The sequence below is a fragment of the Rosa rugosa genome, chromosome 3 (genome assembly GCF_958449725.1).
Source record: "Rosa rugosa chromosome 3, drRosRugo1.1, whole genome shotgun sequence".
NCBI lineage: Eukaryota > Viridiplantae > Streptophyta > Magnoliopsida > Rosales > Rosaceae > Rosa > Rosa rugosa.
Window position 1 is genome coordinate 9,491,865 of NC_084822.1, and position 144,179 is coordinate 9,636,043.

General features: G+C 38.3%; 9 protein-coding genes, 6 long non-coding RNA genes and 1 pseudogene across 32 annotated transcripts in view; 7 read left to right on the forward strand and 9 right to left on the reverse strand.

The window, feature by feature from the left end:
• Positions 1–7,822, reverse strand: part of LOC133735129 (uncharacterized) — a 9,624-nt gene extending 1,802 nt beyond the window's left edge. For 2 of the 11 annotated variants that reach the window (XR_009858763.1, XR_009858759.1), the window contains exons 1-5: positions 7,014–7,822; positions 6,187–6,600; positions 5,565–6,026; positions 5,088–5,189; positions 2,442–2,790 (exon numbers count right to left, since the gene is read on the reverse strand). Coding sequence is in view for 3 of the 11 variants with exons in the window: in XM_062162546.1 (XP_062018530.1) it covers positions 2,611–2,645 (35 nt within the window). In the remaining 8 variants the exon portion in view is untranslated. The other 9 variants (XR_009858762.1, XR_009858765.1, XR_009858764.1 and 6 more) reach the window with 9 other exon arrangements.
• LOC133737163 (uncharacterized) lies at positions 3,805–4,329 on the reverse strand. The gene has a single exon (XM_062164773.1). It carries the CDS (start codon positions 4,327–4,329, stop codon positions 3,805–3,807), a length of 525 nt encoding a protein of 174 aa, XP_062020757.1.
• A 6,391-nt stretch (positions 7,823–14,213) lies between the features above and the next one.
• LOC133740384 (L-type lectin-domain containing receptor kinase IX.1-like) lies at positions 14,214–16,705 on the reverse strand (annotated as a pseudogene).
• A 1,501-nt stretch (positions 16,706–18,206) lies between these two features.
• LOC133740545 (uncharacterized) lies at positions 18,207–26,035 on the reverse strand. Its single transcript, XR_009861292.1, has 5 exons — positions 25,674–26,035; positions 20,315–20,399; positions 20,162–20,228; positions 18,982–19,054; positions 18,207–18,874 (listed from the first exon to the last, which is right to left on the reverse strand). It is a non-coding gene; the product is annotated as an uncharacterized LOC133740545 (long non-coding RNA).
• A 7,459-nt stretch (positions 26,036–33,494) lies between these two features.
• On the reverse strand, positions 33,495–35,061 carry LOC133739221 (U-box domain-containing protein 26-like). The gene has a single exon (XM_062166959.1). It carries the CDS (start codon positions 34,955–34,957, stop codon positions 33,710–33,712), a length of 1,248 nt encoding a protein of 415 aa, XP_062022943.1. The 5' UTR covers positions 34,958–35,061; the 3' UTR covers positions 33,495–33,709.
• A 27,717-nt stretch (positions 35,062–62,778) lies between these two features.
• Positions 62,779–63,356, forward strand: LOC133735672 (uncharacterized). Its single transcript, XR_009859210.1, has 2 exons — positions 62,779–62,919; positions 63,059–63,356. It is a non-coding gene; the product is annotated as an uncharacterized LOC133735672 (long non-coding RNA).
• A 3,221-nt stretch (positions 63,357–66,577) lies between these two features.
• On the forward strand, positions 66,578–68,307 carry LOC133741422 (uncharacterized). Of its 3 annotated transcripts, XR_009861912.1 has the most exons (4): positions 66,578–66,831; positions 67,122–67,199; positions 67,383–67,484; positions 68,267–68,307. It is a non-coding gene; the product is annotated as an uncharacterized LOC133741422 (long non-coding RNA). The 3 variants fall into 3 exon arrangements; XR_009861910.1 differs by lacking the exon at positions 68,267–68,307 and having other exon boundaries at positions 67,383–67,834; XR_009861911.1 differs by lacking the exon at positions 68,267–68,307 and having other exon boundaries at positions 67,133–67,199; positions 67,383–67,834.
• An 11,921-nt stretch (positions 68,308–80,228) lies between these two features.
• Positions 80,229–83,001, forward strand: LOC133741030 (uncharacterized). 4 transcript variants are annotated; one of them, XR_009861563.1, is made up of 6 exons: positions 80,229–80,668; positions 80,971–81,071; positions 81,610–81,801; positions 82,218–82,336; positions 82,436–82,537; positions 82,650–83,001. XR_009861563.1 is itself a non-coding variant. In XM_062168963.1 (3 exons), the coding sequence occupies exons 1-3, from the start codon at positions 81,797–81,799 to the stop codon at positions 82,858–82,860; spliced, it is 318 nt and encodes a 105-aa protein (XP_062024947.1). In that variant the 5' UTR covers positions 80,852–81,796; the 3' UTR covers positions 82,861–83,001. The 4 variants fall into 4 exon arrangements, 1 of the variants encoding a protein (XP_062024947.1); XR_009861564.1 differs by having other exon boundaries at positions 81,633–81,801; XR_009861562.1 differs by having other exon boundaries at positions 80,971–81,801.
• A 1,360-nt stretch (positions 83,002–84,361) lies between these two features.
• LOC133740913 (uncharacterized) lies at positions 84,362–87,613 on the reverse strand. Of its 2 annotated transcripts, none has more exons than XR_009861498.1 (6): positions 87,221–87,613; positions 87,015–87,112; positions 86,059–86,159; positions 85,872–85,963; positions 85,684–85,753; positions 84,362–85,088 (listed from the first exon to the last, which is right to left on the reverse strand). It is a non-coding gene; the product is annotated as an uncharacterized LOC133740913 (long non-coding RNA). The 2 variants fall into 2 exon arrangements; XR_009861497.1 differs by having other exon boundaries at positions 86,046–86,159.
• A 9,486-nt stretch (positions 87,614–97,099) lies between these two features.
• Positions 97,100–99,546, reverse strand: LOC133737164 (uncharacterized). The gene is made up of 4 exons (XM_062164774.1): positions 98,445–99,546; positions 97,810–98,249; positions 97,193–97,614; positions 97,100–97,148 (listed from the first exon to the last, which is right to left on the reverse strand). The coding sequence occupies exons 1-4, from the start codon at positions 99,544–99,546 to the stop codon at positions 97,100–97,102; spliced, it is 2,013 nt and encodes a 670-aa protein (XP_062020758.1).
• A 3,906-nt stretch (positions 99,547–103,452) lies between these two features.
• On the forward strand, positions 103,453–104,101 carry LOC133741417 (uncharacterized). The gene is made up of 3 exons (XR_009861905.1): positions 103,453–103,492; positions 103,597–103,711; positions 103,903–104,101. It is a non-coding gene; the product is annotated as an uncharacterized LOC133741417 (long non-coding RNA).
• Positions 104,102–104,622: 521 nt separating this feature from the next.
• Positions 104,623–105,992, forward strand: LOC133736774 (uncharacterized). The gene is made up of 3 exons (XR_009859713.1): positions 104,623–104,797; positions 105,624–105,680; positions 105,925–105,992. It is a non-coding gene; the product is annotated as an uncharacterized LOC133736774 (long non-coding RNA).
• A 9,907-nt stretch (positions 105,993–115,899) lies between these two features.
• On the reverse strand, positions 115,900–120,758 carry LOC133739021 (PI-PLC X domain-containing protein At5g67130-like). The gene is made up of 9 exons (XM_062166730.1): positions 120,599–120,758; positions 120,441–120,506; positions 120,171–120,293; positions 119,946–120,083; positions 118,138–118,236; positions 117,584–117,887; positions 117,242–117,465; positions 116,284–116,370; positions 115,900–116,157 (listed from the first exon to the last, which is right to left on the reverse strand). The coding sequence occupies exons 1-9, from the start codon at positions 120,605–120,607 to the stop codon at positions 116,005–116,007; spliced, it is 1,203 nt and encodes a 400-aa protein (XP_062022714.1). The 5' UTR covers positions 120,608–120,758; the 3' UTR covers positions 115,900–116,004.
• A 3,677-nt stretch (positions 120,759–124,435) lies between these two features.
• Positions 124,436–129,824, forward strand: LOC133741191 (probable receptor-like protein kinase At1g49730). Of its 2 annotated transcripts, none has more exons than XM_062169127.1 (9): positions 124,436–124,685; positions 126,090–126,641; positions 126,975–127,262; positions 127,377–127,638; positions 127,744–127,796; positions 128,149–128,216; positions 128,382–128,471; positions 128,834–128,918; positions 129,001–129,824. In XM_062169127.1, exons 1-9 carry the CDS (start codon positions 124,607–124,609, stop codon positions 129,543–129,545), a joined length of 2,022 nt encoding a protein of 673 aa, XP_062025111.1. In that variant the 5' UTR covers positions 124,436–124,606; the 3' UTR covers positions 129,546–129,824. The 2 variants fall into 2 exon arrangements, with proteins under 2 accessions (XP_062025111.1, XP_062025112.1); XM_062169128.1 differs by having other exon boundaries at positions 129,062–129,228.
• A 4,181-nt stretch (positions 129,825–134,005) lies between these two features.
• Positions 134,006–135,402, reverse strand: LOC133737165 (F-box protein At4g09920-like). The gene is made up of 2 exons (XM_062164775.1): positions 134,323–135,402; positions 134,006–134,176 (listed from the first exon to the last, which is right to left on the reverse strand). Exons 1-2 carry the CDS (start codon positions 135,400–135,402, stop codon positions 134,006–134,008), a joined length of 1,251 nt encoding a protein of 416 aa, XP_062020759.1.
• Positions 135,403–142,119: 6,717 nt separating this feature from the next.
• On the forward strand, positions 142,120–143,976 carry LOC133740696 (UDP-glucose flavonoid 3-O-glucosyltransferase 7-like). Its single transcript, XM_062168642.1, has one exon. The coding sequence runs from the start codon at positions 142,421–142,423 to the stop codon at positions 143,867–143,869; it is 1,449 nt and encodes a 482-aa protein (XP_062024626.1). The 5' UTR covers positions 142,120–142,420; the 3' UTR covers positions 143,870–143,976.
• The last annotated feature ends 203 nt before the right edge of the window (positions 143,977–144,179 follow it).

Genomic DNA, 144,179 nt, shown 5'->3' on the forward strand with positions numbered 1-144,179 from the left:
GGGTGAGTGGACAAGGAGTGACCTAACTAATTTAGGCCGACACCAGCTGCTGCTGCTCTGAAATTGAAGTTGAAATGGCTTCTGCTTCGGCTTCAGGCACCGGGTGCTTTGTTCAGTGACGCCTCCCACTCGGCGAATGTCATCATCATCGTACTAACAGGATTCTACGGCTTCACCGGTTACCCAAACCCCTCATCTCTTTTTCTTCTTCTTCCCAAAAGGTGCCATCTTTTCTCTATTCTCTACAAAACTAATCTATTCTAAGTTTTCACCTCTCTGTATAATTTGATCTAGCGCTAATTAATTAATTAATCAATTAACCAGCTGCTGCAATTGCAATTGCAATTGCAAGTGAGAGGAAGGAGCGTTCTTCTTTTGCTCAAACTGCGGCTGTTCGGCATCTCGTGGGTCAGTTACCACAGCTCACGGCCTTCGTTCCGCAGTGGTCAGTCAATCTCCATTCTCCAACACGTGTCTTCTCTCTGCTTCACATAATTCAATGATTGTTTTCTTCTGTCTTCAAGGTTGTAGCACGGTTGAATGAGATTATCACAAATAAATGGTGCACTTGTTTCACTGGATGATGAAATTTTGGTTCATAGTGTAGAGGGACAATGGATAAATTTGCCGGAGAATTTAGCTAAGAGGACCAAAATGCATATGCAGACTTCATATTATATTTCTTTCGTTGTCAGGTTCTAATTAATTTATGAACTCCTGTAAGTGGACGAGTCATCAAGCTTAGTTTTATTTTTTTTCGTCAACTGAAATTTCCATCAACAAGGCCAAGAGAAACAAGATTATCACAAAGCCACTGCTAGAGGGAGCTTTAACTACTTTAAACAATTATTTTGTTCAAGAAGAGGACATTGATGTATGTAGCTTCCTTTTCTCTTCTCTTTTCTCTTGCCTTTGCTTCATACCTCTTACTATTCTCAAATCATTCTTGTTGTATTGGGGGGCAATAGACGTCTATTGGGGGGCAATAGACGTTTTGAATTGATGTAATATTCTCATTTTTTTTCTTTAATCAAAGTTTTATTTGTCTAAATCTAAGAAGATTAGTTCCTATTCTGGCGATTGAAAGTCCTATTGGGGGGCAATAGACATCTATTGGGGGGCAATACATTACTGATAGTCGTCTATTGGGGAGCAATACATGACTGATAGTCGTCTATTGGGGGGCAATACATGGCTGATAGTCGTCTATTGAGGGCAATAGACATCTATTAGGGGGCAATAGACTATTGGGGCAATAGACATCTATTGGGGGGCAATGGACCTCTATTGCCCTTCTATTAGAGGGCAATAGATGTCTATTGGGTGCAAAAAAAACTTTCCGGTGAGATTTTCAGCAAATTCCGGTGGGTGGTAGCCGGTGATCGGACTCCGGCGGCCGGTGACCGGAATCCGGAGAACGTTGACCGGAATCCGGCATAGTTGGCCAGAATCCGGCAAAAGTTGGCCGGAATCCGGCGACCGGTGACCGGATTCCGACGGCCGGTGACGGGACTCCGGCGAAGTCTCTCATGGTTTCTCTCTCTTCCATTTTCTCTCTCTCTCTCTCTAAGTAACAAAAGATAAGGGTAAAATGGTATTAAAAAAAAAATTAAAAACAAAAAAAAAATCTTAATGGGGTATTAGGGAAGACCTCCTTAGAGTGTTTTGGGTAAGTGAGAATTAAAAAAACTTAATGGGGTAAGTGGGAAAAAAATCCCTAAAAATGAGGTAAATGGACAAAATCCCATATATATATATATATATATATATATATATATATATATATATATATATATATATATATATATATATCCTAGTTGACATAAAACTATATGTCAGCAGTTGTGGCTATCATATCATGTACATAAAAATGAGAGAATGTAGCCACATAAACTGTTAAAGGACGAGAATCATGAGACACTGCACGGGTGGGTGTCTCCAACTCTGGTGAATTTTATATCACATAAGCCGTTCGATGCCAGCACCCCTTCTTCACTTATTATACATCATACCAAAAACATACTCAAAATCCAAAAAGAGCTGATGTGCGGCATTAGTAATAAACAATTGCAGGGGGATTAAACTAACAGTGCACAGTTACATAGACAACCACCAAAACAAATGTCGACTGATCGAAGTCATTTTTTTATGCAACTATAAGTTCCCATTTACTTACCTAACTACCTTGCTCACTTCAGAATAAGAGCTTATATTGAAGCTAAGTCGTTCCCATTCACATTTTTCTATACAAGTCGTTCTCAAGGAATCATTAAAGAATAATTTCATTTTGGCCCAATTAAATCTAGTATACAGCAGCTGTTGCCCATGTTAGTATGAACCATGAGTCAAGACTATTCCCCCCTAATACAGGTCATTTTCCTGCCTGATAGATCATGTATTTAACATTATTGTGCTCATGTATTTAACATTATTGTGCTCACCCCAGGCAAAACATCCTCTGCTGCTTTTTATAGAAGAAGTTCCATCTCTTGAGCCTGTTCAATTAAGATATGAAGCACCAATTTCATGTGAGAAAATTCAGATTACAGAAGAATTCTAAGAACATTTAAAAACAAAAAGAATAAGTAAATTAAAAAAGTACGAGTTGACCTCATGTCGTGGGATCCTCTGTTTGATATCCTCATAATATCTTAACCCCAACTTCTGTGAATGTGTCAATAAATCTTCATTCTTCAAATCATCTAATGTACGATGTCCTTTTTCAAATAATTTTAGTGCAGTAGCTGGACCTACACCGCATATTTCCTCAAATAAGCTGATTGTTTTTACCTGCAATTAATTAACAGAAAGTAGAAAGTAGAATTGTCACAATATAAAGAAATGAGGTTAAGACTCATAGTTAGCTCAGATATTGAGTTTTGCCATTCAAACTGTGGCGATATAAATAACATTTAAAATCTACTTGTGAAGTGTACATATATAACACGCATTTAGATTAGGGTCAGGCTTGAAGTAAATAGTGAACATAACAGAAAGAAGAACTCAAATTTCAACTTAGCAGTAGAATATTTAAATCACAGAAGTGACAGAACTACTGAAAACTATTCCATTACCTTTTCATCTGTTTCAAAGTGCTCCAACTTGGATAGCTTTCTGGTAGTCACTATCTCTTGAATCTGAAATCAAGGATGAAAAACTTTAGTTATTTTGAGGATTCACCAGTCCATGGACAGGAACATGTACTCTCCCACGATATGAACTAAAATTTAACCTCTCTAAATAGACTACTGATATCTGATTGCAATTAAAGTAACTGATCACAATCTCTCACCCTGGTTCCCAAACCTTCCTCACAATTTATCAAAGAAATGGGTTTGTGACAAAAAAAAAAAAGGCATAGAAGCATCCCAAAATTTCGTCGCAGCTCATTAAAAAAAAGTAAGTTGTAAAAATTTACGTTGGCTCTTCTATCCTCCAATCAATCAATATATATATATATATATATATGGGAGAATTTTTCGAACAGTACCTGAACTAAAGGTCACTGTGAATTAACGTTCCTCACTTTACACTAATTACACTTTGGTACCTGGACTATAAATCCCGACTCACTTTTGGTACACGCCGTCAATAACTCTGTTAGTTGGCATGCCAACTGCCATATTTTCAAGGGTAAAATTGTCTCTTCACTATCCACCTTTAGAAAATCAATTTTTTTTTAATAAAAAGAAGAAGAAAAAATTGGTGGTGCGATCTTGACCGTAGATCCACCTTTAGAAAGTCATTTTTTTTAAATAAAAAAGAAAAAAAAATTCTTGAGTTGTTCCACCGCACAAAAATTCTTTAGCACCAGCAGCTCCATCTTATCGTCCCCCAAATCGTGGATATTATTTTCACAAATTTGGTATCTGGGTACTTGGTTGCCAAATCTTCGAGACACTGCATCAACAATCCACATTCTGCAATTCCTTCTTTGTAGAGAATCACCACCACCCAAACATCAAGTGGAGCTTGAGAAACCTCACGCACAAAATCTGATCCCGAAATTGGAACCACCGATCCAAAACTTGCAACCTCAGCCGCTTCTCTCAATTCAAACAACCTCTTCCTCCTGTATTCCTCGAGGAAGAGATCGTCGTCCAGATCGGGATCGTCGCCCAGATCGGGATCGTCTTCGAGGTCCTGTTGGGTCTTATCATCAGTCCAAGACTTGTCTTTAGGAAGAGAGGCTTCGTCGTCGGCCGGAGTGAAGGGAGGAGGCTTAAACGCTGGTTTCTTGGGCGGAAGATTGCCAAGCTTTGCCTGATTATCGTTCCACTGGGTGGAGGCTCCGTCCAAGTCCTTGTAGATATAGTGATAGTCCCCCATCCTCCTTGAAGATACAACAATATATTCGAGAGTGTCTGTGTCCATAATCAATCAAGCTCTGCAAGCCACTTTTCTCTCCTTTTCCGTTTTGGGAGCCCAGATCAGAACTGCTATGAACTATGAAGCACAAGGTAGTAAGAACTGCTACCAAGATTGGATTTTTTTTTTCTTCAGTTTTTCATGCTGGGTGTATTTTTTTTTGTTGGGTTTCTCTTAATTTTTGTTGCTTAAATTTCTGGGTTTTGGACCTGAGAGTGGTATGAAGTTGTTTGACATTTTGGGTCTGAATGGTTTTAGTTTAATCTTCGCAGAATGTGAATTTTGTTTTTCTTACTGGGTTTTAGTTTTGGAAGAGTGGTTTGTGTTTTGATGAATGTGTTATGGTGTTTTGAATTGAAAGTGTATTCTGTGATGGTTGGTGAGAAATATATCAAATCCACATTATGTATTTCTGGGTTCTTTGTTCAGCTCAAGTTCTTTGGCTTGGTTATTTTATGGAGATTTGTTTTCCCGGTTGCTGGTTAGAGAGAGAGAGAGAGAGAATGTACCAAATTACCCTTTGAAAAATGAAAAATGACATAAAGTTAACAGAGTTATTGACGGCGTGTACCAAAAGTGGGTCGGGATTTATAGTCCAGGTACCAAAATGTAATTAGTGTAAAGTGAGGAACCTTATTTCACAGTGACATTTAGTTCAGGTACTGTTCGAAAAATTCTCCCTATATATATATATATATAGAGAGAGAGAGAGAGAGAACCCTGAAAACAAGAGATTAGAGTTGATGAAACATTGCTTCACCACTGGGGCCTATAGAGATCAGTGACCAATAGCAAGGATCGAAAGCCTTCCGCTGGAAGTCCTGCAAATATATTTACTGGAATGTCAGAAATGTTCACAAGTTAATATATTCAGTCCCCAAATCCTGAAAATTAAGTAGAAAAACCACCAGAAAAGTTCAATTCTTTTCTGTCCCCAATCACAGATATATCAAAATTATATGAAGCAAAACGAAATGAAAACAATTTAGATCTCCTTATCTTCTTAAAAAATAGAAAACATTCTTAGCAAAAACTCAGATATTACCCATCAACAATCTAAATCCAAAAATAAAACAGAGCAAAGTCACTGCAATATTCACAAAGTCACTGCGAAATACAATTGAGGGAGAAAGAGTGTCAGTACCAGGCCTTCTGATTTATACAGCCAGAAACGAAAGCAAGGAAAGGTTCTTTACCCAATTTCTCACAAAGAGAAGCAATATGGCAAATTTCAAGCTTCAAATATTGAGAGTTTCCTCCTAGTTGAAGACCCAGGCATGACTCCATCTCCAAACCGTTTTCCATCTTCGAGTCCATCTCCAATTCGACTTGGCAAGAGTGCAAAGCCGAGCTCGTGTTCTAGCTGGTCTTCGATATGAAATTCTGGGTCTCCTAATTAAAAACCCCCAAATTACAAAACCCACATCAGAAATCAAGGGTTTGGAGATTTACTTACATCGGGAGTAGAGATCTTCAACCAGTTTGATGGGCTTCTGTATTGACCCTTTCATCTGAAACATAAATTGATGGGGCGGCGGCGAGAGAAAGCTAGGGTTTTGCAGAAAGGGGCGAAGAGAAAGAGTAAGAGAAATTTGGGTTTCGATTTCTCAGTCATCGTCTATTTGGCGCTATATGTTTTCTTCTTCACCACCAAAACACTGAACAAAAACACACTTTTTCAGAGCACTTCCAAATCAATTTCTTTCAATTTCAAAAACCAAAAACTACATTTACAACACACACCCCAATATGTAAAAGCAAAATTCCATAAACATAATCAAGAACAAAGATTAAATTCAAAACTTTCAAAGTACCAACCTGCAATTGTTACAGGGGAATCATCGTCTTTGGACTTCACCTGGTCAGTGCTAGCTGAAACCAAACCCTCTTGAACTCTCTGACACAGAGCACAAGCCATGTGCACCACTCTAACGGCCACGTCCAACTCCTTAGGGTACTTATCTTCCTCCATACTCCAATTTCAGCAACTTGAGAAAAACACCCAGATGGAAAACTACCAGTTGCAAGACAAAAAGACCACGACAATCGTTTTGAGATGCCCAACTGGGGATTTGTGCAAATTAAGGTTCCTACATTCTTGGGTCGTTGATTTTTGGTGATTATCGTAATGCCGTGCCAAAAGTGAAAGCTGGAATAAGATTGAGCATGGCCGTGCCAAGAGTAGGAGAGCTGTAATTAATCCCAGCATACCCAATCAACTGAGCTATACACCTGTAAAAACACATTTCAAATCAAACCCACCAAGAGCACAAAAACAAAGAAAGGAATCAACTTTGTGACACTTGCTGCCATCAATTCTCTATTTAAACTGATTCAATGTTTCTGGGTTTCTAACAGATATAGCCCCGAATACCATCAACTTTTCTCCAAAAAAAGATACATCTGTTGAACCAGAAACTATACCTGACATCTTAATCGAGTGCAGAGAAGAGTAGTTGAATATTTTGACCCGAAAATTTCAGTCACAGAAGGCAAATCCATAAACAATCAAAATAGCAAGATACATGAAAAAAAAATTAAAAATGAAAGATAACTCAGAACTGAGGCCAAATGGTTTCAGAGAACTATAAACACAAAAAGATAACTCTCAATTGCTTAAACTAAGAAGCTCAAAAGACCTTTACCTTGCTCTGGTTTTGATTTCGCTTTTCGTTTTGCTTCTCTCAGATTTCACTCTAGATTTGGGGATCAAATAGCGCTTCAGTTGTGCCCCATCCTCGATTCCGAGTTCGGTCGTCGTCGAAGAAGCTCGGTCGTTGGAGAAACCACAATCGGTTTCGGGGTCGAACCAATTCAAAACAACATATAACCCCAATTAGGAATCACACCAACTTCTCCATGTAACCCCAATCCTATATCACCTAATCTTGGTTATCAATGCAACTCAGAAACCCATTCGACCCAATTGGAAAACCAATCAAAAGAAGATAAATTCAAGGTAGAAAGCAATCAAATTTGAGATGGGTACCAAATTCATAAAAGTTGGCTGCTTTGTACTTACAAAGATTACTTAAACTCTTAAAGAGTCCAGATCTGCACCTTCGAGAGTCGCCCTGTATTACCCAGTGGCCTCCCGGTCGTTCTTTGGAGCCACTAGCGCCGAATCGCTGCCGATTTCTTGCAGTCGCCGACCTTTAATTCGAGAGACTAAGACAGAACGGCCTACAATGCTTGGTCGGCGTTGACATTCTTGGTTTGGCAGGGGGAGGGCAGCAGCGACAGTTGATGAAGGGCAGCAGCGGACGTTGTCGTAGTGGGAGGCGCTTAAGATGAAGGATTGGATGAAGGTTAACAATGGCCGCGAGTTCGATTGAGGGTTTTGTGTTTTGGTTTTGGGAGGAGCTCGAGTTTTGGGAGGAGTCGACTATGGATTCAAAATGGCCGCCAGTTCGCTTAGGGTTTTGTGTTTTGGTTTTGGGGTCGGGCGGGTGCTTTTTTTTTTCTAAGTGTGAAAATTTTAAGTTTTCGTCCCCGCGTCCTTGAATTCATTAAAACACTTAGCGCGTCCACGAAAATGGGTTCCCGCAAATTTTCAAACAAAACTTTTAACACCAGTCATTTTAAGAACCGATGTTAATTGTATACATTTAAATCGGTATTTTTCTAAAACGATGTTAACTTACTTTTTTACATCATGTGCAAGTCTGACCGATTTAAATGACGTGATGTAAATGAACAGATTTCTAGTAGTGGTAACGTCAAAGTGTCACTCTCTATGGCGTTGGTGCCATGCCTACCTCCGTGTAGAGTGGCGTTACGTCCTCTCGTAGAGACGTCCATCCTTGCAGGCGTGTTTGCAGCAGATATGTGTGATCTCGTCACTTTAGCAGGGATCGAGATGAGACATAATGGGGACAGACCACGACAATTCCTGTCGTTTCTGCTGAACATCCGTGTTCTTGTCTCTCCCTAACAACTGGAAGATTGTCTCTTCAAAGTGACAATCCACAAGACATGCGGTAAAGAGATCGCCTAGCGAGGGTATTATATATGGCGGACAATTGTTGGAGTCTTAAAGGTCTAAACCTAACAAAGATCCAGCCTAAGCATAACAAACTGAAACGCAAGTCCACAGGCCCAAGGAAGTGGGAAACCGTAGTAGAGCAGCTAAGGGCACCCAGCCGCCTGGGCACCCAAGCTAGCCGCACCAAGCAGTCGCCTCTACTTACATCGTCAGCCCTGGTATTCTGGCAGCACCAGCCATCCACCACCACGCTACGGTCGACCAGCATGCCTTCACTGACGTCGAAAGAACCTGACCAGATCAAATACTCAAGCACAGCCTCAAACCTTGCTGCAAAATCCCCTACGCCGAAATCCTCAAACTGTCCACCCGTCAGCGGCCAATCACCCACCTCAATCAGCCCCTGCAACCCGCCTACCCGACGCCTGCAGCCACCTCCATTAAGATCCAAATGATGGATTCACTTATCACCAATTGTAGAAAACCCACCACGGCTCAGAGTTAGATTGAAACCCAACCTAGGACCACCATCACCACCAGCTCCACCACTATCAATGAAAATAAAATATAAAATAAAAAATAAAAAAAAACATAAAAAGAAATAGGCAAAAGTTTTTCGATATCTCCATCAGCAAGAGCAAAGAAGAAATTTTGAGATACAAAGCCAAGCGGCTATGATCCCCAACCCTAGCAGAGCTAGGTTTTATTTGTTTCAAAAATGTATTGGGTTTGGCTTGATTTTAATTTTAATTTTTATCACTCATATCTCAGATTCGGCTTTAAGTGGCTAAATTCCACCAACATTAGGTTTAGAGTGAAACAGTTCTTATTTTAATTTTTATAAGAGGCATTTACTGGAGAATAATTTTATGTGGGTGTAAGCCTTATTATTTTTTTTGTATGAGAGGATTTTTAATGAGGCAAAACGATGTGTCTGGCTTTATTTAGCTTTTTAATAGGAGGCAGTGTTCAAAAACTCAGCCGCCTAGGCACTGGGCGGTGGGTCTCCGCCGCGACTAATGACAAGTTAGTGGGGTGGGCATTTTGGGTTTTGGGCGACTGCCTACGAGGCCTAAGCGGGCGGCTGGGTTTTGCTGGGCATCGACGTTGAAATTTCTCTTCTTTCCTCATAAGATCTTGATATCCAATCGCTGAGACATTGTGAACTCCTTGACCACTCCGATTCATGGTTCATAAACGCTATTCAGAGGGAACATGTGGGTGGCCACAATCATCTCCTTCAAGCTCAATGTTTTTGCCGCCGCTGTTCAGTTTTCATTTTAGGGATTGGTTGTGGGTGGATGGATGTTTGGGACGATGGGCAGAATAGGACTTGTGTTTGGTTGGTATGATCAAATTCTCTTCATGATAAATTGATTTTGGTGATCTACGAATTGGTTTTGGAAGATTGAAGGTGCAGTTGAAATTTTGGGTTATCTAATCTGTTGGGTTTGTGAGTTTGTGTCTGAATAGGGAACCATCAGGCCATGTGTTCGACATGCATTGGAATTATCTTATAGAAAATTCATATTATTCTTATCTACTAATTACAATAAGTGTTTATATATACTTTTAAGTGTATATATATTCTTATATATATGTTTATATCCTATAAATATAAATTATAAATTAAAAAAATAAAAACCGCCCGCCTAGGCATCTGGGCGCTAGTCCCCTAATCACCGCCCGACTAGCTCCTAGCGAATTTTCGAACCTTGATAGGAGGCATTTTGAACTGCAAAGAAAAGAGAGATATGCTTGAGCCTTACCTTGCAAGGTTTGAGTTGCCAATAGTATTCGCATGATGGTGTTATTTCTTGCTTCATTATATGTCAATGGATGATAGCTACTACCTGTAATACCCCGAAAAATCCAAATTAAATTCCGTGGATTTTTAGAAATGATTTCACGATAGTGGGAGCGAGTACGAGGCTCGGAGAAGTTGTGGAATTAGTTCGAACGATTAATTTTCGAAAAAACGAACGTTATTTAGGGGCTCGCGAAAGTTGACTTTTTATACGTTCAAAATTTGGGAAAACTTCCTTCGTGAAAGTTGTAGAGCTCGGCGATACGATCTCGTGCATATGTGGAACGCAATATTCGGAGTTCGTATGAATTAATTATAATTTTTCGAAAAAATTTCCAGTTTTGTATAAAGCTTCCATTTTCGGAAATTCCAAAAAAAAATATTTTCTTTTTTCCATTTTGGAAACTCAGTTCTCTTTTTCTCTCTCTCGAGCCGCGTCGGCCTCTTCCCTTCGCCGGCGTCTATCTTCCTCTTCCGGCCATCTCTGGACGAGAAACCACGTCCAGCAGCTTCGCCTCACTCCTCTGAAGCCATCTGTGGCAGCCTTGCATGGCGGCGCGGCCTGTACAAGCGGCGGGGAGCTCGACCCGGTTTGATGTCGATTTTGAGTCAACGCCGATATCTCGAGTTTCCGCCCACCAATCTTCAAGATTCTTGGCTTGTTGAACTCGCCTCAACCTTCTGATCATCCTCCGAGAAGGATCGCACTTGGGGTGAACGTTTTCACGTTCGTCGGAGCTCGCCTCGATTTAGATCGAAAATCACCTTTTGATCCGTATATCTCGAGCTACAGACCATCATTTCTTGTGATTATTGAGCTGGTGAACTCAGATTAAAGTTCTGAACAACTTTCATGAAGGGATCGAAGCGAGAAATTGAAGTTTTTACGTCGGAATTCAAGCTCGCCGGATTCTGGAAATTTTCCGGCCACCGACGCTTTCGATCAAGATATCTCGAGCTGTAGAGCTTCGTTTTGAGTGATTCTTGAACCAGTGAGTTCGTCTTTAAGTTCTGAACAAGTGTCTTGAAGGAATCGAAGCGAAAGGAGGACATTTTTACGTTGATCAGAGCTTCGCCAGTTTCTGCAAATTCTCGCCGGTTTCTGGAAAAATTCCGGCCACCTCGACTGTTTTAGGTAATTTCAACCACTTCCGGTCATTTTCAGCTTACATGGTAGTTATGAAAATTGTTAAGCATGATGAGAGGAAGAAGAGCAGCCCAGCCCCGACACCATTGGTGGTGGTCGGCGGCGGCTCTGCCACTAACTCCGGCGGCCCTTTCCAGCCACCTCCGGGGATCAAAAATATGGTTTCTGTACATTTTCAGATTCTATATTTCAATACGATCATTTTGGTATATTACACGTAATTTTTGGATATCGTATGATTAAGTTATGAATTTTTAAGTTTCGATCGATTTCGATCGTTCGATTTGTGATCTGTGAAGATCAGACCGTCTGATGGAATTGTAGATTTGATATGTTGATCGTATGACTGTCCCGATGACTTTGTGTGGTCACGAACGAAGATCTGACCGTTGGATCTTCGTATAATTGAGAAATGGTGATTCGGGAGGCGATTTGTGAGAATCCATCCGTCGGATTTTTATATAAGTTCGAATCCGACCGTCAGATTCCCGTATATGTGTGCTTTTGAGTTGTTGGCTAAGTTAAGATCATTATTGGATTAGGTGATCGATGGATTTATTTGGCGGACGATTCGTGAGATTGTTAATTGAGCTGTTAAGAAGACGTAGCTGGATCAGAGGTGAGTAAACCTCACGTGGTTCATATTACGAACCGAATAAATTTAATTACTTTATTTTGTCGTAATTGTGTGAAAATATTTATGAAATAAATATTTGTTTTAAATCATATGGGCTTGATCAACTACGGTCCATAGGTAAGTAAAATGTATTTAAACTATAAAAATGAATTTCACGATTTTATTGTGTGGACTATAGTTGGTATTAGTGATTATCCCTGAGCGGATAATTACGTATATATATATTTATGTGGAATATATATATGGATGGTGTGGCATTGTGGTATGTGGATTATTGAATTGAATATTTACATATGTCGGAAACATATATGTATTGGTAGAATTGTTGTGATGCAAACAATATTTGTGAGTGAGTTCATATATTGTTTTTGGGTATGACTTTTCGGGAAACAATATGTCGTGGGAAATGGTATTTCTATTGTTTTGAAAAGTGTTTGAGGAATTGGGGAGTTGCAGGTTGTGATTTCTCCTTTTGGGTTGGGAAACATTTCAGGTCCGGTATGACCATTTTAAATGTTTTAATCTGACGACCGGTGGTCTGAGGATTTGAGAGTCACAGGTTGTGATTTCTCCGTTTGATTTGTTTTAACATTTTGGGTCCAGTGCGACTCGCTTAAATGTTTTGATCTAAGGGTCAGGTTGGCCTAAAGATCCGGGGTTTGCAGGTTGCATCCTCAGGCAATATATCGTAATTACGCCTTTGGCCCGGTTAGTGATTTCGATCAGTTAGAGCTCTAGTCTGTCTGCCAACGTGTCCAGGTTGGACCGGATTTTCATAATGATTTGTTAGGTTAACATTTCCTATGATTTTGTCACGATGTGACTTGTAAGAGTCCTTTTGGTAAAAGGTGTTGAGTTTTGGATGGATTTATTAGTGTGAGTTGATGATGTTTTTAATTAATTTCCTTGTTAATTCTTTTGTTTAAATTTCTATTCTTTTTCTCTTTTCTTCTTTTTCGGTTATATTGTTTATTATCTCTATTTATTTCCTTGATCATTCTATGGTTCGATTTCCCGTTTATTTCTCGTTTTCATTTTATTGTTTGATTTTAATGTAATCTCCTGAACTAAATTATATGCAGGGATTACTATGACTTCTGATTTTATGCGTGTTGGTTATTTCCTGAATTAATTTTCTATGCATGATTAATGTTCTTATTAGTTTAATTGGGAAGTGCAGTGATGGATGAGACTTGTAGAAAGTTGAGAAATATTATTCCGTATTGTGGGGATAAAGACATCTTGTTAAGAGTAGAGATGAGTGATTCATTTGATTTCTTTGTGTGTGATTTCAAATGATTTGGAGTTAATGATTTTGGTGATCGATTATCGAGATTGTGGTTTTCTTTGTGGATGTTGAAATTGTTGGTTGTTACTTGAGTTAAAAGTACTGTGTTATAATAAATCAACCATTCTTTCTTTTACTCATACTGGCTGTCAAAAGCTTACCGGGTTTTGTGTTGTTGCAATCCCGGTACACTATTCAAACGGTGTAGCGGATAATCCTACAGGACTGGAGAATTCAGGAAGGTGATCGAACCGTGTAGAGTAGCTGCTTTGTAATACTCTGATTTTCAGTTGTGAGGTTTGTTATGCTCATTAGAGCTTTACAATTTACTTTGTACGAGTGAGTTGTAATAATTAACTCGAGGTCTTCGAGTTTTGAATTTGAGCGTGAGTGGCGAGGTTGTTTCTGAGAAAAAAAAATTCAGAACGTTTATTTGTTTAAATTGTTTAATTCATGTTTCGGATTTGAATTTGTTATTCAAAATTCGGGGCGTGACACTACCAACCTTGGGCCATGTTTGGTTCGCAGAAAGTAAGTATCAGGAAAGGATATTTGTTCATTTCTTGCATTTGGGATACAAAAGGAAAGGAGATACTTTCCTGAGGGAATGAAAAATAAGGGGGAAAGTGGTTCCTTAAAAACCCCAAAGGAATCGCTATTTCCCTTCTTTTCTTGCATTTATTACTGACAACACATTATTTTATTGCATTAATTATAAAGAATTTATAAATATGTTGTCATGATACGAGCATGAGCAGGGTGAAAACAGACAAATTTTTAATGAAGAAAATGATACATGTCTTAACATGTAGCTTGGTACATAGAATGATAAAATTGTGTATCATTTTCCAATTAACACCTTCAAGCACAAATGCCTATCAAATTCAAACCCACAAATATAATCAGAAATTAAATTGTAAACTCACTTCTTAAGCCAACTCCACCTCCTTTATGTTGCCCTTGAAACTGATTGGTGGTTGTTGTTGTACTACTTTAGCGACCCACTGTATCGAAGCTAGAAGTCAAGGATACCTGAGAGGAAACAGCATGTTGTTGAAGTTGAGGCAGAAGATGATGATCATACATGTCCGCTGGGAGTTCCAGCAATGGTGCTTCAAGTCGAAGAACCTCAATTACTTGTCCTGCTTTTGGTCTCTCCTTGCTTTTTGGGTGAGTGCACCATAACCCAACCATTAACAAGCATTCCATTTCATTTCGATCAAATATATTTCTAATCTCTCATCGACTACATCAAGAAGATTTCCAGCAAGGTACAGCTGCCAAACCCACCAATAAAGTGGCAAGTGATACTCTCCATCCTCGTAAGTTCGCCTTCCACATACTAGTTCCAAGGCTACAACTCTAAAACTAAACATGTCTGATTCTTTACTAGCCCTTCCTCCATTTGCTTATTCTGGTGCCATGTATCCAAAAGTCCCTACCACCCCTGTTGTTTGAGTCCTAAACCGAGTATCCACGAGCTTAGCAATGCCAAAATCGCCAAGCTTAGTATTGAAATCATTGTCCAATAGCACGTTAGCTGATTTAATATCCCTGTGAAGCAGACACTGCTCTACATCTTCATGTAGATAATGAAGGGCCGAGGCCAAGCCCAAGGCTATCTTGTACCTAAAATCCCATAATAGGCTTGTTCTACAACCAAATAGATGCTCATCAAGGCTGCTATTCGGCATGTATGCATAAACAAGTAAGCATTCACCTTGCTCATGACACCATCCATTGAACTATACCAGGTGTCGATGTATTATTCAGCTTATTATCATGACTTCATTTGTAAAGATTTTCTCATACTGCTCAGATTGTGCAAAGATACTTGTCCAGATCCTTCATGGCCTAGCCTTGTATCATTTGCAAAGCCATTAGTGGCCGCAAATAATTCTTGGTAAGTAAATTGTCTTGGCAAGGCTAGTCTCTCAAGATATGTATTCATAGATTTTTGCCCATCATTGAAGTAATTATTTCCACGAATCCTTTTCATTCTCTTTCTTACTAGAAACCAGCACATGGGCACAAAAATCATCAGAACGGAGAAGGAAACTACAACAACCACAATCAAGGTTGTCTTCTTCCATTTAACAATCCTTTCATCAAAATCCAAATTTGAACTGAATTCCCATGATTTTATAGCGTGGCGCTCAAGGCCGAATCCTGTAGAAGCTAAAAAACCAATTGTGACCCACTCAGGAAGCACCTTTCTAAGGTCAATAGGATAAGAAAGAGAAGAGTTCCAAGCAAAAACAGGGTTATTTTGACTTTCATTGTATGTCCAATACACACTGAAGTTTTGGGTAGTAGAATTGTAACTTATCCGTACATAACCCTTCTTCCCACTGTTGCTGCTTGCATTCCAATTGGCATTAACGACTGAGCGGAGGGTGTTGACATCGATCCCAACGTGTTGTCCTTGTGGATCAACCCATTTATCGGACCTGGTGTCGAACTCAACCATTACAATTTGATTCATTAACGGTTCAAAACGTGTGGAGGTGTTGAACATTCCTAGATGAGCACCAGCTGAGTTAGGTGGAATGGGAAAGTGAACAGGAGTACTAAGAAAAAAGGCAAATCCATCACCAGAGCGGGAATCGTTAAGAGTGTCAACAACAAATGAGAAATTAGTAGTGAAGTCTGCCTGCGACCTGGAGTCCCATAAGTGCAAAGGCTCAGCATACGCTGAAATGATCCTTGCTATATGCATTGAGTTCAATGACTCTCGAAGGCTTGGCTGCAGCACCTTCATAGAGTATGTTGTTTGTACTAAGGTGGTTGGATGGATTGAAACTGAAGGAAAGTGGTTGCGCAAAGGAAAGAGAAAAATTGATGAACATGAAGAGGCTACAGGATGCAATAAGCCTGCTCACAGCCATAATTAACCAGAACGTAAGAATTATGATCCGTGGAGACCAATCGCAACTATATCAACTATGATTCCATAGTCTAATGATAGCATTAATTCCATAAAGTCTCATGATAGTTGAGTTAAAGATTTATTAAGGGTGAAGAATGGACACTATGGAATATAAGACTCCGAAGACTTTGAAATTGTAGATTAGGATCCAACCAATGGTGTATAAATCAATGTTTTCAAAGGCGTTGCCGAGGCGCGCCCGGGGCGCGCTCCGGTGTGGGGCGACCGGAAATTGCCTCGCCGGAGCCAAATGAGGCGTGCTGCTGGAAAAGCGTCGCCTAGGCGACGGAGCGGTGATTTGTGCAGAGGCGGCGCCTCAGCAGGAAGGCGATGAAGAAGAAGACGCCGTCGTTTTGACTTTTTTTTTTTTTTTTTTTTTTTTTTTTTTTAAGTCCCATACGGCACCGTTTCTTTTCTTCTAGGTCTCTTACTCTCTTTTAGGTCTCTTACTCTCTTTTAACTCACAAAACAGATCAAGACCGATGGAAAGCAGAAGTGCAGAACGCAGCGCAGCCAACTAGCCAAGGAAGAGTGGAAAGAAGAGGTAAAAATTGCAATCTCACTTCTCTTTTCTTTTTTCTTCTTCAAGTGTTGGTTTGATTGAGGAACCGATGGTCTTGGTTCCATCTCAATTTTGTTTAGATGGTCTTGGTTCCATCTCAATTCATCTAGAGCCACTAGAGGAGCCGATCTTAGATGATGTGCCTATCTTGGATGATGATTTAGGATTTGACGAGCATGCTGCTTATTCACCTTCTCCTAAAAGAAAAAATGATGAAAGCTCAAGTAAGTATCTAGTGATTGAAATATGCTATTTAGTTGCTTACTATTTACATAAATATCAAATAATTTTAATCTCAAATCTTATATCTAGGTAAGGTAAGATCCAAGAAGAAAATGAGAAAACTTGCTGCATTACTTAGGGATGAAGATCATGAGATAGAAGACCTTACTTTGCCTCCCCACACTGATGCAGCATTGGACATTGATGATTGTGATGATATTCATGTGGGTGTGGATGGATATGATGATTATGAATTGGAAGAATGAAGTGCAGTTGTTATTTTCGAATAAATTTAGTATCAACTTATGTATTATTGAATTTAATGTTATGAGAGTGCTTATTTAGAACCTTATTTAAGTATATTCATATTATTTATAAATGTAATGTATTATTATAATAATTACGGGTAAAGGCTTCGCCTTTACGCCTTGAGGCACTCGCCTCGCGGGGCTCTAGGAAATCGCCTTCGCCTCGCTTTCGCATTTGAAAACATTGGTATAAATTAATCTAGGGCATTGCCTTCAGGAAATATACAAGAAAAGAAGGATAAGGAATGGATTCAACGCCATATTATTTGACAGTAGACTAATTAAAATAAAATTAACTGGAAAACTTTGACATGGACGTAGTAGCTAATCAGCAATCTGTGATATGTTGCTCGGAAATTGCTTCGAGTTCATATGTATATGGATGATGATGATTAATTAATACAATAAAAAATCAGAAGTCAATGAAAATCTACTCCACCGACACTAACGAAGACGTGACAAGATGAAACAAATGGGAAAACAACCATGACTTTGATCCCTGTGATCAATCGACTCAAAGAACTAAGCTCGATCGATCAGGACCATTTTTATTGTTAACTAAACCTCATGATTTCTAAATTTTTGACAGTACGAGAAGAAAAAACGGAAGGAAGGATTCAACGCCATGTTTATAGATCGTACGGCTTAATAAGAATTAAACTACTCGAAAAGCTTGACATGGACGTACCAGCAATCAGTGATGTGTTGCTGAGAAATTGCTGGTGAGGAGGAGGAAATGATGCAACAAAAAAATTAAAAATTGAAGAAAATAAAAACATAACTTTTTTTTTTTTATCAAAATAAAAACATAGTGCTTCTATTCAAACCTCCTAAATTGGCATTTGGACATTCTCTCATTTTTGAACATTTCAAAATCCTGTTTTGCCCCTCTAAGTTATTAAAAAAAAAAAATCTCATTATTTTCTCGTTTCTTCATTCCAGGTTGCATGCCTCTCTTCTACCCTCCTCTTCTCTCTAAACTTTCGTGTCTTTCAACCCAGAAATATGATCAGTTTCTTATTTGTAGCTTATGTAAAATAAAAATTAATTGAATTTTTTTCCCAACCTGCTTGAATTGATATGGTATTGGATGATTGCTGCCAATACCAATATCTTATTTGCTGGAATTCTCTCTTCCTAACATCTTATTCCTCTGCCCATTGTATTTAAATTATCAAACCCCTTTTAACCTATTAAACCATACACTACAACAAAATTGGGCTATCAACACCATTCTAAATGGTGTGTATTGATAGAATAGACTTCAATCGTTGGTGTGAAAACCCAATAGCCACCGCCCTAGACACTATTATGGGGTTGGTTTGCTTTGGTCCCGTGACATATACCCAAGAAACCACTATTACTTTTTTGGTGACTTTCAAACTGTGGGCCCCATCACCAGAAAGCAATCTCATATCGTCATTGGTGACTTGATTTTTTGCATTGTTTTAATATACATCCACCAACCTCAACAATAGTGACTACCAATATTTCAAATTAAAAAAAAAAAATTAATATACAATAACAATTATTCTTATCAAACCATTTAATGAGAAAAGAAAATTCTTGGCAGCCTTAATTCTCAGCATGATATGTGTGTTCTCCTCTACTCCATGGATTACTACATCAAATAAAATGAATGCAATATTTTGATAATATATAGGATGAAAGCATTGTGATAACTATTGAAAACGGTAGAATAAAAATGATCAGGAACAGAAGGCAAACCTTTGCCAATCCAAAATCTGCAAGCTTTGCAGATCCATGAGCATCCACTAAAATATTTGCACATTTGATGTCCCTTCATACAAAAAATAAATGGATGAGAATAAGTGTAGACAAAAATATTCTAGCATATTTGAACATTCAATGTCTCTGGACACGAGAAAGAAAGCGATGAGAATGACAAAACCATTCAAGCAAAGATTGAACATGGATCGATATTTTGATGGTGCAACCACATTTCTTTTACTTCTTTTACTTGTCATTTGGTTTTGAGATGACTTATTCCATGTAACAAAATGCTTAAAGGAAATACAACATCTGGTCAGATCAATACATCCAGAAACCACAATTTTCGCATATTATAGATAATCTCACATGAATCACCTGTGAACCATATTATGGTCATGAAGATACTTCTGACCAAGAAGGATCTCTTTTCTGTATTTAGAGACATGAGAATGTGAAAGATAGGATCTCTAATAGAGTTGTCAAATGGATCCATTAGGTGCATGCTCCATACACATGAAGATTTGATCCATACTTTAAATACCATTTAGATAAATGTAAATCAGACAATGATGCACATAAACAACATTGCTATTAAGATCTACTGCTTGATTAGCAAATTTACCACTATTGGAAAATTTATCTTCAACACAATACTAGGCATAATAAAAATAAATATGGAAAAACACCTCTAAATTTCTTGAGTATTCCACAACCCAGTACATCGAGTACCAACTAGTGTTTTGGACGGTAGCAGTGAATAGTATTGACTATTGACAAGAAGGGGAAAGATCCACTACAGGGAAGGTAACTCCTATTTATCTATAACCAATTTGTATGTGAATGAAAGAACAGAAATGTATCTATGTTTCAAAAAGGCAAAATAGATCAGCTACTGAAGATTTTCTATGGACTTGTTTATACATTAGGGTGGAATTCTCTATGGCATATGCATATCATTATCAATGATCATCTGTCTCATATGAATAAATATCACTTAAATCATAGAAGAGGTTTCTACATATAACTAAACTAACTGGGAGCAAACTTAGGTACATGCATGATTATTTACTGTGGTAGATAAGTGCACATATGCCATAGCATGACCAAAACACTCTGAGTTTGTAAACATTCAAAGACTCAAGCTGAAAAGCAACAAAAAGGGTAAGGGGAGTACCTCAAATGAGCCATATATAGTATTGAACTATGTTCTTGTGTTCAAGCCAACTGAGAAACTCAATCTCCTGGAAGAAGGGAAAACCAAAAATGTGAAGAATGATCAATCTCATGAGCAAGTAACAATAGTCAATCAGGAGATGTGATTTTTCACCTGTTGAAGTTGGGAAACACAGCTCCTCCCCTGACTTCCTTGATCAATCAATGAAACTTCCTTGGCAGCGAAAACGAATCCATCTCTGCAGGAAAGAAAAACCATAACTAATCAAGGTGTGGAACCACTCTTTATTTGAAACACTTCACTACAAGAGAAAATGTCATCAGCGACAACCCAAAGTTGTCATAAAAAGTCTAAATTTCTCGCTGAATTGAAAATGCGACGACTTTGGGTTGTCGCAACTAGTTGTCGCCTTATGTGTTTTACTGATTGTCAAAAGTGACGAAATTACATGGTTGTCGCTTTTTCAATATGCGCTGTAATCGGTTCCTCGCATATAAGAAATTGTGAGACACACAAGTGTGTTACCAAAAACTATATGTAAGACTTTATATTTGTTAATATTTGTAATATACGAGACTTCGCTTACGTCGCATATTCCATTTGCGAGGCTTGTATATTAGTCGTATTTTCAATATGCGACGCAATTCATTCCTCGCATATGACATCTTGCGAGACACGCAAGTGTGTTACAGAATGCTATATGCTAGACTTTATATTTGTTACAATTTTTAATATATGAGGCTTAGTTTACGTTGCATATTTCATCTGTGAGGCTTATATGTTTGATCAAAAATTTATACGTGAGACTTTTTTTGTTGCAAAAAATAACTGCAAGGTTTTATTTTTGTTGCATATATTAATATGTGACACATACGTATTTATTGTAGAAATTTATATGCGAGACTTCTTGTCTGTCGCATATAATGTCGTCGAGGAACCAATTACCTCGCATATTGAGAAAACGACAACTGCGTAATTTCATCGCTTTTGACAATCAGTAAAACACATTAAGCGACAATCAGTTGCGACAACCCAAAGATGTCACATTTTCAATTAAGCGAGAAATTTAGACTTTTTACGACAACTTTGACTTTTGTATGCGAGGTTTCATATTGTTGCAAAATATAATTGCGAGGCTTTGTTTATGTTGCATCTAATAATTTGCAATGCATATATTATTGTTTATTGCATTAGTTCTTCTTAAAGAAGTAGTATATCTACAGTGAGCAAAAAAGGATTTATTGGTAGAAAAAAAAATTATCATTGATAATAATAAGAATACAAGAGTAAGAGAAGGGGACATAAAGCCTAAACTTCTCCTCGTAGAAGAGAAAACAAAAGAACAAAAATGCAACTACTAAATTAATACAAGAACTATATCAGAGCTAGCCCCTATGAATATCAAAAATCACTTGGGCACCAAAGAGATAAGCAGCATTCAACAACCGAAAAAGAAGCAAACGAAACTAGTAGATCGAAAGCCACATCAGCATATTGCTTGATCAGAAAAGAAAATAACTCATGCTTCTAACTAAAAACTGAACTGTACATCTTGAAGTAGCTACTAAACTGCAACAAATAAAAACCAAGTAGTAGCAATTAAACCAAAGGAAAAACAGTACGTTAATATGAAAGTAGCAGAGTACGTACCATTCTAAGGGAGGACTGGAGGAGGCTATTTTCAAGTGTTGCCCATATACAAAACTACCAATTGCAATGATTAAAGAAGAAATCAATATAAAAAAAATTTAAAAAAAAAAAAAACAGTTGCAATCATATATATATGTAGTTCAAATATTGCCACCCATACTAGACATGAAAAAGAACAATAAGCATGTATACAGAAGGAGTACGAATTGCAATACCTCACCTACAACTGAATTGACTCTTCTTGAATGGCTCTTTTACTTCAAAGCAATCCACTCTGAACAAAATATTACGATATAAAGTTCAAGACATAATTAAGGAATCTTAATATAATAGGTCTATATAAAATGCAAGAAAAGATTTGTATTTTATCAAAAGACACAGGCAAATATTATCCTTTTATTTCATTGTACATGATGGATTTCTTTGTTTGAGTACGGAGAAAGATTACTCCCTTAACACCCAAAAAAATGAGTGCAACACGCTTGATCAAAAATATATAAGAAGAAAATATTATGTAGAAACACCAAGGAGTACAAATAGAAAGATGGTGCACCTTAGGCTTGCTGCTGCTAAAATAAAGTAGAACAGAATAGAAAGATTAATAACAAACATCATAATTATTGCCATTTCAATGCTTCTTGACAAACTCTACGTTCCTAGAAATTAGAAATTAAACTCTAAGTTTAGAAACACGTGCCTGGCTTCATTTCTGCCGCGAGAAAAAAAGCATGAACCATTCCGAGAGACTCAAAACTGCACACCCTGGTTAGCCTTCTTCACTCATAATATTCCACCTGAGCGTCCTTAAAGATGTCCCAACGAAAATAAGCACCAAAAACACATGAGAAGAAATATGATATCACTAAAAATAATAGTTCTAAGATCTAATTGAATAAGTAGGGAACTAATTAGCTGTCAATTCTCACTGCTCTTTGATCGTCTTCTTCTTTTTTCTTCCTTTAGCCTATTTTCAGCCGCGGCTTATTGCTCTTCTCCTGTCCCTTTTTTTTTCTCTCGTTTCCCCTCTTCACCTAAACTTAACCCACTAAAGACTCTTATCAAGGCTTGAGGGCAGCCGCACCAGCCCTTTATTCAAAAAAAAAAAAAAAGAAAAAAAAAAAGACTCTTATTAACCCTAATCTTATATGAATCTTAGCCATCCATCTAAAACAAACAATTTCAGCCATATAAATTGGTGTCGGCCTAAACAAAAGGAAAATAATAACTCTGATAAAAAAAAAAAAAAAGGAAAATAATTATGTAAAAAAATAATATCAATTAATAAAAAAAGGAAAATAGAGAGCAACTATATAAATAGTGTAGCAGCTAGCTAGTAGCAAACCTATTACCAATAATAACGATACACTAAATTCACTATATGTGTGTGTCTATATATATATATATATATATATATATATATATGGTTCTTCTATTAATATATATATATATTTTTGTCATTTTAAGAAATCATTTGTGGGACTCATATTTCGATCACGTATTGGCAAATTGATTATTCAATTTTTAGGTTTCTATGAGTAGATTACTTCTGCATACTTTCAGCCAAATTGATAATTGTTAAGGTGACAAACTAGATTAAATCAGTAGACGTACCGAATATGTCCAACCTTAACCTTTCATATTCACTTATGGTAAATTAGTGGATCCCATAAGCTATCCCTTAAAATGGCAAAAGAAAAAAAAGAAAAAAAAAGAAAAGGATCCCTTAGTAGAGACGACTCAAGAGGTGCAATAGCTATGAGGACAATGAATAAGAACTCAAGAGGCACTTGAACGGAGACGATTCAAGAGGTCTCATAGATTGAACCTAAGATAAGAGGTCTCTTAGATTGAACTCAATAGGTGACTAGAATGAGTCAACAAGATTGAAGACCAAAGATATCCCGACGCAAAAAGACAAAAGAGTCATCTTGAAACTAATGTGCTAGTCTCAAAGGGATCATTATGCATAAACTAAATCAAATTTGAGATTTTTCAGTTATCAGTGATTCAAAGAAACAGATGGTTAATCTTAGTATTCTCAATTAAGCGAAAACACATATAAGTAGTCACCTAATTGTTTTTATGTTAGAAAGCTTGAGTTGTATAACAAATATCCGAGAAAGTTCAAGTAGTCGCATACACAATAAGCGACAACACATAGACTTGTTGTCTAATTTGGTATTCTGTGAGGAATTTTCACTTGTCACATAAGCATAAAGAGACAATCAGTAGAAGCTGTCATTTAATTGGTCTTTTGCGTGAAATTTAAAGTTGTCGCATAAACATTAAACGACAATTCATATAAGTTGTATGCGAGGAATTTCAAGTTGTCACAAAAACATAAAGCGACAACCCGTAGAGGTCGTAGCCTAATTGGTCTTTTGTGAGAAAATTAAAGCTGTCACATAAACATTAAGCGACAACTTGTAGAAGTCGTCGCCTAATTGGTTTTTAGTGAGGAAGTTCAAGTTGTCACATAATCATCAAGCGACAACATGTAGAAGTCGTCGCCTAATTGGTCTTTTGCAAGAAAATTAAAGTTGTCACATTAACATTAACCGACAACTCGTAAAAGTTATCGCCTAATTGATTTTCAGCGAGGAAGTTCAGGTTGTCACATTATCATCAAGCGACAACTTGTAAAAGTCGTCAGCTTATAGGTTTTTTGCGAGAAAATTAAAGTTGTCACATAAACATTAACCGACAACTAGTAGAAGTTGTCGCCTAATTAGCTTTTAGTGAAGAAATTCAAATTGTCACATAAACATTAAGCGACAACCTATTAAAGTTGTCGCCAAATTGATTTTCAGCGAGGAAGGTAAGGTTGTCACATAATCATTTACCGACAACTCACAGAAGTGGTCACTGAATCAGTCTTCAGCGACAAAAATTTAGTTGTCACAGAAAGATTAAACGACAATCCGCAGAAATCGTTGCATAATTAATCTTTTGTGAGGAAGTTAAAGTTGTCACACAAACATTAACCGGTAGTTAGTAAAAATTGTCACCTAATTGACATTTTGCGAGGAATTGGGTGTCGGATAATGTCAAATGGGCAACAACTGTCAATTTGTCGCAAATACCTACTTTATGCGACAAATTGGTTGTCACCGATGGGATTATGTGCGGCAACTTAAATTTCTTCGTATTTGCCACGTTTTTGCGACGATTTTTGGGTTGTCACAATGAAATTCCTCGCTTTTGCTATTTTCTCTTGTAGTGCTTGCACATCAGTATCACTTTGATTAAAGTGTGGATGATAGAGTGAATTATACAGCTTTTGTATAATGAGAAAAGTATAATCTATATAAAGGGAAACAATACAGCAGCAATAACGTTATAGCAACAATGAAAAGAAGAAGGAATGATCTTTTAAATCCTGATCTTTCTCCCTGATCTATGTAATTTCCTCCAACCTTCAACTTCAAGCAAGTCAATCTCTTTTTCCTAATAAAGTAGCAAGTTAAGAACAGTTCAAATAAAGTGATTGCTTGACCATTATTCTTTCACATATTACAATTCCTTGAACAAGTCCAGAACCATATTTATATGAAATCAATGAAAGAAAAACCCCCAATCTCCTTATCTTATATCTGAAAATGGTAAAAGAAATCTTTCCGAAATTTCAGAACTAAAGGACTTACATTTAAAAGACAAGAGTCAAGAAAAATATCATCTGATAACTAACCTGGATGCTTATGCTTTTAGGTAAATGCTCAATTACAAGAAATATTTTAGATTCACCCAAAGGAACATGCAACACCCTAAAACATCCATTAAATCCTCTAGCGATGATTCCATACTGAAATCCAAATTTCAACCAGGCAGAAAGAAACAAGCCTAAAATCCAGAACAATTATACCTACAATAAACTTCAGAGTAAAGAAAGGCGAAACCCTTTTGTAGAAGATGGGGGACGCGAGGAAGTAGACATGATCGGCAGTTGTTGGGGTCAACAAACTGTTGGTGATGCTGCGTTAGCTAACTTCTCGTCGTATGGCCATATGGATTTTGTAGATCGGCTCATCCTAGATTCATTGGCATAGGTCGTGTTGCAGGTTACTGGAGTCTGAGAAATGGCGGTGAAGAAGAAAGCGAGAGCAAGAGAGTTTTGAATTTCCATTGTTTGTTTAGCTGCTGAGAGAGAGGGAAAGACAACTCTCTGATGAATAATATTCTGTTGCAAAAAACAAAATATAGCACTAAATAAGTGGGATGAGAAGCGATCAACTAGCTATATTATTATTTTATTGTTTGGTTTATTAATAAACAATATCATTGGTGACAGATGCAACCTTTTGTCACCAATGTTTGCTATCGTGAATCACAACAGTTAATAGAACCGTTTGCAATCTATCGCTGGCCTATGGTCATGTTCTAATAGTCAAAGAATCAAAGGGTCAGTCACCATTAGCTCAAACGTGGAGAATCAATGGTATGTGTTGCCTACTTTTGTGGTAGTGATACCGGGACCAAAAGGAATCTGCATGTAAGCTATCTAATCTTTTTTTTTCTTTTTGAAAGGAGCTATCTAATCTTTTTTAAACAAAATGGATGAGCCAATTCGTTGTTTAATCCAATTGCAATGATGTCTTCACCTATAGCTGGTTAAAGAAATCGTAAATTCCAATTATGTATCCGGATTCCCTTATTTTTCTTGGAGGTTGAAATCTTAAGAATAGAAGAGAGAGGAAGAAGAGGAGGTACTAAGAAAATAATAAAGGACTGAATTGGAAATTTGATGGTAAAAAGTATTGAAGGAGGTCTAAATGCTAATAGAAGAGGTTTGAATTCACCCACTCAAAAACATAACTTAATGACATCAATTCTACCGACATTGCCTAAATAAAAAAAATGAAACAGCTTCCATTTTTTTTTTTTAGAAAAATAGTTTGAATTCAGTCATGCTAGGAGGCTCAACCCACATTCATGTTATTATCTTATATTAGCAATAAGAATGAGATCCAATGCTCATTAACGCTCACTAAAAAATAAAATAGGTACACTTATTAGACATCCGATGTTCATTGATGCTCACTAAAACTAGTCTTGCTAGGACGAAAAACACTTTAAGATGCACAAAAGTGACCAAGCTCCCCTAAAAAAATAGGGAATTATTGAAATTAACTAAGCTAAAAAAGAAAAATATTGTAGGCCTAGGGCAAAACATCCAGGCCCAAATCACCTAGCCCAATTGAGGGCAGTAAGAAGCCCAGCACCTCCATCTCGCCATAAAAACCATTGCCGCTACCACACCGCCAGCCACCGTCGCCCAACGACCCGCCGTTTGCCACTAGCCTGCCTGCCATCGTTACAACAGGACGACCACCATGAGGCAAAGCACAGATCCTCGAAACCAGGTGACGCCATGGCATCCCCAGCAGAGGACTCCAAACCACCAGCACCGATCGAGCTACCCACCACGAACCTCCGCCGCACTGCCAATGATCATCGACGAGAAAGAACTGGGACTTAATGATCCCATTGTTATATAGTTGGTAAAAGATGAACTTTAGAAAGAACTTGATTTGTGGCTTCTACTTTATTTTCTTGACCAGCAAATTACATATCTTCCAGATGGTTTTTTCATTTCTTAGACGGACATGTTCCAGATATAATTGCCGATTAATGCAAGTGTGACTGACAGTACACCTTGCTCAACTCATGCTAACCCCATTCCAAGCTTACGAAGGATGATCGATAATGCTCCTTTTAGAGCAACTCCAACAGCTTCTCTATAATTTCTGTATTATAAGGAAGCAAAAGTCAAAGCTTTAGCCTCTTTTTCTTCTCCAACTCCAACAGATTCTCTATTTTACAACAATCTCTAAAATCTCCATATTCTTCCTTAAAATTTTAGAGTTTGCTGTAAATATAGGGAATTTGGTTTTCTCTTTCCTCACTTTCCCTGAAGTAGAGATAGTTATAGGGAATCTGTTGGAGCAAAAGAGACTTATTTTTCCCTAAAGTAGAGAAAAATCAAAATATAGGGAATCTGTTGGAGTTGCTCTTAATGATGTGACCGCATATAGGGGTCAGTTTGGATGCCTTCATTACTTCTCTTTCACCAGACCTGATATTGCTTGGAGTGTCAACACAGTTTGTCAGTTTATGTAAGCAGCAATCCAAGTTCATTTTACTGTAGTAAAAGAATTATGAGGTGAGAACAGTTGATTATGGTGTTACGTACTTTTAGGCCAGCTCCGCTGAAAGCCTGAAACAAAGGGCGGTCTGCTAGGATGCAGCATAGGCTGAAAACCCCAATGGTTCGAGGTCAACAATAAGCTTTCTCATTTTGCTTGGCAGGTGTCCAATAACTTGTCATAAGAGGAAACAGCCTCCAGTTTCAAGATCCTCAAATATTGAAGCAGAGGGATATGGCTGCTATTTCCTTTGAGTTAAGGCACTTTGGCCAAGACATTTTCTCAGACTATCCTGCCTTATGCCAAGTTTCCGCTGTTACAACATCATAGCACCGGCTCTTGCTTCCAGTTTTATTCATGACTCCAAGGTGCGTGAGACATGTTGAGCGTGGTTGATATGATATTTACTATTCACTGGACAGAGAGTGGCCAAATATTACGGCTAGCAAATATTTTCACCAAAGGTTCAAGCTCTCCTCAGTTCATTTAATTCTATCTATGCAGTAATAGTATGGTGTTGATGATAGTCAATTCTCCAGCTCCGCAGAAGTCGTTAGAGAGATGTGACATATATATGGCGAATTGCATTGATCCGGAACTCATCCAAGTTGTTAGGAACTAGCTGTACGTTGATCTATGACCGGTAATCATGCTTAGATTTGTAAGCAGACAAACCAGTATTCAATAGAATACAATCTGTCTTTTTTTCTCATCAGTCTTGTTTCTCTTTGAATGTTCTTATGCTCATACCTTGATATCATATCTTCACACCAATATAAAGGGATACAACTTAACCTTAGGATCTCTTTAAGCAACAAAAGCTTAAATTATGTTTTGCCTAGCACTATCTTGTGTTCAAGAAGAGTAATAAACCTCTAGTGCTACATATATGCTGCATCCATTTGTCCATCCAAAATACCAACAAAGAAAACAGCATGTAACATTGCTACATGGAGAAACCATGATAGATTGATGTAGCTAGACAAATAATACTTGCATACCTATTTATATCCAAAAAAAATGGGACTGCAAAGACCACATATTTTTAACTATATCTTTAATAATTTTCATAAATTGCAGAGACTGACGCTTTATATATAGAGCTAGATTGTTTTCTCTTCAGTAAACCTAATGGACAACCAGAAATTCACCAAAAGAATAACTTTATACTGCAGGTCAAATATTGTTGTGGCGAATGATTACGGCAATGCTAGAGAACCTTATAAGGCCTGGGCCTTACTGGCCGACTTCCTAATTTAAAGCACTTCCGATCCTAATAATTTTAAAGCAATTTCTCTTCCAAGTAGTTATTTTAATATCAAATTTTTCACATCTATCAAAATGATGCGGCAGCTAGATGACTTGACCTGAATTGGGTGTGTGTGTTTAGTGGGGTGGTAAGGCTTTGGTCTCTCATATGAGAGGTCAAGAGTTCGAGCCCCATCAAGGGTCGGAGTGGGGTGGGGTTTAAAAAAAAAAAAAAAAAAAAAAGATGACTTGACCTGAATTGTGAGTAAAGTGTTGCGGACATAATATGACCCAAAATTTTAAACTTTAATATATCCAACAATCATTTTCCTCATGAGTATTATCTCGAACTAATAAATACCTTGTAGTAATTATATACTAACTATTAATTTTTTTTCAATATCTCAAATTATCCTTATTTGAAGCCTTTATATCAAAAGCATTTATAATTGATTTAAAACAATTACTTATCCATAGATCAATTTCATATTTATAATCATTTCTTATTAATATTCATTGTAATGATGCATCGATCTATGCTATTCATATAAACTACAAACTTCCAACACACCATTCAAATGGTGTGTGAGTTATGGGATCAAAATTTTTCCTTGTCTCAATCTCAATTCTAACTTAATTAACGTCTCAATCTCAATTCTAACTTAATTAACGTCTAAATTATATGCTTGAAGTCTGTGGGTAATTTAATTAGGAGAGAGGGACAAAATGGTAAATCAATATTGCATGTTACTGTTCATATAAGCTAGCTTTAATATAGATAATGTGACTAGTATCGCATCATTTCGATGAATGTCTCTTGGCTCTAATTTAGATGACAAATCATCCAAACAATAATATGGTTCAAATCATCTTCACCAAATGTCCTCCCCTCATTAAATTTACCCTTTCAAAAAACCAAAGGTATACATAGCATAAAAAGAGATGGGTAACAAATTAAGCCCTACATATGTATTGACAAAATCGGAAGAGACGCAAGACATTAATAGTTTGGACCCAAACTCAAAAATTGCTGTATATCAAGGGTGCTGTTGGTGGACAAATTGAACTCCCTATCTGTTGCTGTTTGTGACTTAAAGAGTGGCAAACAAAGTTGGGTTGGCATGTGAGCACTAGTAGCCATCACCCCCACAAAAGAATAAGAAGCAAGCCATGTGATTCCATGCTTTTATTCTACAAACATGTGAACATCATCATCCTAGCTTAGCTTCTTTATATTTTCAAACCACATAGTTTTGTCAATCAGTATATCCTACTTTCCAAGTTTTAGGTTCCAAACATTTCCATCTTGCCTTAATTTTTTGGGGGTAAAATTAGCACTCTCTTTTATACAAACCACACCTCATTTCATGCATATCCATTGAAAAATTACTCGTGAAATGGAGTGAAATTTATAGAAAAAAGGAGTACCGATTTCAATTCCTCAATTTTAATGTAAACCTTTTTAGGCTTCAACAGTCATTTTGTGGGTTAGTAGCCTATCTTCGGCAATCTATATTAGTCTAGAGTCAAACCAGATACAAAGCAAAACCTCCATTTATTTTATTAATTGGGTTTGCATGGGCTTGAGTATTAACAATTGCAAACCCCAAAAGACACTAACCTAATCACTTTAAAACAAAGCATGTCAAAATAGACATCATACATGGATTAAATGTGGTCAGCAAAAAACATCCAAAAAAAAAAATGTGGTCAGCAAATAATTCAAAGGAGTCAGTGACAATGGGTGACCTTGACCATCGTCATTATTCATCAATATTATATCTCATGAATAGAATTAGCATATGTTATTAATGAATTTAACGATATTTCTATCCTGATTAATTCAATGTGATTGGTAAACAAGCTAATAAGAATAATTTTCACTCATACTAAAGTTTTCTGAAAATACAAGGATAGGATGTGATTTTTTGGAAAATGGGGATTGCAGTGCATGGATCAATCCTTACTAGGCAACAGAAACCAAAATTAATAAACAGAACACCAGATTTTGGTTACGCAGTGAAAACCTCAAATATGAGATTAAAAACACTGTGGGGCTCTTACTCTTGAGAACCCAAAACAAGAATCATCGTATTAAAAAGGATATGTTCTTTTACAAACGTGAATAGCACTAGCTTGGCTACAATGTTTAGACAAAAGCTAAGACAAAGTTTGTCTTCCTTTTTGAACTCCTTCACTTGAACGATCACCAAATATCGCTATTCTTTCTTCACCGTCTCTCTACTGATCTCAAGAGAGTTTTTATGCAGATGAAAACACGATCAATAACACTTATACATGGACCAAGTGTTTTGACTCTATGTGAAGACTCAAACTCAAGCAAACATGCAAGACTCTACCAATATTCTTGCCTCTCTACGTTCAGTGCTTCTGACCGTGTATCTTTTTCAATATATGATAGACCAACGACCCAAAACTCAATCACTCAGGATTCTACCCTAATTAGACTCTCATTAGGAAAGAACTTTTAATACAAGAAATCCACCAAATCCTAAAGGTAATCAATTAGAAAACCTACACGTCCTAAAAAGCCGAGGACTTAAAAACCACGATTTTAACAATCAGAAAAATCTTTTAGACACGTAATTCCATAAAACCCAAAACCTACTTTCCAAAATCGGACTCCACATGAAACTGACTCCCATGCATATGCAGATGCTTTTACCTGTGATTCTCCAAGATTAGTAAAGGGACTTTGTCATAGCTTTGTATGGGAATGCCAATACGATATGTACAAGAATTGTACCTACATTTTCTCTTCTCATAGGAATGCTAGCAACCTTCCCCTCCAATCTTTTTTATTTTACCTTTCCCATTCATTGAGTGACATATAGATTCAACTAGGACATAAAACTCATCATTTATTGCATTGAAAAACAAATCATTTTATTACCTTGTTTGCCCTTCTATTAAATGTCCAACATTTTTTTTTCAAATTTGAGTTTTTTAATCATTTTTGTTTCATAGAATTTTTTCATCATGAATTTTTCACTCAATCAAAATCACCACTTAGGCAGATATTATACACACCTCATCATCTTTGATCAGTACCTAATCCTTGGTTAATGTCATGTTCTTGTTCACAAATTCTTTATCTTTTATAAAATCGATCCTAGACTGTTCCGAGTAACTGACACAATGAAAATCGCAGAATCCATGAGGACTATCCCATCAAATATATACCTTGGCCTGTTTCATTCGTAATCTTCACGACGCTTTCATGGATTTCACATGTAAAAGAGGGAAACCATATAGAAACTCTAAAAAATATGAACCTAGAAAAAAGTACTCAGAAAAGAAGTTTATGGAAAAAAAAAATTAAGAACCTCAAATTTAGAGAAAAAAAATGTTAGATATCTGATATAAAAGAAAATAAGGAAGTAAAATGATTTATTTTTCAATGCAATAAATGATGAGTTTAATGTCTTAGTGGAATACATGTGTCATTCAATGAATGAGAAATGTAGAAAGAGAAGATTATTAGCATTTCTCTAAAAATAAATAAACATCTATTATTTAAAGCGCTTCACCACCATTTAAACATATCTAGCTAACAAATGCACTTTAAGAACAAGTTCAACCCTCGTGTAGTTAAAGATTTCGTTCAAAAGTTTAGAGAACTTTGTCAGTTGCAAGGGAATTGCGGTATCCTAATTCCAAGCATTATCAAGTTGGTCTCATAATTTTATTTTGTTTTTATTTTTTTAATAGAAATGACAATTGATTCCCCACCTCACTCATCTTATGATATCTGTAAGATTTAAACTTATGAACTCCACGATGTCAGTTATTTCAAATAATCAACCGATAAAAACATTTGATACTAGATACTTGCAGCTTGGTGGATACAACCAATATTCTTAAATATGATATCTTCATTTGATTTTAGCTTTCTCAAGTATTACTAACAATCAAATGAAAATACCAATAAGGAAATTGAACTTGAGCAAATGCTCATAATATATTTTCTCACTCAAGTAGCACTTCAACCATTGAAGGAACCTTAGAAAATTTTTTCCTTTTTGGTGAAGATTTCATGTACCCCCAAAAATAGAAAGAGGAACCTCACCATGAGCTTCCAAGTTCCAATCCAATAATCCATCATGCCCCCAAATTCCACTCTGATCACTAGTGTCACAAGTGACATTGGACATTCCCATTTCACCCAATAACCACAAAGATTCCACAAACAACTTAAAAAGGTATCATTTTAAGTTTGTCAATTTATAAAGAAAAAATAAAACCAGAAGAAAAAGAAAGAAAGAAAAAAATTCACCACAGTAACTTATCTATCTTTTCATCATCTGCTTCTAAACAAAAATTCTTACATACAAAGATTACACAAAAATTACATCCCTTTATATACCCATCTACCACCTCAATTCTTCTTCCCTTTGGGCTCTTTTTTTTTTTTTTTTAACCTAAAAATTATGAAGAATTGAGATTACTGTGAAGGACGAAGAAGAAGAAAATGAAAATTGAAAAACTACCATACGACGTCGCTGCAAACAAAGTCATCCGAATTTCCGACAGAATCTTCGGGCCACGAATCCCGAAGAAGCTTCAGCAGCAGCTGCGCCTTCCTCTTCGCCCGGTCCGTGCAGTCACTCTGCACCAGCAATAACAGCTGCGTCATAATCCCCGCCGCCACGGCGTCGTTTTGGCTCTGCTCCGACTCCGAGCACAATGACAAAAGTGCCCCCGCCGCGTACTCCGTCGCCCGGTCCGAGATCTTCAGTATCGTCTTCACCAGCAGCGGCACCGTCAGCGCGTGCGCCGCGAACGCGCTGCACCCTTCGGGGATGCGGCAGAGGAGCTCTATGGTGGCCAGGGCTCTCTCCGAGTCGCATTTCTCGAAGTCGGCGAGAGTGTTGATCAGCGTCTCCGGCGCTCCGGCCGACACGGCCTTCTCACGTGTCTGCTTCACCAGGCACAACGCGAACAAGGCTTTGATTCCGATTTTCAGAGCCCGCGGGTGAGCGATTGGGTTCCGGAGAATTTCGATCACGCCTCGGTGGATTTCATCCACATTGCTTATCTGCGCTCGGAGCTCCGCCGTCCGCGACCCGGCCAGGAGGTTCTCGATCAACGCGGCCGAGTTGACTCGGACCTCCATGGAATTGTGGAACAGGAGCCGGGCCAGGAACCCGACCCGGTCCGGGTCCGACGCCACCGCCACGCAGTCGGACTCGGCGAGCGGGAACATTACGAGAAGCGCGAGCGCCTCGCGGTTCAGCTCGGAATCGGGGCAGGAGTCGGCGAAGACGATATTGACGAGGATTTCCCGCGCGTTAATGTGGGAGGAGATGATGGAGCGGTTCTTATCCAAATCGCGGGCCAGGCCTCTGAGGCGGCGCAGCGCGGCGAGCCGGGTCGGGTACGGGTTGGAGTGCGACCCGGCCTGTGAGAGGAGCGACCGGACGAGGGTCGGGTCGGCGGGTTGTTTCGGCGTCGGAATTCGCTCGACGCCGAAAGAGCGGTTGGCGACGCACCACTCCTGGATGAGCCGGCGGAGAGTGTGGTTGGGGATGAGGGTGAAGTCGGCGAGTTGGGTCCGGGTGACGGGGCAGGTGGTGTTGCCGGTGGCGACCCAGGACTCGATGCTGGGGCGGTCGTAGGTCTGGCCGGTGCTGATTATAACCGGGTCGCGCATGAGCTCTAGGGAGATCGGACACCTGAAATGGTAGGGAATCTGCACCCCGACTAAATCCAACGGCTCTAAACTGCCCGGCATGGTGGGGCGGTGGTACTACTAGAAACGGGTTACTAAATCAGAGGGGCTCTGCAAATTGCGCTTTTGGTTTTGGGGTTTGGTTTTGGTAAGCTTTGGGTGGTTTTATTTATATTAGAGACCGAATGGAACAGAGAGACATACCCAACCAGGGGCCTGGACTACTGGGTGGACCGTGGACTGCACTCATCTGACTCTTTTTGGCCACACGTGTGGGCGAGGTGCTGGCATTTTTTTAACTAAATTTTGGGGGTTTGGTTATGGTTCGGTCAAATTGAAATGTTGGACTGGGGGGTTTGGGTGGGGCCCGGACCCAACTCAGCCTCATTCTGAAATCTTACTCCTGTGTACATCATGGTTTTGTGTTAACGTGACTGGCTCCTCCACCATTTGTCTACCACAACTGTTTTAGGGATTGATTGAGCAACCAGCATCATTCATTCATTATGGGTAGGTAGTGGTCTTTGCACTCATGCCCTTCCTCTTATAACAATCTTTGTAACGCACCCCCGTTAAATATCGGAATTAATTACGTTGACTCAAAACATACGACAGTCTTTAAAGCTGGCTCAAGTAGTCAAGTGTGATATATAATTTTCCGTTATACATATAATGTTGCATGTATTATGTAAACCTAATACGTTATGCATCCCTTACGGTTTTCATACTTATACATTTCGTGTGACGGTTACGATATTGTTTAGTTGTTTAAGATTTGACCGTGTGTATTTTGTTACTATCATAATTATTTGTTTAGCCCCAGATTCTATTTCTATGTTCTTTCCTGTAGTTGCCAAGGACACTTATGATTTCACATCCAAGTTGTTTTGACATAAAGCACCGATGGGAAAGCGAAATTACAAAAGTCATTGATTTATGTTGGTTTGATATCATTAGGTTTAATTGTAAAGAAGTTCCAAAGTGAAAGTAGTGATCATTGTTTAATAGATAAAATATCTTGCAAACCATTTTAATTTCTAAAACTGAATTAATTCTCCGCAGTGATTTAATGATAAAGCACATAATAAGTTGTAAATTAAGAGAATTTAAAGATAAAAGTATGATCGGAGTGTGAGATATAAATATAAAGGCGTGAGTAGATTGTTCCCTTAAGTGCACCGAAGTAAAACATAAATAAAAATACTGTCCAAGGCCAAATATATATGTAATTAAGAGTGAACTTTGCATAGACTAGCAAAAACAAAAACGGAAATAGTAAAGAAAAGGAACATGACAAAAATACAAGGGCTGAAGCAAAGATACGAAATCAATTAGGTTTGAATCGTGTGGTATTTAGTGGGCAGTCAACGGTCAAAGATGAACAGATTAAGAGAGAGATGGTGAGAGAAAGAAATAGGCAAATAGCGGGTCCAGGTTGTCTAAGAGTGTCCGCTCTCCACCAAAAAAATAAAATGTGGGTGTGGATAACATCAAGAGGGTGGTTGCTGGGGTAGGGGGTTTGCCTTCCACAAAAGTGGAAAATTATGCTGATTAAGTAGGACCCAATGGTGGCTACCTTAACATAATGGACTATTATTCCTGCTCATATATCCATCAGTGGTGCTGGAAATTGGATCTACTACTGCACTGCACGCTATGCCAGGCGAGCACTGCAATTTGTACTCAAGGGCAATGTGAGACTTCTCTCTTTTTTTCTTTTTTTTTTTGAATAAAGGTCTGACCTTTATTCTTCGGCCATGATGTAAGGCGAGTACTTGGGTAAACTGTAAACCCAAGCTTGTATTTGCATTGATCCTTTAATTATGCTCAAATATTTGTAACTCTTTTATTATTAATACGAATAAAAAAACTTCGACTAATAGAAATGGTTTAATCAACATATCTAGGGAACACACCCCACGTTCTAACCCTAAACCTATTAACAATTTTTCCGTTGTTTCTCGTCTGGCTGCATCATGGTGATGGCGCAGGCCTCTGGCCTCGCCGGAGTGAGTCGAGTGCGGCCGGACGGGATGCTGGTGTTGGTGAATGTTCTAGTAATCGGAGATTGGGGCTGAGAGGGTTACTGTTGTGTTAGTTCCAGTTGATGGCGACGTTGGCACAGACAGTCGTTTTACAGCGGACGGTGGTGGCAAATTGTCTGTTTGGGGTTCATGCTCGATCTGGATTGTGGGTCTGTGGTCGGATCCGTTCGGATCTCACCACAAATTCATCTAAGAGTGGTGGCAGCCTAATCGTGTAGCTGAGGGCGGCGGAGGGAGTCACATTCACATTGGGCTCTCAAGGTTTGGGGTTGTGGTGGGGGATGTTATGCTTTGTTTGTTACGTCCCGTATCTAGATTTGTCGGTAAACGATTAAAATATTACCCTTTTTACTTTCATTTCGAGCATGCATTGGAACTTCGAAGTTGATTTTTTCTTCGGTTCACTTTTCAAGGAAACTTCCATCATGAAAGTTATAGAGTACATTAAACCGAGTCCGTGGCAATACGGCCTGCAAAAATCAGAGTTCGTATGAGAAAGATTCAGTTTACAGAAGTTTATGAATTCCTCGAAGTTTTCCGGGGCAAAATTGACTTTTTTCCACCGAGACTATAAATAGATGAAACCCTAGTTTTTGGAGGGGGGAACCCTCATTTTCTCAGCCGGATACCCAAAGTGAGAGAGAGAGAGAGAGAATCGATCGGGTCGACCCGACCCTAAATAGAAAACCCGGTGGGCTCTCCGCCGTCCAGCCACCACCGGACACGCCACCGGTTGCAAAATGACGGCCTTCTCCCCCTCTGTTGATCTTTGGCCACACCTTTGATCGATTTGAGGTGTGCAGCAATAATTGTGGCCGAGAAGCCCGTTCGGATCCGTGCAAACTGACCTGGCCGGAACTTTCTCTTCCGGCCACCATTGTCAGCGATTCCACTTGGGCTTTGAAGCCCTTCATCTGCTAGTTTAACTTACAGGACTCGCTCCGAATTTCACCCTAAAATCCGAAGTGGCCATGCGGGGTCCATCTTAGAAGAAATTCTACCAAAAATTTGGCAGAACCTCCTCTAAAATGGACTACCCAAAAACCTGTGGAAAGACAATACACTTCCAAACAATCCAACCTTATTCTTCTGGAACCACCCTGCTCCCTAAATCATAACATCTCTCATTTCACAAAACAATTCTGAACTTAAGAATATTAATCTCCTGGGTTATCAGAGCAATCTAATGCACAGGGTGTACAAGAGGATAGAATACAAGATAAATGACCGATACATTTTATAATGCGGAATCTATGACAGCTATGCATCAACCCCATGTACGCTCGACCTCAAGCTAATCTGGCATGCAAACTGGGCATTTGAAACTGAAGGGCCCAGTGGAAAAACATTTAAAAACCGTTAGAGTGAGTGGACGAAAAATAAGTAATTTCAAATGAACAAGTGAAACTTAATGCTTTCCCAAGTTATTCTCTAAAATCTCACATGCAGTAAAAATCTTGAAAATACTCTTAATCATCATCTTTACTGAAATCTCAATCACGTAATGTCGAACATCTCGAAATCTCTTCAATATATAATGATATTTCAAAAATCTCGTTAAATTATTCATATCTCAAATAGGCGATTATTAGAGGGGACTGCCGACTAGTCATCTCTTGCCACCTGGAGGAGACTGCCGACCAGTGACACATCGGAGGGGACTGCCAACCGGACGAAGAGGTGATGGTTAGAGGGGACTGCCGACTAACCATACTAGTTAGAGGGGATTGCCGACTAACTACCTCATGCCATCTGGAGGGGGCTGCCGACCAGATGACGCATCTGAGGGAACTGTCGACCGAAATATTCTGGAGGGGACTGCCGACCAGAATATTGTCTGGAGGGGATTGCCGACCAGACTATTACCTGGAAGGGACTGCCGACCAGGTAATGCATGCATGCGCTGACTTATTTACCTCCTCGAATAATCTGAAACCATTAAATCATAATATAGCTCGTGATTAATCCATACTCAAATATCATCATTAGTAAATCATCGAAACCATACAAATACTTGATAAGTCAAAACTCAACAGAAATCATCATAAGATCTCACCAATTCACCAACTTTCCGAAAGAGGTCATAATAGCTCGAAATTCAAGTAACTCAATAATTAAATAAAAGCTTTCGGAAAGTGAAACTCAATCTCAACTTAATCAACCTCGTAAATCATCAAAATTTCGATAAATCAAAGCTCATAAAATTCGGAATATCAATAAATTATAAAACTCAATAATTCAAATCATAAATTAAATCTCAATCGGAAAATAATAATATACTGCATGCACAATTAATTAAAACAAATGTCCACTCACAGTACTGTTTAGGCGACCACCAAACGGTTTCCTTCATGGAGCAGTAGCTCGGTACGTCGTCCTATACACAATTATAATTCATGAATAACAATCCGGAAATTAAATACGATTCCCACATCATATCCTCATAATTCAACATTTCCATTTCTTCTCCGATTTAACCAAAACTTCACCATTAACACCAATTCCTTAATTTAAAGGTTATATGGCAGAACCGAGAGAAATCTGATGGCCGGATTCTCGTAAATCAATAACTGAACTATCGAACTTTAGAAATTCAAAATCAATATCAAACCTCTTCTATTTCCACCAAAAATCATATCTACATATTTTTTAACTCACAATTGAATTATCTAACCAAAACCGAAAACCAGAAACTGTCCTACGTGCCACCAAAAGTGGCGGCACCACCTCCGATGGCCACCAAAATTCCCCAGTAGCATCATCTCGACATTCTATGCATCTTTCGTAACTGTGACAAAGCTCAATTTCAAGTCTAAGTATCGGAATTTACCTCAAATCCACGGGATGCTTCTCGTCGTCGATTCACCGTACTCCGGAAAAATTAAGGTTACCCACGAGCATGGGTCGAACCACGAAGACAAGGACTCCATGTTATGGGTGGTGGGACGGCCGAAAATGGCTGGAAAAAAAAATCGCCGGAAACCCGAAATGGCCACCGTGATCACCGCCTTGCTGCACCTCTTACTGCCCAAATTGCGCCACCAAAGAACCATAGACGTGGAGAGGAGGAAGAAAGGGTTCCATAGCCACCGGCGACGTATTGGACGTCGCCGGATGGAGAAGAAACAGCTGGCCACAATGGCCGGATCGGGGAGAGAGAAAGTCACATGGGGTAGTTTCTGAAAATAGAAGCTACCACAGTAACTTTCCCCATATATAGGAAATTTCCATAAACAGTAACTTTACCTTTTTGCTTATAACTTTCACATACGAACTCTGATTTTTTTCGTATCACATATGCACACGCTCGGTTTAACGTCCCCTACGACTTTCATGAAGAAAGTTTTCTCAAATTTTGACCTAAACAAAAAGTACATGTGAATGTTGTTTACCGATCGAAAGACTAGTAACCCGGTAAATTTAGGTTCGGGACGTTACATTAACCCTCCAAACGGTGTCGCTCAATTCGAAGCAAGGAGGTGGAATAGAGGCTCAGAGTTTCCGATCTCATTTCAAGGTAATTCCGGCCGATTAGCTTGTTTTATGAATTTGTTATAGTTCAAGGAATAGTTGGGTTTGTTGAGAAGATTATGTTGGCATGGGTTTTGCAGGTCAATTAGGTAGTCGGAGTGGTGGCGCGTGCTACCACTTCTTGACTTCTATTTTACCCCATTACGTTGAGAATAATGATAAGAGCGTGTGGATACAATTTGGTAAAAATACTTCGATTATAGATCGAAAGGAATTTCTGAAGTTTCGGAAATTTGAGTTTCGATTCTGAAAAATCCGAGTGTTGGATCGTTGTGATTTTACCCTAGGTTGATCAAATTATTGAATTGTTGAAACCAATAAAGTTTGCGGCGATTTTGACGTGATTTCAGATTTTCGAGAATTATGACGAATTATTAAATTAGTGTTTTGGAGTTTCGTTTGAATGTGCATATAGTTATATATTAATTCATCTCCGACGAGGATGTCGTATTTGAACATCGATTATTATTTGTGATTACTTGGATTTGATTTTTCATTTGGTAGATAATTTCGATAAATATTTTGATTTCGCATCTTATATATTTAATTTATAGTTTCCGTTGCAGATTTTGGATTTTATGCTTTTTACAAATTATATTTCCTTATTTATATTTTTATAAGTTATGGATGTTATGGCCATTGGTGGAAATTTATTTTTAATGAATGTGAATTGGGATAAAGGGGTTAAACTGTGAAATTGGTTATGAATGATGGATTCTCGGATTTTCTATTGAATTTGGGATGTGATGACCATTAATTGAGATAGTTGTTCGTGAATTGATATTGTTGATTGAATGTTTTATATTATTAGTGACAGTAGGAGAGAGGGGATGGACTAGTGGTCTTGACCAGTGGCACTAGAAGAGAGGGAATGAACGGGTGACTGAGATTGTTATTGTGGCACCAGAAGAGAGGGGATGTACTGGTGGCGATCGATATGGAGACACTAAGAGAGAGAGGATGTACTGGTGGTCATGATTGTTGTGTAGCACCAGAAGAGAATAAATGAACTGGTGGCTGTGATGATTCTTGATCTGAGACATGTAAGTTGCAAGTGTATATTTCAGTATGATTTGAAGTATAGGGATCGACTAATGCCATGGCATGATGAGAATTATATTTATATATATTGAATGTGTGTTATGATATAATATGTTTATATTTGATGGAGATCTAAGAGACTGTGACCCTTTTCGTACTTGAGTGAGTGGGTTTGAGGTTATTAAGAGCAGGTAGGCTTCAGGGGTTAAGAATTGATTTGAAGTGTTTAGTTGTTTCTGCAGGGTTGGGTAGTCCATTTTTAGGGGAAGTTCTGCTAAATTTTCAGTAGAATTTCTTCTAAGGTGGGCCCCACATGACTACTTCATTTCGAGGTGAAATCTGGGGCCAATCATGTCACTGTCGGCGACTATATTTCAACGGGGGTTAGGGTCCATATGCTGCACCAGTGCAAGAGATCAGAGGTGCGGTGGTGGTGGTTGGGTTGTCTGTGCTTCAATTGCCTTGGTCTAGGATCAATGCTTGCCCCTCCTGGCCTTGACCCAATTGTGGGTCTGGTGTGTCTTGGGCCTGAGATTTCACTCTGGGTCCATGGTTTATTTTTTCTGTTCATGAACTTGGTCAAGTTTTTGTTTTCTTGTTAGTAGTTGGGTTAATAAGTTACTACCATTTTTTAGTAGGACGAGGTGAGCTTGATCCCGGTATATCCACCTTGTGTGCCTTGTCTACTCTAGGTAGGCAATGAGTTCCTTGCTTCGTTCACAGCCTTCTAGTGGCAGGGTGATACTAAGTGTCATCGGATTTATATTCCGGTGGTAACATAGTGGGAAAGCTGATCATATTAGATTATTATGGCTTTGAATAAGCATTTACTTTCCGGCATGTTATCACAATTGTAAAGCAAATAGAGTAGCCAGTAGAACATTTTTCGCTAATTGATGCTTAATAGAATATATTGTTTTAGTTGAGACTCTTGTTTGTAGAATCGCTGTAAATCTGTATGTAATTAGGATTTTATTTAATTAGGATATCCTGCAATTATGGAAAGATTGTTTCTTATTAGAGTTAGACTACTCCTTTGTACTTGTATATATACACCCATTGTGAGATGAATAGAATCATCAAATTAACCCTGAATTGAAGTATTATTTTCTACTTGGTATCAGAGCATGTTCAATCCTTTGAACTTGCGCTGCATCCTTTGAATCCTGAATCCCGAAGAACACCACAAACCGCTGTGTACCACCACTGTTGAAATCAAACCATCCTGAATTTCAAACCACCATCACCCTACCTTTTTTCGGAAAGAAAAAAAAAACTTTTTTTTCCAAAACATTCATATCCATCTTGAAACCCTTGAAAATCCAATCCTGCGAAAATCATGAATTCCTCAATGATGCAATCAAAGAAACAGGCTATGGGGCATTCGTTGACTACTGAATTTTCTGTTATGGCTCAACGCAAACAGGGTCCTCCTCCAGGCTTCTCAGGACCTTCTCCACGCCGTCCTCTTGGTAAACCAAATCCATATGCAAACAAAAGGTGCATTATCTGTGGGGAATTAGGTCATAGCAAGGAGCGGTGCTATGAAGTGATTGGTTACCCTGATTGGTGGGACTTCACTAAGAAACCGCGAAAGAATCTGGGCAAGACCGTTGTTGCTACTACAGAGGAAGTTTACCTAGACAATGTCTCCGCTAATGTAGCACAGTCAGGTATGAAGGGTAAGGTTACTTTTAATAGTACATGGATAATTGATACAGGTGCATCTGACCATATGACCAATGACCCAAGTCTTGTGAAAAACCATAGACGTTCCCCTCAAGACGTTGTCTCTACTGCTGATGGTACTCCAACTCCGGTCACCGGAGAAGGTTTTATTGCTTTATCTGATACCTTAACCCTTGAATCTGTCTTAGTTGTTCCATCACTAGCTTATAATCTCCTGTCTGTTGGTCAAATTATTTTAGCTCTTGCATGTATTGTGACCTTCTATCCATCTTTCTGTGTGTTTCAGGACATTCTGACTCGACGGATTCTTGGTTATGGTGTTAGAAGGGGAAATTATACTATCTGGATCTAACAGAGACTGTAAAGAAACAGAATCATCTTTTGGGAAAAGCTAATCAGATCAACGGGGTAGAGAATGCGAAGGAAGCTGTATGGTTATGGCATCGCTGTTTAGGTCATCTATCCTTTAGTTATCTTAAGAAGCTGCAACCTCAGTTATTTTCAGTTGTTAGTGATTTGGATTTCCACTGTGACATTTGTGAACTGGCCAAGAGTCACCGTATTTCATATTCACCAAGTCTTAATAAAACTCATGTTCCTTTTATGAAGATTCACTCTGATGTCTGGGGTCCTGCAAAAATTCCATCTCTTTCTGGAGCTCAATATTTTGTAACGTTTATTGATGATTGCACTCGCATGACATGGGTGTCATTACTGAAGAATAAGAGTGATGTATTTGGAATGTTTACCGAATTTCACAAAATGGTGGCAACTCAGTATCAACAATCCATCAGAGTGTTTCAGTTTGACAATGGTGGAGAGTTTGTGAATGGCCCTATGATTGAGTTTTGCCGGTCACATGGAATTCGTCATCAAACCTCCAATTCTTATACTCCTCAACAGAATGGTTGAGCAGAACAGAAGAACAGGCAGTTGATGGAAGTTGTTCGTGCTTCCTTGTTTGGCATGAATGTACCTCGGTCCTATTGGGGAGAAGCAGTGAAATCAGCAACATATCTTATCAACCGTACTCCTTCACGGGTGATTGAGTTTCTAAATCCTCATCAGAAGCTTCATACACTTTTGACCATCCATTCTATGCCTAATTTGGAGCCTCGGGTGTTTGGGTGCACAGCTTATGTTCATAATCCCAAGCCTCAACGCAGCAAGCTTGATCCCCGTGCCCGTAAGTGTATATTTGTTGGTTATGCTGACTTCCAGAAGGGTTATCGAAATTATGATCCTCTTACTGGCACTATACATGTCTCTCTTGATGTTGCTTTTCGTGAATCCGAGCCTCATTACTCAGGGGGAGCTTCTCAGTCTTCCCTTCAGGGGGAGAGAGGTTGTGAAGGGAATCGTCGTTCTATTATTGATTTTGATGTCTTTGAAGACTTGGAAAATTTGGAGAGACGATTTGAAGGTAGAAATTCGGAAACAAAAAATGCGACTGCTGAACAGAGTGCAGTTGCCGAACAAAGCATTGTGAATTCCGAAACAGAAAATGTGACTGCTGAACAGAGTGTTGTGAATCCTGAAACAAAAAATGCAACTGCTGAACAGAGCGTTGTGAATTTCTAGACAGAAGAGACGATTTTTCTGGATAGTTTGAATCAAAATAAAGACGTATATGAAGCTCACACACAAGATATTTCCCCTTCGGCATCACCAACTGAAGATCCCGGTCAGAATGATCCACCTCAGGTACCCCTAAACTTTAATGAGTCTTCTGGGTTAGAAAGTGTTGAACCTAGGAAATCACAAAGGGTTACCAAGGGAATTCCTAAGAAACAATATGAACCAGATATCAAAGCCAAAGCTAAATACCCTATAGTTAATTTTATGTCTAACCATAGGATTTCTGGGTCACATGCACTTGTTGTTGATCAATTATCTACTGTATCTATTCCTAGTAACGTGCAGGATGCATTGACGGATCCAAAATGGACAAAGGCGATGAATGAAGAATTGGAAACTCTTCAAAAGAATGCAACATGGGAGCTAGTACCTATGCCGGTTGGAAAGAAGACTGTAGGATGTCGTTGGGTATTTACTATGAAGCTTAATGCAGATGGAACTATTAATAGATACAAGGCGAGGTTGGTTGCCAAAGGATAGACACAACGCTATGAGATTGATTATGAGGAGACTTTTGCACCTGTGGCAAAGATTAATACTGTTCGGATTCTAATCTCACTTGCAGCAAACAAAGATTGGCCCTTGCACCAGTTTGATGTGAAGAATGCGTTTCTTAATGGGAATTTGGAGGAAGAAGTACGTGTACATGGATGTGCCCCCAGGTGTTAAGAATTACCCAAGTGACGTTGGCAAGGAGTGTAAATTGAAGAAGTCTTTGTATGGCCTGAAGCAGTCTCCAAGAGCTTGGTTTGGAAGATTTTCAAAGTCCATGAAAGCCTTTGGATACAAACATAGCAATTCTGACCATACCTTGTTTATCAAACGCAAGAATGGTAAGATTATAGCTCTTATTGTGTATGTTGATGACATGATTGTTACAGGGGATGATCCGAAAGAGATGAATGAATTGCAAAAGTATATGTCAAAGGAGTTTGAAATGAAGGATCTTGGACAACTGAAGTATTTTCTGGGTATTGAAGTTGCAAGGTCTAAGAAGGGGATTTTGCTTTCACAAAGGAAGTATGTGATGCCCCGGAAATTCGTATTTATTTTCCGAGAATGTTTCCGGAATTTAAATTGTGGTTATTGGACGGTTTCGTGGCTCGTGGATGGAGCGGAAGTGTTTCGGACGAATTTTTATTCGGAAAGTATGACTTTAGGGGGTTTGCAAAGGTTGACTTTTGATACGTTGAGATTCTCCGGAAATTTCCTTCACGAAAGTTGTAGAGCGCGTCGATACGAGTTCGTGGACATGTGGAACGCGGAAATCGGAGTTCGTATGAGGAAGTTATGGCCAGTGGAAGAAGTTTCCATTTTGGTATAAATAGGGAATTTCCGAAAATATTTTCATAATTCCTCATTTCTGTTTTTGGAAACTTTCTTTCTCTCTCTTTTCTCTCGGCTGCTACCTTCAGAAACGAAGAAAACCGCCTGACCCGACCCGAACCCGGCCGACCCGACCCGGCTTTTCCGGCCAACTGCGGCGGTCTCCGGCGACGAAACTTTCCAGATGGGATTGCCTCCTCCGTCTGGTCGTCCCTGTGGTACTCTCTAACTTCGATTCTTACTGTGTGCGACGGAGAAAGGTGGTGCAGCCTAGTGTTTTCGGACCCGACCGGAAAACACAGTTCCGGCGACGTCAAGGCTTCAAGCTTCCATCTTTGGGTTCGTGGGAGGCTCCTTGATCGATCTATGGTGTTTGTTTCAATCGGTTTACGTGGAAATCGGTTCAACTCAGTTGGGATTACTGTTCACGGCTTGTGAGGTAGTTTTCGATCCCTTAAGCTTGTTTTCTGACTTTGAGCTAGTTATGAAAATCCACAAGCATGCTTAGATGAAGCTTTTTGATGTTGGGAGTTTTGTGAAATAATGAGTTTTGGCCGGCAGCGGTGCGCCTCCGTCTGTGGCGGCGTTCCGGCGGTGTTCCGGCCATGTATGAGACTGTTTCTGGTATTATATGTCTTCTACTCGTCGATACGAGGGTTTTGATATATAATACGCATATTTTGGAGTTCGTATGAAATTGTTATGATTTTTACGGTTTCATACCGGTGGATTTATTCGATCCGTGAGGATCTGAGCGTCCGATCGACTTGTGGTTTGGACGTATCGATCGTAGATGTATTCCGGAGACTTTGGGAGGTCTCGGATGCGTTTTCGCCTCGATTGGCGTCACTTTGGGAATTTTGGTTCGATTTAGGGTTTCGAACGTTATTCCTTGTGATTCGTTGACTGAATCAGAGCTGTGCTTCCTTAGGTACTTGGCGAAGTATTTGGACGGTTATTTTGTGGATTGGCTGCTTTGTTCTATATTGAATACGCAGCGGGAGTTTCGAGGTGAGTAATCTCACAAGGTTCATTTTGGAACGGAACACCTTATCGTTTTGTGAGTTATTGATTTAACTGCAAACTATATGTTTTAGTGGGTTGTGGATTTATGAAAACAATAGGCATGAATGATGCGTTTTATTCTTTTGGGTTGTGGCTTTTGGAAAGCAAATGACTTGGAATTGTTGATTCGATTTGTTTTGAAAAGCATTGAGATTTGTGTATGAAAACAATATGCATGAAATGATGCTTTTTATTGTTTTGTGGCTTTTCGGAAAACAATGATTATGGAAATGTCGATTTCGATTGTTTTGAAAAGCGTGAGATTTGTGTAATGTTTTTGAGTCCTGTGCGACTGTTTTAATGATTTGCTTCAAGGGACTGTGCGGCCCGAGGAACGAAGGTCTATGTCCTTGGGCAGAATATCAGGTAATCACGTCTTTGGCCGGACGAGTGGTTACGTTCAGTTAGAGCTCTAGTCTGTCTGCCATCTAGGTAATTCATGGGGTAACGGGAATTGGGTCTTGATAACTCATGACATTACGTGTTTTTAGGGAACAAAGTGTGAGTTGCTTCCTTATTAACGGTTTTTAAGGGGACAAGGTGTAAGTTGTTTTCCTTATTAACGACTTGGTACGAATTGGTACGTATTGGTACGTTTTGGTACGATTGATAGAAATCAAGGTGTGAGTTGCTTTCTATGTTATTTTGATAGAATTCAAGTGTGAGTTGTTTTCTATGGTACGTTATGGTACGATTGATAGAAATCAAGGAGTGAGTTGCTTTCTATGTTATTTTGATAGAATTCAAGGTGTGAGTTGTTTTCTATGTTTCGTTTTAAAAGAAACCAAGGAGTGAGTTGCTTTCTTTTATTTTGATTTGAAGGAAAATAAAGTGTGAGTTGTTCTCCTTTATTTCGTGTTTTACGGGATTAAAGTGTGTTTGGTTTCTCGATTTGAAACGTGACTTGTGCGGACTTTTATCCTGTGATTGGGTGTGAGTTGTTTTGAGAACAATGTTTAAACTGAGATTGTTTGTTTTAATGTAATCTCCTGAACTAAATTTCTATGCAGGGATTACTATGATTTTATCGATTGTTTTAATGTAATCTCCTGAACTAAGTTATATGCAGGGATTATTGCTTTTTGAATCGATTGCTTTAATGTAATCTCCTGAACTAAGTTATATGCAGGGATTACTGCTTTTTGGATTGTTGTTCTGATGTAATCTCCTGAACTAAGTTATATGCAGGGATTATTGCTTTTTGAATCGATTGCTTTAATACTGCTTTTTGGATTGTTGTTCTGATGTGATCTCCTGAACTAAGTTTCAATGCAGGGATTATTGATTTTACTTAATTCGATTTTTAAGTGTGGTTGTGGTTGTGATTTGGTGTGAGTTGTTTCGAGTTACTCATACGGGCTTGCAAAAGCTTACCGGGTTTGTTGTGTGACAACCCGGTGCACCATTCCAACGGTGTAGGGGTTAATCCTGCAGGGTAGGATAATCGGGGTTGAAGCTGAGGTAGCTTGTTGGCAACAGAACAGGTAGGAAGCAAAATTGATTGGCCTTGCCGTTGTTATGACTTCCGCTATGTAGTAAACTCTGAGGAGTTTTTGCGTTTTATCTTGTTGTAGACAATTTAATTCGTAAGCTTATGTAATATATGACTCTGTGGGCGGGTCAATATTGACATAGTGGGTTCAGGGCATCAATATGTATGTTGTATAAAGGGAAAAAGTTTTCCAGATATTTGGTATTGATAGCTGAACGTTCACGCATGTATAATTAGGGGGTTATATATCAATTTTTAATTGTGTTAAAAATCAGGGGCGTGACAAAGTATGTCCTTGATTTACTTGCTGAAACGGGGATGCTGGACTGCAGACCAATGGAGACACCTATTGAGATGAATCACAGACTTGCTATTTATCCTGATCAAGTTCCAACTGATAAAGGGAGGTATCAACGTCTTGTAGGAAGGTTGATTTATCTTTCACATACTAGACCTGAAATTGTTTATGTTGTGAGTGTTATTAGTCAATTTATGTATTGTCCTAGTGAAGAGCATATGGATGCAGTCTTTCGTATTTTGAGGTACTTGAAGATGGCGCCAGGTAAAGGGTTACTGTTTCAGAAAAAAGATGAATTGGAAGTTATTGGGTACACAGATGCAGATTGGGTTGGTGATAAAACTGACAGACGTTCTACATCTTGATACTTCACTTTTATTGGAGGGAACCTTGTCACTTGGGGTAGCAAAAGGCAGAAAGTTGTTGCCAGATCAAGTGCAGAAGCTTAGTTCCGAGGTATGGCACATGGAGTCTGTGAAATGTTGTGGATTCGTAATGTCTTGAAAGACCTGGGTTACAAGCTTAAAAAGCCTATGGATTTGCATTGTGATAATACAGCTGCCATTGAGATTGCACATAATCCAGTTCAGCATGATAGAACAAAGCATGTGGAGGTTGACTATCATTTTATTAAAGAAAATCTTGACCAAAAGGTTATTCGTTTTCCATTTGTAAACTCAGAGGAGCAATTAGCTGATGTTCTTACTAAAGGAGTGTCCAGGAAGGTATTTGACAGCTCAGTTGACAAGTTGGGCATGATAGACATCTATGCACCAACTTGAGGGGGAGTGTAGAATAGATGTAAATCTGTATCTAATTAGGATATCCTGCAATTATGGAAAGATTGTTTCCTATTAGAGTTAGACTATACACCCATTGTGGGATGAATAGAATCATCAAATTAACCCTGAATTGAAGTATTTTTTTCTACTTTGTTATTATCTCAAGAAGTTCTCTTTATGCCTATTGTAGTCTGGAGTTTTCGCATCATGTCCCCCATTGTATTTTGCGGTTTCATTAAAGAATAATTAAGGACAACCGCACCGACCCTTTTTCAGGATACAAATTTGTTTTTGTCTTCAAGGATCAATTCTTTCCTCATCGGCACTTTTATGGTTTGTCAAGGATTGTATAATTGTTTGAATCATTAAAAATGCTAATTAACTTGTATTTGCATTGATCGTTCAATTGTGCTCAAACATTTGCAACTCTTTTTATTATTAATGCGAATTTGTTTTCGTCTTTAGCTAATAAAAAAGAGCTCTACATATCAAGTGCTAAACAATATTTTATCAACATTTCTGTTTAATTGGTCAATTGAATCTGTCGTCAGTCGTGCTCAACTATGGAACTACCGTTAAATTTATATTCAATTGTGAAAAGTAATAAAAAAAAAAAATTTAGATTCAATAGTTTTTTTTTTTTTAATCAAACCCAATTCTGCCGTATATCATTCATCGAAGGTCAGAATGGGCCATTACATATCCTCCCTCTACCGTCATAGGGTAGATAAAAAGTTTGTGGTGATGCCACAACGATACATAGATTAGGTCCACTCATTTAATAGTTTCATGCTCACTGAAAAAAGCAAGCCTATAAACTATGTTAACACCACAACATAGTAAATAGGTGAAGTAACTAAGACTCCTTGACGCTGACTAAAAACTAACAAGCATAGATCCTAAAATAAAAAGGAATTATTAGAAATAAAAAAACTAAATAATGACCCAATATGCCCAAAAGAGCAAACGGGCCTTCAGGCAATATTCAAGCCCAATAGACCAAGCCAACATGTGGGCCTTTTCCAGCCCCTCGGCCCAATTCTGCAGCTGCATCGCTCCACCGTCAAACTTGCGTCGGGCCATCAACACTTCCCGTCGCCGACCACTGAACGGCGGCTGACTCCTGCCGTCTTGGTACACCCAACACCAGCTTGCTTAGAATCTCTACACAAGGATCCAAAGCAAAACTTCCAAACGCGAAGAGCCAAGCTTGCAAGCCATTGAACCAAAACAACCGATCTTCGATTTACTCCAACCAGCCACCAGATCCGGCTCGCCAACGTTATGCACAATTGAATACAAATTAATTAACTACCAAAGCATGACTTATACTTTATATCAATTACCCTAACTAAATTTGTGTGCACGCTCTTACATACATACTTAAAAAATAAAATAAAAATCCCGTCCTAAAAAGATTGATACGTGGCATATATAATTTGTCATGCCAAATGCGTAGTGTTTATGAACAAGCTAGTACAAATTTACAAAAACAATTTAGCTAAATTGCTTAAAAGTTAAATATAGTCAAAATTTAAGTCTTGCTATAACGTTACTAGCTATTTCACAAAAAAAAAAAAAAAAAAAAGGAAGAAAAAGGAGGAGAATATCTTGACATTTCCCTCTAGAAACCAGCATGCCACAAAAAAAGCGTAAAAGAATCTAAAAAAGCTAGGGCAGTGCTATGTGTGCCGCCACCAAACCAAACAACCAAAGCGACCTCCGTCGCTATTCTGTTGATCCCAAACCTAGCAACATGTCCAACATTGATGCTGTAACCTCGTCCTTTGCTGCATCACTTGCGCTTGCTAGCAGTGATGTCGTAGATGTCTCAAGAGCCTCGAATGGAATCCAGCGACGTGCCAAGCAATCCTTTCTGTTGGCACGTCCTCTAGTGAAGAAACCGGCTGCTTTGAATGATCTGAAACGTTTTTTCCGGCGAGTATGGGTCCTTGACAAAGGTTTCAAGATTCAAGAGCGGGCTCCAAACCGTTTTGTTCTGGAATTTGATTTGCGCAAGGATCGTAGCAAGGTTTTAAAGGGTGGACCATGGCGTTTTAACCAGGCTCCGGTTGTGCTTCAGGAGTATGATGGCATCAAGGCTGTTGAAGAGGTTGATCTGACTGTCCTCTTCTTCTGGGTTCGACTTAGTAATATTCCGCCATTGTTTGAGGAGCCTGACATGATCAGAGGTATTGCTTCTGTGGCTGGTAAGTATCTTGAGTTGGATGATAAACTCTTTGCAAATACGGGTAAGGTTAGGGTTCATGTGGCACATGATATTTCGAAACCTTTTTTCCTCAAGAAAACCCTAAAACTGGCACCTGGAGTAGAGGTCGAAATTTCATATTTTTTTGAAAACCTGGTAGGCAAGTGTGATCATTGCAATTTGATTTATCATGAGGGAGACTATTGCCCTTTGCTTGGTAGCCATGCCACAACAGGTATAAGACGCAGCACTGGAGAACAGAGGAAGGATTTGGTTGGTCCTTCTCTAGGGTTTGCGGCTAACACTTTTGTAGATGGAACCTTTCGTTTTCAAGGTGTGCAGACACCTATTTTGCCATCTATCTACAGGTCCTTATTCCAGCCCAAGGAAGCTTCTAAAGCACGCAAACCTATCATACTGCGTGACAGAGTCCTAAGTGCCACAGAACTGGAGAAGGAGGTGCACCAACCTTTAGCGTTGGCAGTAATTGCAGCTCCGGACATGGAGGTCTTATCTTCTGAACTTATCGCTCCAAGTGAAGGCATGGAATTTGATAAGAAGGTAGGGTCTGCAAGAAATAGCCCGAAGGCCTCTAAGGATGCAGAACCAGCTGTACCGGTTGAAGCAGAGAACAAGGAGAGTAGGGGTGACAAGTGTCACCTCCCCCCCTCTCCTTCAAAGTCTCCCCAAAAACTAAAGATTCTGCTACCAGAATTATTCAAACCGTTGCTGCCAGATATCCAGGCAAAGAAACAAAAACTGCCTATGTTTACAAGTAAGTTCTCTGCCAGATCTTTGGGTATGGTTGAAGCTCCTGGAAATATTTTAGTGCCTAAGGATGTGATGCAAACAAACTCTGGCACAAAGAAGAAAAGAGGAAGGCCTCTGGGAGCAAAGAATAAAAATCCTCCAAAGTCAAAGAAGGTTGCGGATGCGCAAGAGACTTGTTTTGCTTATCTCTCCAAACCTCCTAGCCCAACTGTTAAGGGCAAGGAGAAAATTTAAATTTTGTTTTTATTTCTAAACTTTGCCTAATTGCTATGTATTGCTTTTCATAGTTATTAGGCTCGCTTTTGAATAAGTGAGCACTAGTTGTCTAATGGGTGGTGCTAGCATACCACGTCCTAAACTTGTCTAAAGATGGCAAGGGAAGGTATGTATCCGTGCCATTCTGGCTTGAGTTGAATGAAATGATTGATTTGGTTCAAAAAAAAAAAAAAAAAAAAAAAAAAAAAAAAAAACCAGCATGCCACAACTCTTGAGTACATTGAAGCTTTGAAAGTTATTACTTTTAATGCATTGCATATGCATATTATGTACAACACGACCCGACACTTTCACTAAACAGATTTATTTTGTGTTGACGAGTTGACATTCAAATAACTTGTTTTTTAATCATGCAAGTTCATCCAACCTTATTTTGTGTGGGTATTGAGTCATTGAGATATGTGCTATTAGGTCGTGTTGAATTTAAGAGGCGTATTCAGGACCCTATCATACCATAATATAATGATATTAAAATTGAAACTGCCCAACTTTGCTGATGAGATTTTGCTAGACATGGTTTCTCTTATTTCAATTAGAGGTTTTAATTCAAGTATAGACTTAAGTGGGGAGAGTTGAAAATTGTGTTATTAACCGTAGCCAAATTCTGACATATTCACCAAGTAGAATCTAATTAATGAATCTAGCTCCAAATTTTTAAGAACTTACCAACACAGCAAACCTGTCGCATATTCTCGTTATATAACAATCACTTTGTAAACAAGAGATTTTTTACCATGTTGAACCACGTCAATGTTTAAGGACGTACTTCGGACACATATATATATAATTTTTGGTTTACCGGATTTTTGATCAACTCCTGTATGTGATCTTTGATTTACCTCCCCTTTGATTAACGCCTAATCTAGCGACCATAAATGCATTCAGACTTTTTTTTTTTTTTTTGAACAAGGGCCGGTGCGGCTGCCCTCAAGCCTTCATTAATGAAACTGGAGAATACAAGGGGGGGACATTGTGCCTAAACCCCAGATTACAATATGCAACTAGAGTACATCCAGAAAAAAATTCATGAGACGACTCAACTAAAAACTTGTACTCCAATCCACACCAGCTAGCAAAGAACGCGCGACAGACGGTTCTATTTGCTTCCCAGCGGTGACACAACGGAAAGATTACTCGATCTGCGACTTTAATGCAGCAAAGCGTAATATCCATACTACCAGCTTTCCTATCATGTTGCCACTTAAATCTCCATCCAGTGGCAAGAAGTCTCACCCTGCCACTAGGAGGCAGCGACCATTTGGCAAAGCAATGAACTCGCCGCCACCCTAGAGCAGACAAGGCACAAAGAGTGCACCCACGGGCAAAAAGCCCAACGATCCCTACACAACCAATGCAGGGACTTATTTCGCGCAGCATGCGCAAAGCAACCCACAAACAGCAAACAACTAAACAAACAAAGCAACCAACAGAGATAAAACAAACATAAAATAAAAAACAGCAGCAAAGCCCAACAGCCGAAGCCCGGCCCATCCACCATCTCTCCCAGAGGCCCAAAGCAGAAGCCCACCAAGCAAGCATCGATCTGCAACCTCCGGTACCAGACCGCCCCCGAGTAGACCAACGCCGCCGCGCAGCAACCCTGCACCGCCATATTACCACGACACTGTGCAGGCCCTTCTTCAACCCTATCGGTGCCCAAAACCCGATCCAGAACCAACCAGATCGGGATCGCAGCGACCGTCCCCCAGCCCCCAGTTGCCGCAGAGCTTCCACGGTTCGCCGCCGGCCATCTGTGTCCCAGAGCCACTCCAACTGCCCCAGAAACAACACAGAAGCACACCTGCAGACCCCCGTCCATCCCCAAACCCAGATCGGACCCAGTTCCACCCGAACCCAGATCGAAACTACCTCTTGAGCCTCCATGGTTCACCGCCGGCCATTCGTGTCCCAGAGCCACTCCAACTGCTCCAGAAACACCACAGAATCACGCCTGCAGACCCCTGTGCTCGCCCCCGAAGCCAGAACGGATCTAGATCGATCTGCCCTCTCCAAGTTCGAACAACCTCTCTCGGATCCCGGACCGAGTCGCTGCCATTGAACCCTGCTGCTAGCCGGAACGCAGCGGCCGAAGCGGCAGCGGCGTTCGGCCGGGAGGGAGCTCTCTTTGCTTTTGCTTTTCTCTCAGGCGCGTGAGGCGCGTTCTCTGTTAAACCTGCTTAATAAATCCGAACATGAGATTTAAGAGTAATGGAAAGGAAAGTTATGCATTCAGACTTTAATAGGGTAAAAATTATAGAATTGGTACAGGATTTTACTAAAAGTGGTCGACATCGTTCCATGCGTGGTCTAATCGGAAACACTTTATTGTTAGACTTGTTTGAAACAGTCGTATGAATAAAGAGATACCAAGTTATGTACAACGTCTGTGATCTTCTTCCCCATAATCCATCTTTTTATTTTAGGGTCCTTGATCCAAAGTACCAAAATGAACAAAAATTATCTCACTCACTCCAGCAACAAATTTTTATTCTCACTAACCCAATCTAAAGTAAAATGACTATTCTACCCTCAAACTAATTAATAGACTACATCACTGTCCTCTTTCTATACAGATCGATCGATCTCTCTCTCCCCAACGTTGCCGGCATCTGCACTCTCTCTCTCTCACTGGTCGGAGCTACCTCGCCCTCTCTCTCTCTCTCTCCTCCGCACCGATCTGCACCCCTGCCTATGAAATTTTCGGCGACCTATGAAATTTCCGAATACCTCTTTGGGGATCTCCGGCGAGGTTTTCAGAAAAATCCGGTGGGCGGCGGGCAATGACCGGAATCCGGTGAAATTTGGCCGGAATCCGGAGACCGGTGACCTGCTCCGGCGAAGTCTCCATGGTTTCTCTCTCTCTCTCTCTCTAAGTAACAAATGGATGAGGGTAAAATGGTATTTAAAAAAACAAAAAAAAAGACCTTAATGAGATATTAACGAAGACCTACTTAGAGTGTTTTGAGTAAGAGGGAATTTAAAAAATTTAATGGGATAAGTGAGAAAAAAATGCCTAAAAATGATGTAAATGGACAAAAAACCTTGATTTTACATTTCCTCATGCTAAAGAACGAGCTCTTTACGAGACCAGAGAAAAAACAGATAGAGCACTTTCAATTCCTTTTACGGTTATTGGACAAACGACAACTCGACTATTGCAGAACATGTTCGGCAAAGTCGTGGAAATGGGAACCAGGTGTGAAACAAAAAGTACTGTTTTAGAGTAAACCCTATACTACTTTCCAGATAAGCTCCGATAATGAGCCAGATTCATTTCAGGCTGACCGACGAAGTTGTTGAGTCAGAGATGAACAGCGACCAAAACCCAAACCACGCTGGCGGAGCCAGAAGCCAAAGGACCGTCCAAAAACAGTGCCGTCTAGCGGTGGGCGCCAAACACACGGGTGGGTTCGGTGAGCCTGTTGTCCCCGGTCAACCGGGCAAACCAGCTCTGCTGCTACACCAGTCTCACCATAAATGTTTACTATTTCTCTGCACGTGCGCTTTCGCCACCGTCGCACGTGTTTCCAGCTCCCTCTTTTCATTCTTTGACCGCATGCTTGTTTTCGCCGACTCCATGTACGGAACTCTGAGCCCGACTTAATTCCTCAAATGGTTTCAGAGAGCGGGAAATCTAATGCTCTCCCCAAACACGTGCAGGTGGTGTGAAAACCTGAGATGAACAGTTCCCGGAATTTAAATCATGGTCAATAGTACGAAACCGAAAAATATGCATAATTAATAAGCATGTCGGGGTACGTGGATGTGCTTAGGGTTTTGGGGCCGGAACCCTAGATTTTAACTAAAACGACGTACTATTAGTCTATTACTTATTCCTATTGAGCGCACGTACTGCAGAATCCTCGGTCTTACCTTGTTAGGGTTTGGGGAGCAAAACCATCAATGTGTGACAGTGGCAAGGTTGTAATAATGCTCTACGCATCATACTTACCAACAATATTGATCAACGGTGTTGATGATTAGTTCAAATGAAGGCCAGATGTTAAACTATTCTATCAAAGAGGTCGATGTAGGAGGCGGCAATATGATCCGGAAAGTGAAGCTAGCTGGCTTGAGGGACCTTCCACGTTGTTCCCTATTGTGGGTAGTTTACCACTAAACTAAAGTAGCTAGCTGAATTTAAGCTACAAGATTATACAGGTGTCACCAAGCTTAGGTTTGATATAGGTTCTTCATGGTACGTACTATCGCAAGTGAAGAAAAATAAAAGATAGTACGTTTTCTTTGATTTTCCTACATACATACTTAGGGAAGAAAAGGATCTTCTCTAATTGTCATAAAAGGAAATATTTATCCTGTTCATAGTCAACCACTCAATCGATCTTTTGAAACTTAATCGAAAATTATAATGAGAAAATAGAGAAGATCAAATCTGTACTTTATTTATTTGTTTTGTTTCTTCAAAAGAACCCACTAGCCCTTCTTCCAATCGTTTGTTCTCTCTAAGTGGAAGATACGTAAGAAGCATATTGTTAGCTTACTATTCCTGATACTAATTGACTTCATTGCCACATCAGAACCTAAACGGAAGGATATTTATTCTCATTTGTGTAGTTCTCTCAACAATTTTATATCCTAGAAAGTAATCATTCATACCAAAAAGCCATACCAGTATGGATTATAAGTATCTTCAATTCTCATAAAGGAAAATTGAGTAATAATAAAACAACCACTAAACTCCCAACTATAAACGAACAAAATCTAGCAAAAACTGCCTTAATTAGGTGACAGTTCCCTATCTGTTTTGCATTGGTTTATCCTTCTTCATACATGTATATCCATGTGTATATAATTTATTTTTCCTTTTCGGTAGCTGTCATGTTCTATTGTATGATCGTTAATTTAAATTATTGTTATTATATTTTAATTTAAATGTGGAATCAAGCTTATGTTGTGACCACTCATATTTTCAGATAGAATATTTATATAAAACTTTTCTTTTTCCATCCATATAAAAGGGATCTCAGCATATTGCTTGCCTGTACTTTCTTTGATTCTCTATTAATTAAGAGCAATTGCTCAACAGATCTTGTTTATGTTATGGGAGCAAGAATTCCCCTGCTAATATAATCCAATAAAGTGAATCAACTAATCAAATCATTCTTTATCCATATTAAAACTGTTACAAACTTCATCAAGTGCTTGAAAGCCAAACTTTTGGCTTGATTAGTTTACCAATTTTATAGGGTATGCGACTGTGAGGTCTTCATGTCTCGATAGTGGATGATTATTTCACAAATAATTTAAGTGCAGCTTGTTTTCAAGCTCAAAAATCAACTTTTGGAAAATTGAAAATTACTCTATTCCAAATGTTATTTATTTTATTTTTTTTACTATAGAATTTTCAAATGTTTTGGGTGGCATCATAGTGTAAAGGAGGAGCTCTAGTAGGGTATTGTGAATAGTGATTGGAGCCTAAGGATTTTTTCTTTGTGGTCCTTTGCTCCTCATCTGTCACATAATTGAAGCTGCTTTCCACGTGGGTGGCCCAGTCCGGCACCACGTGTTCACCTTGATTGTGATGCTGATGTGGTCCAATAAGTAAGCAAGGTCCATTTTCAACTACGATTCGTATGTGCCTAAGAGCATCTCCAACCATTTAGTCAAAAGCCAAAGCCATATGCAAAATATGACTCCCCTAATGTCATCACTATTCATTCAATTTTTGCATCTCCAACCATCTTTAGTCAAAAGCCAAAGTCATTTAATAAATTAATCATTTTCGAGAATTAATTAACTACAATATGCAGCACATGCAGCGGGGCCCACCATTTTTTCAGCCAAAGAAATTTGGCTTTCATTCTACAAACTTGAGTCATTTTGACTCCAGTTATGGCTCAAGAGTCAAAATAGCTAAAGCAAGAGCATGGTTGGAGATCCTTCTACCAAAAAGCCAAAGTCAAAATGACTTATACACTACAACAGAAAGTGTTTTTAGCGACCAAGTTTTTTGCGAGGAATTTATTTTCCTCAGTAAATGTCACTTTTTACGAGGAATATGTTGATTCCTCACTAAATGTCATTAGGTTTTCTGCGAGAAACATAATTTCCTCACTATACACCACTTTCTACGACGAATATTTCAGTTCATCACTAAAGGTGACCATAATTTGGTCTCCTAAATCATCATGTTATTGGCGAGGAAATAGGAGACTTCAGTGAGGATTTTTTTCATCGTTAAAAAGACATTCAATGAGAAAATAACGATTTCGTCGTTATTAGTTTGGCGGAAAATTATGTAAAACCCGCCAAGTTCAACGACGACAAAACCATGGTTTCCTCGCTAACAGTCCGTGTTTTGCGAGGAACTATTTCCTCGTCAAAAGAAGCATTTAGCCAGGGAAATACACTTTTCTCGCTATTTGTTTGGCGGAAAATTATGTAAAACCCGCCAAATCTGGTAGCGACGAAACTATTGGTTCCTTGCTAAATGTCAATGTTCAGTGAGGAAACATTTGGTCGCCAAAAGATGTAGTTTGCGAGGAAATAATCAAGTCGTCGCTATAATTTTGGTGGGAAGTTTTCTCGAACCCGCCAAATTGTATGACGACGGAAGTATGATTTCCTCGCTAAAAGATGACTTTTAATGATGAACGATTTCCTCGCTAAAAGCGAACTTTTATCGATGAATGATTTCGTCGCTAAAATAGAAATTTTAGCGATGAATGATTTTTTCGCTATTTATACATTTAGCGAGAAATTGATAATTTCGACGCAATAGTTTTGGCAGAAGGTTTTTTGAACCTACCAAATTTAATAGCAATGAAATAAGTCTTCCTCGCTAAAGTTATTATTTTATCGAGGAAATAATTAAGTCGTCGCTATAGTTTTGGTAGGAAGTTTTCTCGAACCTGCAAAATTATATGGCGACAAAAGTATGATTTCCTCGCTAAAAGTTCTTTTTTAGTGATAATTGATTTTCTTGCCTTTGATACATTTAGCGAGATATTAATCATTTCAACTCAATGACTGGAAGTTTTTTGAACCGCCAAATTTAATAGCAGTGAAACCAAGTCTTCTTCACTAAAGATATTATATAATTGAAGAAAGACATGTTCTTGCCGTTAGTACATTAGATGACCAACTAATTATTGTCATCGTGTCATATATATAGGGCCCTTTCATTAAGGGATCCATTTTTGATCGCATTTCAACATTTCGACCGTTCAGTTTTTAGGTTCTAATATATAGATCACTTTTACAAATTTTCAGCTAAACTGATGATCGTTAAGCTATCAAACTAGATTAAATCAATTGACGAACCAAATCTATCCAACTTGAACCGTTGATTTTTATAACTGTAAATCGCAGTTATGAATGCCTTAATGATTATCAATTTGGCTGAAAATTTACAGAAGTGATATACTCATATAGACATAAAAACTGGACGGTTGAGATGTGAATATGTGATCAAAAAGTGGGTCTAATAAGCAATCTCTTAAAATGGCAAAAAAAAGGATCTCTCGCTAGAAGGGCCCTGTGTGTGTGTGTGTAACTTATTATCACTCCCCAATTCCTTCCCATTGATCTTGCGCTCATTTTGCATACATGACATTTCCACTAAGGGACTCTTCTTTATGCATATTACTGTATTATACATGACTTACTATGTCATTCCAATTGAACTGCTCTGGTTCTATGTCATTCCAATTGAAATGATGTAGTTTCGATCTCACATATAAATAGGCTCTCCATTTATTTTTCTTCTCTCCTAGTCTCAGTTCTTCGAACTATTCGACGATCACTGCTCTGCGACTTCCCCATACGATCCTTTGAACACCAATACCTCCCAGCAATGGTGCCTCTGTCATGCAATCTCTCTCATCTATCTTGCCTCTCTTAGTTTCTCTTCTTCTCATTTAGTACCCTAAATGTCGAATTAGGGTTTTCAATGTTGCATAATTTCAATCTTTTTTTTTTTTCAGTTTTGGTGCTACTAATTTTTGTTTGTTGATGTCGTAGTAAGGTTAGAGGCGTGATTAGAAGACTATTGTATTGCTGACTGCTACTAAGAACCTAAAAGAACTTTTTTGATAATCTGGAATCTAGATCATCTTCTATATGAAAAGAGTTTAGCGTATTATGATTCTTTTATTTTAATTATTCCTAATACTGATAGTGTATTAGGATTCTTTTATTTTAATTATTTTATCTATTAAAATAAAAAGATTTGTTAGCCAAAACAAAGTTTTTTACGTAAATACCTCTATAAAGATACTAGGAGAACTATGTGAATGAAAAAGGACAAACAAGTAAAATTACAAATAAAAAAAAATAAATAAACATATCTTTTCATCTGTTATTGAAGGTAATGGGGATAAAAATCTCTTCAAGCCAAAGAAAAAGAGGTGTACCGAACGGAACACGCTACACGCGCACAGAGTCGAGGAAACTAGGGGAACTTGGGGCGTAGGGTTTTTGATCGAAATCTTCTGGATCTCGTGGGTAGTTAGGTGGCGATCCTTCTGGTCTCATCCTCTCTCTCATTGGAACCTGTTTTCTTCCTTCCCTCGTCATGATTTGAAGCTCATGGTTGGGTACAGCTTCGATGGAGAAAATTTTGATTTACTACAGAGTGAAAGCTTCAATTATAAATCTTCTCTCTCCATCAGTCGGTTTGGTTGGGATTAAGATCAATTTGCATCGTTTCTTTCTGTATCGGACAGCGTCGGAGGAGATGCAAATGGTTAAAAGCCATTTGCTTCGACCCAAGCCATGGCGGCACCCAAATCTTAACATGGTAAGATTTTGTCCAGCAAGAATAAACAATGTATAGAAACCATCAGTTTGAAAATTCTAATCCAGTCTCTTTTTTCTTTTGGAATCCTTGATTTTACACGTTCATATACTTGTTCCTATTTTTGCTTGAATATTCATGTGCAAATACCAAGTATATGTTTATAGTAGAAAAGAAGCCTAAACGCTGCAATGTGATCTACTCATCCTTTCATTCTCCAGCCTATATGTTTAGAAAGTGGGAAAATAACTTGTTTTAGCATCTATTGAGATTGTTAATGTATTCTGATGGATGCTGGTCTCTTACTTTTTTTGTTGTCATGTACACATGTCTTTTTAATAAACATGCAATCGCCTTGGCCATCTATGCAAAATGTATTTTATTTTACCAAAAGCTATGAATAGAGTACTGTTGAAAAGTGTATCAGAAGAGAGAGTTACCTTTGCTGGAAATTCTTGGCCATCTCTTGGAAGGTATATTTTTTATGGGGTTGCTCAAATTTAATGTAGTTGAGCAATTTCTCTCATTCTTATTTTGTATGAGTTTGTGTAGTTATAAATTTCCTCAACATGTTGTTTGGAGGTTACAATGATCGACTCCGCTCTCTGCTCCATCAGGTTCGTTTATTTGACCACTATTCACCGCATTATTGTGATCTTGAATGGTTAGTATCCCCGTACTTGTGAAAGTTAAACAAAATGAGATATCATTGTGAATATCTGTTCTGGATATTGGTCTCTTTGTGTTTATTTTTATTATTTTTTTCTCAGGTGGATTCTTTTCTCAGGTGCATTATACATGTTTGCTTCATGCAGGATTAACAGACTGAACTCTGCGAGTTATCTTTCTTTAATAAGGCAATAATAATGTAAAACTGATTATTAATACTGGTACTATTATCCCTGAGCTTGAATAATTTCTCAAGTCTTTTTGTATAAGTTTCTAGTAGGATTACATATATTGGTCGAGTTTCTTAATCACCAAAATTACTGTGGTTTCTTTGCAGAGAATGAATCTTCTTCATCTTCTTCGACAACAGTTTGTACGCTTCTTCTTTTCTTACTAGTCCTACATGGCTTTATCAGAGCCCTGATCAATCTCAAGGTTGGATTTTTACTCTTTTTTACTTCCCTTAGATGCTTTACAGTGTCAAGTTGGAAACAATTTCTGTCTCAATTTGAAGCACTTCACACTGATTGTAGGAACAAGAATCACATACTAGGATATGATTTATTGCTTGTAGCCTTGTAGATAAGGGGAGCTTGCACTGGAAGGAGCTCATTATTTGACAACCGCGGAGGTCGTGAGTCTCAGTGAGCAGCAGCTTGTGGACTGTGATCATGAGGAAGTGAGAGGCTTGTCTTGTTAAGCTTTCATGAACAAGAGCTAAAGCTGCTAGTATATGCTTTTGCCTTTGAAATATAGGTTTGGATCTTTTCCTTCAAGTCTGAGAATAATGAACTACCAAGAGAGTTTTGTCCTGTAAACCATATGTAAACCATGTTTGCTGCAATAAAAGTTATTTCTTCTGTTCCAAAATCCTTGCTATGTTCTTTTATTTCCTTCATTATTTTGTTGATTGTTTGACTAGTTTTGAATAAGAATCCTCAGGTCATATCGTAATAAACAGACAATTGTAACAAAAAGAATATTTTCCTCGCTATAGACTAAAATTTAATAACGACAAAGGATAATTTTCTCACTATAGACTTTAGTTCCTACACCGATGGAAAAAACATTCCTCGTTGTTGATTATTTTTAGGGAGATAACTTTTTCTCGCTAAAATGATACATATTACGATGAAACAAAATTTCCTCGCCGAAAACGGTTTAGAGTGAGGAAAAACTTCTTCGCCGAAAGCTATTTATAATGACGAAAATATTTTTGTCGCAAAAGCAGTAGTTTAAATTTTTTATTATTTAAAACTTCTTTAATTACTAATTATCATCAGCGAGGAAATACATAATTTAGCGACGAAATCAAGTTTGTCAGAAAATATATTTAACGACTATTTTCTAATCCTTGAAATTCTTTAACGAGGTAAAATTATGAGTTTGGGTGAGGAAATATATTGTCGCCAAAGATTAACAGCAAGAAAAAATAATTTTCTCGCAAAAAAGGTTTGGCGAGGAAATAGTTTTTTCGTCGTTGAAACTTTTCTTGACGAGCTTTCTCCGACGAATTGAAGACGAAAAAAATTTCCTCGCGGAAATACTACAACGAGGAAATGTTGGTTTTCAACGAGGAATAAGTTCCTCGCTAATGAGGTTTTTTGTTGTAGTGATAGCTAAATGGTTGGAGATGCTCTAACGTGGCCTTGAATTGTTTTTCTCCAGAAGCTAGAGTATAATGCGGTATTGATTCAAATTTAATACCAATGACTACAAATAAGATTTGATGTTATAGCCGCATCAGGCGCCGACGGGGAGCTGCTCTTGCCGGAAAGAACCAGGTCTCGATGTCCAGCCTCTTCTTGCTGTTTGACTCACCGATGAAGAGTTCGAAGTCGACCTTGATGGTGCTTCCATGGTTTCAGGGGAGCTCGCAGCGCATGCCTTTGAATTTGATTACCTGAACCTTCATCTTGATGACGACGCCGTCCGAGATGTCCAGAGTCTTCGTCCGGCAACAGCAACGCCGCCATCGACGCCTGATCAAGGCATGAGGATGGACATTTGCACTCTTGCATCTGTCCGGACGTCCGTTTCTGATCCGGCCTGTATGTGTGTGTGTGTGTCTATATATATATATATAAAAGTAATAATGTATATATATTTTAACAATGCTATAAAGTACTCTAAACAAGCTTCATCTTGTACTTTCTTTTCATGCACTAATATATGAAAGACGCATGAGAAAATCTAACTTTTCATTTGAATATTTGTTCAAAGTTCAAACAGTCTTTAATGATCGTAAAAACCAACAATGTAAAGGAAGAAACAATAATCAAGAGACGAATACGTTAACTTGAGCTAAGACTTGATTTGGTGGAGGACATGCAGCACCTTCGAACCAGGACGACACTATGAGAGTTGGGGTTGATTCAGCAAGCCGCCGCCGGATAACAAGGAGAGGCTTGGATTTTCACGTATATACTATTATTTTTGTAATTGGCAGGAATGAAAACGGGGCGGAGAACCCTGGCAAATTAGGTTATTCCATCCGACTTACTCCGGAGAAAATTCAGTTGGATCTACTTCTGACCCTCCTACTGTTGTTGTATTTGATAATTCTTCTCATTATTAACAAGTTGAACTCTTAATAAGGTCGATTATCTATGACATGATTACCTTTTATCTTGATCATACCATGTCCTTAGAGTTTGACTTGGGAAGATAATAGCTTCGCTGAGTTGAAGGTATAAACCTTAATTAACAAGCCTATATTCCTCAGTAAGCAACCGATAACATTAGCCAATTTACATTTTACACAACGTACTTGATAATAACAAATATTTATTAAGCTGTAAACCACACGCCCAGGGAAAGAGGACTATATATATATATGTACGGATAATGTTTAAAAAATGAATTAAGCATGTGGATTGTGATGCAAGGTAAGCAGTCAAACTCAATCAGAAATGGTCTCACCATTTATGTTGAGTTATGTGCTGACTAATTATTTAAAATGTGGGTTGCTTACAAATGGGGCAACTGATACGTACCCCAATTTCCATATCTAATTACATCATAAATAGATGATGCGCACATAAGGGTACGTAGTAGAAAATGTAAGATCCCATCCTCGTTGTATATGAACTCACAATCACAGATTATCAACCGATTAATTAAGAACTTAGGTCTAATTGGACATGACTGTAATATGTGCGTGTTCTAGAAGGCTTTATCAGTGCATGAGTGATAATTGTGAATATATGACTTTGAGTGGATTTAACGGATCGATGGAGGCTGACCTATTATTGTATGTTATAGGTGTTGAATTACATTTTGGTGGATGAGAAACTTTCATCGTTTTCTATTTCTTACTCCAATAGTCCAATGATCTCTCACCACTATGCCAAAAAACGAATCAGACAACACATTTCCAACAACAGCAAAATTTTTAACTGTCGTCTGATATAATCAGACGACAGCAAGAATTATTCTGTTGTCCAAATTTTTGATTCAGTCAACAGTTATTACATTGCTGTTGTGCAATGGTTATTCAGACAATGGTTATATTTTGATGTTGTCTGAGTGAGTTATTTCAGACAACAGTTATTACATTGACTGTTGTGCAATTACTATTCAGACAATTGTGGTTTTTTGATGTTGTATGACCGATCTAATTCAGACAACAGTTGTTTTTTGTTACTTTATTATGTTGTGTAACTCTCTTTCAGACAATGGCTTCAAACAACAGTTATCTATTGATACTTTACTGTTGTGCAATTACTATTTAGACAATGGTTGAGTTTTGATGTTGTCTGACTGATTTTATTCAGACAACAATTATTTATTGCTACTTTATTCTGTTGTGTAACTCTTCTTCAGACAATGGCTTCTGACAACAGTTATTTATTGATGTTTTAATCTGTTGTGCAACTCTTCTTCAGACAATGGCTATGAATTTATGTTGTCTGAGTTCCACATTTAGCCATAACTCAATTTTTTGACTCCCTCATTTCCTTTGCCCGCCTATTTTTTGGCCAAAACTTAAATTTCCCCCTTTTCACAAAACTCCTTGTTTTATCGTGGAAAAAGAAATAAAGGGTTCAGATTCCACCTCTTTCTTCTCTCAGAGGCGCATTCCACACTTCTCTCTTCTATCTTTACTTCTTTCTTTCCAAGCTCTACTCCCCCAATTCCAAAACCCAATTTTCTCCTCAATCCCAGACCCTCTACCAGATGATGTCCGACGAGAAACATTGGGATTCCAAATTCTCCGATCGGAATCTCCACCAGAAAGTCCACAAGCTCCTCGAATCGGCGCCGTTTCGGAACCCCAGTTGGGGAGGGCTAGTTTCTGGTGATGTAAAGCTCACGGTGGTGGCCAAGGACTGGTTTTGTTAACTGGTATTTCTCTCCTCGAATTTTCATGTTTTTGAAATCGATTGGGTTTTGGGTTTGATTGATTTTCTGGTTAAATGGATTTGGGGATTGGGGATTTCATAGAACTCGATTTGGGGTGTTAGCTAGGGTTTGCTATTAATTTCGATTTGGAAGTTACTGTTCTTGGCGATTTTCTATTTAGTTATAGTTGTTTCTGTTCAAGTCCTTATTATGGGTTAGAAGAGCTAATTGGTTGATTTATTATACTTATTTTGATTCATTTTTGTTTTGGGTTGTGTTGATGTTGTTGGTAGCTCCGTTGCAGGGAAACTTCCATATCCAGAAGAGTCGCTGCTCTGCTTGTGCATACCCAGCTGTCCGCACCAGGAAATGTATGAAACCCTTCTCTCTCTGCTTTTGGTTCATGATTTTGTTCTTGTATATGGAATTTTGGTTAAGAAATTTGAGTACCCAGAAAAGGATTTTTGATTTTGATGAAGGTTTTGTAATAAAGTCATTGCCTTTAGAATTGTTGTGGTTTTGGGTTTTTGATTGATGTTTGGTGTTTAAAACAGTCAATTGGAGTGTGAAGGCCATCAGGAGGAAGACCACCGGGACTGGAAGGATGTGGTATCTGTGCAATGTCCCACGCAGGTTTAAGAGCGGTTTCAGGGAAGGTGCTGATCCTTTTAGTTTTATACTCCTTGATGTATAGTTGTGAGCTAATCGGTGTATACGTTGGTTTTATTCTTGAGAGATTAATTGGTTTGTTTGAACAGGTTGGATTCAGTGATCTGTGACTTTGGATCTGGTTGGAAAGCCACTGATTGCATAGTGAGATTACATCCTCTTTAGATTAGGATGTATTAGGTTCCTACCACATTGTTATTGGAGAAGGCTTACTCAAGGAATTTTTGCCTTCATAGCCTTGTGCTTTCAAAGTATAATCCCAACACATGCTCAAGTGATTTTGTTTCTTTCTCATGAAGTCTCCTGCATCATAATTGATTTGCTGCAACCTTGGAAGGATGCTTTTGATAATATAACACACTTTTGATAAAAACACTTTTGATAAAAACACTTTTGATAAAAAGTGTGCCATTTTGTCTTGTGCACTTGATTAAAGCTTCAAGCTTATTCTTTTGCAATTCCATCGCCACCACTTTCTTTTTGTTTTACACCATGACATGTTGCACCCAAGAATGCATAATTGTCAGATTTTTGGGATAAATTTTAGACTGCCTCTTTGATTGTTTTGGTCTTCAGCAAATATAAAATTAATCCCGTGCACTCTATTTGTATTGAAACTGATTGCAAGGAGCAGCTTCTTTTCTTATTTGTTCTTCAGTAGCAGTAGTAACTTGTGGCTGGATTTTCTTTGTGAGTTCGGAACAATGACAGATGATTGCAGACTCAACATAGCTTGTATTTAATTTTAACAGAAATGTTTGCTGTGCAGGTACAAGCAAGAGCAGTGATTGTTTTGAATCTTTTAAGATGGTATGACAACCACTTAAATTCGATACAGTAAAGCACTTCACTCAAAAAACACTTACAGAAAGCACTTCTATTAATAGGCAGAAGGTTCTTTCATCTTGTTTTTATTTCAATTTTCTTTCCACATTTTCTTGCTTTTAAGTCAAACTAATATTACTTGTGAATTTAACATTGCAGAAATCTGACTTTGAATTCATCATGGTGAAAAAAAGAAATGGATGGTCTAGTTTTTGAAGTCTGAGGCCGATGATCAGTTCTTCCAAGGCCGTATTTGTTAGTTGCGAATCTTCGGAACAAGCTTGGAGAAGCAAATCAAGAGTATTGTGTGCAAAATGATTGATAAAATGGCGCAATAAGGTTTGTAGAAGCCAACTGCAATTGAAGACTAGGTTATTGCACTATTGAGCTGTGATGATGAGATTGTGAATGTTTTGGATGTTTAATCAATGAATGTATGTTTTGGATGTGTCGTCATTTTGTTAGGTGCCATATATGCAGAATGTATGCCTAAAGACTCCCAGACCATTCTATTCCAACCAAACTATTGTCTAACAAATGAACATCATAAAATGGAATGCAAAAACTGTTGTATGAACCACCTAATTACAATACTTTTCAAACATATTCAATTGCCCAATTAGAAAACACACAACAACAAAATAGCGTATTTTGTTGTATCAAATATAAACAGACAATGGTTTTCTCAATTTTCTGTTGTCTTACTTAAACAAACTCAACATAATTAAGTTAAATCCTGATATAGAAGATTGATAGAGACAACAGTTTCTGCACAATGCTTGTTGTCTGACTTCTCTTCACAAGTTGCTTTCCGTTAGGCTCATGTTGACAGACTTTGCTTTGGACAACATATATGACATCAAGTTCTGTTGTTCTTTCTGGTGTTCAGACAACAGACATTTACATGCCTGCTCTCGTACAAAAGAAAATCAGACGACAGATTTCTGATGTTGTCTGATTCTCCTATCAGACGGCATGAGTATTAACAACAGCAATTTGTCCTATCAGACGACAGTGAAAAACTGTCGTCTGATTCATTTTTTGGCATAGTGCACCTTGCAAAAAGTATGCAGGTCCTGCATGCATGATTAGTTTCTTAATTATAATTCAAAGAGAAATTAATGGAATAGCTAATTAACTTCTTTTTTTCTTTTGACTTTTCTCTTTTACAACCTTTTCCATATCATATCATATATATCATGTGATGTATTCTCATTACTGTTGTTTTCCTAGATCATTATTTATAGATGAGCAAAAGAACTAACTATAATCTCAATTGAAAGAGAAAACCAAATATAATCAAAAGTCTTTGGTTATCTAATTTTTGTAAGGCTAGAGTATAGGGTTTAGGGTTTCAACTATTGTTTAGGGTTTAGGACCACTTATTGTTCTGATAATAGTTGCAAATGAGTATGCAATTTCAATTTTTTTTTGTTCTTAGGTAAGAGATCGATGATCTTAAAATAGTAATGTAATACCCCGAAAAATCCAAATTAAATTTCGTGGATTTTTTAGAAATGATTTCACGATAGTGGGAGCGAGTACGAGGCTCGGAGAAGTTGTGGAATTAGTTCGAACGATTAATTTTCGAAAACGAACGTTATTTAGGGGCTCGCGAAAGTTGACTTTTTGTACGTTCAAAATTTGGGAAAACTTCCTTCATGAAAGTTGTAGAGCTTGTCGATACGATCTTGTGCATATGTGGAACGCAATATTCGGAGTTCGTATGAATACGTTATGAATATTTGAAAATTGAGATTTTTCTATAAATAGTCAAAAAATCCAAATTCTGTCATTAAGGACAGAAAAATTGGTTTTTTGCGGAACAGCCCCCGGTTCTCTCTCTCTCTCGCTCGAAAACCCTTCCCAGGCCGGCCGACCCGCTGACCCGACCCGGCCCCATCTCTCTCCTCCGGCGTTCTCCGGCCACGACCCGGCACTCACTATGATCGCCGCAAGCCGCCCAGCTGCCTGGTGCCCTCCGCTTGCCCCGCCGTCGTCGCCAAAGCTGGATCGAAGGAGCCCAGCCGTGCGAAACCGACCCGACCGGAGAACCAGTTTTCCGGCGTCTCCTCGACCGATCCTTCCTATTTTCGTGATCTCCTCCTCCCCCTGATCATCCTCATATCCTCCTTGCACGACGATTTTGAGTGTAGAGTGAAGGATCACGAATTGAAAATTCGACGTCCCTGATTCAATCTGGAAATCTGATCAGACGGCCCAGATTAATCCAACTTCCAAGCATGATCTAGGACGATCTAGGCCGAACCAGACTTAGCTCCAGGTATGAAAGTTGATCACCCTTTTATTTTGAAGACGTTTGTAGTTGACGACTTTTGCATCGGAGGTGGTTGACCCGGCGTTGACTGCCGCCGTTGACCACCGGTTGACCAGTAGCTTGTGGCGGCGCGTGGTGGCGCGTCCAGCCATATTTTGGTGTTTTGTTTTCAGTTTATTCATCTACGCATCGATACGGTCGTTTGGATATATTATAAGGTCATTTTGGAGAAAGTTGATGCATGCTAGGGTTTCGGTTTTTATGCATTACTTTCGGTTTACGATCTGCGAAGATCTGACCGTCGGTTTTGCTTCAAATTTTAATATGTTGATCGTATGACTGTCCCGATGACTTTGTGTGGTCACGGGCGAAGATCCGACCGTTGGATCTTCGTATAATTGAGAAATGGTGATTCGGAAAGCGATTCGTGAGAATCCGACCGTCAGATTTTCGTATAATTTTGTGGAGATGTTTGTAAGGACGATTCAGGAAGATCCGACCGTTGGATCTTCGTGATAATTTTGGAGGATGATCCTGAGGGCGATCCGTGAGGATCCGACCGTTGGATCATCGTATAATTTCGATCCGACCGTTGGATCATCATTAAATTAGAATCTGACCGTTGGATTGTCGTTTGAGTATGTTTTTGAGTTGTTGGCTAAGTTAAGGTCATGTTTGATTAGGTGATTGACGGTCTCCTTTGGGTGAGCGGTTTCGGTGTGTATTGTGTTGAATTGAAGACGCAGCGGGAATATCGAGGTGAGTAAACCTCACGTGGTTCATATTACGAACCGAATAAATTTAATTACTTTATTTTGTCGTAATTGTGTGAAAATATTTATGAAATAAATATTTGTTTTAAATCATATGGGCTTGATCAACTACGGTCCATAGGTAAGTAAAATGTATTTAAACTATAAAAATGAATTTCACGATTTTATTGTGTGGACTATAGTTGGTATTAGTGATTATCCCTGAGCGGATAATTACGTATATATATATTTATGTGGAATATATATATGGATGGTGTGGCATTGTGGTATGTGGATTATTGAATTGAATATTTACATATGTCGGAAACATATATGTATTGGTAGAATTGTTGTGATGCAAACAATATTTGTGAGTGAGTTCATATATTGTTTTTGGGTATGACTTTTCGGGAAACAATATGTCGTGGGAAATGGTATTTCTATTGTTTTGAAAAGTGTTTGAGGATTTGGGGAGTTGCAGGTTGTGATTTCTCCTTTTGTGTTGGGAAACATTTTCAGGTCCGGTATGACCATTTTAAATGTTTTAATCTGACGACCTGTGGTCTGAGGATTTGAGAGTCACAGGTTGTGATTTCTCCGTTTGATTTGTTTTAACATTTTGGGTCCAGTGCGACTCGCTTAAATGTTTTGATCTAAGGGTCAGGTTGGCCTAAAGATCCGGGGTTTGCAGGTTGCATCCTCAGGCAATATATCGTAATTACGCCTTTGGCCCGGTTAGTGATTTCGATCAGTTAGAGCTCTAGTCTGTCTGCCAACGTGTCCAGGTTGGACCGGATTTTCATAATGATTTGTTAGGTTAACATTTCCTATGATTTTGTCACGATGTGACTTGTAAGAGTCCTTTTGGTAAAAGGTGTTGAGTTTTGGATGGATTTATTAGTGTGAGTTGATGATGTTTTTAATTAATTTCCTTGTTAATTCTTTTGTTTAAATTTCTATTCTTTTTCTCTTTTCTTCTTTTTCGGTTATATTGTTTATTATCTCTATTTATTTCCTTGATCATTTCTATGGTTCGATTTCCCGTTTATTTCTCGTTTTCATTTTATTGTTTGTTTTTAATGTAATCTCCTGAACTAAATTATATGCAGGGATTACTATGACTTCTGATTTTATGCGTGTTGGTTATTTCCTGAATTAATTTTCTATGCATGATTAATGTTCTTATTAGTTTAATTGGGAAGTGCAGTGATGGATGAGACTTGTAGAAAGTTGAGAAATATTATTCCGTATTGTGGGGATAAAGACATCTTGTTAAGAGTAGAGATGAGTGATTCATTTGATTTCTTTGTGTGTGATTTCAAATGATTTGGAGTTAATGATTTTGGTGATCGATTATCGAGATTGTGGTTTTCTTTGTGGATGTTGAAATTGTTGGTTGTTACTTGAGTTAAAAGTACTGTGTTATAATAAATCAACCATTCTTTCTTTTACTCATACTGGCTGTCAAAAGCTTACCGGGTTTTGTGTTGTTGCAATCCCGGTACACTATTCAAACGGTGTAGCGGATAATCCTACAGGACTGGAGAATTCAGGAAGGTGATCGAACCGTGTAGAGTAGCTGCTTTGTAATACTCTGATTTTCAGTTGTGAGGTTTGTTATGCTCATTAGAGCTTTACAATTTACTTTGTACGAGTGAGTTGTAATAATTAACTCGAGGTCTGCGAGTTTTGAATTTGAGCGTGAGTGGCGAGGTTGTTTCTGAGAAAAAAAAATTCAGAACGTTTATTTGTTTAAGTTGTTTAATTCATGTTTCGGATTTGAATTTGTTATTCAAAATTCGGGGCGTGACAAGTAATATATAGAGATTAAACAAAAGGTATTTAATGTAACATATTACATATAGAACTGAAAAATAAAATAGCTAGCATTCCTCTTTTATCTAAAAGGTTATTGTCACATTATGAGTTTCAATCCAATTGGATAGAATAATGTCTTAGTATGCGACCATGTGAATTTGTCGGCAAAATTAAACTATCCATATCTTAAGAAAACAGTACTATTAATTAGAATATTTGTGTGCTTCTGTTAAGTTAATTTGTTTGTTTTACAAGTTACATGTATCGAGTTCAGTGCTCTAGTTTATGTAATTGTTAAAATGACAGCTTTTAGAACCTTGATTGCCCCTCACTGACCCAAAAATCGTATATTCCATCCATTATTTCTTCATCAGCGCTTGATTAACTTAATCTAAGCCAACATACTAGTTTCGATCAGAGTGCTTGAACACAGATTCAGAAGGATTAAGGCATTAATTGAACCAAACCATTTGCTAAATGTAAACTAATCTATCCTTAACCTTGAACCCCTAAAATTAATAAAGGATTTTAAGGTTCCTTGAGCCGTGCGCAAAACGGATTTGATTTTCTTAATTATTTAAACGGAATCAAGTGTCCTTGATTCACGCAAGTAAGTTAATTGATTTAATTTAAGTAATTACTGGATCCCTAATTCCCTAGCTATAGATCGCTAGCTAGTAGTGCACTGCACTTCGTACTTGGCCCCTGACCAAAGATGTTAGCTGTCCAAACACATTAGGGGCTGACTGCTATATACACTTGTATTTATATTAATATGAGGTTGAAACCAGAAAGACTTGTTCCTCTCCACATCTGCAATTACAAGTTCAGATTTCAGAATATGTGCTTATTTTGTATTTCTGTATTAGAATATATTGAACTTATGTCCATAGCGAAGTCAGATTGATTTATAACAGATGCATATAATTGGAGGCTATCAATCCTTTTATTAGAGGTACTGAATTTACATGATGCCGGCCATATATAAAATTACTTACTACTGAAAACAGAAAGACGAATTATAAAAGTTTAACATGCAGTGTTCACTAATTATATATATGACAAGAGATTGGCCACTGAAACTGTCCTAATTGAAAAGAACTACAATGCATGGATTGGGGGCTTTGGCTTTGGAGCTTTTGTAGGTACAGGGAGAGCTTCTCTGTAGTTGCAGGGGGAGCTGGAATCGTCTGAGGCTTTGGACATTTTCCAAAAATCCTATGTGCCTGCGCACAATAACAGAAAAATCCAGAAATTTAGTCTTCAAATTTAGCTTCGGCTTCTCTATAAGAGTACTGCAAATTAATAACATTCTGTAAATTAGAGTCTAGCTAGGGTTTAGTTTGGTATGTAAGGTACAGAAGTAAAGGTTTCTAAACTGGTACGTAATGGGCCATGGGCTTTAAATAATGTTAAGAACGTATATTCTGGTTTGATTTTGTAAAAGCAAAATACAAACCAAACCAAGTAGTCGACTCATTCCAGAGTCCAGACCTTGCATGCAACGGTTGATTTTTGTTAAGATTATGCAAGTAATTAGTTGTTTGTTTAACTTTTCGTCTATAATGCCAGAACATCTTAGTAAGGAAATGTAAAGAAAGCTAGATTAAAGCAGTCATTCCAGACTGCACAGGTTGATATTTTCACAACCACAAACCAAATGTCCGTGTACAACATCCATAGCTGCTGAGGCGCCACCACCACTGCGTCTCTGAAAAACTCGTTTATTTTCATTAACTTTCTATTCAAAAGGTAATCTTATATTGAATCTATGTTAATTAAATTGTCGCATTCATATATGTTGCATTTACGGTGTAAAAGTCAGCGGCAACGAAATTAGGCCATTGATTAGCCGTGGCTACCTGGCAGGTTTTGATCGTGCCTAGCAACTGATCTGGATTATCATTGCAAGATCGAATGATATTAGGGTTACTAGAAAAGTAGTTCATTAAAATGATTGACTTCGTTTTGTTCATCATCAGAGACGATTCACCACGGTTACCGCAAGTCCGATCCCAGCTTTCATCCTATTGTTTTTTTTTGGAAAGCGAGAGAGGGACTAGCTCCTCGTCCCCTCTCGAAAGTTTATTAAAGAAAAAAGGAGAATACAAACTGGCTGGAGGACTAGACCAAAGCCAGCCATGGAACAATACACAAAATTACTAACCAACAGCAAGGACCATCTAAAATATTCCATCTCATGGTACAAAGAGAGAAAGAAAGCAAAAGAAACAGCAAAGCAAGGACATCAGACCAAACTCCAGAAAAAAGAAACAAGGACTGAACAAATAATCAACAAGCAAACCTATAGACCGGCCATGAAACAAAGTCTCGACCAAAGGCAGAAGACAAAAACTGGGGCAGCGAATCCCATCTGTGAGTACCTTCATGTGATGCACCGTAGTTAGCTAACACATCTGCCACATCATTCCCTTCCCGAAATATGTGAGTGACACGTAACTGCAATTGTCTTGCTAAAACCATACCGTTTAGCCACTCAATGTGCAGCCTCCAAGGGACAAGAGATGGGGATGCAAAATATCTGACCACTACCGCTGAGTCCATCTCAATCCACAAATGGCGCCAATTACGTGACCTAGCCACCCCAATTGCTTCTAGGAAAGCAAGAACCTCAGCATCAAGGGCGCTAGGAACTCTTACCCTAGAAGCAAAAGCATGGACAAAAGCACCCTCAGCACCACGAACGATACCACCATAGCCAGCATTGTCCGCATCTCGAAAAGAACCGTCGGTGTTAATCTTGACCCAAGGGGGAATGGGAGGCGTCCAAGTCACTTTTATGAAACGAGGAGCGGTTGCTCTCAAAGATGAAAGTAATAAGATATTAAAAATAGAATAAGTTGAAGTTGGGGAAGAATAGACAAAAGCCATACCTGCTGACTCTTTTAAGGACAATAAGAAAAAGCGCATGAATCTCCTATTGTCCCCATCTGCAAACAAAATTATCTCCATTAAAATTCATGCACTTGCATGTAGATAAACCAACCAGCCCTCTACGTTTTTTTTTTTTCCTTTTATTGATGTATATTGTGGTCGATCAGCAAATATGATATGGAAGTATAGCATTAATCTGCAAGGTTACCGATAAATGTTGTACACTTAGACCTTGGTAACAAAAAAGAAAAAGAAAAAGGAATGGTAGACTTGCATTGGTTTTCCACCATATAGTTCCACTGATAAGCATTCATTCGATCAGCAGCCTCCTTTTCCGGTCTATAAGTGAAAACCAGCAAACCTGGTTTGCCTTAATCATATTCATAACTGTAGACCAATCTTTACCATATATCTTTTGGCGTCTGATTTATGGGAAACCATAATGATTTCTGTCCTGCGGCATCAAGCATCTTAGACACGTACTGTCTGGGGTGTTTCAACGTGGTCTTCCAAGATTATGATAATGATGTCCAATGGATTTGGCTCAAGAAATGTTTGAACCTCGCTCAGAACATTAACAGCAGGTTGCTGCATGTACAAAAAATTTATTACAATTAACTTCTCTTGATTATTTGTTTAACTAATTAACAACTGAAATCTAATTAGTATTAATATTATGCGCGCTAATTAATTAGTGCGGGATTTGGACACTTAGAAAAGCTGTATTGTCGATATACTGACTATGACATAACCAGGCCGGCGAGGTTTGAATTCATACACGTTAAGCATTAACCCTCTAACACCATTCTGCATTAAGATCGAAGACAAGATAAGTACAAATTATATTAATGAACTGGTAAATTGGTCAATTAGTATATAATTAATTCAATAGGCACCTTTAGATACAAGTCCCTAACTTTTTCTCAATAACTCAGATGGATCAAATTGACATCGATCATTCCCAAATGCTTCATCCGCTTAAATAGCAGGTAGATTGAGTAATCGATCAATTAACTCTTAGTGCACAATGACATAGTAGTAAAATTATAACAGTATTTCATTAGTTCGGGGACAATTATGACTAAAAGTTGGAATATAAGAATTCGTGTCTTGATCTAATACATGTACATGCCAATTACGAAGGAGCAAGGGAACGTCGGACAGCTTATATACCTTAAGCTGAGCGGTAACGGAATCCATTTGGTTTGTTCCAAGGAGCAGCGTATAGAACTTGTTATTAGTGACTTTGTTCCCATCACTGCAAATGAATTGTGCGTAGTCAGCCACGAATACCGATTAAATGGGAGATTTTTAACCTACATATAAAGAATATATACATGTCATGATCAATTTTATTTCCACAATCAGAACCACGCATTAACACAAACAAACAAAACCAATGAAAAAACAAGACCTTAATCAAGGAAACTAAAGGAAGATACTTAAAGATAGGAGTAAATATATATGATTAATTACCTGAATAGTGGCCTGGATCTGCAGTTTTGACCCGGAGACACTTTGGTGATAGCAGCTGCTAAAAAATGTTCTGAAAAATATTCCCCATGCATACATCGCAGCTCAAGCCAGTAGATTAAGGTGTGGTTAATCCACAGCTTTGTCCCAATTCCACCTAGTTGTATTGAGAATATATATACATCCCACATGGGAAAAATTGGACCTTGCCTACGGGTTTATAAGGGTTTGGGTCACTCCATCCATTGCCAATTGGTTTTGGATGTGAACCCTAGATTACTTTATCATGGTATCAGAGCGGTTTACCCACGTGTGTATGCCTGACGACCACACTGGCTTCACGTCACCCAAAGTTGTCTACGTATATGGTTTGAAAATTCGTCACACGTGCGGGAGCGTGTTGAGAATATATATACATCTCACATGAGAAAAATAGGACATTGCCTATTTAAAGAATATTTTGTATGGGATAGTACAGGGGAGGGCAAACAAATTACCCCGATTGCAACACTTGTGCAACTATAAAGAAAAGTTGTGCTCACCAGAACTGCAATAACAATGAATTTCTGCAAGGCAAATTAACACATTTTTAGGTCCAAGATATTATTGCAAGATGATAAAAGAAGAAGAACTGTCATGCCTTCATCGAGATATGGTTTTTCGTTACTTTTCTCTCGAGGCAAAAGTATGTTTCTATTAGATTTTTGATGTTTAAAAGAAAGGGAACTGAATGCTTATTGATATTATGACTGGCTTTATGGATGTAGTTATATTGGAAACATATGAGTATATACGCTGAATGTTAAATAAATGCAAAAATTAGAGGTCTTTTAAGTTTTGAAATGTCTTTTACTTGATGCAAAGCTTGTTCTGATTCGGCCTTTGGACTGCTTAGAAGAGGGAAATGCTATGTATTCAGGCCGGTAATTATTTGCTTCTTTATTCTTTTTCTATATATATATTTTATTTGAAATAAGAACATACAATCTGATCGATCAATACATGCACTTTCCTCTCATCGTTTGGCCTATATGTTGAGTATAAAATATGTTGAATATATTAAAGAAACTCATAGGCGTTCTATGGAAGTGTAGCTTCAAAAATAGAAAAGGAGAGATTTTTCATCTACTTTATGTAGCCTGGCTATTGAAACATGCTAGGCAAGCACACCATCTATGAACCTGTAAAAAGGTAATTTCCTTTCTATTAAATAAGGACTAATTTCAGTTTACCCCCCTGAGGTTAGGGGTCGTCATCATGTTAGTCCCTCTAGTTTCAATTTAATCATGTTAGTCCCTGTACTCTCAAATTTCATCATCCGTGTCCAATTTCTACTATTCCGTCCAATTTGGACCGTTAAGTCTGACTTTTGAGGGCTAAAATGGTCATTTCAAGACAAAAAAAAAAAGATTTTTTTTTCTGTTTTTTTTTTTTCTTGTTTTTTTTTCTTTTTCTTCGCTTATTATTATTATTATTATTATTTTATAATTTTGTCTTCAACCTATACACCACAAGTTATAATAGGTTTATAAAAACAAAAAAAAAATACTCTAGGTGGTTAAAAAGCCGCTCGCTGGTCTACGATATTTGTGATATATCTCCGATAAAACGAAAAATTTTAGGATATATCTGTAAAATATATTTATAAAATATAATAAGTTTATAAAGTGAAGAATAATAGGATATATCCCCAACAAAGTGAAGAAATATCTGTAAAATATGATTAAAAAAATAAATACAGATATTTCTTCACTTTATTGGGGATATAACCTAAAATTCTTCGCTTTATCGGAGATATACCACAAGTTATAATAGGTTTATAAAAACAAAAACAAAAACAAAAAATACTCTATGTGTTTCATTTTTATTTTTTTTATTTTTTATTTTTATAAATTTTTTCTTCAACCTATACACCACAAGTTATAATAGGTTTATAAAAATTAAAAAAAAATACTCTAGGTGGTTAAAAAGTCGCTCGCTGGTCTACGATATTTGTGATATATCTTCGATAAAGTGAAAAATTTTAGGATATATTTGTAAAATATATCTATAAAATATAATAGGTTTATAAAGTGAAGAATAATAGCATATATCCCCAATAAAGTGAAGAAATATTTGTAAAATATGATTAAAAAAATAAATACAGATATTTCTTCACTTTATTGGGGATATATCCTAAAATTCTTCGCTCGCTAGCTGGTCTACAATATTTGTGGAACATCTCCGATAAAGCGAAGAATTTTAGGATATATCCCCAATAAAGTGAAGAAATATCTGTATTTATTTTTTTAATCATATTTTATAGATATTTCTTCACTTTATTGAGGATACCTTAAAATTCTTCACTTTATAAACCTATTATATTTTACAGATATATCCTAAAATTCTTCGCTTTATCGGAGATATATCACAAATATCGTAGACCAGCGAGCGGCTTTTTAACTACCTAGAGTATTTTTTTTTGTTTTTATAAACCTATTATAACTTGTGGTGTATAGGTTGAAGACAAAATTATAAAAAAATAATAATAATAATAGGGACAATGATAAAAGAGGTCATTTTAAAGTGTGTTATGATAATTCAGATAACACAAATGTCCTCATGATACTTTAGGTCACTCCTTATCAATCTAACACTAAAAATAACAACAATTACGAAAACTGCCACTGGCAGCTCTCAGTCTCCCTCCCTCCCGTTACTGGAGCTCATCTAACCCTTGTCCATTCGAACACTCGACCCCTACCAAAATCTCTCTCTCTCTCTCAAATTCTCTGCATCTGGATTATCTGTTCGTTCGTGAAGCTCAGAAATCAATGGCTTCTTCTTCCTTGAGACCTTCGTCGACGACAACGACAGCGGCCGTGGCAAACAATGGCGGAGCTGGAAGTTCCGAGAGGCAACAACTCCATCCTGCTCGGTAAACAACGTCGTATGTTCCATCCAAGCTGGCGTCTTCCTCGAATTCATGGTTGAAAGAGGAGGCGGCGCCGATGTTGAGCGTGGAGGCTTCTGCCACAGGTTCGGAGGTGACTGTGGTCGCGGCGGTAGGCGCCGCGGTGCTGGGCCTGAGAGAATCATGAAGATCATGCCGGTTCAGAAGCAAACCGTTTTGGTTAGAGGGCTTCTTCTGGTAAGTAACGATCTCTCGCATGTAGATCTTGGTCATGGAAATCTTAGTTGTTATTCGTAGTTGAGTGATTGCTAATTCAATTGAATTGTGGTTGAAGACACCCTGGATTATCATGATTGATTGCTAGGCGTTTAGTTTGTATGATTGAGCTGAGGAAAGTAGCAATAGTTATGTGAATTAGGAGTCTGAATACTATAGTATTTGTTGTGAATGACTGAATGTTAGACGAGGAACCTGCTTCGCATTGCTATATTCAATATCACTGGGTATGATATTGATGCATTTTCTGCTCACTTCCTCAGTTCCTCTATCTCGGCCATGTTCCCCAACCCCGGTTGGCCGTCCCACAAGGTCTTCAACAAGACGTCGTGGACCGACTTCGATTACTGCAAAATCCCGCCAGGTCACTACTCTCCTTCATCACCAATCAATCAATCTATCCAATTCAGTTTGCTTCTAATTCTGAATACTAGCCCTTCTTTTTCACTTCTTGGCTGCATTCTGAACATGCATGTTGTTTATTTGATTATTATGTCTCTCTGTAAAGTTTGGCTTTTTCTATAGAGATAATCATAAATTACTGCCCAGCTTTAATTATGAGGCTCATGACTTTATCATCTAAAGCTTATGAAGCTATACCCTATGCTTTGTATAGAAGATCGAGGCTAGGCTTTCTGGCTTTCTATTTTTGGTGAAGCTTGTGACCCAAAATAGGCCTTGCTTTATATGGCAACGACAGCATGGATTTCTTACATTGCATAATGATATTAGTTTAGTGCTTTTAGATTTGGTCTATTTTTCCCAAATGCTTTTAGTAGGTACTATCTATAGCTGCTAGCACTCGATGAAGTTGTAGAAATGAAGTAATTATTCAAACTGGGAGCATATAACTTGTATTCAAATATCTCATAGCTACTGATTTTGGCATTTGATAATTCCAGGAATTGTAATTTCTGTTTTGTAGTTGTGTTGGTAAATTTCTATTGGTTCTTTGATGATAACTTGAATATATATCTGAGTGAGGCGGCTATCAAGGAGGAAAGACATGAGGCACGGTGCGCTAAAAAGGAATTGAAGGAACTTTACTGGGGTGAAGCGCAGCATGCTTAGAGAGTAGATTCTTAATTAATGAGGTGAAGACTCCTTTAATGTGATCTAAATGTTAATTTGAATTTCTTCTGCTTGCACTTATTTTAAGTTTGTAATTGAATGGTATACTAGGTCCTGTATTGATTTGAGTAGTTCTTTCAGAAATCTAGTCGTAAATGAGGTGTCATTTGCGCAGAGGATCATATGGTTTGTGTTTATGAGGTGTTTGTACGTTTTTCTTCTAGACTCATTGGATTTGGCATGAAAACTCATAAAGAACGTTTCAAAGTTTCCAAGTTCTTGAACTAATGAACTACTGTTGCTGATTTGAAATTTTTATAATTATGTTATTTGATGTTTCATGCCTTTTTCAAAGTTGGAATGTGATATTTAATAGATTATATTGCATTGACATTCTATTGAATTGGCTTTGTGTTTGATCTTATACACTATAATGCAGTTTTTGTCAAGTGGTTTTGTTGTGATGCTTTTTCATTATGATGGTAACGTTGATGAGTGGAAGCAATTTTAATGGAATGATCTTGTCATTTATGTGTCTGCAGTCAATCAAACAAAATGGTACACATGACTTATCTTCATGCCTTCAATCATTTCATTTGTATTAGAAGTTGGCTTATTTTAGATGCGTTTCTGAGTGATAGCTTTCTTGATGCCTAGGTGGTTCACAAAGCGTTTCTTACATCCTGATATAGTTGATCAATATAGTCGCATTCTTCTACAGGATGAGGACCTTGGAGTTGACAATTTCAATCCTCAACGGTACTGTAGCTGCATTTCCTTTTAGCAAATTTAGGATGCTTGCTTGCATTTGAACTACTGTAAAACTCTGTTGCTCAAACTCTATATTCTTCTTCTTCTACAACACTTCTAGGTATGTGTCCATTGTTCGAAAGGAAGGGCTTGAAATATCACAACCGGCACTTGATTTTTCCAAGACAGAGGTGAACTACATGGAGAAACTTTTAAAAGAGGAGGGGATTCAGAAGAAACTCAGCAAGGATATTTTGCAATATAAAGCTCATATAATCAAGATATTTGCGGAACATAGGTACAATTGGATCTCTGCAAATTTAGAGTTTTAGAAATTTGCCTAAGGCTTAATTAGGATGCAAGTCACTGGTGAATTGTAAACTCCAGTTTATTAAATAAATTAGCTTTTTGTATATTTTTATGATGTCACTGTTATGTTTAGTTTTCCTTAATAAAACATTACTTTTATAGATTTTTACAGCACATTCTAATTTTTGGCATCTTTTGAATTCAACAAGTCAATGTCACTGACCATGTCCAAGGTTGATCACAAGTCAGTAGACAAGTCACTGAACATGTCACTGGCAATTGCATATCACTTGTCAAGTTACTGTTATATTCATGTCACTGGTTAGGTCACATTGCATTTCACTGTAATACAAGTCACTGGCCAAGTCACATTGCATCATTGACCATGTCACTGTTATACACTTGTCACTGATCAAGTTACTGGCCAAGTCATATTGCATATATTCATAGTAATCTCCTCAAGGGAAATCTGGATGAGGAGATATCCCCTCAAGACCAATATGAGTGAGGAGTAATCTCCTTAAGAAAATCTGGATGATGAGATATCCCCGGCCTCAAGGAAAATTTGAGTGAGGAGTAAAATAATTCCCTAAAGGCTAATCTGTGTGAGAAGAAATCCTCTTAAGGCTAATATGGGTGAGGAGTAATCTCCTCAAGGGAAATCTGGGTGAGGAGATATCCCCTTAAAGAAAATTTGGGTGAAGAGTAAAGTAATTCCCTAAAGGCTAATTTGTGTGAGAATAAATCCTCTCAAAGCTAATATAGGTGAGGAGTATTGAGGAGATATCTAGGTGAGGAGATATCCTCTTAAAGAAAATTTGGGTGAGGAGTAAAGTAATTCCCTAAAGACGAATATGTGTGAGAAGAAATCCTCTCAAGGCTAATATGGGTGTGTGGAGAAATCACCTCAAAACCAATATGGGTGAGGAATAATCCTCTCGAGGTAAATCTAGGTGAGTAGAAATCTCCTCGAGAGGAATCTGGGTGAGGAGCAAGAATTGAACCAATTTACCTGTGAAAGTAATTTTGATCATGGTTAGTTACATGATCAGTTACATGTTCAGTTACATACATTGTAAGTTACATGGTCAGTTACATGATCAGTTACATACGTTGTCAATGAGTTAGCCTTTTCCAGTGACTTCTCTGGCCAATGACTTGTATAGCGACATGGCCAGTGACCACACTGACCAGTTTCATTATATGATCCTATAAAGTATGTATTTGAACTAGCAACACTTCCATTTTAGTAAAGCATACAACCTAAACAGCATTACACACATTCATTATCTCCACATAAATGTCTATGTTACTGTCCATGTGTCTGTATCAATTTTTGGCCAAGTCAGTGGCTAAGTCACTGTCAATCTCTAGCCAAGCCAAACCAAGTCCCTAGTTAGTGAGGTCACTACCCAAATTATTGTTAACCTCAAGTCATTGGCCAAGTCACAGTCATAAACATGTCACTGTCAATCGTTGTCCAAGTCACTGTTAACCTCAAGTCACTAGCAAAGTCACTGCCCATGTCAATGACAACGATCAGTTACATGTTCAATTACTTGGTCAGTTACATACATTGTAAGTGACATGGTCAGTTACATGATCAGTTACTTGGTCAGTTACATGATCAGTTACTTGGTCAGTTACATGTCACAGTCATGACCATGTCACTGATCACGTAACTGTTAAAGTCACTGTCAGTCACATGTTATTTGCCAAGTCACTGGCCAGGTCATATTGCATGTCACTGTTATACACACGTCACTGACCAAGTTACTGGCCAAATCACATTGCATGTCACTGACCATGTCATTATTATACACAGGTCACTGATCAAGTCACTGGCCAGTGAAGTCATTAGCGTGACCAAGTCTCTAGTTACGAAGCAACTCGAAGAAGCTAGAAGAATAAAAAAAAAAAAAAAAAAAGTGAAATTCTCATATAATCTTGAGATGAGAGCTCGTTTAAGAATCGCTCCTCATTTAAGAATAAAAAAAAAGAATTTGCATTTCAATTCATCGAGTTCTGCTTCATCAGCAGATTTTGGTAATTGGTCAGCGCTAAAGCTGCTTGTGCAGAGCCACTCAAACCTCCTCCCCTGGCCATGTGATGGTTGTTATTACCATTAGCTTATTCAATGTGTTCCTATCAGTTGGCATGCCCTGAACACTTGCTAACTGCTCCATTTCGTGCATCCTTTGCATCTGAAGCTTGGTTGCATTCGCATGTCGAGGATGAACCTGCAAGTCCTCTGTAATTTTCAGCAGAAGGTCAATCAAAGAAATCAATATAAAGAAATAGAATCAACAACTGAAACAAGCAACAAGCAAAACACAGGAGCTCACAAAAAGTTTGGCACAACAAAGAGGGAGGAAGGAAGTGAGAAAGAATCAATGAGAGCAAGAAATAAGTAGCCAAATACCAACTTCACCGCATTATATATCAAATACAAGAAACAAGAGCAACATTACTTCCTACAAGAAAGATGTGAAGACGACAACAAGCTAATTCCAATCAAGTCTAGATCCACCATGTCCAAAACCTCCATTAACTTAATTAAACATAATACTCAAGAAGCATGCCTATTAGCTCCAAATTGAACACTACAACTACTTCACCAGAAGATAGTTAACTCATAGAATGAGTAAATTAAAGCTACAAGCAATACCAAGCGGATATCAGGGGAAAAACCATATAATGGTTTGTTCAAGAATCTGTCTAAGATGGTGCCGGAATACAAATATACAACTAATTGAACAAGAAATTACTAAAAATATGCTCAACTCCATGCAAAGCAGCAGCAGAGAACTACAAAATGGAAAGAGGAATGAAAAACAGGAAAATACCAATTGGGCCAACTTTGTTTTCCTGGCAGAATTCGATCAAATCTTTCATGTTGTTCACAACCTCTTATATCTGTTAAAAGTTAGAAAGTTAGCAACTTAAATAAAATTCAAGTATAAAGATATACATGACATAAAAACTGAACATTATCTAACTCAACGATCACGTCCATGAATGCAATAAAATATACCTGCAAACACCTCACATATCTTTTAGAAAAGCCAAGTCATTCAGTGACTGCAACTCCAAACTCTTTGCGAGCTACCGCCCAGCTGGCAGAACCTTGAAGGAAACAAACAACATCAGTGAAGCCCTACTTCTTTATGAGGAGACATTAAAATTGAATACCAAACTGGTTGATCACCTCAAAAACTCACAAATTACTATTTGCTTGTAGATCCTGCTGAGAAACCCCATCAGATCCACTTTCAACAATTGTACTCTGGCACTTCTGTGCAACCTGAACCAACTGATTGACCTGGAAAATATCATGCCTTGTAAGTTCACCACATGAGTCTATACTTAACCTTATCTACTTGTTTCTTACGTCACAGCTCTATCTACTTAATCCATCGGTTTTCATCACTTAATTACACAGCACACTTGAAATTCTGGCATTAAGAGGCGCATATGTTTCTTTCAAAAACACAGAGAAATTATCAAAGTAAAATTTCAGAACTACAACAAAACATAACTTAAGATGGCTCATTAGAAAAAGCAAAGAACGAGACACTACCTTACCAAATTATTGCAATCACTATATCTCACATAGTCAATTTTCTCATCCAAGAACATACATGCAATCACTACCTTACCAAATTATTGCAATGTCACTACCTTACCAAATAACTAAAAACACAGAAACCAGATACACGTGAGAGTGAGGAAATAGATAACCAAGTCTAGTACTTCATTACACAAATCTATTTCCCCTCCAAGAACATGAATTTTAATAAAGATCACTTCTTAACCAGCAAACATGAATTGATCACTCTAATTTACAACTGAGTTCACTCCGTGTTCCATGTTTTCAAACTTTTTTCTCTTTAGTTGAACAGGTTTTCACATTAATAAACCAAACAAAGAAAGGAATTCAATTCATTAACTCAACCAAATTGGTGGCTGTGCAACGCAAAATTTGATTGTACTCCTTAGAATCTCTCTGATGGTGAAAACTAATTAACCTGGACCGAGATTTCGACTATTCATTTAGATCCAAATTACAAGTGTTTCTTGTGCAGAACATAAAAAACATAATTTGTAAGCCAGATTTTCATTTGATGTATGCCAGCAGATCTAAACTCGAAATAGTGAAAGAAAATAGACGAATTACCTTGCAAGCCGGAATAGTGGACACCGAGGCCAAGCTAGTAGGCGTAGCCACTGATTGGTGTGAGATCTTAGACATTGAGATAACCTTACAATTCACTCCTACTCCAACAAAATAACAAAAAAAACTATGAAGATTTCACGCAAGAGTCGATGCAATCTACAAAAACAGATCGAAAATCCAAAAGCAGAAAATTCAAAGTCCAATACCACAAGTCGGGATCAGCAATCGGCGACGAATCAGAAGCACATGCGCCGACTATCACGGTTGCAACAAAGCACATTCACTGGAATCGAGCCGCCGCCGCCCTCCGATTCCGGAATCCAACGGGAATTGGAAATTTTTTGCTCCTTCCCTTGGTCTCTCTCCGAAATAGCCAAGAACAAGAGAGAGAAGATTTGAGCTCTAGGATTTTTTTTACTCTAAGGGCATAATGGGAATCAGAAAAATTTAAAACTGACCTTTTTTAACATTAATTCATTACTAATAAGGACTAAATTAGTATTATTAACAATTCATAATGGACATTTTTATCAAGTGGAAAACTAGGTGACATTTTTATCATTTCACACTTTAATGTGACCTTTTCCATCATTTCCCTATAATAATAAGCGAAGAAAAAGAAAAAAAAAACAAGAAAATAAAAAAAATGCAAAAAAAAAAAAACAGAAAAAAAATGCAAAAAAGAAAAAAAAAATCTTTTTTTTTTTTATAGTTTTTTTTTTGTCTTGAAATGACCATTTTAGCCCTCAAAAGTCAGACTTAACTGTCCAAATTGGACGAAATAGTAGAAATTGGACACGGATGATGAAATTTGAGAGTACAGGGACTAACATGATTAAATTGAAACTAGAGGGACTAACATGATGACGACCCCTAACCTCAGGGGGGTAAACTGAAATTAGTCCATTAAATAAAATAGAGGATTTGGTTTAGAGGGTAAGAGCAATTCGAAGCGCCATGAAAAGAGTGACCAACTATCAGAAAAGCTTCCCCCATCCCATGATTTGATTTATTGAACAAGGTAATTGAAAAGAATGCCTAAACATGTTGACGTACGAGAATGAAGAAGACCGAATTAATTTAGTTATAAGAATCTCAGTTAACGAAAAGAACTAAATCGAATTCAAAGCTATTACTTGTTAAGTACACATGATTTGGACATATGTACGTACTATATGTTGAGAATATATATACATCCCACATAGGAAAAATGAGACATTGCCTATGGGTTTATAAGGGTTTGGGCCACTCCATCCATTGCCAATTGGTTTTGGATGTGAACCTCAGATTACTTTATCATGGTATCAGAGCCAGGTTACCCACGTGTGCATGCCTAACGGCCACACGGGCTCCACGTCACCCAAGTTGTCCACGTGTATGGCTTGAAAAATTCGCCACACGTGCGGGGGCGTGTTGAGAATATATATACATCCCACATGGGAAAAATGGGACCTTGCCTATGGGTTTATAAGGGTTTGGACCACTCCATCTATTGCCAATTGGTTTTGGATGTGAACCTCAGATTACTTTATCACTATATAGCAACAAATAATACAGGAGATTTAAATGACCATCAGTGCTCAATTGAAGTGCGTCCAAATTATTAGTTCATGTTTTCGCAATCTAGATAAACAGTCTTATCATCAATTGTTGGGGGAAACCAGAATGATTCTAGCAGAATGTGGGAAATAGACGATGTAGTAGATTTGGAATTTGCTTGATGCTTCTGTCTTTTAGAGAATATACACCATGTTCCGGTAATATATGATGTGTCGCACGCCTTCTTCAAGGATAGCAGCAGTGAAGTATATACGATCTTCTTCAAATAGTGAAAACTTTCCAATTGGTAAAGAAACGCCATCCATCTGTGCCGAAAAACAATGCATGACAGCCCAAGCTTTGCAGCTTGACACAGCTTGCACATCACGGGAACAATCAGTACTCACTCGTAGTTTGAAGACTTCACATCCAGCCACATGATGTCGAAACCCTACTTCTGTTCCCTCGGCATATTGTGTTCTCACAAGTAAGACATCACCACCAGCTAGACTCCACCAAGTAAATATCTTTGTTTCTATTACTGACTAATGCCTCGAACATCTTAGCCATAATGCTGTCGATGAACGTACGTACGGCAGTGGCGGAACCACAAATTGATCTCCATTGGGGTACTTGAAAGTAAAAAAAAAAAAAATTTGAAACTTAGAATATATCAAAATTTTAAGAAAAATAAAAAATTAGAATAAGATGAGGGAAAGATCAATATTATTTTTTAAAATTAAATATTTTATTGATCAAACATTAAAACATTTAAACTTTAAAACTATATGAAAGAATAGTGTTAATGTTTTTTTGTTGAGAAGTAAGAATAGTATTAATGTTAAAAACAGAAAGAAATCAAACAAAATATTAACATATTGTTGATAGTAGCAGCATTCTAACTTGAGACCAACCCTCACATATTTGTTTTTTTTTTAACCAAGCATGCAATTCTCATTCAACTCAAGCCAGAATGGCACAGGTACACAACAGCCTTTTGTGTTAGAGCAACTCCAACAGCTTCTCCATATTTGGATTTTTCTCTACTTTAGGGAAAAATGAGCATTTTTTGCTCCAACAGATTCCCTATAACTATCGCTATTTTAGGGAAAATGAGGAAAGAGAAAACCAAATTCCCTATATTTACAGCAATCTCTAAAATTTTAAGGAAGAATATGGAGATTTTAGAGATTGGTTTAAAATAGGGAATCTGTTGGAGTTGGAGAAGAAAAAGATGCTAAAGTTTTGACTTTTGCTTCCCTATTATACAGAAATTATAGGGAAGCTGTTGGAGTTGCTCTTAATATGAAACCACAAACAAATATAATGAAAATCTCACTGGGGCATGGGACCCACCGTGCCCCAACATGGCTCAGGCCCGGCCTTGGCGACAGCCCAGGGCTGCAGAAGAAATGGGGCACCAATTGTAAAAGCCCAATGTATATATGTGTTTGGTGAGAGGGCATTTTTGGAATGATATAGGAAAAAAAAAACTAATCAGAAAAACTAAAAAGTCAAAGAAGTTGTATTTAATTAGGGTGGTGCTATTCACACACCTATTTTTTCTATTCACACACCCCATCTATTTTTCTATTACTTTAATTCAATTTTTTTTTTTTTTTACAAATGACCCTATCTACTCTCTCTAGTAATTCTGTTTTTTTTTTTTCTTTTTATTTGGCAATTCAATCATGAATTATGAATCAAATATCATTACACAATAAATCAAATTTTTTTTTTACCTATAAATGAAGGAGAAATAATACTTTCATTGAGTGGAATGACCTGTATTATTAGACAAGGAATTTGTCATCTAACTGAATCTAAATTGCAAAGTTTGTCCTCATACTTTGCAAAGCACCAAACTCAATGCTTGTTTGTTTATGATTCTTACTCTAGGTGCATTCATCCTCAAATCAAAGAAAATCAACATTTTATCCACTTTAGCAATAAGCTTTCACACTGCAGCCGATGAAGTACACAAAATTTGGAGATGCTCTACGTAATATTGAATGACTAGCTAGAGAAGTTTTTGATGGAAAAGAAAAGAGAGAATTGCAAAGAGTTTTGAAGTACTCTTTGTTTACGGAAAAATAAGGGTTTAGAATTTGGAGATAATTGACTTGCCAAATAGAAGAAAGAAAAAAGAAAAAGAAACAGAATTGCAAAGGAGGGTAGTTAAGATAATTTGTAAAAAAAAATTGAATTAAAGTAATAGAAAAAATAGATGGGGTGTGTGAATAACACCACCCTTTAATTAAAATAAAAGTTGGGATCTTTGTCCCAGGTCATTCTTCTCTTTCTTTGCAACGTGACCAATGTCTTTCTCTCTTCTTCCATAAAACAAGAAGACACTCTCTTTTCTCAACTTTTCCCTCCACATCTCTCTTAATCCATCATCTCTCACAAGCTCATCGAGTCATTGCCGCATATGATATTTCTTTTCTATGGTTTTCTCTTCAGTGTTTTTTTTTCTTTTCTTTTTTGTTGCATCTCCAGAAATTAGGATTTTCGAAATAATAAAAAGAGGTATGTCTTCTACTTTTTTAGACTACAATAGAGAATGAGAAAGAGATTATGCTTCTTTTTTTAATGAATTTGGTTAACTCTCATTACTAATGCACATTTTGTTTATGATTTTGCTGAGTTTTACCGAAGGGTTTTTTTGGTTGTTGGAATTTTGCAATAGAGTTTGACATGTTCATTGAAAGATAATTTGTTTTTAAATTTTTTAATTTCATTTTAGTTAAGAAAGAAATTTCATTTGATTTGTGTAGTTGTGTTGATCTTCAAAAAATTATGAAATTAAAATTTATATAGACTTTGTTGCACTCTTGACAAATTTAGAAACAATGACTTATATCCAAGTTTATTAATATACAAATACGAGGCTTAAGAATGACTCTCGTCCGGGGCCTTGAAAGACTCAGGACCGACTCTGACATGGCTCTGCCTTTGAACTTACCAATGTTGATGATACATTAAAAGACATCACTTCTAAATTCTCTATTGTCTCACTCATCAATGTACAAGGCATATAATTTTCTTGTGAAATACCATATTGTCGGAAGGACCTGTGACTCCGGGCGACCATCCATCCCACAAATAACTTGGCCCGGGCTTACCACACAGAGATATCATAGTCTCTCCCTGTGTCGTAAGTAAAACTAATTAAAAGAGTGATAATCGAAGAATCACCTATGGTGTCTTCACTACTTGTCTCGGGTCTCTCAACAAGGATGAGTTTTTTAATGGCTGAACGTGAATACTGGAATTTCGGGTTTGATTCATAAGTTCAGCATTCAAGAGTGGATTCACTAGGGTATTTAACTTTTATCTTGCAACTTGAGGATCAGGATGGAGACATTGAGTAAGCACCTAACCATTGGATGATCCTACAACTCCATAGTCTTCTTCTTTTGGTATTATATTGTCAAACCTGTAAATCCTTTTGTCCGAGAGACACAAAACTCTTGCTCTTTTTTTTTATTTTTTATTGATAGTACATCCTTGATCACAAATTAAATACCAGCCATGACTTGGCCACTGGAGGATGGGGAGGGTTTTCCAATTGACCACGGTCCACGGTCACGCTTGAACTCTTGCATATCCTCTGGACTTGTTCTAGAAAGCTCTCCAAATTTTGATCGATGTATTGAGATTAAGGCTTAGGTCTATTCATATATTGCTCATCAGAAGAGAATTAAGCCCCACAATATCTTTTCTTTTTCGAGAATTGAGAAAAATTTTGGTGGCTATAGTTGGTGTCACGCCCCGAATTTTGAATAACCAATTCAAATCCGAAACATGAATAAACAATTAATACAAATAACGTTCTGAATTTTTTTTTCTCAGAAACAAACACACCACTCGCCACTCAACACAAAACTCGAAAACCTCGAGTTAATTATTACAATTCACTCTTACAAAGTAAAATTGTAAAGCTCTAAATGAGCATAACAAACCTCACAATATAATGCTGTAATTCACATAACACTACTCTAAGCTGCCCGATCACCGTCCTGGTTCTCCTGACCTGCAGGGTTATCCGCTACACCGTTTGAATAGTGTACCGGGATTGCAACAACACAAAACCCAGTAAGCTTTTGACAGCCCGTATGAGTAAAAAGAAAGAACTGTTGATTTATTAAATTTCAGTTCAAGTAAAATTCAACAGTATTACGTCTGCAAAGAGACATCAAACCACTCATGTAAAACCACAAGGAATACATTTTCACAATCCTCAAATCACAATACACCACACTGGTCCTGCAAAAACCCAACCCACATAACACCACTTTGGTCCATCCCAACAGCACGTTAGAGCTCTAACCACATCGCTACCAGTCACCTTGGCCTAGGTGCAAGTAATGCGACATACTTCGGTTAATAATAAACCGTCGCGCTTTGGACATCCCCGTCCTCAGCACCATATACTTCGGTTAATAATAAACCGTCGCGCTTTGGACATCCCCGTCCTCAGCACACAACTTCGGTTAATAATAAACCGTCGCACCTTGGACATCCCCGTCCTCAGCACACAAACACTCCGGTTATCCTTAACCGTCGAACTTCGGACACCTCATCCTCAGAACCCTACATTCTCTAACTCTATACATCCTCCAATGTAAATCATGAATATTAACAAGAACTCATCAATCATGTTCATCACATATAAATATGGTAAGTCACATGTCAATTCATAATAATTTAATCATCCCAATTCCACACTCTTCAATGTCACACCATTCACATATAATCACGTAAATATATATATACGTAATTATCCGCTCAGGGATAATCACTAATACCAACTATAGTTCACATGCAATAAAACCGAGAAATTCATTTGTATAGTAAAAATCATTTTACTTACCCATGGACCGTAGTTGATCAAGTCCATATGATTTTAAAACAAATATTTATTTCATAAATATTTTCACGCAATTACGACAAAATAAGGTAATTAAATTTATTCGGTTCGTAATATGAACCACGTGAGGTTTACTCACCTCTAAATTCCCGCTGCGTCTTCTTAACAGCTCAAAATACAATTTCACGAATCGTCCGCCAAATCCAACCGTCGATCACCTAATCAAACATGACCTTAACTTAGCCAATAACTCAAAGACAAAATCAAACGACAATCCAACGGTCGGATCGAAATTAAATGATGATCCAACGGTCGGATCGAAATCAAATGATGATCCAACGGTCGGATCCTCACAGATCGCCTTTAGGATCATCCTCCAAAAATCATTACGAAGATCCAACGGTCGGATCTTCCTGAATCGTCCTTACTAACATCTCCGCTAATTTATACGAAAATCCAACGGACGGATTCTCACGAATCGCCTCCCTAATCACTGTTTAGCAATTATACGAAGATCCAACGGTCGGATCTTCGCCCATGACCACACAAAGCCTCTGGGGCAGTCATACGATCATCATATCAAAATTATAGGTTCATCTGACGGTCCTAATTCCACAGATCATAAATCTAACGATCGAAATCGATCGAAATCTCAAAATTCATAACTAATTCATACGATAACCGAAAAATGCGTATAATACGCCGAAATGATCGTATCGAAACATAGAATCATAAAATGGACAGAAACTAAATTTTTGACCTCCGGAGGTGGCCGGAAAGGGCCGCCGGAGTTAGGGACAGAGCCACCGCCGACCACCACAATTGGTATCGGGGCTGTGCTTGTCCCCTTCGTTTTCTCATTCTGGACACTTTTCATAACTAGCACAAGACCAAAAAATGACAGGAAGGGATCGAAATGTACCAAAAATCAGTCGGTGGCCGGAATTTTTCCAGAAACCGGCGAGCTCCAAAATCGACGTGAAAACTACAACCTCACGCCTCGATCCCTTCTGGAGAATTGTTCAGAACTTCCTTATGAACTCAACAAGCCAAGAATCACAAGAAACGATCGTGTATAGCTCGAGATATCTTGATCCGAAGGTTGGTTGTTCGATCCGCACGGGTCGAGCTCCGACGAACGTGAAAACGTTCGATCCAGTTCCGATCCTTCTTGGTGCTTGTATAGGAAGATGAGGCGAGCTCAATGAGCCAAGAATCAAGTGAAATGGTGCTCTGTAGCTCGAGATATCGAGTTTGGAACGAAAACGAGCTAAACCGGACTCGGGGTCGCCGCCGTCGCTGCCGGCCGTGCCGCCGCGCAAGGTTACCTCCGGTAGCTGCGCAAGGTCGAGGCGAAGCCGTGGAAGGTGGTCTGAGGTTGTTTGGTGGTCTGTGGTGGATGGTGCAGCACGATGAACAAAGCTCTGTTTTGTTTCTTCGACTGTGACGAGAGGAAACGAGAGAGAGAACGAGAGAGAAATAGAGAGGAAAGGAATTAAGTTTCTGCTGTCGGTCGATCGAGTGTCGGCAACAATTCATAGTGCTCTAATCGACAATCATCATGAAAGGTAAAGAATGAAATGATCATGTTCCTTGCTTTTGATTAATTATAAAAAAATCCGGTTATTACAATCTACCCCCCTTAAAGGAATTTCGTCCCGAAATTCAAGCACCCAATTCCACAAAGAGCTGTGGATACTTCACTCTCATGTCAGACTCTAACTCCCATGATGCATCACCCTCGTCATGATGACTCCACAGCACCTTCACAAGATTAACCTCCTTCCTACGAAGCTTCTTCGTAGACCTATCTAAGATACGAACAGGTTCAACCACAAAGGTTACATCCGTGTTTACCTCAATCGTACCATGATCAATTACATGGGACTCATCTCGGACGTACTTCCTGAGCATAGACACATGAAAGACATTGTGTACACCAGACATGCTAACAGGTAAGGCAAGACGATATGCCACTTTCCCAACCCTTTCTAGAATCTCAAAGGGTCCAACATACCTTGGTGCGAGTTTTCCCTTCTTGCCAAATCTCACTACGCCTTTCATAGGTGAGACCTTCAAGAATACGTAATCACCCGTCTCGAACTCAACTGGTCTCCTCTTCAAGTCTGCATAACTCTTCTGTCTACTTTGTGCTATTTGGATCCTATCCCGAATAGTAGTGATCTTCTCTGTAGTCTCCAGAACAAGTGCAGGACCAAAGAGTCCCTTCTCCCCTACTTCTGTCCAACAGATAGGAGTTCTACATGGCCTACCATAAAGAGCCTCATACGGGGCCATGCCGATGCTGGCGTGATAACTGTTGTTGTAGGCAAACTCTATCAATGGTAGATGATCCGCCCAACTTCCCTTAAAGTCCATCACACAAGCTCTAAGCATATCCTCCATCACCTGATTCACTCTCTCAGTTTGCCCATCTGTCTGTGGATGAAATGCGGTGCTCATAGCTAAAGCTGTGCCCAATGCCTTATGGAATCTACGCCAAAATTCTGAAGTGAAACGAGCATCCCGATCAGAAACAATTGTAACAGGCACTCCATGCAGCCTTACTATCTCATTCACATACAACTTACACAACGCATCCCCTGAGTAAGTTTTTGCCACAGGAAGGAAGTGTGCAGACTTCGTCAATCGGTCCACAATCACCCAAATTGAGTCATAACCTTGCCTGGACCTAGGCAATCCAGTCACAAAGTCCATGGAGATATCTTCCCATTTCCACACCGGAATTGGTAATGGTTGTAGCATCCCTGCAGGCCTCTGATGTTCTGCCTTCACTCGCTGACATGTAAGACACTTCGACACATGTTCCGCCACATCCCTCTTCATTCCATACCACCAAAATTGTCTTCGTAGGTCCATATACATTTTAGTACCACCTGGATGTATCGTGTATCGAGATCTATGAGCTTCCCGCATGACCTCCTCCTTGAGGTTATCAACACTTGGAACATACAATCTTCCTCGAAATCTCAACCCCCCATCTGCTCTAGTAGCCCACTCAGAAGGGCCCTCCACATTAGGATTAGCAGTCATCTCTGCAATCCTCGCCTGGGCAAATTCATCAAGTGTCTGCCCCTGAATGATCCTGGAAATCAAGGTAGACTGTAAGGTCATACTACCGAGAAAGATTTCATGTCCACCTCTTGTGGGCATAAGGTCAAATTCGGATGCAGCTTCCAACATGAGCCACTCCTGTACCATGAGCGATGCCATGATTACTCGGGGCTTCCTACTCAAAGCATCTGCCACTACGTTGGCCTTTCCAGGATGATACTCCAAAGTGAAATCATAGTCTTTGATGAGCTCCATCCATCTCCTCTGCCTCATGTTCAACTCCTTTTGGGAGAATAGATATTTCAGACTCTTATGATCAGAAAAGAGTTCGAACTTCTCACCATACAAATAGTGTCTCCAAATCTTCAAGGCAAACACCACTGCAGCTAGCTCTAGATCATGAGTGGGGTAATTCCGCTCATGAACCTTCAGTTGTCTTGAGCCATAAGCAACAACACCACCATTCTGCATCAACACACACCCCAAACCCTGATGAGATGCATCACTGTAAATAACTAAACCACCACCGCTAGTAGGAATAGTCAACACTGGTGCTGTAGTCAACCTGGTCTTCAGCTCGTTGAAAGCCTTCTCACATTCATCCGTCCATAAGAACTGAGCGTCCTTCCTTGTCAATTTGGTCAAAGCTGAAGCAATACCAGAAAACCCCTCAATGAATCGCCTGTAATACCCTGCCAATCCAAGGAAGCTACGGATTTCCGTAACGGTGGTAGGGCGACTCCAACTCATCACCGCTTCCACCTTCGAAGGATCTACCGAAACTTCATCCTTCGAAACTACATGACCAAGGAACTTGACTTCCTTCTGCCAAAAGTCGCACTTCTCAAACTTGGCAAACAATTTCTTCTCTCTCAGCGTCTGTAGTACAATCCGCAAATGCTCCTCATGCTCATTAGACGACCTTGAATAAATCAAGATGTCGTCCACGAACACTACAACAAATTGATCCAAATAAGGACTGAACGTACGGTTCATTAAGTCCATGAATGCTGCTGGTGCATTAGTTAGGCCAAAAGGCATGACAAGGAACTCAAAATGTCCATACCTGGTCCTAAACGCCGTTTTCGGAATATCCTCATCCTTCACCCTTAACTGGTGATATCCAGATCTCAAATCAATCTTTGAGAACACAGTAGCCTCTCTAAGCTGATCGAACAAGTCATCAATCCTAGGTAAAGGGTACCTGTTCTTGATGGTCACCTTGTTCAGCTGTCGATAATCCACACATAATCGAAGTGAATTATCCTTCTTCTTCACAAACAGCACTGGTGCACCCCAAGGAGATACACTAGCCTGTATGAACCCCTGAGCCAGTAATCCATCAATCTGAACTTTCAACTCCTGAAGTTCAGCTGGAGCCATCCGATAGGGTGCTTTCGATACAGGAGCAGTACCTGGTATCACATCAATGGAGAAGTCCATTACCCTTTTTGGAGGCAACCCTGGTATCTCCTTAAACACATCAGCATATTCTGAAACTACAGGAATCCCTGTAATCTCAAAAATACTACTCCCTGACTCAATATGAGCCAAAATCCCTGCCCTCATGGCAACGTCGGACCTCAGACAACGGTAATGAAACACCGGTTGTCCAGGAATACGGAAGGACACAATCATCCTAAAGCAATCAATCAATGCATGGTTCGGGCTCAACCAATCCATACCCAAAATCACATCATATGTGTGATCCGGAATCCCAATCAATGATGCAGAGAACTCTCTACCACCTATCCCAATAGGGCAATCATCACAAAACATATCCAGCTCAAGAGACACACCCAGAGGTGATGTAACACATAATGATCTAGTAAGAGGCATGACAATCAATCCCAACACATCCACTACTGAACTAGATATGAAAGAGTGGGAGGCTCCCGTATCAAACAATACTCTAGCAAGATAGTTATAAACAGATAAGGTACCTTCCACCCCAGTGCCTCTCTGACCGATTGCAAAGACTCTAGCTGGTACTGGAGGTAAAAGCCTTTGCTGATTACCCCGTCCTCCAACATGGGGTCGAGTACAGTCCTTGGCAAAGTGTCCAGTCTGTCCGCAACGAAAGCATCCCTTAGCCCTGGGTTTAGTGCAAGCCCTAGAGAGATGACCCAACTCATCGCAGTTATAACATCTCACAGGCGCTGCAGCTGCAACTTGTCTGACAGGTACGGCCCGAATAGGAGGAAGAGGAGCTGCTGCTACTCTAGCTGGGGCCTGATGGTGGAACTGAGTCTTTTGTCTCTTCCAGGATCCACCCCTAAAGTCTCTGGATCCACTGTTACCTGCCACTGCCTTTCCCTTTCCCTGAAAATCCCTCTCAGCTGTTTCCTTCTCCTTATGAATCAAGTTCTGCTGCTCAATGATCAGAGCCTTTGCTAGAATTTCCTTCATGACCTTCAGTTCCAAAATGGCCACATCAAGCTCAATGGAAGCATTCAACCCCCGCTGAAACTTCTTGGCCAAATCCTCAGCATCCATTGATTTCACAAACCTATATAGCCTAGAGAACTCTGCCTCATACTCTGTCACCGTCATCTTCCCTTGTGTTAGTGAGAGGAACTCCCGTTCCAATTTTTCTCTCACTGAAGCTGGAAAGTACTTCTCTCGGAATAGTCTCACAAAACCATCCCAAGTCAGGGTGGTCACATCAATGGTCTTTTGCATACAATTCCACCACACCCTAGCCTCACCCTTTAGCATGAAAGTGGCTAACTTCCTCTTTTCGATCTCATTACAGTCCATCATCTCAAAATAATTCTCCATATCCTCGACCCATTGATCAGCCACCATGTAATCCATGCTTCCATGAAACTTGGCTGCTCCCAGATGATTAATGTCTCTAGCCAATCTCAACAGACGACCAGGGTCAGCCATTTCACCCATGGGCGGAGTAGGTTGCACACCGATAGAAGACTCTACATCATCGTCATAAAGCTCCTCTATGGGACGGAACCTGTTTCTATCACCAGTTCTACCTTCTCTTACACCCCCACCACGACGTCTAGGCCCACCCCTCGGAATTTCCATTACCTAGGAAGCATAGTATGTTTGGTTAATACATGTATAACACTCAACATAGTATACGTCAATACTATTCCATATTAACCAAGTCGATACTACAAGAAAAGTATTCACGTTCCTAAGACGACTTAGCGGCCTAAACAACTCCTAACACTCACACATACCCAATGACTTTGCCAATACCGGAGAGCACATGATGGGGATCCGCTGCAGACGGGCCATCACTCGGTAAGTATTGACATATCACCAAATATGTACCTTACGCTCTGATACCAAACTGTCACGCCCCGAATTTTGAATAACCAATTCAAATCCGAAACATGAATAAACAATTAATACAAATAACGTTCTGAATTTTTTTTTCTCAGAAACAAACACACCACTCGCCACTCAACACAAAACTCGAAAACCTCGAGTTAATTATTACAATTCACTCTTACAAAGTAAAATTGTAAAGCTCTAAATGAGCATAACAAACCTCACAATATAATGCTGTAATTCACATAACACTACTCTAAGCTGCCCGATCACCGTCCTGGTTCTCCTGACCTGCAGGGTTATCCGCTACACCGTTTGAATAGTGTACCGGGATTGCAACAACACAAAACCCAGTAAGCTTTTGACAGCCCGTATGAGTAAAAAGAAAGAACTGTTGATTTATTAAATTTCAGTTCAAGTAAAATTCAACAGTATTACGTCTGCAAAGAGACATCAAACCACTCATGTAAAACCACAAGGAATACATTTTCACAATCCTCAAATCACAATACACCACACTGGTCCTGCAAAAACCCAACCCACATAACACCACTTTGGTCCATCCCAACAGCACGTTAGAGCTCTAACCACATCGCTACCAGTCACCTTGGCCTAGGTGCAAGTAATGCGACATACTTCGGTTAATAATAAACCGTCGCGCTTTGGACATCCCCGTCCTCAGCACCATATACTTCGGTTAATAATAAACCGTCGCGCTTTGGACATCCCCGTCCTCAGCACACAACTTCGGTTAATAATAAACCGTCGCACCTTGGACATCCCCGTCCTCAGCACACAAACACTCCGGTTATCCTTAACCGTCGAACTTCGGACACCTCATCCTCAGAACCCTACATTCTCTAACTCTATACATCCTCCAATGTAAATCATGAATATTAACAAGAACTCATCAATCATGTTCATCACATATAAATATGGTAAGTCACATGTCAATTCATAATAATTTAATCATCCCAATTCCACACTCTTCAATGTCACACCATTCACATATAATCACGTAAATATATATATACGTAATTATCCGCTCAGGGATAATCACTAATACCAACTATAGTTCACATGCAATAAAACCGAGAAATTCATTTGTATAGTAAAAATCATTTTACTTACCCATGGACCGTAGTTGATCAAGTCCATATGATTTTAAAACAAATATTTATTTCATAAATATTTTCACGCAATTACGACAAAATAAGGTAATTAAATTTATTCGGTTCGTAATATGAACCACGTGAGGTTTACTCACCTCTAAATTCCCGCTGCGTCTTCTTAACAGCTCAAAATACAATTTCACGAATCGTCCGCCAAATCCAACCGTCGATCACCTAATCAAACATGACCTTAACTTAGCCAATAACTCAAAGACAAAATCAAACGACAATCCAACGGTCGGATCGAAATTAAATGATGATCCAACGGTCGGATCGAAATCAAATGATGATCCAACGGTCGGATCCTCACAGATCGCCTTTAGGATCATCCTCCAAAAATCATTACGAAGATCCAACGGTCGGATCTTCCTGAATCGTCCTTACTAACATCTCCGCTAATTTATACGAAAATCCAACGGACGGATTCTCACGAATCGCCTCCCTAATCACTGTTTAGCAATTATACGAAGATCCAACGGTCGGATCTTCGCCCATGACCACACAAAGCCTCTGGGGCAGTCATACGATCATCATAGCAAAATTATAGGTTCATCTGACGGTCCTAATTCCACAGATCATAAATCTAACGATCGAAATCGATCGAAATCTCAAAATTCATAACTAATTCATACGATAACCGAAAAATGCGTATAATACGCCGAAATGATCGTATCGAAACATAGAATCATAAAATGGACAGAAACTAAATTTTTGACATCCGGAGGTGGCCGGAAAGGGCCGCCGGAGTTAGGGACAGAGCCACCGCCGACCACCACAATTGGTATCGGGGCTGTGCTTGTCCCCTTCGTTTTCTCATTCTGGACACTTTTCATAACTAGCACAAGACCAAAAAATGACAGGAAGGGATCGAAATGTACCAAAAATCAGTCGGTGGCCGGAATTTTTCCAGAAACCGGCGAGCTCCAAAATCGACGTGAAAACTACAACCTCACGCCTCGATCCCTTCTGGAGAATTGTTCAGAACTTCCTTATGAACTCAACAAGCCAAGAATCACAAGAAACGATCGTGTATAGCTCGAGATATCTTGATCCGAAGGTTGGTTGTTCGATCCGCACGGGTCGAGCTCCGACGAACGTGAAAACGTTCGATCCAGTTCCGATCCTTCTTGGTGCTTGTATAGGAAGATGAGGCGAGCTCAATGAGCCAAGAATCAAGTGAAATGGTGCTCTGTAGCTCGAGATATCGAGTTTGGAACGAAAACGAGCTAAACCGGACTCGGGGTCGCCGCCGTCGCTGCCGGCCGTGCCGCCGCGCAAGGTTACCTCCGGTAGCTGCGCAAGGTCGAGGCGAAGCCGTGGAAGGTGGTCTGAGGTTGTTTGGTGGTCTGTGGTGGATGGTGCAGCACGATGAACAAAGCTCTGTTTTGTTTCTTCGACTGTGACGAGAGGAAACGAGAGAGAGAACGAGAGAGAAATAGAGAGGAAAGGAATTAAGTTTCTGCTGTCGGTCGATCGAGTGTCGGCAACAATTCATAGTGCTCTAATCGACAATCATCATGAAAGGTAAAGAATGAAATGATCATGTTCCTTGCTTTTGATTAATTATAAAAAAATCCGGTTATTACAGTTGGTCCTTCAAATTTAATATTTACATATCTCATACTTATTAAACCTCCAAGTTAGACGCATACACCTTTTTATATTTTTTCGTTTTTTTATTTTATATTTTAGAATAGAACGCGCCACTACAAAAAAGAATTGCAATAGCCACGGAAGTTTGCGTCAGCATACTTTTTCCGTCGCCAAAAACCACTCTTTCGCCTCGGCAAAACCTTGCTATCGCAAGGATTGAAGAAGTTTGCTACCCCGTTTATAGACCGTCGCAGTCGCCGTGGCCAAACAATACCCTTTACATCGGCGAAACTTAGCCGTCGCAACCACGTCTAAAATTTACTATTTCAAGAAGGTGTCGTCGCGTCAATTACTTATAATCTTCTGTCGCAAAGTTTATCTTATTAAGGAACCCAATCCTTCTAGGGTTTATAAGAAATCCTCTCTCCTTTTCTCTGTTCTCTCCCTCAGCACACTTTCTTCTTTCTATCCTTCTCGATCTTTAGATTAATTTTTGTTCAGAAGAAACCATCAATCTCAGACAGCCCATCAGCCTTCTCTCCCTCGATACCGTGAAGGTGAAGTTTCAATTTCGTCCAAGTAATCCTCGCTTTGCTTCCGTCTCCAGGTTCCTCTCTCTCTCTCTCGATAGATCAAAAGAAAGAAAGAAAGAAAGAAAAAAGGGGGGGGGGGGTGTTGAGAGAGAGAGTGCCAGAACAATCTAGAGATCGAGAGATCTGATCCCTCATCGTTGCATATCCATCCACATCAACAGCTATCTTTAGCCGACGTCAACCTCATCCATCAAAATCAACAATACCAAAGGCTTGGTGAGATTTCCCTTTCATGTATATGAATTCCTTTTACCAAATCATCAAATTATTCATCTAAAGTTGTACTATATTATCAAATTTGCGAGAAGAGTCCGAAGAGAGTTTTTAACTTTGGAGGTAAAACCTTTCTGGGTCAGTTGAGAAGGCTTGGCTTACTGGGTCAGTCTGGAAGCTTTTACTTAACTGGGATTCTGGGTCCTTCTGCTTTCGTTTAATTTCAGCTTCCCCAAGTTACTTCACCTCAAAAGTCTCAGTCTTGGAAGCAAGTAACACCCAAAAAAGAAGATATTTCCGTCCACATATTATAAATAGATAATTAATTTTGATTACTCAGAGGTAAGTTTGATTACTGACAGTTACAATGTCATGAATTACAGATTAATGGATGTAATTCATGGCATTGTCAGCTAGTTTGTATTACTCACAGGCAAGTGTACATATTATAAATAAACAATATTCATGCATTGTGCTAGATTTTACAATTCTCACTAGGAATTAATTTTGTGTCTTCTTCACCATGCTTACAGTCTTTGTTGTATTGGAAACGAATTTGTCGCAAAAGTTGAGACAAGTATAACATTGATGATGAAGACGGATGGATAACACACGCATGTTCTGTGGTAACATACTAAGCTCTTCATCAAAACGTGATTTCACTGTTCATTACTTCTCTTTGTTGGCACTACGAACGAGGTTTAGCTCAATTCACTCAAATTATGGTTCTCTCTCTCTTTTTTTGGGTTTGTGCTTCACTTTTCACTGTATGATTTGCTATTCCATGTGTTAATGTCTTTGCTTGTACCTTGAAGGTTGTATACCTATGTCTTTGCATAGTGAAACTGTACATAAGTCTCTTCAATTTCTATATGTAATCTGATTGAGATTTCTTATCAGTAATTAAGAGTCTATTTCCTCAATGCAGTTCAATAACCGGGAATTATATCTTTGGTCCACTGCCTGTTGATATCATAAAGAGCTGGACTAATATAGAAACTTTGTAAGTTCCTTGTGTAGTTAACTTATATGATGCTTCGAGTCTACATCTTTTCTTACATCGAGTTATCAACAATTGTCAAATGTATGAATCATACAACCATTTAGTCTCTTATCATTGTTTACAGGTCATTCATGGGAAACAATTTTAAAGGAAATTTGACTAAAGAAGTATTCAATTTGCCAAAACTTTAGTATCTGTAAGTGTAGTCTCAAGTCCCATGCTCATCCTTCTTCATCTCAAGTCTCAAATGTATGTTTCTTTAAAAATATTAAAGTTCCAGCAGAAGGCTTTTGACCGCTCTTTGGTTTGATCTTTATGGCTGTGGTGGCACTTTTGGTTGTTCCTCTGCTTTTGAACATGTTTTTGCAGGAGAAATTAAGCAGCGTGGTGAAGAAGAGGTTTCTGGCTTCCACAATTGGATTCAGGTTGTGCTATAAAACTGATTCTTTGCCTATAGTACTTGTGTCTATGTATCTTATTATGTCAAGATAATTTATTGATGACTTGTGCATCTGTTGGCTTTAGTTGAGTTGAATTGGGAAGTAAGCTAGGACAATGTATTAGCATATTCAATGGATTTCCGCATGGATTTTTATAGGATTCAATAATTTTAGACTTGTAGTTTTCATCCCAAGAAGACTTAATAAAAATGAGAAGGAGTATCCATCGAGTAATCATTTTAAAGTCAGAACTAGTTGCAATTTCCCCATAGGTAGTTAGTAATTGTCTGTTTATGGTATTTCTTTCCTGACTTTTTCTATGATAGTTATGTGAACAAAATGAGACCATCATTATGGGTTTTCCCTTCATCTATAGTCTACCATTATATTATCTGAACTCTTCATATGATTTCTGGATAGTAGTGAGGAACTGCTCAATCAATCATTCAATCCCCAAAATACATTGGTGAAATGACATCTCTAAAGTACCTGTAATTTCACTTTGCTTCACCTGTTTGTTTTTCCTTTTCCCTTCCTTTGTTTGAGTTGCCTTGTTAAGGATTGATACTAGGCACAACAGGTCTATTCCCTTTAAAGAACATTAAATCATCTAGCTTGAACTACCGCAAGTGTCTTCCATTACCTCAAAGCTCCTTCTAAACTGCCTTACTTAAAATGGTATGTTTACTAGGATATTGTTTTGGACTGCTCTTCCTTTGTAGTGTTTACACTGCTCTTCCTCATGAACTTGGGTGTCATTCGTTCATTTTTCGTGTTCCTTCAGGATTACTCACAGCTGCCCATTGTGCAGGAACTAATTGCAAAGGTCTTCATGATAATGAACGGAAATTCAGACATATATTTCGAGGTAAGTATGGATTTAGCATTCTTCAAATCAACTACTCTATTTTTAATGTCTAAGTAAGACCAGCTAGTGAACTACTTCTTACTCTTCCTGGCACAAAATGTCAAAAAGTTAAAAAAGAGTTTGAGTGAAATATTGTATTTCCTGGTATGAACAATATATGTGTCATGCATGTACATCTCCCATTGATTTTCTAGCTTTTTGTTTCCTTAATGAGTGCTTGAAGATTTTTGACTTTCTGTTGTAGGAGACTTGTAGCAACACTAAAGTAATTGGTACGTGAAGCAGATCAAGGAAGATCCATGCAAAGTTTATGTTGATGTAGAGGAAGATAACTACCTTGTAGAAGTTAATTATCTTGTAAACTTTGGTAGAATCATCATTCCTTTTGTGACATCCATGACAAAACTAAAATGTAACACTTTTTTATATAAGCTTCATTTCTTTTTGTATAGCTTGTATCAAAAAAAAAAAAAAAAAATTGGCATGCATATTTGCATGCCAGATTTTTTTTTATTCATAAATAACACTTTTGCGACGGCATTTTTTTGGTAGCAAATGACTTTTGGCGACGGCAAAAAACTTCAGTAGCGATTGATGGCGTCGCCATTGGTATTTGCGACGGCATTTTTTAGTCGCAAAATTCTTGCGACGGCAAACCATTTGCCGTCGCTAATAATCTTGCGACGGTGCATTTGTCGTCGCAAATACTATTGGCGACGCCACCAACGGCGTCAGAAGCATTGTCGTCACAGAGCCGTCGCCAATGCTCTTTTGCTACGGCGTGGCGCCGTGGCTATTGCAATTTTTTTTTGTAGTGCGTTGCACGCACGTATACCAAATCTTCTAAGTCGTAAATCTATTCTCGTCTGGCAGCCCTCCTAGTCGGCGGGGGCTTTGGCCTCATCGACGAGCGGCGGATGTGGGCGGATGGGTCCTTTTCATGTTTAGTGTGATGGGTCCATTATATGGGAGTGTAAAATTTTGGCTTTGGCCCCCATCCATTAAACCATGCTCGATGGCGAAGCCCTAAAGAAACTAACAACTAGATAAAATGAAAGAAAGTAGAACATGATTGGTAGTGGAGAACATGCAAACATCACTCCTTCCACTACAACATGGAATAAGGGCCAAGAAACATGAAGTGAGGACTATAAATTCTTAAGCTTATGGAAGAATTGGGGAGGAATCATGGATAACAACGGTAACATGTATCAATTATAAGGTCATCAGAGTGTTTTTCTGCAAGTCCCTTCTCCTCATGATCATTTAGAAGATGGATGCGTCTAAGGCTTTTCGAAGATTGAAGGTGGGAGATTATGTGTTGGGAATCTCTTTCCCGAAATTTTATGTCCCAACAAGATCCGACCCTGTATCCATACTTCAACCCTACCACCATTCTAGTTGCCTAGGTGCAACCTCAATCTGACATAACTTGACCAGGACCTCGCACAACCGCTCCAAGCACCCAAAAGTGCTGGTGGTTGCCCGCAACCACTCCAAGCATCGAAATTGGTCTTGACCTGCGCATCTTTGCTACACCTTTCCACCACCATATTTGAATAGCCTTTTCATCACCCCAGCTTCATTAGATGCCTTTTTTTCATGTGAACAACCTCACTTTATAAGGTCAAAAGACAAGAGTTTTTGACTGTTCTCGACCTCACGCAACAGGCTGCCAAGAACCTTCATAGCTATAGAGGCAGATGCTAGCAGCTGCCCAGAGAGCAGCCGCTCTCAACCCTAGCAGAATGCTAGGTTATATGATAACTAAACCCTTGTTATAATATATCTCACCCAGTGGCGGAGCCAAAATTTCCTATCAACTGGGGCACTCAGAAATTTAAAGAAAAATAAAATAAAATATATACTAAAATTTTAATAAAAAATAATAAATTAGATGAAATTACGGTAAAATTAATATTTTATTAGTAAATTTTATTGCTTTTAGATATTAGACAAGTTTTTTTTATTATGGATACATATTTATTTTTAACTTTAAAATTATAAGAAAAAATTGTGTTAATGTCCTTAAAAAAAGGAAAGAAAATTGAAAAACTAATCTTCCAACCATGCGTGATTCGAACCTAGGACCAATAGCACAATTCATGCACGCCTTGCCACTGCGCCAAGTTGGCTTGTTTTGTAACTAACAAACTCTTAGCTACTTATTCTGATTTTCATGTACAAAAATTAAAAAATATATAAAAGTCAGTGGGGCACGGGACCCACTGGGTCCCCACGTGGCTCCGCCCCTGATCTCACCCTTTCCGGTTTAACAAAACTGACTTTAAGTTTTTCTTTTTTTTATTAAAGGAAAATAAATTACTAGGAACTTCCTCTAGTACTACGTAAACCTAGTCTATCAATTTTTTTTTTCTTGTAAACCCTTAACTCATCCAACATTTACATATGTAAATGAGAATCGAACCCATGACATTTACAATGTTGGAGTTATAAATTACCAACGGATCACAGCTCAATGACAAAATTGAAAGCTTGAATAGCAGATAATGGAAGAGAGTTGCATTACTATGCCATCACTAAACTTAAATGTCCTGTGTTTGTAATTGCATTAGCCATAAATTAAGTTTCTTTCTCTCCAATTATGCTTGAAGTGAATTGACTCAAAAGAATATGTAAGGTGATGAATATCCTTAATCAGCATTCTGTAGAATCGCTGTAAATCTGTATGTAATTAGGATTTTATTTAATTAGGATATCCTGTAATTATGGAAAGATTGTTTCCTATTAGAGTTAGACTACTCCTTTGTACTTGTATATATACCCTCATTGTGGGATGAATAGATTTATCGAATTAACCCTGAATTGAAGTATTCTTTTCTACTTGGTATCAGAGCAGGTTCAATCCTTTGAACTTGCGCTGCATCTTTTGAATCCTGAATCCTGAATCCCGAAGAACACCACAAACCGCTGCGTACCACCACCGTTGAAATCAAACCATCCTGAATTTCAAACCACCATCACCCTACCTTTTTTCAAAGAAAAAAAAAAAAAAAACTTTTTTTTTCAAAAACATTCATATCCATCTTGAAACCCTTGAAAATCCAATCCTGCGAAAATCATGAATTCCTCAATGATCCAATCAGAGAAACAGGCTATGGGGCATTCGGTGACTCCCGAATTTTCTGTTATGGCTCAACGCAAACAGGATCCTCCAGGCTTCTCAGGACCTTCTCCACACCGTCCTCTAGGTAAACCAAATCCATATGCAAACAAAAGGTGCATTATCTGTGGGGAATTAGGTCATAGCAAGGAGCGGTGTTATGAAGTGATTGGTTACCCTGATTGGTGGGACTTCACCAAGAAACCGCGAAAGAATCTGGGCAAGGCCGCTGTTGCTACTACAGAGAAAGTTTACCTAGACAATGCCTCTGCTAATGTAGCGCAGTCAGGTATGAAGGGTAAGGTTACTTTTAATAGTACATGGATAATTGATACAGGTGCATCTGACCATATGACCAATGACCCAAGTCTTGTGAAAAACCTTAGACGTTCCCCTCAAGCCGTTGTCTCTACTGCTGATGGTACTCCAACTCCGGTCACCGGAGAAGGTTCTATTGCTTTATCTGATACCTTAACCCTTGAATCTGTCTTAGTTGTTCCATCACTAGCTTATAATCTCCTGTCTGTTGGTCAAGTTATTTTAGCTCTTGCATGTATTGTGACCTTCTATCCGTCTTTCTGTGTGTTTCAGGACATTCTGACTCGACGGATTCTTGGTTATGGTGTTAGAAGGGGGAAATTATACTATCTGGATCTGACAGAGACTGGAAAGAAACAGAAGCATATTTTGGGACAAGCCAATCAGATCAACGGGGTAGAGAATGCGAAGGAAGCTGTATGGTTATGGCATCGCCGTTTAGGTCATCTATCCTTTCGTTATCTTAAGAAGCTGCAACCTCAATTGTTTTCAGTTGTTAGTGATTTGGATTTCCACTGTGACATCTGTGAACTGGCCAAGAGTCACCGTATTTCATATTCACCAAGTCTTAATAAAAGTCCTATTCCTTTTATGAAGATTCACTCCGATGTCTGGGGTCCTGCGAAAATTCCTTCTCTTTCTAGAGCTCGGTATTTTGTAACGTTTATTGATGATTGCACTCGCATGACATGGGTGTCGTTACTGAAGAATAAGAGTGATGTATTTGGAATGTTTACCGAATTTCACAAAATGGTGGCAACTCAGTATCAACAATCCATCAGAGTGTTTCAGTCTGACAATGGTGGAGAGTTTGTGAATGGCCCTATGATTGAGTTTTGCCTGTGACATGGAATTCGTCATCAAACCTCCAATTCTTATACTCCTCAACAGAATGGTTTAGCAGAACGGAAGAACAGGCAGTTGATGGAAGTTGTTCGTGCTTCTTTATTTGGCATGAATGTACCTCGGTCCTATTGGGGAGAAGCAGTAAAATCAGCAGCATATCTTATCAACCGTACTCCTTCACGGGTGATTGAGTTTCAGAATCCTCATCAGAAGCTTCATACACTTTTGACCATCCCTTCTATGCCTAATTTGGAGCCCCGGGTGTTTGGTTGCACAGCCTATGTTCATATTCCCAAGCCTCAACGCAGCAAGCTTGATCCCTGTGCCCGTAAGTGTATCTTTGTTGGTTATGCTGACTTCCAGAAGGGTTATCGATGTTATGATCCCCTTACTGACACTATACATGTCTCTCTTGATGTTGCTTTTCGTGAATCCGAGCCTTATTACTCAGGGGGAGCTTCTCAGTCTTCCCTTCAGGGGGAGAGAGGTTGTGAAGGGAATCCTCGTTCTATTATTGATTTTGATGTCTTTGAAGACTTGGAAAATTTGGAGGATACATTTTAGGGTAGAAATTTGGAAACAGAAAATGCAGTTGCCGAACAGAGCATTGTGAATTCCGAAATAGACAATGCGACTGCCGAACGAAGTGTTGCGAATACCGAAACAGAAAATGCGACTGCCGAACAGAGTGTTGTGAATTCCGAAACAGAAAATGTAACTGCCGAACAGAGTGTTGTGAACTCCGAGACAGAAGAGATGACTTTTCTGGATAGTTTGAATCAAAATCAAGACGTATCTGAAGCTCACACACAAGATATTCCCCCTTCTGCATCACCAACTGAAGATCCCGGTCAGAATGATCCTCCTCAGGTACCCCTAAACTTTAATGAATCTTCTGGGTTAGAAAGTGTCGAACCTAGGAAATCACAAAGGGTTACCAAGGGAATTCCTAAGAAACAATATGAACCAGATATCAAAGCCAAAGCTAAATACCCTATAGCTAATTTTATGTCTAACCATAGGATTTCTGGGTCACATGCACTTGTTGTTGATCAATTATCTACTGTATCTATTCCTAGTAACGTGCAGGATGCATTGACGGATCCAAAATGGACAAAGGCGATGAATGAAGAATTGGAAGCTCTTCAAAAGAATGCAACATGGGAGCTAGTACCTATGCCGGTTGGAAAGAAGACTGTACGGTGTCGTTGGGTATTTACTGTGAAGCTTAATGCAGATGGAACTATTAGTAGATACAAGGCGAGGTTGGTTGCCAAAGGATATACACAACGCTATGGGATTGATTATGAGGAGACTTTTGCACCTGTGGCAAAGATTAATACTATCCGGATTTTAATCTCACTTGCAGCAAACAAAGATTGGCCCTTGCACCAGTTTGATGTGAAGAATGCGTTTCTTAATGGGAATTTGGAGGAAGAAGTGTACATGGATGTGCCCCCAGGTGTTAAGAATTACCCAAGTGACGTTGGCAAGGTATGTAAATTGAAGAAGTCTTTGTATGGCCTGAAGCAGTCTCCAAGAGCTTGGTTTGGAAGATTTTCAAAGTCCATGAAAGCCTTTGGGTACAGACAGAGCAATTCTGACCATACCTTGTTTATCAAACGCAAGAATTGTAATACCCCGAAAAATCCAAATTAATTTCCGTGGATTTTTAGAAATGATTTCACGATAGTGGGAGCGAGTACGAGGCTTGGAGAAGTTATGGAATTAGTTCGAACGATTAATTTTCGAAAACGAACGTTATTTAGGAGGTCTCAAAAAGTGACTTTTTATACATTGGGAATTTGGGAAAACTTCATTCATGAAAGTTGTAGAGCGCGTCGATACGAGTTCGTGGACATATGGAATGCGAAAATCGGAGTTCGTATGAGAAAGTTATAAGCGATTGAAAATCGGGAAAATTCTATAAATACAAAAAAAAAGTTCCGGAAATTGCATTGGAGGACAGAAATTTCAGAAACCTATATTTTCTCCCCAATTCTCTCCCGAGCCCAGATTTGTTCCTCTCTCTTCCACCGGCCATATCTCCCTCCACAGACCTCCGATCGACTTGATTCCAAAAGTATTTTCATTCGCCTTGAAGTCAGTTAAAACTTCCTAGAAGACATCAAAGTGAGAAAAGAACCATGGAAGGTGCTAGGAGGCCGAGAAGCTGCACAGCTCGAGCTGGAATTCGCCCGATGCTGCTCTTCCTTCACCGGCCGATATCTCTCTCATCCAACCTCGAATCGAGTTGATTCCAAAAGGGATTTTTCTGGGCCTGAGCTATATTACAACTTTGTAGAAGACATCGAGGGGAAATAACCAACGTGGTAGCCGCTACAAGTCGAAGAACACGGTGCAGTCGAGCTGGAAATCACCTCCTTTCCCCACCGTCGTTCTCCCTCCTCCGGCCACCTTTTGCCGTGATTCTTGAGAGGATTCTGCACTTCTGAGGATGTAGATCATTTCCCCTAAGGTGGATTGCATCGATTTCATCTGTGGAGATCGAATTGGAACGAATTCAAAACTAGGGTTCTTCGGGTTTCAAACCTTATAAGGTAAAATTCTACTTTTTGGCTTATAATCTGACTTTGGTGTAGTTATGAAAGTTTCAATTCGAGTTAAGATGAAGAACTTTCGTGTTGGAAGTTTTGTCTAATTTTGACTTTGGATGGGTGGCGGTGCCGCCACTGTGATGGTGGTTTCCGGCGACCTCCGGCCACCCCAAGGACAGTTTCTGTCCATTTTTGTGTTCTACGTGTCGATACGATCGTTTGCATATATAATTCATAATTTTTGGATATCGTATGATTAAGTTATGAATTTTTAAGTTTCGATCGATTTCGATCGTTCGATTTGTGATCTGTGAAGATCAGACCGTCCGATGGACTTGTAGTTTTGTTATGTTGATCTTATGACTGTCCCAGTGGCTTTGTGTGGTCATGGGCGAAGATCCGACCGTTGGATCTTCGTATAATTGTGAAATAGTGATTCGGAAGGCGATTCGTGAGAATCTAACCGTCGGATTTTCGTATAATTTTGAGGAGATGTTTGTTAGAGTGATTCAAGAAGATCTGACCGTTGGATCTTCGTGATAATTTTGGAGGATGATCCTAAGGGCGATCCGTGAGGATCTGACCGTTGGATCATCATATAAATTCGATCTGGCCGTTGGATCATCATTAAATTAGAATCCGACCGTTGGATTTCCGTATATGTGTGGTTTATGAATGATTGCTAAGTTAAGATCGTATCTGACTAGGTGATTGACGGTTTGAGTTAGTGGACGATTGTGGATCGTATTTTGAGCGGAATTGAAGACGCAGCGGGATTATCGAGGTGAGTAAACCTCACGTGGTTCATATTACGAACCGAGTACTTTTAATTAATTTATTTTTTGTCGTCATTGTGTGAGCTATAGTTGGTATTAATGGGCATTCCTGTGTGAATGTCTATCTATATATATATTATTTATGTGAAATAATATGTATTGTTGAAATTGTGAGATATTATGTACTGTTATGGTTGTGTTGAGTTTATTGTTGAAAAGCAACAATATTGTGAGAGGTATTAAATTTATTGTTGAGAAACAATAAATTGTTGATTTGTTGAGATATATTGATCTGTGGAGATCAATAGGTCACGGGGGTGACCATGGCATCTATTAGTGAACCACGCCCTTGTACCGGGTAGGTGGAAACTAATAGCATTAAATCGTGAACCACGCCCTCGCGCCGGGTAGGTGGAAACGATCAGTTAGAGCTCTAGTCTGTCTGCCAAATGTTGAGTGACCTTATGAGGGTAACGGGGAGTGACTCATAAGTGTATAATATTTATATATATATATATATATTTATATATATATGAGAGTGAGAAAGTGAAGTGGTTTTGTGGTGATCATTGTAATTGTGATGTTTCTACATTTCTATACTTGAGTTAAAGGAAATGTATTTTATTAAATCAACAGTTCTTCTTGTTTACTCATACTGGCTGTAAAAAGCTTACCGGGTTTTGTGTTGTTGCAACTCCCGGTACACTATTCAAATTGTGTAGCGGGTAATCCTACAGGACAGGAGAACCAGGACGGTGATCGTGCGGTTAGAGCAATTGTTAGAGTTTTACAGCAATTGTACGTTGTGAGGTGTGTTATGCTCATTTGAACTTTACAATATTGCTTGTGAGAGTGAATTGTAATAATGAACTCGAAGTTTCGAGATTTGGATTTTGTAATTGTAATTATTCATGTTTCGGATTTGAATTTATTATTCAAAATTCGGGGCGTGACAAGAATGGTAAGATTACAGCTCTTATTGTGTATGTTGATGACATGATTGTTACAGGGGATGATCCGAAAGAGATGAATGAATTGCAAAAGTATCTGTCAAAGGAGTTTGAAATGAAGGATCTGGGACAACTGAAGTATTTTCTGGGTATTGAAGTTGCAAGGTCTAAGAAGGGGATTTTGCTTTCACAAAGGAAGTATGTCCTTGATTTACTTGCTGAAACAGGGATGCTGGACTGTAGACCAATGGAGACACCCATTGAGATGAATCACAGACTTGCTATTTATCCTGATCAAGTTCCAACTGACAAAGGGAGGTATCAACGTCTTGTAGGAAGGTTGATTTATCTTTCACATACTAGACCTGATATTGCTTATGCTGTGAGTGTTGTTAGTCAATTTATGCATTGTCCTAGTGAAGAGCATATGGATGCAGTCTTTCGTATTTTGAAGTACTTGAAGATGGCGCCAGGTAAAGGGTTACTGTTTCAGAAAAAAGATGAATTGGAAGTTGTTGGGTACACAGATGCAGATTGGGCTGGTGATAAAACTGACAGACGTTCTACATCTGGGTACTTCACTTTTGTTGGAGGGAACCTTGTCACTTGGCGTAGCAAAAAGCAGAAAGTTGTTGCCAGATCAAGTGCAGAAGCTGAGTTCCGAGGTATGGCACATGGAGTCTGTGAAATGTTGTGGATTCGTAATGTCTTGAAAGACCTGGGTTACAAGCTTAAAAAGCCTATGGATTTGCATTGTGATAATACAGCTGCCATTGAGATTGCACATAATCCAGTTCAGCATGATAGAACAAAGCATGTGGAGGTTGACCGTCATTTTATTAAAGAAAATCTTGACAGAAAGGTTATTCGCTTTCCATTTGTAAACTCAGAGGAACAATTAGCTGATATTCTTACTAAAGGAGTGTCCAGGAAGGTATTTGACAGCTCAGTTGACAAGTTGGGCATGATAGACATCTATGCACCAACTTGAGGGGGAGTGTAGAATCGCTGTAAATCTGTATGTAATTAGGATTTTATTTAATTAGGATATCCTGTAATTATGGAAAGATTGTTTCCTATTAGAGTTAGACTACTCCTTTGTACTTGTATATATACCCTCATTGTGGGATGAATAGATTTATCGAATTAACCCTGAATTGAAGTATTCTTTTCTACTCATTCTGATTCCCCAGGGGATTGCAATAGAACCATTGATATTATTAAAGTATCAATCAGCAACTTAGAAATCTCGATCCTTTCATTTGGATCATAGTGTGTCCATGTAGTAAACCTGGAATTAGACTACATCTGAGTAGCCAAGATTTTTAGAGGAAAGCCAGAATCGGATCACCCCGGCCAGTTTCATTTAGAATATTATCTTTGATTGTAATGATATCCGATGACCTCTTAGCCTCTAGGTGGTGACACCCATTATATTTATTTATAGATCATAAATTCATAATGCACCATAATTGACTGGCAGCCAGAGTAGACAAAGATATGAACATGATTCTTCACATCTAACACTCACATGGTCACCAACAAATTGTCCCAACCAGGTCACCAGGACAATCATAAAATAGTTAACAAGAAAAGAGCAGCTCAATAATTTAAACAAATGGACAATTCAAGTGCACAATGCCAAAATATTCAGTCCAAAATATTCTAGCTCAATAATGTTGGCTAGAATTTCTTTTTGTTTTCATTTATGTTATGTATATAGAAGAGAATAAATAGATCAGGTTATAAAATCTACAATGACAACAAGAAGGTAAGGGTCACAAGAACAGTCCCATACAACACTGGTCCTCTATTTGAATAACCAAAGCTGCTAGCACCAATTTCTGGTGCACTTTCCGGGACTATAGCAGCCTCAGGCGGGCATGTTCCATAGCTCACATTCGCCTGTGTCAACATGAGCATAGATTACAAGCAGACGTACGTAATATTGTAATTTGAAACTGCTGTTCAGATTGGTCTTGCTGATCCAACAACAGGAAATAAATAACGTTGGGGGTATTTAGTACTCACCCTGCAGTTGGCTATGCTTGGACACCCGCAAACTAAATGACCATTTACCACATCTACAGCTTTAGGAGCGCCGCCACCATCACTTCTCTGAATTGGTTGATTACGGAAAATGAATTAAACATATATATATATATATATATATATATATATATATATACAGTCCGGCTACGGTGCGGACGGGACGGTGCGGCTGCAATTTACACGAACGAACCGAATCTGTCGAACCGGAACCGTTCGTGTACATTGTTGTAATTTGTAGTTTTGGATGCCTTAATAATCACCAAATTGGCTGAAATTTTGTAGAGTTGATCTATACATTAGGACCTAACAACTGAACGGTTAAGATGTGAAAATGTGATCTGAAAGTGGGGGAAAACGGGAAATCCATACCGAAATTTCGGTACAGACGTCCACACCTGAGAAAAAAAAAATATATATATATATATATACACAGATCCAATCCAGAGCGGAGCTCCGCTTTGAAAATTAACGTGTGAAGTTCGAGTTTTGGGTCATTTTTCTGTCGCATATCCACATCTCGACCGTTCAGTTTTTAGGTACTAGTGTATAGATCGTCTCTAAAAATTTTCAGCTAAAATGATGATCGTTAAGGCATCGATAATTGCCTTAAAGCTAGTACGGTTCATGTTGATAGATTCAGTCCGTCCATTGGTTTAAGCGAGTTAGATACCTTAACGATCATTAATTTGGCTGAAAATTTGCAGAGATGATCTATACACTAGTACCTAAAAACTGAACGGTCGAGATGTGGATATGCGACAGAAAAGTGACCTAAAACTCGAACTTCACACGTTATTTTCAAAGCGGAGCTCCGCTCTGGATTGGATATATATATATATATATATATATACACACACGAATAAACTGAGCATCTACCTAAGTTAACTACTAGCTTTCTAGTACTTAGATTTATTGATTTTTTAAAAATCATTCATACCTTGTAAAAATCAACGGCAATGAAGTTAGGCCATCTTTTAGCAGCCACACTGTAACAGGTATTAACCATGTCAAGCAATGAATCTGAATTATCTTTGCAAGATTGAGGGAGGGTTGGGACATCTCGGAAATAGTTCACTAGGACTAATGATCTCGTTGTTGTGTTCATGGCTGATGATTCCGCACGGTTTGGACATGATCCAGCTTTCATGCCACCATTTCCATCTATATATTTCAGATACATCAGAATTGTGTCTAATTTTATTAAAACACAAAATTAATTTACAGAAACAAAGAGAATCAATTGTAACGAAGTTGGAAGAGAATAAAAAATGGGACTCACATTGGTTTTCCACCATGTAACTCCACTGGTAGGCAATGCCTTCATCAGCCTCTTTTCTTTGCTTAGAAGTGAAGACTAGCAAACGCTGATTTTTCTGGATCATATCAGCAACTGTTGGCCAATCTCCACCCTTTTTGGGCATTCTTGAAACTGGGAACCAGAATTTTCTCAAGCCAGCAGCATCAAACACTTTGGTCAAGCCCTTTGGTGATGTAACGTAGTCTTCAATTATGATTGTCACAATCTCAGACGGGTTTGCTTCAAGAAATGCTGTAATTTCTTTCAGTTCTCTAATGGCAGGTTGCTGATACATAAATCAGATCATGAAAGATTAGTATGGAGTGATTTTGGCGCTCCACTTTCACACTTTACTTCACTTTTAACGACTCAACAGTTCAAATGTATTGAAATGCACGTGGAGTGCCAAATCACTATGTACGTCTTCAAAAAATAACTTTTTAAATATCTATAAGCAAAGATGTGAATAATTAACTAGGATTCTAATAACTTAAAAATAATTTCATTCGTCAGCAACTCTGCATATATACACTTACAAAAGCTGTGTAGTTGTAGCAGTTGCCACCGTACGAGTGACATAACCAAATGTCACCTAAATAGTCATACATGTCCAGCATTAAGCCTCTAACACCATTCTGCAAGATGATCATACAACTTCGTAAACATATCTCATAATTTTGAAGTGCAACAAGAAATCAACTAATGTACGAATAGTACATGGAACAATGCAGAATATTCGCACTCCCCTAATTATTTATCCTATCATGGCAATAAATATTTTTTTTTGCCATTCATAGAAATGATTATTAATATTGAATCACCTATCTGATTCCCTAGTTTTTTTTTTTTTTTTATGGTCAATATATATCTGACTCCCCTCATGGGTCATATGTTTATTGTTAGACTGATTCATATGGTCTGCTTGTATTATAAAGCAAGCATGCTAGGTACGTTTTGCAAGTAGTCATCATCATCAATATCATATCATAATATAGCCCCCTTTTTTTTAATTTTTTTTTTTTTTTATCATCATCATCAATATTATAATTATATAGCTGAGTTCTTTAGAGATTTTATATATTATAAGTATATGCTTGTTCCCTTCTTACTCAATAGAAAATAGAGGAAGAAGAGGAAGAGAGAAAAAATCGAAGTCAAAACACACCTAATCCATAACAATTTGATCTTAAAATAAAAGGCATGTAAAAAACCCTTCAGACTTGCCTATCCTTCTACGGGTGTACAAGCATAAGTAACATGATATTCTTGCTGGTAAGCGAAGACTCATAAAGTACGACATTTTTTTGATTCTTTCTTTAGAAGTGTTTTTGAAGTTGATCACTGTTTCATCTTCATTGTCAAGTTGTTATGTAATCCTAAAGTTCCTAAATTCCTAGAGTTATGGTACGTAGTTTAAGTGACCTACACGCGTGTGGACGATTTCGAAATGTAGATGAATGTGATATTTGCAGATGACTCCGGATTCAGCAGTTACTGGAAATCTCTTACATATCCGTGCATGAGTATCACATAGATTGAAAGACCAATACAAAATTTTTGGGTAGGACATTCCAACATGTATAAATGCCCATGAATGCTTATAATTAGGACCTAGTAGCGCGGACCACTATTTCATAATGAATCCTACCGCAGCTACCGAGGCCTCCATTTTTAATTCAAGCCGCGTCAAATTTTGCCAAGAGCTAAGCTATCAATTTCAATTTCAACTACCATGATATTTATTGATGTACAAAACTACAAACATATATTGCAGAATCTGACTAGGAGGCCAACCACCACGTTGAAATAATAAACTGGTAATTTTTAAAGTGATCATGGTACAAGCACCATTAATTTCGGATTTAGAACATAGTACTTGAGGTTTATATATATTGAACCTATGATATAAGTGATATCATAACCTAAAACCATATAATCTTCAATCCAGAGTCCAGACTCTTTTAAACATGTTAGAAATGTTAACAATGTGTTTATTGTCGTGTGAATCTCGGCTTTCTCCCACTTCCACATATTATTGAAAAAGAACAAAAAAATCATTTTCATCCCGCAATCTATTCTCCCTCAATCATTCATGCATTGCTTCTTGTTTTCTGGTAAGGTTTGGTTTTTTTTCCCCAACTATAGTACAAGGTTGTATGCTATTGTTGAATATCTCAGTAATAACACCACCAAACTGGAAATCCGTATCTTTTTTCTTAGGTGCGGATATCCGCACCTGAACAAAGTTATATATATATATATATTCGTTCTTCCCGAGAAAAAACACAAGATCGAAAAAAATATAATTTGAAGATAATTAAGGAAGATAAGGAAGGACACATACATTAAGCTGATCGGTGATGGAGTCCTGCTGATTAGTCGGAGCCAAAATCACAGATCCCGTCGCCGACTTGTCACCGAGTTTCGCAAACGAATTGTGGGTTGTTAACCAGGAATACCTGTTAAACGGCAGCGTTTTCACCTGTTCAAGTGGCCACACCATTACTGAAAGGACATGCAAGAGCCAAAACCAAAACCAAAACTGAAAATTTAAAATCAAGTCTATTACTTGAGAAATTGGACTTATGGGCTTTATTCTAGTGCATTTCGGCAAAAAATTATTGTTTGCAACGCAAGTCTCGCAGTGAAATCCTGAGTCGCAGTCACTGTTCTTGATGCATTTCTCTCCCTCCTGGAAAAAGCAGAGAAAACAGAGTATGATTGATGGTTGGTGTTGGGGTTTTAGTTGATGAAAAAGTGTGAAATTTGAGCGAAAAATGAAAGGGTTTTCAGTTTTGATTCTTTTGGATGAAAAATTAAAGATTACAGAGTGAGATACCTTGCGGGCTGAAGAAAGGTGAAGGAGACAAAGCAAAGAAAACAGAGTTGCAATGAGCAAGAGTCTCTGCAAGTGAAAACCAGAGATGGATGGATTAGTAAGTCATACATAAAGAAAAAGGAAGGAAAGAAGATGATGATTAAGAAGAAGTTGATTACATGCTCCATTGCAGAGAGAATAACAAGTTCAATGAAATTGCCCCACACAGAAATCTAACAAAATTAAAACAGACTGAAGAAAACTTCTTCCTACTCCAAAACCGAGTCTAGCAATTTGAATTGGAGGGGGTTGTCTAGTATTCAAAAGTTGTTTTATGACATACCTAAAGTTTGGTCCCACACAACATCTTTCTCTTACATGCAATATAATGAAAGCTGCCAAGTTGACAACGCGATTGTTGTACTTGCTACTTTGGTAGCTTACAGAATTTTTGTTTATTATTAGTCAATTTCTTTTGAGGTTTCCTGTGGGAACAAAGGCCTATCTTAATTTTCAATTGACGATGAGGAGATTGCCAAAGTATAAGTACTGATGTTCATCTAAAGCAAATATACGGTTGTGAGTTGTGTTCTTTTGGTTATCTGAAATAATTAATGTTCGTAGAAGTTATGAATTTAAATTTCATGGACAACAACAGCTTCTAGTGGTTCAAATTTTTAGAAGGAAAATGTTACTCAAGTAAGAAAGGCTCCAGATCGATCGAGCTCGTTACATTTGATGGCTTCCACCTGATTCACATGAAGTTAAGTTAATATTGATGGCTCTATTATCAACAACACTATTTGTTTTGACAGTTTTGTTACTAGATATGCCCAAGAAAGTCCCTTGTTGGCAGGCTCTAGAAATCTTGGCATCACAAACATCCTCCTATCTGAGGGTTTGACACTTCATGAAGGTCTTGTTAAAGCTTTACAAAATGAAATCAAAGATATCCAAGGGGAATGTGACTCTTCGGTTCTCATTAATAGCACTAATGGCTTCTTTTCCCCTCCTTGGCGCTTAAAAACAATTATATGAGAGTCATCAAGTGGCTAGCTAGATTTCTTTTCACCACATCTTGCTGGGCAAATTTCACTGCTGATAGACTAGCAAAGATGGTTCACTGCAAGCACTTCATGAAGCCTCAAAGATGGTTCACTGCGCGCAAGCACTTCATGAAGTTATGACTATACTATAATTTTTTTTTTATTTTTTAAATCATGAAGAGATTCCAAAGAAAACAGTATTCCTGTTGTCCATTTACTTCTCTTTGGTGCTATTGTCTTCTTTGTTTTGAGCGTAATCCTAAAAAAGTGAGTGTGCTACAAATGTGCTACAAATGTGCTAGGTAGTGTACTCTATTTAGGGGTGTACTTGGTAGTGTATTCTATGTACTTGCTACTTTTGACAACTCTTAAGGGTGTGTCGTTATTAACTACTTACTGAATTGTATAATAGATGACATTTTCAACTAAAAAAAAACTGTGGGATGTAAAAAAAAAAAAAAAGCAGTAAAAAGATGAATAAAATATAAGAAGTAGTGTAGAAGGGTTATATTGTATTGAAGACTTGAAGTTGTTTTAGTCAGGACCTTTTACAATGCTCTAGAAGACTCTTGTTTATACTAATACAAGGTAGTGTTTGCATATCACCCCAAGGTCAGCCGTATGTACACTATAATTTATTATATATATAGTATACAAAATACATAATACTTAAGTGTAGTCGCATGTGACAGTGAGACTTATAGCTATGGTATTAAAATATATACTCTCTGATACCCGATATTAGAGTTTGAATCCCCTCTCTATTTATTTATTGAATCACATTTTGGAATTATCAATTATGTCTATAAGCTAGAGTCCCTTCCATCTTCAAGTGTTTGCTTGAAGATCACTCGAAAAAATAGAATGGTGTTTGCTTCTTATTTTTTTTTTCTTTTTTTTCGGCCGTTAGAAAGGTGTTTGCTTGAAGCAGCTGCTTCTTTCTTTAGAAACTTGTAACTTATAAGTAACAAATTTGACAAATATTGCTCTTAAAAGAGCACTAAAGTCTCACAAGCAATGTTGCTTCATCACGAGTATAGTAACAACAACGTAGACGAATGTTTAATGTTGTCTTTCAGGTACTCCTCGATTAACCGTCACAAGCAACTAGTCTACAGCTCAAGCAATTAATTCCCTTCCAGATTATGACTAATTAACAAACTCAGAAAGTTACATTTCAATTTGTATAAAATTAATTTTTAGTTAACAATTACAGTAATATATCTATAGAACATTAGTTTGTTGTACTTAAGAAGAAGACAATAATTAAAGAAGACTGCCGGCAATTACAGTAAAATTTATTTCAAATAAATTTTTCCTTTAATTCCAACGAAAAGATGCAGTATTATTTTAAACTATTTTAATTTTTTTTTTCTAACCACACAATAAGTTTGACTCGAACTCAAAATATATGATTCACAAAAGTGAGACTTGTGTCATTACATCAAATAGTACAGCCAAAGAGGAGAAAGCGATGATGAAGATGGCTCAAATTCTTGTGGATCCTTAGGAAGTTTAATCTAAAACTTAAGTCTAATCTAAAACTAAAACTACATATGCATGGTTGCTTAAAAAATTTAGGAAGTTTGGAGAGCAAATCTCGTTACTAAAAATTATTGAAAATCCTAGCAGTGACGACTAAGTCAGAGATAATTAATCCAACTGAGTTTTACTTAAATTTGAGTTCTGAAAAAAAATATATGAGCCGAACATAATATTTAAATATTCGTCTCTAATCAGCTCATTTTTTAGCATATCACTATAACATGAGAGAGATTTTTTTATATGCTAAAAAAAAAAACATCATCATGTATTTCTTCATGCCAACTAAACAAACTAAATCATCAACTTTCAATATGACAAATGAAAACCTAAAAATATCATCAATGCACTGCTGCTAGAGGAACATTATTATAGTTGAAAAATTAGCAAAGTAATTTTCTCTTCAGAAAAACCCAAAAACCAAAAGAATATTGTAGGCCGAAAACCAACCCTCGTTTTGAACTTGAAAGAGTATGTGTAGTCAGTAGTCCTCACAAGCTGTCAGGCCACCAGCATGAGATGATTGGACACATCAGGATGGTTTCCCATGAAAGGCAATAGGTATTCTCATTTTATTCATTTATTGGACCACAGCTAGAAACAAGTTACTCTGATGGTTTTTTTGGACAGAAGATACCTACATTAATCTTTTGTTTTTTTTCAGATGGAAAGATTTGCTATTGTTATTTTAGATGGAAGCATTTGCTATGATTTCTTTCAGGCATAATAGGAGAGTGGTTTTTTTTTTCCCAACAAAAAGATGACAACTCTATCAATAATACAAAAAATTACAACTAAGAAATGTAAAAACTACATTGAAATAAAAAATAATAAAGATAAAACGAGATGCGACAATACATCAAAAAATAATCCTAGTAAGAATACGAATAGATGCATCTAATGAAGTCCTAGATATAAACTGCACTATTGAAAAAGTTACAAATGGTATGACCGACCATAAAAGGACAATCTTCCATCAATGTAATTGGTGATATGAATATGACCGATTAAGCATATTCCAATCTTCCACTGGTGTGACTGACCATAAAATAGTAATTTTTAATCAATATATATAACTGGTGATATGACTGTCCAAGCATTTTTTACGTAAAAAATATACCAAAGCCCGGACAAGATCTGTAAACCCACCAAAGCCCGGACAAGATCTGAAACCCGGCCCGAGTTAAGAGAGGCAAAAAAACATGTTACATTTCACATTCATAGTTTATTTAGGATAGTGAATTTCATCATTATGCACCCTATCTCAGTTAATCTGGGTTCCTACTTCCCAGAAGACAATGCTCAGTGACACCCACTATTACTATAAATTTCAGTAAATGAGAAAATGAAAGAATTTGATTCCAGAACTTGGGCGGGCCCCATTTTCAGTACACTCCAGAGTCAAACAAAACCTTGACCCCTCTCTCTCTCTCACATGCTTCACTTACACAGGAACACAAAAAATGCTCACAGCCTTCCTTCATTTTTATGGTTCCAAAATGTGCTAACACACTCAGTCCTTGTTTCTTCCCAAACCCCACTTCAACCCCACCTCTCTTTCTCACTCGCTGAGCCCAGCTTTCCCTCTTCTTTTCCACCATGGTGTTTTACAGACTGGGATTTCTTCTGGGTTTTCTTGCTTTTATTGGAGTGCAGCTAATCCCTCTAACAATGGCTGGTTAGTAGATTTTCTGGGTCACACTTGGCATTATTGTTTCTTATAGCTCTGCTTTGGTTTCTTGTTGTTTGGTTTTGCTTTGTTATGTTATGTCTTTCATATGATTGAAGAGGCTGCATTTAAGTTTAGTTGTTTATCATTAAGCGGCAGCTTAGTTTCTTTCTCCTTCTCATTGAAATTCATGTTTTGGGCCCTTTTTGGGTATTTATTGTTATATGTACTAATTCTGGAGATGGGTCTATTTCAAGTCCTCGGCTTTTCTTATTTTGAGGCAACCCGTGAGTTCTTTTTTTTTTTTTTTTTTTGGCTTTTCCTATTATATTTTGCTGTGATTTTCAATGGTGGCTTTTCTGGAATGTATGAATTTCTGGGGAGTTTGACAAACTCATTGCTTTGGTGGTGGTCCTGGATGTAATTAGCATGCTGTGTGTTTAAGTTTTCAGCTCCTTGTTGTGTGTTTCTTCGTTTCAGCTCAATGGACGTTTCAGAATCTTTTTTTTTTTTTTTTTTCTCTCAAAGTTGCGGTTCTTTCCATAGGAGTTCATAAACAAAGTGGTGTACTGCAACTGGGTCTTTGTAGTTTGAGTAACCTCTCTGGTTTCAGTATTATTATTTCCTCATCGAGTATGTTGTATTTGTCTTACATTAAAATTGAAGGTTGTATCTTATAATTTAATGTGCTTATATGTGCTTGCTTGATCCTGCATCCTATACCAACATGGTGAGGTCGATAGAGGATTGCATCAATGACAAGTGAAGGAACATTTATTTGTGCTTTCTTTGTTTTCAAGCTTCATTACAGTAGAAGTTAACTGAACTCCTTGGGACAATCTAAGAAAAAGTAAAAAGAATCTTCTTCCGTGGGTAGAGTCACTGCTGATTAAGTATCTTTTTGATAGTGAAAAATCTGCTGAGTCTATCTTCTGTATTCAAAGCCTTTTTCTTTTTCTCTCTGTAGCAGGGCATGCATCCTAAATTTGATGTTGGTTTTTTTTTTTTTTTTCCAAATGAGCAATAGATGTTTAAGCGATAGGGGCTCCAGGAGGTAATGAGGCATGAGTGGGTAACAGGGTTTCAATTAAGATACTTAGTAAGTTCAATCCCGTCTAGTCTCTAAAAAAGAAACAGTACATGTTTGGAGACCCACACACTCTTGAGCTGGACCGAATAGAAGATTTAAAATTGCATGTTAGTACATTGGACATTGCCAATGCAAGATTTGGGTTGTTAATGTATTTATCTATTTTGTGCACAGAATCTTTTGTGTCCTTCACAAAGCTACTATAAGTTTATTTTGTTACATAATTTTATCACATGATGAGTTTTAAATGAATTATGGTTTCTTGTGATCAACACCAGAAAATTTTCATTATGAGTTCATGACAATACCTTTTACGCTTGCAGACTGTCCATTAAATTTAAGTGGATCAAATGCTACTCTAGTAGCCTCTTTGTGCTCGAATAGAGATGACAGAGGGAAATGTTGCCGCTACATAAATGCTTTCATTGCAGTATCTATTGCTCAGTATGCAAATGCAACAAGCAACTTAGGGGTACCTTCAAATTTATCCAACGCATGCCTCGATTTCATATCACAAACCTTAGACTTGCATGGAATTCCCCAAAATGCAACAGCTTTCTGTGGTTTGGGGACCAAAATCCCAGTAAATTATGAGTGTAAGGGTCGAACAACTGTTACACAGATGGTGCAGTCTCCGAAATTCCCTGATGTCGTGGAAAATTGCAAAGTACCACTGTCAGGGGAAAGTAATTGCAAGAAGTGTATAAATGCTGGCATTGTATATCTTCATAACCTATTAGGAACTGAAAATAACATTACATTCAGTACCTGCCGTGATGCAACTTTTGCTGCAGTAGCAAGCCAAGTTGATGATGCTTCAGCTGTTGGCATTGCAAACTGTTTCTTTCAAGTCCAGGGGCTTAACATCCTACCAGGTACTCACAATTTTGGCAGAAAAGATTTATATTGCATGTAACAGAGGAAATGTTCTAGTTCTAGTTTTCCGGCATTTTCCAAACTTCTTGGTGATCTTTAAATTTAATATCATTGTTTCCCTTACTAGTTGGAATTCTGTTCTAATCTGTTTATTTCAATATTTAAATCATGCATCAAATTGTAGTAGTTCATAACTCAGCAGGTCTAACATATATTCATGGTAGTTATGTGATGCAGCACTTGTTAAAAGTGGATTAGTTTTCCATATGTTTTATTATCCAAAGTCTGATACAATAATAATTCAGTATTCTTTGTTGCAATCGTGTTACTAGTTTCAGAGCCATCACCATCATCCACCCCAAAGGCATCTCCAAGTCCATTGGTGGCTGCTAGCCCAAACCAACACTTGTCAGGTGTAGCCTTAAGTGAAAAACATCATCCCTACCATCTGACCCTGGTTCCAGGTATCGGCATTGCAGTAACTTCTGTTGCCGTAATGATGCTTTTAGTCCTGATAGTTCTTATTCGTAAGAAAAACAGAGAGCTAGTGGATTTTGAAGATATAGATAAGACATCAAAATCATTTCCCCCACCTCGTCCTTTAAGGAAATTTCATGAAGGTACAGTTCTGTCTTTTTCCTGGTAGTTTGTCTTCTTGATGTCTGGTAATTGTAAATAATCATTTTGTAAATAATCATTTCACTGGGGGTCTCTTGGATGTGACTTATGTGCAGGTCCTCCATCTATGTTTCAAAAATTCAGCTACAAGGAGATAAAGAAGGCGACAGACAATTTCAATACTACCATTGGACAAGGGGGATTTGGAACTGTGTACAAAGCTCACTTTAGTGATGGTTTAGTAGCAGCAGTGAAGCGGATGAACAAAGTTTCCGAGCAGGGGGAGCATGAGTTCTGCAGAGAGATAGTGCTTCTTGCTAGGTTGCATCATCGGCATCTTGTTTCTCTTAGGGGCTTCTGCATTGAGAAACATGAGAGGTACACAATTATATATCTGATCAGAAAATGAATTTGTGCATGTTTGTGGACGTCATGTACGTGCCTCGATGTTTTATCTGGATTGTGTTTAAACTTCCATGGCAGGTTTCTGATGTATGAGTACATGGCAAATGGTAGCCTGAAGGATCATCTTCATTGTATGTTTCTCCATCTCTTCAATCACTTATGCTGAGAATGGTGCAACTGTAAAACAATTATAAGGAAGACGATAGTTTCATGATGTTTTTTACTGCATTTGAAATCAACCCTTACAACTTAGTTTTGGTCTCCAACAGTGCAAAACAATTATGACTGTTTAACAGCACTAGTTCCTAAAATATTGGTGACATCACACTAGATATGGTGATTCATTTCTTTTTCTGGATGATAAATACAGGCATTCAAATGCTAGGAAAGACATTAATATTACCCTTCTCTGATTCAATTTCAAAGTAACATTTTCTAAAGTCATGGTTTCTGATCCTTAAGTTTACTCTCATGTTCATGCAGCTCCCAATAGAACTCCTCTAAGTTGGCAGACTAGAGTTCAAATTGCCATTGATGTGGCTAATGCTCTGGTAATTTGCCGAATTTTCTCATTTTGGGACTGACTACTCCAGTTATTCTGACCTGACTACTCCAATTATTCTGACCTTTCAGATTTGTTTCTAGCTTCTTTTCTATAGCCTGATACATAGTAAAAGATATTAATTACACTTTTTAATTGCTGTTTTGACATGCAGGAGTATCTCCATTTCTATTGTGATCCTCCTCTTTGCCATAGAGATATCAAGTCCAGCAATATCTTACTGGATGAAAATTTTGTGGCCAAGGTAAATAGTGGCTGTATGCACAATTACCGTTAATAAATGTGCTAATATCATTGGTCTTGAATATGTCTCTAAACAGTCAACACATATTAATCGTCTCCTCTTTGAGTTGAGGCATTTAAGATGCACGGACACTATAATATATCTTTTAAGATTTAGGCATATTCTTTTCTGTAAGGGAATGAATGCCAAGACACCCACTACAACAAATTTCGGCTTATACAACGGATTGATATACAAGGATTGATAAGTTCCTTGCAATACGTTGTATTATACAAAGAATACCTTAATTCCTTGCATTTAGTTTCCATAACATGCAAGGAAGACATAAATTCCTTGAACCAAGTTTATTTATTCTTTTTCAGGTTGCAGACTTTGGCCTTGTACATGCATCAAAAGATGGTTCAGTTTTCTTTGAACCGGTAAATACTGATATCCGGGGAACTCCAGGTTAGAGAAATTCTATTTATTAGACTGAAACATGAACTTAATATTTGGTGCTTAAGATCTTCAGAATGTCGGATATCATCAGGTTATATGGATCCCGAGTATGTCGTTACTCAGGAGTTAACAGAGAAAAGTGATGTATACAGCTATGGTGTCCTATTGTTGGAGATAGTGACTGGGAGACGAGCGATACAAGACAACAGGAATTTGGTTGAATGGTCACAAAAATACATGGAATCGGAATCAAGGCTACCTGATTTAGTCGATCCCAGTATAAGGGACTCATTTAACTTGGATCAGCTTCAAACACTCATTTCTGTTGTCAGCTGGTGCACCCAGAGAGAAGGCCAGGACAGGCCTTCAATTAAACAGGTGCTTAGGCTTTTGTATGAGAGTTCGGACCCGATGCATAGTGGATTTATAGCATCTGTAGACGACGAAGAGTACGGAGAGACAGAAGGAAGAGGAAGGAACAGTAAAGGCAAGATGCATAGGAATGACATGATCTGTCACAGTGGGGATGGGAGATATCTGGCTTCTTCTTCAAGTACATCCAGGTCATATTGTAGCAGAAGCTTCTTGCTTGAAACCGGGTCTCCACAATCCCCTCCGAATATTTTTTCTGTTTGATGCATGCATTCATTTGCTGTAGTCATCGAAAAAGGGGGGTCGCACTTGTGTATGGATGTTTGAAATCACTAAATCAGATTGCCTTTTTCAAGATTTGGTTCACCTCAACCTTTTCAGAAGCACATCAAACAACTTCCTGGTGATAGTATGAGAAACCGTTTCGTTTTTGGCTGTTTTTGGGGAAGCAAATTCATGTTTGCTTTTAATATTGCTATGAAGTTGCACAATTTTGTAACCAGCATTTAGAAAGGAAGCGATAGAAGTTAATGTTTTGATGTATATATACTTCCACATAACCTTGAATTTTTTTTTCGGTGGTAAAAAGGTTTAGGAGGTTTGATGCCACTGGACGGGTGATTGTTTCCAGTGTTCGGGTTGTGGTTAGGGTTGTCAATTCCTACACGACCCGATAATACGACTTGAAACCCGCACGAAATAAAACGGGTTGAACCTGCTAGATTAAAAAGCGGGTCGGCCGTGGGTCAACCCGTCATGACTCATTTAATAAATGGGTTGGCCACGGGTCAACCTGCCAACACGAAGTGAATCTGTATAACCCGATTATGTTATACTTCTTGAAATTTTGGACGTTGGGAGTATTTGATCATAGGATTAGACAATTTGAAATATTTTCCTTTATAATTATTGAATTTAATTATTTATATTCTTCGTCTTGTGGAGTTTTTAGTGAATTTAATTAATTTATGCATTTTTTTTTTGTTAAATGGGTCACATTGTTAACCCTTAAATGTGTCATTTTGTTTAACACGACACGACCTATTTGTAACAAGGGTTAAACCGGTTGGAAACGGGTAACCCGTTTAATAAATAGGTTGGGTTTGAGTTTAAATTTTTGACACGATTATTAAATGGGTTGTGTTTAAGTTTGTATCTTACGACATCACAAATACCTTGACCCGACACGACCCATTGACAGCCCTAGTTGTGGCTCTATGGGATTGCTGTGCTTGGAGGAATGGTGGAGGGTGGTCGGCGTCGGGTTTTCCAGTACGAAATAGTTGAGGCATCAGGCAATGGAGGTCATGGGTCAAGTTCAAGGGACGGTGTATGGCCGTTTGGGATGGCTATGGACCTTGGGCTAGGACTATTTCTTTTGGGCCACACTGGGCTGCTACCTTTTATTTATGGTTTATTTTTAACAAGTCCCCACCAACATCTTGTGGGAGGAAGTCCCGGTCTATGCACTATGTGCGCCTTTTTGTCCTAATAAGGTGGCGTACCATTTATTTTGTCAAATGGTCGTCTTGTGTAGTTTATATTTCTATTTGTAGGTATTCAATTTTGATTAATGAAATGCATTTGATGAAAAAAAAAAAAGTTTAATAAGATTTTGTGTCACTCAATGTCCGTAGAATCACTAGATTGTTCTAGAGGCAATATCTTACTGTTCATTATTCGAGGGAAAAAAAAAAGGTTTCAGTTTTGACTAGGGTTTCGGGTTAACTTTTGCTCCTAAAAATCTTGTACATAATATGGATATTGTAATCAGTGATCACAAGGCCGCTACTATGGCTACCAAAACAAAAACATCTTGCAAGTTCCCAGAGGACCCAAATTCAACTAAAAACCTCAGAATCCAAGGCCAAACGATGGAAGGTCTGTGGACGACATTATCTACCAAATCCTCCCAACTCCGTCCCACAAAATCTGCCGTTCTCAGGAGCTCTCTCTCAAAGCAATGGCAAGCCGTGTGGCTTTCCCTCCCTGCATTAGATTTTGATGAAGGTAAGCTGCCACGCGATGAAAAGGTTGAGATACTTAAACACGTACAAAAAGTTCATCAACATCATAAAAAGGTATTTGGAGATCCGTAACAACGAGAAAGAGAAGGAGTTCTTGGAAAAATTGAGGCTTGGATTGGCTAGATGTAATTCTAGAGACTCTCCTGCACGTGGTAGATATGTGGTTTTATAAAGAAGGTAATGAAAAAAAAACCATTTAGGCTTTCTGCAGCATTTTCTCTTTTGCCTTTTCCTTTAAAACAGGTTTTTATTTATATTTAATTTTATTAAATCCTGTTGTTGGAGTCTAACTTAAAAGTAGTAGTTAAGCAAAAATGTACAGAATACTCGATCATCTTCTTGCTTACTTTGTTGTTATCAAAAACTCTTCACTCATGTGACCTTATCTTATTGCTTTCATGTTTGAGGATTGGTGCTAACACTCTTGTCTAAAAGCTATGCTTTTGTCTCTGTCATTTGTACAAGGATACAAACTCACTCATTGTGTGTTTGCATTTCATTCTTGCATCTTTCATAACATGATCACACTTAGGGGGAGTATTGATACTTGGACTATTTCCAACTGATTGATTCTACATAGCTTCCGCTACATAAGTTGCCTTTGTCATTCCTAGACAAAAAGGGGAAGATATTGGTGAATTTGATCAACTTGTGTTTTGCTTGTTTAAATATTTTGATATTGATCTTGAAATTGTGTTGACACTCCTATGCCTTATCTTTAACTTGCTTTCTACAAGGTGTGTTGATAAGTGTTTCAGGAAAGGCATATTGCTGGTGGAATGTGATGATATTCAAGTACTTGTTGAGGGGAGTGTGCATAAATAGGATGTTTTGTATAGGAATGCCAAAGGGGGAGATTGTAGGTATAAGTTTTACACTTTTTTTTTTTTTTTGAGGAGGTAGAAGGTTTACACTTGATGGTTGGCATCCCTATACAAAGCACTGAAGAAGCCTACAAAGTTCATCAAAATTGATCTCGAAGAATTTCAGGTAATTGCATCTCATGCATAAGCATGGGATTGCAACATGTGTTGCAATCCCCGAGTCAGTCCTAGTCAACCCTACGTTTTTGGGAGTTTATAATACCCTACGTGTTGTATTATAAAGATATTTTCTAACTGTAAAAATCGTGCTATTAAAGTCCTAATCATTTTAGGATTTGGGTATTTTAATTGGATATCTTTTTATTGAAAGACCTTTCCTATTAGGGTAAATCTTGACAATTGAGGATCTGTTTTCTCCTCAATATATTCAGAAGAAAAGAGCGTTCATGTTGGTGGGAATTAGACGCAAGAATTCATGTTCTTCTTGTTTGCTTAGAAAAAGTTGCATAGGTACTTTGAAACACTTGTTCCATGTAAAAGTGTCTCATTCAACATTCATATACATGCATTGATTCTCTCGAGATCAGTAGAGAAGATTGGTGTTGCAAGAGGAGCGATATTTTCAGATCGTTTAAGTGAAGAAGAAGGTCAAGATTCAAGACAAGCATCTCTTTAGTGAGTCTAGAGATTGTAGCCGCGTAGAGAGCTATATGTGTTTGTAAAGAACTATATCCTTCACTATTATTGGATTGATTATATTTGGGTTCTCAAGAGTAAGAGCCCCGCAGTGTTTTTAATCTCAGAAGTTGAGGTTTTCACTGTGTAACCAAAATCCTGTGTTCTGTTTGAAATTATTATTTCTGCACAGTAAGGATTGAAACCTGCCTATCAATCTCCGTCACCCAGATTCACGTTCTTCCTAGTATTTTCAAAACTGAACCATATCCTTCACTATTATTGGATTGATTATATTTGGGTTCTCAAGAGTAAGAGCCCCGTAGTGTTTTTAATCTCAGAAGTTGAGGTTTTCACTGTGTAACCAAAATCCTGTGTTCTGTTTGAATTTTTTATTTCTGCCCAGTAAGGATTGAAACGTGCCTATCAATCCCCGTCACCCAGATTCACGTTCTTCCTAGTATTTTCAAAACTGAAACACACACACACATAAATATATACAGATCTTATCCAAAGTGAGGCCTCACTCTGAAATTAATGTGTGAGGTTGGAGTTTAGGGTCACTTTTCGGTCTCATATCCACATCTCGACCGTTCAGTTTTTAGGTACTAATGTACAGATCATCTTTGCAAAGTTTCAGCCAAATTGATGATCTTTAAGGTATCTAACTCACTTAAACCAATAGACGAACTGAATCTGTCCACCCTAAACCGTACTAGCTTTAAGGCAGTTATCAATGCCTTAACGACCATCAATTTGGCTGAAATTTTGCAGAGATAGTCTGTACATTAGTACCTAAAAACTGAACGGTCGAGATGTGGATATGAGACCGAAAAGTGATTCTAAACTCCAACCTCACACATTAATTTCAGAGTGAGGCCTCACTCTGGATAGGATATGTACATATATATATATATATATATATATATATATATATATATATATATATATATATATATATATATTATAATGTTGGAATTATAACTTAAACATATATTTATATAATACTAATGTTAGAGACTGCTCTAATTACAAAGTAACCAACTTATAACTGAAGTTAAATGAAGATAATTGCCTTTCAAAAAAAAAAAAATGAAGATAATTGAACGATAATCAAAGTTAACTGATCGAAGTAAATTTGTACACTGGATTAGCTAACACTGATTCAACAGATTCCAAATCTCTTAATTCCGCGGTTTTATATTCTTTGAATCTCTGCAGAAGGTGCTATCCAAGTCAATGAGTCCATCAAGTCAGAATTTCGCGCCAACATCGGAGAAGTGATGCGAACCCGAAAATGCTTAAGAATAGGCAATGGTGGAGAGACGGTCTTCCTGAAATTTTCTGGAAAGATGAGAGCCTGCGCCATCTGCAAAAAAGTTGAAAAAAGGGAAATCAAATGAATGTTTAACAAATATAGATAAAATCTAATAAGTTGGAAAAGCGATTAATATGTATCAAGCATATATTCCTTGCCAAAGAAAAAAAAAAACCATGCATATGATTTAAACTCACCTCAGCATGATCAACACGTAGGATTATTTCTTGGTAGCAGGAAGCAAAACTTTCAAGAAAATCTCTCAGTGAAGAAAAATGTTCCCATGGCTCGTTGAAGCTCTGCTCTTCGTGACAAAGAGTAATTCTTGCCCTTGACAAATTTAGAGCTTTTATGGAAAGCTTGTACTTCAAAAAACCAGTAAACTGAACATACTCTAGACTGGAACTATCGATTGTGGCCTTCACAGAATGTCCGCATCCAGATATATAAAGGTAGTGCAGTTTTTGTGCGAGGATGTTTAAAGATTTCAAGTTTCTGCACTTGGACAAACTGATGAGCCTAATGTAATCCTCCGAAACAAAGGTAAAAGATTCTAGATTCGTAGTTCTCACTTCTAATTGAAAAAAATCGCAGTTTGTGATGTCCAAGGATTTGAGATTGGAATTTGAAACTACGAATGTTGACGAGCCATCACACATAGAACTGGTTGATACTGACAAAGTCTCGAGGGAAGGGCACCTAGATATCAAGGAGTGACTGAATCGCAGAGTTTTTAACGACATTGTTTTCAAGGACGGGAAGCTTAGATGAGGATTAGATTCATCTTCATTAATTGTCACATGCTCCAAACTCAAGGTAGTTATAGACTTCGCCAAATTTAGGGGCTTTTTCGGGGTTAAACAGTATAAGGCTGCATGTTTACCTCCAATGCTAATGTCCAACTCTTTGACGCTTCTTCGAACTGCAAGACTCAATAACTCATCTACCATAGTAGACTCACTAACTGAGAAGTTAGTAGTGATGCGAAGCCTGAATTTATCTAAGAGTTGCTGCTTGATTTTCTCATCATTACGGAAGTAGTCCAAGTACCTATCCAAGATGTTGATGAACTTTATGTGCTGAAGGTTGCTGTCAGTTGTATCATCGCGTGGCTTGCCCTCATCGAAGTCTAGTACAGGTTGGGTGTACCATGCAGCTTCAAATTGCTTGGAAAGAGAGCTCATGCGGACAGCAGATTTGGTAGGAAGGAGTTGGATGATTTGGTGGATAATGTGGTCAGGTAACTGAGGCCGGCTTAATACTGTGTCCACAGCCATGGCCTTTTGGTCATCATGATCTTCCTTTTTCTGGTTTTGCCATGTTGGCTTTTATCTGAATTATTGGGGTTCTTTGTGGCAGCCATAACTGATGCAGAGACGATTGAAGAATGAAGACGGGCCATTGAGGGATTGGAAATCGAACTTATAAATGCAAATGCTAGCTAAAATCCTTATAGGACAAGAAAACCGCTTTTATATATGATTACAAGCAATAACAGAATAAACCGCTTTTATATGATTACCACCATAATGAACCAAAATATATATGAATGAGGGCAAGACTTATCAAGTTAATGAACCAAAACATAAGACTGACAGTAATATATATATATATATATATATATATATATATATATATATATATATATATATATATATATATATATATATGGAAACTCGAATTTACCTACAGGTACGTAAAGGCTGTAAAGCAAATGAATGTGAAATAAAAATCTCTAATCGAATTCTATGACAAAGGTTGACTAACATCATAATCGATTCTATATTAATGGTATGCAAAAAATTTCTTACCAAGTCTATTATAAAGGTAGTTGCAAATTAAGTCACATTAGTAGGAGAAAAGATTTTTTTTATATTTTTTATAACGATCTGTCAACTTTTTTATAATTCAGCGGAATTACATAACGACCTGCCCACGTGGGACTGAAAAAAAAAAACCATTACATAAGCAATTCAACCTTTTAAAATCCTATGAAGCACATCCAAAATCTAGTCATCACTACCCATGGGGCATCAAAGAGGCACAGCTAGCGTAACCAGCTTTGGCAACATCTCGTCTAAGTAAGCAGAGAGGTCGCAGATTCCCCATCCATCTTAACAAAATAAAGAAGAAAATTAAAAACAACAAAACAGATCCTAATAAAAGTGGAAGCTCAAAGTCTGAGCCACCGCCAGCGCTGATGTCGCCGCCACCCAAACTCGAATCCCTGAGCAACTCAAGGACTACAGTAGAAGAGTGACCAACTCCCGACCTCCGGCAAGCCAGTCTAGCTTGGACAGAGATCCCGACGCTGCTCAGGGCCAGCCCCTAACCTAAACATGGCCAGCCATCTCGAGAAAGCCGCCAGCTATTGATTGCACCGCCATTATCGTCGGACCCAGACCCGACCTCCACCTCGTGCTAAACCCATGAAGATCAATTCGAGTGTTTTAGGATCCTTGGCTGCCTATTCCTTATTCTTTCAGGGTGTCTTCTCCACCATTACTACCTTTAATTTCCATGGCTTCCAGCTTAATTAATGAAGATGGTGGTTGGAATTGTACTCTTATAGAATGGAGTTTTTTAGATTTTGAGGCAGCTGCAATTTTCTCAATCCCTTTGTCTTTGCATCCAGTCCCTGACAAACTTTGTTGGCATTATACTAAATTAGGAAGGTACAGTGTTCGCAGCGTTATCATTTATTGCAGTATATTCATGAACGTGATTTGGGCGAAGAAGGGACTTCATCTTCAATATTGGATCCAGTTTGAAAGTCAATCTGGTCTCTAAAAGTTCCACCGGCGATACGTCTTTTGATTTGGCGGGCTGTGCATGATATTCTACCGGTGGCATCTGCTCCTTATCGCAGGCATATTCTTTCCTCACCTATTTGTTCTCGGTGCAAATTATCTCAATAGACTATTTTGCACGCACTTTGACGATGCCCAAAAGCAAGGGCCATTTGGACCCTACCCTCATTCCGTGAAGCGATGGGCGGTTGGTCAAATTCTTCTTTTTTATGTCTGTTACGGCATGCTTTTACAGTCCTATCTCCAGATGAGATGATTTTGGTAGCCTTCTTATGTCGTGGGATTTGTATGGATCGCAATGAATTATTCGAAGGAAAGCTGACACCTTCCCATCTTATATATTCACTATATAGGGTTTGATTGGCCTAGGAGCGTAGAGAGTTTCTGTGATAGTAATCAAGGTGCTATTTGGTAATAGGAATTTGGGTTATTCCATATCCTTGAACTAATCATGATGGTCCAGCCATCATAGTCACAGAGGAATATGCTTAGAATTAAAATGGAGTTATAACAAAAAAATACTCAAAATTTTATAGATAAGCCAACGGTGTACATCATTGTTTCTTAACCATTAAGAAAATCTAATCCAAAACTAGCTAATGCAAAATAGAGGTAGTCGTTTAACTTGTTTTGGTAACTCCAAAATAAATATGACCAGGTAATTAAGTAGAGAAATGTCGGTGGAGCAAAGCTCGCTTAAGTACCACTTATCTCAAAACTTTCCTAGACATCATACTCGCTTTGGATGAACCTAGTTGAAGAAAAACTTAATCAATGACATTTAGCACAAAATATATGGAAATTGCCTATTACATCTCTTGGAAATAAAGACTTTATTCAAAATCGCCATTTTCTTGATATTGGCCAGATTTGAAGTCTTCAACCCTTAGTTCAAGATCACATTTTTTATGTTCTTGTTCCAAATAGTGAGCTTCTCTTGCTTCACAATATGCTTTGTAAGCTGTGACAATACTCTTACGATCTCTACAAATGTGTGCCCTATAACCGGATGCTCCACATCGAGAACATACATCTATATGCTCAGACTCCTATGATTGAGGCACTTTGAAAGCGTCATTAGGATGACACTTAGTGTTAGTGGCGCCACCAACATGGCCAAAGGCATTACCTCCCTCTCTCTTTCCACGTTGACCTCTTCGGTTCCGTGTCCCCCTATTTTGGCGGTTACCTCCCCAATGGGAGCAATTATATGGACTAGAACGTCCAAAAGTATCCCTAAGATTAAGTTTTCGCTCTTGGCGCCCTCCCTTTAGGACGCGACTATAATTGGACTCCGGAATAGTTTCTGTTCCCACAGATCTCGAATTATAGTTCTTCACAATGATGTTGTTATGCTTTTCAGCAACATTCATGGCTCCACTGAGTTCATGAAACCTTGTGATCCATTCTGTAGTAACAATGATTCAATAGTTCTTAGCAACCATCATAGCAGAGACAGGGAAGGTAAAGAGATTCCTCTCAATCAACATAGTATTTGTTAGGGCTGGGATTTTTGAACCGAGAAGCGGTGGAACCGGCCCGGACTTCACCGAAACCGCCGGTTCGGCTCGGTTTCTTGTGTTGAAAGATGTCAATTTTGGAAGAACCAAACCGTTTTAAGTCTGGCAGTTCGGTTTCAGTTATGACCTTGCGTATGATGCAGGAACCGGAAGAACCGACATGCCTATATAATACCCACTACCCCATGCCTTTTTACCTAAAAACAATAAATAAATACCCACTTTTATCCAAAAACAATAAAAAAATACCCACCCGCCCAACCTTTTTACCTAAAAACAATAAAAAAACCCACTTTTCCCCAAAAACAATAAAAAAAAACCCACTAGCGGACTAACCCATGCCTTTTACCCAAAAACAATAAAAAAAAATACCCAAGGATGACGATTTGTTAATTTCTTTTCTCACTTTCGATCAAACAAGACCTAGCCCGACCTTCAGTACATCACATGTTCTTCCCCAATTTCAAAAACGCAACCCCAAGTCCATTGGCCATTCCAGTTCCAGTTTCTTCCCCAGATTCTTCCCCAATTTCTCAGACTGACCGAAACTCACTTTCATAGCTTCATCCCGAATCGGAATTTCCAGTTCATCTTCATCACTTCCCCAATTCCCAATTTGATTCCTTTGGCTCCCAACTCAGTCATGGCTTTGAATCCTTAGATTCCGTCGAATTCAAGTAGCCATTCTCGATCAGGAAGCGGTTACAAGCTATAATAGAAGCAAGGAAACCAGAAAGCTTTGTTGGTTTCTTGCTTTGTACATGAACCGGTTACAAGCTATAACCGAACCGAAAAATACGGTTCCGGTGGAAAAAAGCGACCACACCGAACCGGAAAAAATATATCGGTTTCGGTTTCGGTTCCGGCAAAAAATGCCAAAAACAGAACTGATCCCAGCCCTAGTATTTGTGATATATTTTCCACAGAATTCCATTAAGAATTTACTGCGAAGTGCTTCCGAGTTATAGTCAAGAACTGACTTGAAATCATAGAAGCGGAGATTGTGCCATCTCACTTCTAAGTCAAGAAGCAGGGAGTCACGGACGTTGTCAAAGCGTTCTTCGAGCGAGACCTACAGCCTTATGGGGTCTTCTTCATTCAGATACTCGTATTGGAGCGAATCATCCATATGACGTGTCATTAGGATGACGGCTTTTGCCTCCAAGGCTGCTCTATTTGCTTCCAAAGCTTAAGCTTACTCAACAATTAGCACGTCCTGAGTAGGCTCAAGAATCGCATCCAGAATTCCTTGGGCCTTGAGATGCTGGAGGACATAATGAACCCATTTATGATATTCATAGCCAATTGTTCCTAATGGAGCAAAATCTAGTTTGTTCAGGTTACTCATCCTAAAAAGGAACAAGAAAAAATGGTTAATTTCGGAGCGGAAAAAGCTACCACAAAAATAACAGAAATTTTTTAGCATAATCGCTCCCAAGAAATTCGATTCCAAGAGGTATTGGATTAGATCGAAACAATGATGTAAGTAGTCAATCAAAAATTCTCTACAAACTATAAGTTTGGAGATCTCAACAAGCTCCAAGCTTGGAGATAGCACGAACTCCCACAGTTCGGCTTGGGTCTCCCCACAAAAGAAGAAGTGGAGGGTAGAAGAAGAAAGGTTGCAAGTCCCTGAAAATAGAAAAGAATTGAAATCTTAAAGAAAAGTACACAAAAGCGGGAATTTTAGTGAAAAATTATCTTGAAAATGATAAACGGGGGGTCGCTGGAACTTTTGGCCAGAAGTTGGCCGGAAAAAGATGCTTCTGGCCACCGAACTGCCCTAAATAGCTTATGTCCGATTTTTTTGCTTACGGTTCAGTGACTTAGCTGCCAGTTCAGTAACTTTTAGACCGATTCTTGAGGTTCTGCTTCCGGTTCCTGAATTCTGGCCTCAAGGAGCTGCTGGTGACCGAGTTTGGAGGCCGTAGAAGGTCTGGAAGGCGGCAAACCGACGGAGGATTTGCGGCAGACCGTTTGTAGCTTCCGGAGGTCGGTTCGGTAGTTTTGCGGCCGTTTCTGGTGGTTATGCCGCCGGTTCTGGACTCATGTGGTCGAGGGCTTTATGGTGTGCGGCAGAGGCAGAAAGGGTTTCAATTAAGGTTGTGTATTCGGATTTATGTTTTTGGCTTCTTGAATCAGGGTTAGGGCTTCATGCTGATAACGTGTTTTAGGAAATCAAAAATAGAGAGAATCGGGAGAGAATAGTACAGAGAATCGGGAGAGAATGATCTGTGTATTCCATTGATAATAGGAGTCTCTTTATATAGAGGATTACAAGCAAAGAATATGCGTCTTACAAGGAAACTGAATCATACAATGAATAGGATATATCCGATGTTATCTGTAAGACTAACCCTATTACAACTTGGACAAGTCACTTAGAGTTTGGGCTAGACACATAAATCAGATGTTCTTAAACAATTACCAATTTATCCACAAAAATTTTGACTCTTGAATTGTTTATGCTTAGATATTAGGGATACTATTGGAAATTTGATGTTGCTTATTTTTCTATTCATGCACAGACCAAACATTGGAAATGAAAGTAAAATACATCTTCAGATTACTTTTCTAACATTCCTAAACATTGGTAAAGAAACTAGTGAGAAATTCATTTTCCCAGGCTCATGGGAAATGCCAACGAACTAATTTTCTTTTCGCAAACTAAATGAGGCCTCATGTAAAAAGTTATTAGTTAAAGTTAATATGTTATTCGATGAAATCTTGTTTGACCGGCCTTAACTATTACTATTAATTAAGTGGACAATCTACTACAGTTTATTACAAAAAGGTATAATGGGCATGCAAAAGTATAAAATTAACTTGGATAAAATTGAAAATGAAATAAATCATATGTGACAGATGAGTCATTGGATCGCAATTAGCAAAAAAAAAAATATGCCCGGATAACATCCATGTTTAGTGATTGATTTTTGGACTTTGAATGAATTTTCCAAAATGGAATTCATCACATTATAATACAAACACCAGATATTCTAAGAGCATCTGCATATGCTTCTCAAACACTGTATGACCTAATACTATTCTGACATCCTTCAGTCCTTATACAATGGGCAGATTGCTCTCCATTGGTTAAAATACCATCATTCACACTAGTATAAAAGAAGAATCCCAATATCAAAACCCACAAACACCATGAATACTGCCTGTGAATCATATATGCTGTTATGTAAGAAGTTGAAGTGGCAACTTCCAACTCTAAAAGCTTCCGGTGCAGTTCACAAAAATTGACGATTATGGTGCAAAAGTAACTGCATGAAGGGTTTTCAAGTCCAAGTTCATAGAAAAGTGCAAAGATAATTCAATCATTGCCAATAGATGAGGTAATGATAGTTCAAAATCTGCAGATTACAAGGTGCCCACAACAACAATCTACCACCATTCTGCCAATTCCCTGGACAAAATACGACTCAAACGGCCCTGGATTATGACAGTTTATTTCCTGAACCAAATCTTCAAAAGGTTCCAGCAAAATAAACTAAATAAATTATAAATATATGTAGCCAATAGATAGCTTAAAGCACATGTGAATTACAAAAATAACAATATTGGAAACAACGGATGCAGGCAAGTTCAATGTCAGATTCAGTCAAAGGCACCAGAAGCAAAAGAAAAAGTTAAAACAGATTTGAAATGTGGGCATTTGCAAGAAGCAATAATAGACATGCAGAACCTGCCGATTCGTCTTGCAATAAGATGCTGTTATGCTACTCAATCACTCAATAATTTATTGCAGCCAAACTTGTTTCTGTTCGTACCCAACAACAATGTCTTGCAAACCAAGTCTCTATCTAGCATTATTTCCTTAGCTAGGGAAATCCTTACCTTACATTATTAAAACCCAATCTTTCCACGTTATAAGCTCCTCATTTTTCCAGTTTTAGTTCATCCTCATCATTGTGTTTTCTGTGTGCATTATAGCTACTCTCTTGCAACTCCCCATGGAAACCAAAACTGATCAGCAGCTTCACATTTTCTTCCTTCCCTACATGGCTCAAGGCCACACTTTACCCCTTATAGACATAGCCAAACTATTTGCTTCACGTGGTGTAAAATCCACCTTAATAACCACCCCTGTCAATGCACCATTTTTCTCCAAAGCAATCCAAACTAGCAAAAGTTTGGGTTTTGAAATTGAACTTCTTGTCATCAAATTCCCATCAACTGAAGTCGGGTTGCCTGAAGGAATTGAAAGAACAAACTTGCGTAAAAACCAAGAGCAGGTGGAAAAGTACTTCAAAGCCATCATTCTGTTTCAGCAACAGGTTGAGCCGATTTTAGACCAACATCGTCCTCACTGTCTTGTTGCAGACTCTATGTTTCCTTGGGCTACAGATGTTGCTGCCAAGTTTGGGATTCCAAGGATCATCTTTCATGGACCTGGTTTTTTCCCCTTGTGTGCTTCAACTAGTGTGATGCGGTACAAACCTCAGACGGCGGTTTCATCTGATTCAGAATCTTTTGTTATTCCTGGTCTTCCAGATGAGATCAAGATGACAAAAAACAAACTAGCTCCTTTTCTTATTCTAGAGGGTGAGTCAGAACTCATCAAATTGGTCAAAGCATCCATAGAGGCTGATGAAACAAGCTATGGGATTATAGTTAACAGCTTCTATGAACTTGAACCAGATTATGCAGATCATTATAGGAAGGTGTTTGGCAGGAAAGCATGGCATATCGGCCCTGCTTCTTTATGCGAGACAGAAAAAGATAAAGTAGAGAGGGGAAGGGAAGGCTCGGTTGATGAAGTACATGACTGCTTGAACTGGCTTAATTCTAAGAAACCCAATTCAGTTGTTTATATATGTTTTGGAAGCCTCACCAATTTCAGTGATTGTCAGCTCTTAGAAATCGCCTTGGCTCTTGAGGCTTCTCGACAGCAATTCATTTGGGTTGTGAAGAAAGAAAAGAATGATAAAGAAGAGTGGTTGCCCGAAGGATTTGAGCAGAGAGTGGAGGGAAGGGGACTGATTATAAGAGGTTGGGCTCCCCAACTACTGATTCTTCAACATGAAGCAGTTGGGGCCTTTCTCACTCATTGTGGGTGGAACTCAACCCTTGAAGGAGTGTGTGCTGGGGTGCCAATGATCACGTGGCCAGTGTACGCAGATCAATTTTACAATGAGAAGTTGGTGACTGAGATACTTGGGATTGGGGTTGCTGTTGGTGTTCAAAAGTGGGAGGATATTAGTATGAAGAGCAAAGCCAGTGTGAAGAAGGAGACCATAGAGAAGGCTGTGACTGAATTCATGGTCGGTCATGAAAAAGAGAAAATGAGAAGCAAAGTGCTTGAGCTCAGAGAGCTCGCAAGGAGGACAGTTGAAGATGGTGGTTCATCGTTCTCGGATTTAACTGCTCTAATTGAAGAGTTGAAGTCTCTCGGGTCTTGATTTAACTGCTCTTGAAGCAGCAAAAATGCCAACAATTTCTGCTTTAAGAAGGAAAAGTTTTATTCACTAATTTGTATTGTTGGCACACCTACATATACTTTGTAAAAGTTCAAATAAATGGAAAAAGAGTAATTATGTTTCTACATGTATGATAACTAATAAGCCATAGAATCCATTTTTCTTTGTTTCTGGTAAGGCAATAAAATCCTAATCAGAAACTGAACAGGAGTCATCAATCGGATAATGATAAATATGTAAGAATGCAAGTGCCAAATAATTAAACCCACCAAAAAACAACAACATTAATAAG

Coding starts and splice junctions, on each gene's coding strand:
- LOC133737165 (XM_062164775.1), bottom strand. CDS start 135,402: ATGGCTGTGGACACAGTATTAAGCCGGCCTCAGTTACCTGACCACATT. Junction 134,177..134,322: donor TACGTGTTGATCATGCTGAG/GTGAGTTTAAAT, acceptor ACTTTTTTGCAG/ATGGCGCAGGCTCTCATCTT.
- LOC133740696 (XM_062168642.1), top strand. CDS start 142,421: ATGGAAACCAAAACTGATCAGCAGCTTCACATTTTCTTCCTTCCCTAC.
- LOC133737163 (XM_062164773.1), bottom strand. CDS start 4,329: ATGGGGGACTATCACTATATCTACAAGGACTTGGACGGAGCCTCCACC.
- LOC133741191 (XM_062169127.1), top strand. CDS start 124,607: ATGGTGTTTTACAGACTGGGATTTCTTCTGGGTTTTCTTGCTTTTATT. Junction 124,686..126,089: donor AATCCCTCTAACAATGGCTG/GTTAGTAGATTT, acceptor TTACGCTTGCAG/ACTGTCCATTAAATTTAAGT. Junction 128,919..129,000: donor TGATATCCGGGGAACTCCAG/GTTAGAGAAATT, acceptor GGATATCATCAG/GTTATATGGATCCCGAGTAT.
- LOC133737164 (XM_062164774.1), bottom strand. CDS start 99,546: ATGGAAATTCCGAGGGGTGGGCCTAGACGTCGTGGTGGGGGTGTAAGA. Junction 98,250..98,444: donor GAGAGGCACTGGGGTGGAAG/GTACCTTATCTG, acceptor CTATTGGGATAG/GTGGTAGAGAGTTCTCTGCA. Junction 97,149..97,192: donor AGCTTCCTTGGATTGGCAGG/GTATTACAGGCG, acceptor GTATTGCTTCAG/CTTTGACCAAATTGACAAGG.
- LOC133739021 (XM_062166730.1), bottom strand. Junction 118,237..119,945: donor CCATCACCGATCAGCTTAAT/GTATGTGTCCTT, acceptor ATCATCTTGCAG/AATGGTGTTAGAGGCTTAAT. Junction 116,371..117,241: donor TTGCCGTTGATTTTTACAAG/GTATGAATGATT, acceptor CAACCAATTCAG/AGAAGTGATGGTGGCGGCGC.
- LOC133741030 (XM_062168963.1), top strand. Junction 82,538..82,649: donor GACAATTTCAATCCTCAACG/GTACTGTAGCTG, acceptor CAACACTTCTAG/GTATGTGTCCATTGTTCGAA.
- LOC133739221 (XM_062166959.1), bottom strand. CDS start 34,957: ATGCCGGGCAGTTTAGAGCCGTTGGATTTAGTCGGGGTGCAGATTCCC.